Raw genomic sequence first — 104,075 nt, forward strand, 5'->3', positions numbered from 1 at the left:
CTCGAGTGCACCTCTCTCTGTGAGACAGCGCGCAGGTCCCCCAGGCAACCCTCCCCCAAGGGTGGCGCCACCTCCTCAGGAGGCTCAAGGGGCCCCGGGGACCTTCGGTGCCACTCCGGCCCCCGGGACGGCTCAGCATCCCAAGCACGTGCCACTGAGAATAAGGCTGCAAGGAGACGTTTAACTACCCCCAGCCCTCTTAGGGATGTCCACCTGAGAGTCTGTGTTGGGTTTCAGGGGGAAACCTTGAGATTATTCATGTTCCCAGTTCTGTCTTCTCCGTTTCTGCCCTAGTACAGACCCATCAGAGGGGCCTCCCCCTCGCTGCTCCCCAGGAATGGTTCTGACCAGGAATCCTGGAGCCTCACACTGTTGTGGAGACTGGCAAGTACGCGAAAGTACACTCACCTTGGTGAGGAAACTAGGCAGGGACTGTGCCTGGATTCTTGACGTCTGCCGGCCCACATCTGTCCCGTGTGCATCATGATTCCCGCTCCCCTCCCCAGCCCCGTCATCAGGAGGGTGGGTGGCATCTGACCGTCAAAGAGAGGACAAACCACGGGAGGAGGATCCAGGTTCCCAATGACACCTGAGCGTTTGGTGAACACCTGGATCCAGCCGTACCTGAAGCTCCACCTCACTTCTCAGACAAGCCAGTCGATACAGGAAGACAAGCCCACTGGAGCTGTGGCTGTTACTTGCAACTGAAGAGTGTGAAGAGGACACAGCCTGAGCCTAACATTCACTTTTAATCCAGTAATTAGCCCGGAACATGGAAAGAAAAACGTTTGCTGTGTGCTGATCTAGAGCTGGAAGAAGGCACACCTTCTGTGTCTTGGTGATCCAGCAGCCCAGCGGCTGCCCCTCCACACGACAGGAATGCAGCATCACAGGCACATCCCGGGCTCTGACTCCTCCACCTGCAGCCTGACCTGGAGGGATCACGCAGGAAGGACCAAGGGGCTGTCTCAGAGGAGGCACGAAGGCAATTTCACCAGCATTACTGCCCCGGGGGCCACGGCCTAAGGCTAGTGCCCAGGGGTCTCGGGTCAGCGGTACCAGGTGGGGTCTTCCTGGGGCCGCCCGAGCACACGGGGCCTGTGGGTGAGACCTGTGACCCCAGGGGTGGGACCACACGTGGCCATGCTGTCTGGCTGACACACCAAATACGGTGAGTTTCACACCCTGTCAGCGCTGAGCTCCCAGGTCAGAACTGCCTCTGGTTTCCTTGGCTGTCTTAGATCAAATTTTCATAAATCTAGTGATTAGAAATAACACCGGTCCTTGGCATTCCTAACGCTTTGGTGCAGTAAGGGAGAGACTAACCGCCACAGACTGGCTGGAGAGGATCATCTGCTTTTCTGTTTCAGCGTCCAAGGCCCTGGCCATTCACCCAGGAATCTGCCCCGCGAGCTCCCTGGAGGGGAGCAGGACGGGGCGGCTGTGGTGCGAGAGCTGGATCCCGCGAAGAGGGAACGGGGCAGAGAAGAAGGCTTACAAAAGGGACTTTTATTAAATGAAAGAAAAATCTGTTTGGTGGGTCACGTATGAAATAGATATACAAAACTTTATATCCGATCTCGCAAAGGAGCCAAAGCCTGCCCGCGAGCACAGGGCCCTTTGTCCCGGCGCCCGTGGGAGCTGCAGGGCCCCGGGGGCAGCTGCGGGCCCCAGGCCTGTCCTCGTCACACGCCGATGCGCGGCCTCACTTGAAACCTGTGCATGTTCTGGTAGCTTCAGTTGTGAAAGAGCAGGAAGATGCTGGGTTCCTACTGCATCACCCCTCTGTCTGGTCGGATGCCCAGCCTTCACCCTAAGTAATATGCTGCGGTATTTAAAGGAAAAACACCTCCCCACCCCACCCCCCCCTTCCTGATAACAAGCCGCAAACTCCAGTCCTGCTGTGCGGCTCTGCTGGGCTCACCCAGGATCTTTGGCATGGCCGCGTTCCCTGCTCCACTGTCCTTAACAAGTAGGCTTTCTTGTAGTGAAACTTCTAAAAACACCTATTTCTGCAAAACAATGTGTTTCTGCAGGTGGAGCTCTGCAAACAGACATGTCCCTCTGGAGGAGAGGCAGCCCCCCGAGGGCAGCCCCCGGGACGGAGGTGAGTCGAGAGCCCGCCCCGCGGTCACATGAGGTCGCCGAGCTCGGCCTCCAGCGCGGCCGCCATCTCGTCCGCCTCCGAGCTGCCCCCCTCCTCGTCCTCGCAGCTGGACGCTCCGCTGGACTCGCTGGCCGCGTCCTCTTCGTTCAGCTTCCTCTTGTGGCCCCTGCGAGGGAAGCACACGCGCCGTGAGACGCTCGTGGCGCACACGCTCCCCGGCCCCGCGGCCGCCAGCCCCCACGCTTCCGGGACAGCCCGGACAGCACAGGCCGGGCACCAGGGCAGCCTCCGTCTCCGGCAGGTAACGAAATACGCAGGATGTGTGAGGGCGGGAGAGGGAGGGGCCCGGAGCGAGCTTGGGGCTATGGCTGGAGCTGGACAAGCCGCTGGGAAGGGAGGTGGGGACAGCCGCCAGCAGACGGGTGTATGTTTTAACATTCAGGTCTATAAAATCTATTTTGAGTTAACTGCTGAGTACATTGCTGACTCAGATTAATTATTCTGCATCTGGAGGTCAACAGTTTACAGTTGTCGTCGCACCATTTATCGAAAAGAAAAGTTACGTAGGAACTACTATGGTTTGGGGAAACCTTCTGAAGGGAAGAAACCCCCCAAAAGATTTACCTCTTAGAGACACAAAAGGCATCTCAAGCAGTCACAGACACACACGAGACTGGGAAAATGACGTGCAAGACTATGACGTCTATAACCTAAGACCTATAATACACACAGAAATTTCTACAACAGACAAGGAATAACCTAATTGTGAGAAACACTCCTCAAACAGAAAACCGCAGTTGGCAAAAAAAAAAGGACCAATGAACGCTGAAAAAGATACTACTACGTAATTTGAAAAGCGAATCAAGGTGACAGTCAGGAAGCACATTCAGCCCTGAGGCTGGCAGAAGTCAGAGGAGAGGGACCCCGGCCCCGAGGGAGCACGTGACCCGAAGGGGCCGTGAACGATTACCGCGACCCGGCGCCGCCCCCTGCTCGCCGCCCCGGCCTGGCTCATCAGCACCCGCGGCTGGAGCTGGGCCCCCAGTGCGCATGAGGACAGGGAAGGGAAAGTAAACCCGAAAGAACCCCTCCTCTCGGGTCCTGTCGGCACCGGGAGGAGGTCGGTGCAGGAAGCGGGGGCGGATGGGAAGCGACACGGCGGGCCGGGGGGCGCCAGGGTCTGGACAAGAGGACGGAGCCGTGTGGTACCCTGTGATGCGCTTTCAGGAGAAACACTGACCAAGGTGGTTGCCACGGCTGGGACACGGCGCCCGGGCCTCGCCAACTCCAGCCAAATCTGAGCAGACACGCGGCCCGAGGGTCCAGCCCCTCACACACACTGTCGGGTTAACTCTGGATTTGCGAGAGATGGTGGAACAAAAGATGGGGTTAAGCGTAATTAATCTGAGGCGCTCACGCGATTCCCCTTCGCTGAGTGGTGAACATACAGATAAACTTAGAAACGACGTGTGGCTGGAACAGTTTAGAGAGACCGCTTTCTCCTCTACCGTTCAAACTACTGCAGATAACCCCAATGACACCCGCGCTCCACGGGGCACGGCCCAGCACCGCCTCCCAGGGACAGAACGGGGGGTCGCGTGTGCGCATGCGTGTGCAGCAATCTCACACACACGAGAGCAGAGAAGAGTCAGCCCCCAGGCCTGAGCCGTGCTCAGCTGCGGGTGGCGGGCAGAGGGGGCTGAACCCCGCCCTCCCGGCCCCCGCTTGTGGCTGCACCGCCGGCGGCGCCGAGAGCACGTGGGGACGTGGTCTGTCCTCGAGGCTCCTCCCCGCCCGCCCTCCGCCTCCGGTGTGTCCCGCCTCCTGGGTGCCCCCGGGGTGGGTGCCGTGCGTGCCGTAAAGCAGATCCCCGTCTTCCGGTCACCGCGGGGAGGAGCTTCCAGGAAGCACCAAGTACAAGGGCAAAGAGGAGGGGTCCCGCCACTGGTGAGGAAGCCCCCGGGGTCCAGGAAGAGCCGGGCCCTCTGCCTGGGTACAGAGACCCTCGTGCACCCCGAGGTGCTTCAACAAGGAGGCCGAGGCTGAGTCAGTGGACGGCGCCCGGCTGCGTCGCCGGGGCTGGTGCTCTGCCGCGGGGGCGGCTCACAGGTGGCGCGGGGGGCCGGGGAGGGACCCCGGGGCGGGAGAGGCGCAGGCCCCTAGGAGGCTGATCCCGGGCGTCCCGTTGATAAAACCTACTGCACCGCGTCTGGAGACCCCGCTGCAGGGCAGCCTTCGGGGACAGCATGGGCTGCGGGGTGTCCGCCCCGCCCCCCAGGGAGACGCCAGCTAACAGCCAGGCGGGACCCCACAGCCGTCACAGCCTCTGTGCAGAGAGACGAACGTCGACTGTGCTGAAACGCGGCTGGTCCCGCGGGAGAGGCTCTGGGACCTCGGTGTCCACTCGTGCGGCCGCGTCTGGGGGCCTGGGGACCAGGGTCGGGGCCACAGTGGCCACAGTGCCTTGTGCTGCGGAGAGCAAAACCTTCAGTCTCGGATAAATAACGTTTGGAGTATTCCTATATCCAACACGATTAAGTTTTAGTAATTAAAAATCACCTCAAAGACTGGACACAGCTGCAAGTCGTGGTTAATAAATGCCTAAAATGGAGACCAGCTTCCTTTCCTCTCAGCAGAACGTGCAATAACTGTATTTTGTTTTCACAACCAACAGCACAGTCCCCTAGAGAAACGCTAACAGATTTAATTTGGGGAAAATTTAACGCTCAAGAATCGGCCCAGATTCAACGTGGAATAAAGCAAGAACGTGAACAGGAACATAAATCACGTTTGTACATCTCCTCCCTCACGTCCCAGCCTCTGAGCTCTTTGCTGTAAAGAGGCACGTGGACCCGCACCTGAAGTCTGCTGTTTAATAAGATGCACAATTATTTCAGCAACTACGGCAAATAAACACACATTATTATTTTATACTGGCGTCTAGCCAACAAGATCAAACAGTCCACAATGCATTTATTTTTCAAATTGCTGGTTACAACCAGCTTGGTATTTTTGGCAGAAAGAAAAAGAACAGAGCAGCACGGCAGGTGGTAAGGTCGCTATCTTACCTAACAAAAGCTGCTTCAGGTACGCACGTGCAGGGGAGCACCTGCCCTGGGGCGCGGAAGGCCGTCCGGACCCCGAGGCAGAGAGGACGCGCGCGGGCTCCTGCCTGCCCCGTCGGTCACGACAGCGCGCGCGGGCTCCTGCCTGCCCCGTCGGTCACGACAGCGCGCGCGGGCTCCTGCCTGCCCCGTCGGTCACGACAGCGCGCGCGGGCTCCTGCCTGCCCCGTCGGTCACGACAGCGGAGGCTCTGCTGCCTCCTCAAAGAGATGCACGTGTAGGTTACTGTAACACGACACCGGGCTCCGGGGCGTGTGATCAGGTCAGGGCCACAGACTGCGAGGGCGCGAGGGCACATTCCAAGGAAAAATCGTACGGACCACGTCTCTTCAACTGTTTCTGAAGAGCCTGAGAACTCAGGTGATGGCACCTATTTCGAGACGAAGGGGTCTTGGCTTCCTGCATCTTCGCCGTGAAGCGTGCAGATGGGGACCTCTGAGCTGACCCGGGGTGGGTCCTGAGCTCCCGGGATGTGTCCGATGGTGTCCCCCGTCACATTCGGGAAGGTGCCGGTCATTACGCCCCCGGCAGTCCTGCCACGTGCGCGCCGAGGGCCTGGCGGTGCCGTCTGAGATGCTGTCCCCAGGATCCTTCGGCGGTTCTCAGTCTCCGCGGCCCTGGGAACGTACCCCGTCTGTTCCTCTGACGCGGTCGCCCTCTCGGGCAGCTTCTCTGGCCTCTTCTGTCTTGTCTGTGGATCATTCTTCTGTCTCTCCGACGTCCCGTGATTCTTTTTGCTGGAAACTGGGCGTTTTAGTTACTGCGCCGCGGCCACTCCGGGCCCTGGTCGCCCCTCCCCCCAGGGCGGGGCTGTTCTGGTGAAGCTGCTGCACCGGCCCCCCTACCCCCCCCCCCCCCCGCCAACAGCGCAACGTCCCTGGGGTCCAGCCTTGGGCGCGGGCTCAGCGCAGGGAGGGAGAAAGGCACACACACCTAAAACAGCGCCGCCTTCTACCCGCCGTGCCGCAGGGGCCAGAAGCCGTCACGAAGCACCGCGTCAGGGAGGGTGGGGGCCAGCCAGCCCTCTCACCATCGGCACGACCCTCCACGGTCGCAGGGCAACTCGAAGCAGCCACCGGCTCAAGAGTGCGAAGGCCTTCTGACCTCGGCGATTCCGCCTGCAGAAAGCGACCGTGTGTGATGACCTCGCACACGCAAAGGGCTAGGGCACCAGGGTGTCACCACGGTGCTGTCGGCTACGGCGGGTTAAACATCACAAGTCGACACGTGAATCGACGGGAAGCCACGTGTCCACGCAACAGAAGGGCAGCTCCTCAGCCACAGCCTGGGGAACGTACAACCTGAACCAAGCACCTTGGTCCCAGGGTCGCCAGCTGGCAGCGCAGACACAAGGTGTCTGACGGCAAAGCAGCGACAGGGTGCAGGTGGAGGGCTGGCTGAGAAGCGGCCTTCGGGCTCCACCCCGGCAGCACAGCTGGGTCTGCTCTCTGGTCACAAACACCAGGCCCACGTCTCCTCCATCTTCGAAATGACCAACCTCCCCAGCGTAGTCAAGACAGCCTTGCCTAGGCGACCACCCAGCACTGAGAACAGCTCTCACGCGTGAGGGCCTCTGCACACCTTCGCACCGTCTGTCTACACGTTCGGCTGGGACCCCGGCCACCGCGCCCCTGCAGAGAAGGGGAGGCGGCAGAAGTACTGGGCAGCGGGAGCCCGGGACTCGGGTCAGGAGTTTAGCCTTTGGACGTGGAGCTACGCTCCTGACTAGTTCACCACGCGGCCGGGTGGGACGGGGAAGGTGCTGAGACTAAACCCTCTGGCACTGAGAGAACGGTCTTCGGGAGAGAGAGCCGGCTTCCGCTGGCCAAGCCTACCGCCCAGGACACGAGACCCCAGGCCGAGTCTCCAGTTGCACGTCTCCTGCGAGTGGTGGGGACAGGGGGCCGTCTCCAACGCCTGTGGACGTCTTGTCGGGCAAGTGCCTGCCAAACGGCCCTGACTTCTTACTCAGGGATCTACCTCAAGGAGCGGAAGTGCCCCTCCAGCTGCCGTGTGTAAAATGGGCGTCTGACGTCTGTTCATTTGAAAGAAGAGTGGATCGGTTCTCAGTGGACAAGCCAAAACCCCACGCCCGTCCTTCCATCAGAAGTCACCTTCAAGTTCCAGTGACATTATGATCCCGTAGAAGAGCCTGGCCACTCAGGCCGGCAGGATGTGCTGCCAACTGCTCGGGAGAAGCCAGGCCGCGATCCAGGGTGCAAGGCGCCACCGCTCACGGCAAAGGCCATGGACCGAAATGTTCCGCAGGCAAGAAACAAACCCCCCAAACACGTCTGACTTAATTTCAAATAAAAACGCTACTATGGGAAAATCCAAAGCGTGCACACTTCTGCACCTAGAGCCCACTGACAAGAATAAAACATACGCGGAAACCACATTCGCCAACTTCTGTGCAGAGAAAGGGATGAGCTCCCGAGCCTGATCACGGCGCCTCAGCCCCGACGCAGGGCAGACTCGACGTCGGGTGCAGGGAGACGCCGAGCGGCGGAGGGGCAGGCGGGGGCGGGTCCCTGTGGCCGCCAAGGGGGAGGCGGCCTCTCGGCGGACCCTGGGCTTTGTCCTCCTCATCTCAGATTCCCACACCACTGAGGTCAAGCCCTACAGCACGGTGTGAAACGGCGGCTGCAGTGAGGATGGCGAGGAGACCGGGGCCGGGGGGGGTCCTGAGCACCCCCCACCTGCCCCACGCCGGCCCAGCGCGGACCACAGCCCCGCGCCAGGCCACCGGCCCCGGCGCTGGACTCCCGGGCACCGTGCAGGGCTGACAGGAGCCGCAGTGGACGCAGGCCACACGCCTCTGGCCCCGACGGCAGCACCAAACCACCGCGGGCAAGGCTTTCTCCGCGTGGCCCTGAGCTGCTTCACGTGTGGGCAGATGACTCCGTGGAGACAAAGCAGGACGCTGGCCCCAGGACTCCGGCCCGTCCTTCCCAGTCTTAGAGAAAAGGCTTTATGTCTTTCTCTTCACTTGGCAGAGAAAACAGAATCGGGCAGGCAGAGCAGCCCAGCAGCACTGGAACCGGGGTTCTGGGAGTGGACTCCTCAGAGAGGCCCCGGCTCCCCACATCCCTCGAGAGCCCCAGGGGGCCCTCGCACTGGGCTGAAGGCGCAGCTGAGTCAAACAACTGTGTAAGGCAGGGGTCTCCAACTCCCGGGCCTCGGACTGGTCTGTGGCCTGTTAGGAACCGGGCCGCACGGCAGGAGGTGAGCGGTGGGTGAGCGAGCGAAGCTCCATCTGTATTTACAGCCGCTCCCCATCGCTGGCATCACCGCCTGAGCTCCGCCTCCTGTCAGATCAGCGGCGAGATTGGATTCTCAAGGGGGATGAACGCTGCGGGGAACGGCGCATGCGAGGGGTCTAGGTTGCACGCTCCTTGTGAGGATCTAATGCCTGATGATCTGAGGCGGAGCTGAGACGGTGACGCTGGCGCTGGGGAACGGCTGCAGATCCAGATTCTCATCAGCAGGGAGGTTTGACTGCAGAGACCATAATCAATCCGTGGCTCGCAGACTCGTATCAAAACCTTATCAGTGCGTGGCAAGTGAAAACAAGCTCGGGGCTCCCACTGATTCTGCATTATGGTGAGTTGTATAATTATTTCATTATATATTACAATGTAATAATAATAGAAATAGAGTACACAATAAATGTAATGCGCTTGAATCATCCCGAAAGAAACCACCCCTCCCCTACCACAGGTTTGATCCCTGGTTGGGGAACTAAGATCCCGTATGCTGCGAGGTACGGCCAAAAATAGATAAATAAATAGCAATAAGTAAATAAAGTAAAACACAATAAAATAAAAAAGAAAGCACAATCGCACCATCCTACCTGACTCAGTGTCAGAACTTACAGTCCTAACAAGCTGAGTAACCCCGAGAGCAGACACTGGTGTTGGCAGCTGCCCTCGGCCTACGCCCTGCACACGCGTGAGGTCACGTGGGGTCCAGTTCTCACCACGACCTGCCTCCGCACACTCGAAACCCTGGGAAGACCGATGACCCCGCACAGGGGCTGCGAACACGCCACGTCCCGTCCCGGGGCCACACCCAGCAGCCCTCCAGACACGGGCGGGGACTCAGGGAGGGGAGCCCCCCCGCAGGCTCCTGGGCTGCTGGGACCACACCTGGGCACGAACCACCACCGACAACAGACACTGTGCACTCTGTGAAGGGGAGGAGTTACATCTGCCCAAGTGGTAACTGAATCATAAAACACTTGATAAAAATCGATGGCACCACAAGTGTAATATTCTAAAAAACCTGTCACGTGCTTTGTATGTTTCAGAAACAGGACAGTGACCTTTGCCCTCTCAGGACCACCCAGACCGACGTCTTCAGGTCTCTTACCCCCTCACTACTGCCTTGAAAATGATACCCGCACGTCGTGGTCCATAACAACACTGGGAAGCTACAACAGGATAACAACAGTGCACTGATCAACACGGAAGGTGTCTGGCACTCGCGGGGCAGCGCACAGGCCCCCCCTCACCTCCCAGGCCCCCCCTCACCTGGGCCCCCCCTCCTCTCCTGGGCCTCCGACGGCCCCCCTTCCTCTCGCAGGCCCCCTCACCTGGGCCCCCGGCCGTCTGCCGCGTTCCTCTCGCTGGATGGCGCTGACCCGAGCGTGGGCCCCCTTGGGGCCCCCAGGGCCTCGGGCCGCCCGGGCCGCGGTCCCCGCTCCCGCTCCTCCGCATCTCCCGGCTTCCTCTTCTCGCTGTCACTGTCATCGCTGCCCTCTCCCAGGATGTCATCCACCTGACGAAGGGCCAAGAGTCAGCACAAGATCACCTTTCTGAAGAATCCACGCAACGGTCCCTCCCCCGGGAGTGACACCACCGCAGATTTCTGCATGGGCCCCGCTTCCCGTGACTAAGCACGCGGGACACGTCGTAAAGCTCCAACACGGGGCCTGCCGCGAGAGGGGTGCTTACAAACAGCACCGAGGAGCGTGGACAAGGCCCACGGGGTGGACGACGGGAGGCAGAGGTGGCCCAGGCTGTCCCTCCTCCGCGCCCACCTCGCCGGGTCCTGGGACCCATGCGGCCGCGTGTGGGGCGCCCGCGCATCTGCCTTCCCTGACAGGCCTCAGGCTTAACTGCTCACAGACACGGCAAGGGAGGGCGGCTGGGGGGCAGGGGCCAGGGCCCCGACGACACCTGACGCCCACGACGGAGGACGGGGCGTTGGAAAGAGGAAGGCAGCGGCGCGAGGAGGAGGGGCCCCTGTTTCCTGAACACGGACCCGCCAGCACCTTTCCCAGGAAGGAGCAGAGACCCCACATCCCGTCAGCTAGCATAACTACGTTCTTATGGCCTCGGAGCGGGGTCACGACCTAACAAGTTTGATCTGTGACGCCGCTTCGTGTGTGCGAAACGACAAGGGGTTGTTCATCGGGCTCTGCCGCCGGCTCCCAGCCAGAGCTCCCGAACCCCCAGAGTCTCCCAGACGAGGGAGCTCCTTTGCTCTAATGAGGCGACCGTGGTGGACTCCGGGGCGGGGCCGCTCACCCAGAAGCACCAGCGGATGAGCGGCCTGGACCTTCCCGCCCCACCCTGCCCCCAGGAAGCCTCCCTAGAACCCCCAAGGCACAGGGCTCAGGAGCTTCTGGCCGGGACCCTCCCGACCTCACCCGTGTGCCCTTCACTCGCTGCCCGTCAGGCCTCGACCACGTGCCCGATTCCGCGCTTCCCAAGTTCTCAGCCGTCCCGGCAGGGGCGTGGGAACCGACAGGCGGCCGGCTGGTCAGAAGGACGCGTGACAACCCGGGACCCCCCACTTATGGCTGCGTCTGGCATCGGGGAGTCCCGTGGGCCGTGCGCGTCCTGTGTTTCTCGACTGCTGGCTGCGGCTGGGGGTGAAGGTCTCAGGGCAAGCCAGGCGGGCACTGCCACACCCCTGGTCAACCGAGCAAGAGTGACCGTCCACCAAACGCTCAGGGAACGACCCCCTGCGGCTCCAGCACAGCAAGGCTGGAACCAGCTAACAGCCAGCACTCGAGGGCCGCGCGGCATATGAGAGACAGAGGGCGGCCGGCGGGGGGGGACGAGGGCTGCGCCCACGCAGGCTCTTGGGCTTTCTGAACTTTAAACCACGGGGATGGGATGGCTACTTTACCAAGCTAAGACACGCCAAGCAAGGAAGGCTGTTAGGTGCACCTCACTCACGGGAACTCTGGCTTCTTCCAGCAAAGCACCCATTTCTACCTGAGCCCTGAGTCCGGGAGGCTCCTGTGGGGCCCAGAGCCCAGGACGACCAGGGGATGCCCCCGCGGCGCCCCTCCCGCGCCCGCAGCACCCTCCTGGGCGCGTGCCCTGCACACCGGCTGCTCCCCGTGGCGCTACCGGGCCCGCTTCCCTGGGAGAGTCGCGGACTCGCGGTGCATGGCAGGGACACCTCGGGGAAGGCACCAGAAACGGGACAGGCCGGGTTTCAACCCTCTGATTAAATTCGAGGGCGGGGGGGACACCGCCTCTACAGAGCAGCTCTGCCCAGGGACCACCCGCCACACCCTGCGCGCTCAGGCCAAGGCTGACGCCTTTGAACCCCTGTATCCAATTTCAAGTCTATCAACACGCAGCTTAGGAAGGGACGACGCACACGGACCTCACAAGTTAAAATACGGAAACATCTTAATTGACCGTTAAAGTGTTGGCTTCATCATCAGGGGTCACGAGATCCTCACACGTTATACCCTCTCGGGTTAAACTAAAGGCACTTAACAAAAAGCATCTAATTGTACTAATTCTAACAGGTTACTGGCACTTACACTTCACTGGTATATTTAGTTGGCTGTACTTAACTTCATTTTGATAAGCAAACCTCCTGTCAGATTTTGCTCTGAAAACACTTCAGGTCTTTAACTCCACATCCCATCTTTGCAGGGGAAAAGAAAGAACTAAAAGAAGCCAATCGTTTAAAATCTGCCCGAAGCACGCCATCCCAGCAGCTCAGAGACTGCGGGGCGACCCCAGCCTGGGCCGCGTGCCAGGCCCCCCACAAAGGGCTCGCGCCTCGGTGGCGTTAGCCACCAGGCCTGGCGGACAGCGTGGGCTCATCCCGCAGGAGGTCTGGTTTACCTCAACCCTGCCTGGTGTGCTCTCCCCGCGGCTTCCCTCACATAAAGCTCTGCACGAGGACAACTTTGCCCTTCCTGAAGAACAGGGATCTGCAATGAACCATTTACTTCGTAAATGTTGTTTTAAAAATGCTCGTGTAAATATTTTAAAATCTTAATTAAGGGAAAATCTAAAAGCAAGTATGTGAAGAGAAATACAAAATTCACTTTTTCCTCAAGTACTGAAATCTCTCAAAGGGCAAGTACGAATGACATCAAATGCTCTTGGGAATGTTTCCACCCATCGACTTGGAAGATGCAGGATCGTGAAGAGTTAGTAAAACTCATCTCAGCTTCTGACCCATGGAGGTGAGGCAGACGAGGGAGAAACAGAAGAAATGGAAACAGAGCAAGTCCAGGCCAAGAACGGCCAGAGGGGACACGCCTCGTCCCAGCCCTGGTGCCAGCACTTTCTTCTTCCCACCATTCTGTTGCTTTGCCTGCAGAGGGAGGGAACCTGACGCAGCGAGAGCACGAGTGAGCTACTCTAAGCGACTAACAGCGCCGCCCATGAAGAGGACACGCCTCCAAGGACCACGTGCGTGAATTCTAAGCTCTGGTCTCAGGCAACGCGCTTCTGGTAAGGTGGAAATGATACCACCTGAAGGGTCTTTGGACCAACACCAACGTACTTCTCTCTTGGCCAGAAGAACAAACGTCCTGGTCACTCTCCTTAATATGCTGCATTCTCACGAAATAAAACCGAAAGCAGTACTGAGCCTATTAAACTTAACTTTCTCCAATGACGTTCCCGTGATGTGGAAAAGGGGACCAGAAGGCAGCCGTGCACACACCCACGTGGTCGACCCTTGCCTAGACTTCACGCTTCAGGCGGACACCACCAGAGTCTGCTGTCCCCTCGGCGGCCGCGGAGGGGACGCTCTCCCGGGGCCCCAGAGCCCCGCGTTTCGCAGGAAGCGCCCCGGTGGCCGGGCCTCGGGCAGCCGTCTGTCCCCAACGGTCCCCGCGTGCTCGGCACCCACCTGCCCCCCACGGGCTGGCCCAGCAGAGTCTGCGGAACAGGCCCCCTGGGGAGCGAGAGCCGGGCCAGGACGTGCCTCTACCTCACTGTCGGCATACTAACGTGCTGTTTCCACACGTGCGTTATCTTCAATCTCAGGTATTTCTCCTAAAGCCCGACGTGGTGCCTCAAAACACCCGGAGCCCCCAGCAGCGACTGCGGGGCTGCCCGCCTCCTGGCGCCCAGACGGCGCGGCGCGGCGGTGAGACACGCTGCCTTCGGGGGCCTGTCCCCACACTGACCCTGACGGCCCGCCCGGGAGCGCCCGCCCCGCCTCGGGCTCGGATGCAGCCCCGGGAAGAGAACCGACCTCACACGGGAGTCGAGGCGGACCAGGCCGCGCAGACAGAAACGGGACCACAGGGCGAGCCCGGACAAGCAGAGGGCCCAAGACAAAGGGAGGAGAAGACTCGGGTGGCCGTGAAAACCAACCGTTAAACCTCTGCAGACACGTACTGCTCCTAAAACACGCAGTAAGAACACCCAGTACCCGAGCAACGCGTGCTCTGGCCTCACGTCAGCTCGGGGAGCCCACATGCGGGGGGGGGGGCAAGTGGGCGTCAACCCCGACCCCCACCCCGCGACCGTCTGTGTCCCGCTGGGCCGGCCTTTCGCACAGCCCGCTTCCATCCCAGGGGAGAAGGAGTCGTGACCGCCTTTGAAGAAATTCCACAACTGGCCAAACTAGTTTATGCCATCAAGGGCAGTAAATTTAAGTCTTCCGCCAAATTTGAGGTTTTCAGCCATTATCTCCACAAGTATTTTTTCTGCACCGATCTCTCCCTCTTACGAACTCGGACGGCACAAACATTCAACTTCTGATTTGACCCCAGTGTCCCTGAGACTCTGACCCCTCTGCCCGGTCTGTTTTCCTGCTGTTCCTCAGGGTGATTCCCGTAACCCTGTCTTCAAGTTCACTTAATCTTTCCTCGTCACCAGGGGTCCTCCTGGTGAATTTCAGGACATCTGCCTGAGCGCGTGTCCTGTCCTCATGTTTCCACGTGGTTCTTCTTCGTGGTTTGCACTCTCTTCAAGGCTGTGCCTCTCCCGATGGCCACGGCCACGGCCATGCCCACTGCTGTAGTGCTGGTCTGATGACCCCAACGTCTGGGCTATCCGGGTAGGCGCCTGCTGTCACTCTCTTGGGAATGGCCCGTTCCCGTGTTCGCGTGTTGAGTAACTGTTAAATCGTGTCCTGGACATCCTGAATATTATGTCCCGGTAGAAGCTCTGGAGAACAGGGCTTTGTGTTTTAGCAGGTGACCAGCCCAGTCGGGCTAAGACGGAAAGCTCTGTCCTGCCGGCCGGGGACTGCGATGGGAGTTTCACGCCTTTGCAGTGCCGTCCGCCCCACACCCAGCACGGCTGGGATCGACTTCTAACAAAGAGTCGAAGACAGAAAAAGCGGGAGAAGCAGAAACGGAGCCGGAAGCCGAGGCAGCACAGGGAACACGTGCACGCACACGCCCGCGCACACGGGCCACCGCAGAGCGAGAGTAGCGCAGGAAGGTGGCAGAGGAGGGAGGTGTGCCGTGAGCTCAGCGCGCCTGCAGCCGTGAGATGCAGCCGCGTCAAGCGCGCCAGAGGCAGAGTCCAGCCCTGCACTGGCCACACGGGCGCCGTCCACACGCGCCAAGCGCCGTCCACACGCGCCCGCCTCCGCTCCCCTCTGCTCCCCCGACGCATGCGCCGCTGGTGCATCGTGCTAACTGGGCACCTCCAGCTGAGCAGGCGCCGCACGGCAGGCACTGTGAGAACTTCCCACGCTCTCCTTGTGCATCTGCTAGTAACAAAAACACGTGCTGATGGAACTGATCACCAGCAAAAGCATGCTGTGAGAAGACGCCACCGCCTCTGGGAAATGACAGCTTTATGGCAACCACGCAGAATGGAAGACCACATCAATCCTAAGAATCATTAATTTGCGCAAAGAATCGCGAATGCGCTAATGGCCCTGACTTTTGAACACAAACTCAAATGCTGCTGGACCACGCCTGCTCTAGCCTCCGAAGTCCCCGGAGCTGGGTCTTCAAGTAGCTTCTGGGATCACCTGGCTTCTTCTCAATGTTTTGAAGCTCGTGGAAAATGTGCCTATTTTATTCAGAACATAATCCTCACAAGGCAGTGTTTGCCGCCAGCACAGAGCGGACCCGCCATCAGGGGTGGGATAAGCAGCTCTGCAGATCTCCCTGGGGCAACAGCCCCGTGACACGCACAGCAAAATGGACCACGGCGGTGAGGGCAGCAGGCTGAAACTGCCACCCACGTGTGCAGCGGTGGCCTCTCGGGGTCAACGGACCACCTTTGGACACTTCGGTTACTACGTATCAAAGGCTTTAACCCACCAGATAGCAAACCTGTGCCTGAGGTCTCAATTTCTCCAGTGAAACGTGTTAATGTCCATAGATGGGAAATGAGACAGGAACTCGCTGTGCTGACGGATGGTGCTCGCTGGTCCAAACAGACGTACGTATCAACAGAAACAAAGCATGCCCCCAAACTATCAAATAAAGTCCACAATCACCTCCTTGAAGGAGGCTGCCGCGGGGCTGAAAGGGAACTGCTGTCCAAAGTCCGCAGGCGGGCTGCACGCACAGAGGCCACACCGCCACCGCTTCGGCCTGAACCATGGCAGACGGGGAGTTGCTGGGCCTCTACTCAGCAAACAGCTTTTTCACGTGAACCAAAATACACAAATACAACCATCTGGCATCAACAAGACAAAGACAGCGGTGATCACACCAGATGTGCGTACACTTTTGCTTCTTTGAAAAAAGCAACGAGGAGGTGCTGCTCAGATTCTGGGTCTGCAAGATGCTCATGTGAAATGCCAGCCTGCGCGGGGCGTGATACAAGGACAGTGGCATTCCTGATCAGGGTTAGGTGCAGGCTGCAGGTACGGGACACCTTGGGGCTGGTGAGATGTGCCTTTTGGTGAGGAGCTGACACTGCAAATGAAGGATTCGGGGCGGCTGGGGGCTGGGAGAGGCGTCTGTGCTTGGGACGCCCTGGCTGTGGAGCCCGCAGACGTGGTCCTCAAAGCGTAGAGCAGACAAGCCCCTGTTGCTGCCGGTCCCGGCCCACCTGAAGAGCCCCCTCTGGTGGAGTAAACTACAACTACAACGGGCTCAGAGCCACCGCCCAGAGGAGCCCACAGGCAGCACCCTCGTCAGTAGCCCCATTTCCCTGAGCTTTACGGGGAGGGAACACCTCTCTGGCCTCAGCCGCCTGCTGCGGCTCCACGGGGACCTCCCGTCCTTCGTGCGGCCCTGGGGACCACAGCCTGGTCTTCTCTGGGCAGAGCTGCAGGTGGTGGACACGGTCTCTGCCCAGCTCTGTCCGGCCTCGAATCCTAAAGCCCCACATGGCCCCCGCCCTGCCACGCAGGGAAGATGGGGAGCCGGGCGCCCGCTCCCCTGGTCATCTGGCGCCCGGCACTGACCGAGCGGTCCCTCTGGGGCCCAGATGTCACCGGGAATCGAGCAGGACCCCCTGAGCACCGCTGGACACCAACCCCTGGTTCCCTCATTTACAAAACGACAGCCATGTTCGCTGGAATCCCAAGTCCAGGATTTCTCTCTCCTTCAAAACCTTTCTTCCTGAAGAGTCAAATCTAAGGTTTTAAGGCTAATTTTCATTTCTGAAAGAAAAGTCAGGTTTCAGAGGGGTGGGAAGTGTATTTAACACTTATTTCATGTTAAGATTTCGACACCCTTTGATGTGCAACAAACAAGTGGCAAGATCGTGGCCGCTGCTTGACGAACTGAACTGTGTCTGTGCAGGGGTCCAGCAGCGAACCCGCCCCGTCCGCCTGGGAGGACTGGGGTGAGGGGGTGGGCAGGAGGAGAGAAGTGAGTGTCCAGCTGTGCCCCGCCCACCCCCAGCAGCCAGCTTCCCTCACGGAGAACAAGGAACATCCCAGATCAAGAAGACAGGCTTACGGATAAAGAAATTTTTCTAGGAGAAAACATTTTTATGAACAGACCCCAGCAGTGTACTGGCTAAATGCTCAAAAAGGCAGAAAACAGCAAATAGAGAAATTCGGCACATCTGAAAGCAGGTTTAAGCGTCACGGGATAAATTATCGTCTAAACATGATGGTCTGAGTTGCTGGTAGGATTCTATACTGAATATAACATTCTTCTGCTACCGCTGGAAGTAAGCTGAAATGCATCTCTGTCCTCAGGGCTCTCCCTGGTGTCCGCGATGGTCCGAGGACAACTTCTGTCTGCACAGTACGAGTGGCTGAGTGGCTGTGGGAGCTGTCTGCCTCTAAGATGCAGATCTGAGGGCCGGAAGAGTGTCGGTCCTGATCCGGGCCCAGCTCCGTTTAGTGGGACGTGAGGTGTGGTGTCCACGACGGTGCCTGCGTAGAACAGCAGCCCCAGAACCATGCTGCCCAAGCCAGCTTCCACAGGCTGGGGCCTTCTCTGAGGGGCCTGACCTAGGATGGATCAGGGGCACACAGGCCCTGGGGCAGGCACGGGACACAGGGCGAGAGGGACAAAGGGCAGGCTGACGGGCGCTCCCACTGCTTCCTTCGTGGGCCAGAGACAAACAGCTGACTTGCAAAATTATCTGTAGTTTAGTTTTGTTCTGGTCCTAAGGAGAATCCCCTCTGTATTTAATCTTCACTTCAGAAGGGATTCTGGGTCCTATTATCATTATTCCCACAATTAAGCATTTAGAACAAAACACCACCTCTACCCACGTTGCCTGAAACCTGTTAGTGGTGTAACAGCCAATTCCCAGTCACGATCTGGGTGTGCTTCAAAACCTACGTGCAACCTGAGAGTGCAGAGGGTGTCTCGACCTGGGCCCTGAGGACGCGGGGGCCGCCCGGGCACCGCAGGCTGCTTGGCGGCTCCCCTGGCGCCCACCCACTCGACGCCAGGAGCCCCCTTGTTAGCGACAACGCCAGACACCGCCGTGGGCGCCGGGGCGGAAGGGGGAGCAGAAACCCGCCTTCTACGCTGCCAGTACACCGACTGGTCACTTCCCGCTGTCGTCACCTCCTCTCCCACGCGTCCCGTGGAGACCAGAAGGCCAGGCTGAGGCCGCACGCGAGGCGCGCTGCGGCTGGGCCGGGGCTCACCTCTTTGTCCATACTCTCTAAGTCCTCCTTGCACAGCGTGTATAGTGGCATGGTCTCCGACATGCTGGGCTGGCGTTTCCTTCCAGAAGGACCAGGCTGCTCTCCATCTTGATTAGCTGGCAAGTCTTCACCAAACGTCTGCTGGTGATGTGGCTGAACCGCTCTGAAAGGAATTTCACAGGCCCCACATGAGGAGAGTTGTCTGAAGTCACCTTTCCAGCCCTGAATCAGATTCCCGACTCTCGGGATAGGTAAACACACACACACACACACACACACACACACACACACACACACACACACACACACACACACACACACACACACGATATCCCAGCTGTGGAAACACACGCTGTCTCGTGGACGGTACCTACTCAGGCTTGATCTGGGTTTGTTTACGAAACCAAATCCCTGCTGGTCCAGCCAGGCTGCAGGCCGGTCAGGCTCGCCCTCCTTCGGGCTAAAAGTGCACACTTAGCTCCTCCCATCAATAAACCGCACAGTCCAGAGCATCCGCCTGGCGGGACTCATTTGAGAACAAAGGGCAAAGGTGAAAAGAGATGGTGAACACTCGCCCAGAAACCAGCAGGAGTGCTATTTACCCTCAAAGTAAGATCAAGCAGCCATAAGATTTCACGAAACAAACCATTTCTGTAACATGCAGGCTATAAAAGTAGAAATAATGTGATGGTGAATTTAAGAAACAGAGTGCCCTAGGTTGCAGTGAAAGTCCGTCCGTCCACAGAGGACAGGAACGTTCAGGGTCACGCGTGTGGTTTTATTAAACTATTAAATACCAACACTGCATGAGGAGCCAACCTTCTGTTCCCAAAACGCTTCTGTCCTGGAGCCGAACCCAGGCTGGCGTGACAGTGACTGTCCTCTGAGCTACCCTCTCCGTTCCACCTGGAACAGACCCCAGAGCGCCCCTGTCCCCCGCACACGCTCTCATCCCGTGTCAGGTCCCCAACAAGGGGCAGTGCCCGTGATGGCCTCAGAACTAAAGGGGCTTTGTGAAGCGGGCGCCTCCCTCTGGAGCTGGCCGTGGGCACCTCACGGCCACCAGGAAACTGAAGACGACGTAGTAAAACCTTGTTACTCTGAAGAAAAATGGTGGTAATAAGTCTGAATCACGAAACTGAAAGGAAGCAACTGTACTGGGCTAACCACATACTATCTGATGGTGGTTAAGATTTCTGATGCAGAAACACGAAGGACCATCTAGAAATCGCTGACCCCTGCTTCTTCCGAAGTCAGGCTCTGTCCCCAGCTTCTCGACGGCCTGCCCGCCTTGCCGCCTCCACGTATTCACACGGCGTAAGAGCTTCCTGCCCTGTCTTCTGACCTGGGCATCAGGCTGCACTTCAGCCCACACCCACTCCCTGTCACCCCACCAACCAGAGCTCCTCTTACGAATATGGAAAACGGCAGAAGTACCTTTTTACTAGCACAGCCTCCCTTCAGACCCAGAACGGGGAAGGTGAGAACACGTACACCCCCTACGGAAGGCTCATGCGCCCGGGGGCCGACTGGTCCTCAAGGCAGTGGGGTGTGGGCTCAGCCTGAGCTGCGCACAAGCTCCTGAAAAGGCAGGATGTTCTTCCACGTGGAAGATGCTGAAAATCGGCCACCACGTTGGGGGCTCCTGAGAACCCCCTGAGGGCATTCGCAAGATCCTCCCTCTTCTAGAGACACACCGGGCGAGGCCAGAACTCCCTCCGGTGTCCCCACCAGATGGCAGGTCACACCAGGCGGACCAGGAGGCAGGTGGGAACCCTGTCTTCCGCTAAGCCAGAGATTCGCAGAAATGCAGACGAGCTGCCCTTCTCATTACATTTCTTTTCGATTTGGAGAACAGTTTTTCTTCGTTAAAACAGTGTTAACGTGCAGTGGTTTGTTGCTCTTTTGAGATGAATGAAAAGCGAGTATTTTAAAGGCGTCTCGGTTTTGCTTTCTAACCTGGTGAACCCCAGTCGACGAAGCCCCCAGGACCGACGGCCGGAGGGCCAGCTCGCAGCCCCCCGCCACCTGCTCGCACGTCTCCCCCCGACGGGAACGGCGCCGCGAGACGCGATTGAGCAGATTCCCTGTGGCTTCTGAATCGGCTCCGCATGCACAGCCCGAGCCCCAGGCCCCGCGGTGGCTTCCCCGGTGCTTCCTGCTCCTCGTCCCGGGAACCGGCAACTGGACACACCCGCGGGCAGCCCGGCTCAGGAGCAGCCGCAGCCTCCAGGACCGGACCGGACCGGACCGGACCGCAGCCCCGCCTGCTGCCTCGCCCCATCCCACCGCGCGGGCGCGGGGCCGGGCCTCCTCCCGGCCAGCGGTCACGGAGCTGGCGGCGGAGTCGCTGGCAGAGCAGAGGCTTCTCGCTTGGAGGAAGCGCCTGACCGGTTTTCTTCCCGTGAGCCATGCTCCCGGCGTCAAGCGTGGGGACCCCGCCGGGCCCGAGGTCCCCGTTCCACGTTTTCTAGGCAGGTCCGTGAGGCGCTGCAGTGTCAGCGGAGCCCACCCGCCTGCCACAACCGGGAGGCGTCAGACTGTCGCGGACCCCGCACCCCCAAGGCTGGCCGGCAGTAAGTGACCCCCAGGCCGGCGTCAGCGGAGGCCGAGGGGGACCCTGGACTTCGGCCCCTGCCCGGCAGGGGTGACGAGGTGTCTTATAACTTCTGCTGTGGGAGCACAGCCTGCGAAAGCCAGCTGAACAGAAGGTTTCAGCAAGGTCCAGACTCTCAGAAAGAGACCTGTCTCCAGGTTTCAACTGAAAACCACCTGTCACACCAAGAGCCAGAAAGATCTCCAACTGACTGAAAAAAGACAATCAGGAGATGTCAACTGAGGTGACAGAAATGACAGAATTGTCTGACAAAGATTCCAAAGTATCCGCAATAAAAAGAAATGCTTCAATAAGCAATTATAAGCACACTTGAAATAAATGAAAGAAACAAAAAGCCTCAGGAAAGAAATAGAAGATAAAAAGAAGAACCAAATGGAAATTTTAGAAGTGAAAACAAACAAACACATGCATTGGGTGGGCTCAGTATCGCGACGGAGGGAACAGAGGGAAGGAAATCTGAATCTGAAGATGCCCTAGAAAGTACTCCATGCAAACGACAGGAAACAGACTGAAGAGGAAAAACGCACACAGCCTCAGGCCCACGTGATGACAGTGAGGGTCCACATTCCTGTCACTGGTGCCCCAGAAGGAGAGGAGAAACACGCAGAGCTGAAGAAGTGCTTGAAGAATAGTGGCCGGAAACAAATGCCCCAAATTTGGCCAAAAAGACGTGAAGCTTTCAGATTCAAGACTCTTAAGTGAATCCGGAACAGGATAAACGCCCACATCCGTATTAAGACACATCACCATCAAATTTGCAATTCAAGACAAGGAAAAAAAATTCTTGAAAGCAGTGAGAGAAATGCTACTCCAGTTACAAGGGAAATACGACTCAAGTAACAGGCCAAAGAAGAAAAACTGCGTGAGCTTGAGGTCAACACAGATAGGGCGATGAAGAAATTCAACACCCAGTCACGGTGAAACACAGCGAAGACAGGAATCCGACGAGGAGCAGCTACAGAAACTCGCAGCCGACACCACACGTGACGGGGAGAGGCTCAACGTTTTCACCCTCAGACTACGAAAAAGGCAAGAATGCCCACCAACCAACCACTGCAAGAGACAGAGGACCCCGGAACGGACCCACAGGAATATGGTCCCCTGAGCCCAACAAAGGTGCAGAACCAGCCCACGGAGGAAAGACGGCCTTGCCCACAAACGGCCCCACCCTCAAACCTCTCACGTTAGGCCAAAACTCACTCGAAACGGACCACGGACTTCAATACAATACGTGAAACTACCAGGATCCAGGCCAGGCAGGGCCCACGGACCTGACACCGAAGCTTAACTCACGGAAAGACCACCAGTCAGAGAACCTCCCCCAGACGAGAAACGTCTGCTCTGCCGACGACTCTGTTAAGAGGGTGGAAGGCACCCCCAGAGCACGAGAAGCTTCCAGAAGGCTCACAACGGACGAAGGACAAGGGCCCAAGACGCCCTAAGAGCCTCGAACGCACGGGCAGGCGACGGGACGACTCGCCGAGGCGACTGTACAGAGGCAAAGGGCCGTGAGGAAGGGTGAGCACGAGACCGCACGCCCACACCCTCGGGGCGGCCAAGTGGGGACGGGGGCACCGGATGCAGAGAGACAGTGTCCCCCACCCGCTGGTGGGGACGTAAAAGGTACCGCCACTGCAGAAAAAACTGGACGGCTTCTTGTACAACTAAGCACACTCACTGGACAACTCGGCAGTCCCGCGCCTGGGCACCGATTCAGGAGAAACAGAGACTTGGGAGAAACAGAGATGTACACAGACGTTTACAACAGCAGCGGCTGTTATCAGTAACATTCCAGAGCTGGACACACCCCAGATGGCCTCCGGCGGGTGAACGCCACAGAAGCCGCGGTACCTCTTACCACGAAACACCCCTCAGCAGCGGACACGGCCACGTCGGGGCAGAATCTCCAGGGAGCTGTGCTGAGTGGAGCTGCACACCGGTGACTCCACTTACTCCGTGTTCTCGGGATGACAGGAGTACAGGGACGGAGACAGACCAGCGATGGCCGGGTTAGGCTTGGGGGTGGGGCTGGGCGGGCTGGAGGTGGGCCGGGGGGCCCTGGTGGGGACGGATGCTGCGTCTGGACCAGCCCAGTGTCAGCGTCCCGGCTCGGGACTGGCTGCAGTTCTGTGAGATGACGCCACGGGGGGAAGCGGGTTAACGGTCCCTGGGATCTCTGTTATTTCTGACAACTGCCTGTGAGTCTACGATTGTCTCAAAATAAAACCTCTACTTTAAGAAAACAAAACATTCACAACTTACAGCACACAACAAACAATGGGTAAATGAAAAGGAATTGGGAATTTCAGAGGCTGTCCGTGCAGGGAGATACATTTGGGTGCCTGATGCCGGGAAGCGCGGGGCCACTCGCAGCCCGCTGTCTCCGTGAGGGGTGCTGCCCCCGCCCTGCACCTCTCACCCTCAGACACACCCCTGAGGTCGTCGCCTGCGGGAAGCCCAGCTTGGGCTCAGTGACCCCCCCGGAGCCACGCCTGTCGCACGGGCCCTAGCTCGGGGGGCTCTGAACTGAAGCTGCCTGGGGCGGACGGCGCCCAGCAACTGCTCTCAGCGCCAAGGTCCACACCCTGACAGCACTCCACGTGCGGAAATCCCGTGAGGGGGAGCTCCGCCCCTCGCTCCCCACGGCCCTCCGACTCCAAGCCCCCCGGTGGGCCGCGCCCTAGCCCAGAACCAGAAGAGCAAAGCAGCAACTAGAGAGACTGACAACTCCCAGATGAACACGAGGAACAAAGTGACGACTGACAGCTCCAGGCGCCCTGTCACAATAGGGCCTGTGGGGTGCCGGGCTCGGGACACGGCTGCGACGCCACCCGTGGGGGAGGGGCCCCTGCTCCTGCCCTCTGCACACGGGTGGGTGAGGGGCCCCCCCAGGAAGCAGGGCCAGCAAGGGCCGACCGGTCCAGCAGGGTGGCCGGCGCAGAGCCGGGGGCCCAGGGCTCAAGGGCGCGGCCGTGTGGAGGGATGGATGAGGCACAGACGTGTCTGGGTGCGGCAGCACCGCCCCCTTACAAAACCTACACGGCCAGCAGACTTCGTGAGTCACAGGAACGCTCTTTTGTGTACCGAGGCGGTCTGATAATTACCAAAAAAATTAATATTTTGGTGAAATTCACACCTGCAAGTTCAAAAAAGAACGAATTTCCTCAAAAGTCAAGTCACTAGAATAAACTACAGCCCGACGCGTGTGTTTTCCATAGAAAAGTTGGGCAGAGCTGGAACACTGTGATGTCACTTGAAACGGAATTACTGCTGTTCACGTACATTCTACACATCTGAGAACAAATGTGTGGTGACCTGTCGCCTGATTATTAGTGTCGTACGGTGAAAGATGCACTCTCCCCGCATCCTCGGGTCTGTGTTCAGACGGCACTTGACCACTTCTCATCGGAGAAATCCCAAGCCTGCTGCCACTGTCTTCCACCAAGGCTTAATAATCGGAAAACCATTTTTGTACCTAATTTTTAAACATTCCAAACAGTTTAAAACAATATGCACTTGTTCTTTACATATTAGAGAAATAAATCAATGTGTGATTTTGTTTTCAATGGTAAGAAAGCAGATTCTAAAACCAGGAGCGGCTCAGGTAAAGCTCAGGACAGTACTGACTTCGCGATGCTTGAAATTACGTAACTGTTACTGTAAAATTGCACTTCTGTGCCCTTTTAACGCACAGATCTTTCCTGTCGGTGTGCTTCTGACTCAAATTACAAATCTACAGACCATCCCCTGGAACAGAAACGCGACCACACAACCAGCAAGACCGCAGTGAAACGTGGTTCTCTGAAGAGGGGCCCAGGTTGCTGCTGATACGGCCCATCCTTCGTGTTCCCGCACCGCAAGGCTCAGGGACCACAACGTCGTCTTCCCCCAAGCGACGCCCGTCTAAGCTCATCTAGGCAGCGACCGTCGCCAGGCAGCCTCGGGAGGCTTGTCCACGCTGCTAAAGGCTGCAAGTTGACTGAGCCAGACGAAGAACTACCACCACAGCACCCCCTCCTGAAAACCGGAAATGCTCTCATCTCTGTGGCTGTGTCTTCACTCCTCTCACCCGCATTGGAAACCCCAGACTCTTCGCAGGCCCGTCCCCTCCCAGGTCCACCCCTACTGGGCAGGGGCACCTGCACGGGGGCATGGGCACCTCGCACCCACCCGCTGTTCTCGGGCCTCTGTGTCCGATCACGACAGTGGCCACACGGATGTGACCTGGGAAACGAAGCATCAGGGCGCACTTCCCAAAGGAGCTGCTTGTGGAGATGCCCGTCACCGCCCACCTCCCCCCACCGTTTACACACCCTCTCCTGCGAGCCAGAAGGGTGGGGCCCCAGCCCCCGCAAAGCACAGGGCTGGATGCTCGGAGGGGCCTCAAGACACCTTCCCATCAACTGCACCTCACCCAGCACCGCGTCCGAGCCCTCGGCGTTTCCGCTGCCTGCGGGTCCCGAGTCCAGTCGGGAGGCAGTCCGTGTGGGCGCCCTCGCGTCCAGCGCAGCCAGCCTTCTTGGGACACCTTCCCGAGCCCAGGCAGGGCCGGCGAAGCAGCCACCCCGGGCATCGCCCCGCCCTCGCCGCACGGGCAGCCGGGGCCCCGAACACACACGGGCTTTGTCTCGGCGCGAGTCTTCCCTGTGCTCCCCTCTGTCTGTGACGGCGGCCGCCAGCCTGGGCCCCTGGTCAGAGCAGTGGCTTCCCTGAACTTGGTGTCACCGCTTCCTCCCAGGATGCCACCAACAGCCATGCTTTCTGTTGCTTAAAATACAACCAGGCCTCCAAAGCCTGACGGACGGAGCCTCCGGACCCGGAGAAGGCGCGGCCGCTGCAGGAGGGCCACGGGCCGCCAGCCCCGCCTCGTCCTGGCGCCTGCCCTGCTCCCTGCGCCCGCACCCAGGGGACCCGGCCCCTCCCAGTTCCACCCACACGTGCACGGCCAGAGTTGTGCTCAATGCCTAGCTTCTCTTACTTAGGTGACCTTATTTTCCATTAATTTATTAGCCCTAACATACCTGTGACAGTCGAACAACAGCTTGCTTTCTTTTGCTATATAGAAACGTTAAAGTTTAAGAGGTAAAAACCAGCTACGTAGTTACACGTCACATAACAGTGTACGATTATAAAATCACTTAATAGTATGACATAACATCGATACAGCACTAATATTAGCACTAACTGACGTTATGTAACGTATACAGCGTCGTATAACAGATGCCTCAAACAGGCTTTCTCTGTCTGGTTTTAAGAAGGTGACGTGTTCTACTTTTCTCCATCAACTGGCCTGTGGACGCCGAGCTCCGGGATGTGAGTGCTTGTTCCCTGTGGGCTGGGGAACTTCCACGCTGACCTGCCCACCCACCCCTCCTCTCCTCTGGGGTCTCGCGGGGCCCCACGTCTCCTCTGTCCCATTCCTTCCTTTGTGCACCCAGTCTGCATATTTTCCATGGGCCGTCTTCCGTTTAATTTTAGGCTTCGCGTTTTTCAGTTCTAGAACAGCCATTAGATTATTTTCAAAGGATTTTCAAAGGCTGCAATCCTCTGTTGAGATTCTCCACCTTTTCGCCTGTTTTAACGCCTGTCCTTTCTTTCGCCTTATTGACATGGTAGTCACCGTCCTCTGAAGGCTCCTGGAATCCCAGGAGCCTGTACGGCCTGGGACTCGAGGGCCCCTGGGCTCCCCCTGTCTGCTCTCCCCTCCGAGATCTGTTCCGATGGCCTCAAACCCCCACCTCGTCTCAGAGCCGGGGAGGCACTGCCTCAGGCTCGGCTCTGTCCACCAGCCACACAGGACGGGGCCCTCGGGGACCAGCTGTGCCGGATGCTGGCTGATACCTTCACGTGGCCATGCAACACGTTCTGTGCGGACTTCTGGTTCCCTTCCGCAGGAGGGTTAATCCAATCCGAGCGGCGCCATGTCGCCAGGAGCAGAAACCCTCCGCTGGCGGGCGCTGATCTCAGGCCCGCGCTCACCCTGGGGTGGACTCCTGAGCCAGAGCCGGTCCTCAGCGGGCGCCGCCGGGAGCTGCTGCGCTGTGCCGTCCACAGCCCTCGAGCACGGGTGGGTGGGCTCCGGGCAGCACTGGACCACCACGTCTCAGTCTTCTGCTGGCTGAAGACGTGAGGAACGGCAGCCGGCACTGCCCCCCGGCCGGGCCACCACCTGCTCGGCCCCGCGTCTCCTCCTGTGAGCACCTGGACTGCAGCTCCCCCCGCCCCACTGCCCGTCCTGGCTCCGCAGGGCCCGGCGTCCCGAGCTCACTCACAGATCCCCGCCCGTCCCCCAACGGCTCCAGGACTGCGCGTCCCTCACGCCGTGATGTCGGCCTCCCTCTGAGCAGGTGCCTCACGCTCGAACTCGGGGTGTTTGGCGGCCTCTGATGTAACCTTGCTGGAAGTTCCCTTAAAATCTCCGCTAACCCTGACCCTGTCCTCAAGGCCCGGCCGTGTCTGCCTCGGGAGCCCCACGCTGGCTGCAGACCCTGGGCCCACGTCCTGCCTGGGCTGGGTCCCCCTCGGAGGTGCGTCCCGCACACTCGTCAGGCTTACTTACACATAGAGGGACCTCAGAAATGGGGGTGATCTCAACACTTTAAAGAACAGTTCAGCGTCAGGACAAACGCACGACAAACACACACCAGGTGGTGACAAGCGGGACATCCTTAACAACCACAGGCCTACACACGTGAGGAGTTCAAGGCGTGCATGACAGGACTAGGCTTAAAGAAACAAGCTACCTGTGAGATTCTTTTGGACAGTAAAATACAGAAGAGCTACAAAACAAAACTCAAACTGTTTGCAGGACGACACGCCTGAGTTGCTCTAAATACTGAAGCACTTCTGTGCTGATGGCGCACCCTCCGCAAGCGCGGGCCAAGTCCATCCGTGCTTCAGCATGACCTCTACTCAACCAGCAACCCGCTTAGCTGCTGCTCTGGAGACAGAGGACGCCCAAACATCGGCTCTACGTCAAGAAGGATCTGACAGTGAAACGGCAATTATAAACACTTGAGCCACAAACGTTCACTATAAAGAAAAAGTCCCAGCAACCCACGTATTCAAACAAGGATGAAGAACCAGCACAGCTCAGTAACAACCGTGGGACCCGGAGCCAGCCAGGCACCTCCTCCTGCATCCAAGTGGGGACGCTGCCTACCTTACAGCGAACATTTCCCAGAAGGGATGGTGACAAAGCTTCCAAAACCCAGTAAGGAAAAAGGGGTCAATTAAGGGTATAAAAAGCCAGTCCACTCAAGTGAGATCCAGGAGGCTAGTCAACATGTGCAGAGGCGACCCTCACGCCGCTCGGCAGCTGGAGACGCATCGGAGAGGGCGGCCGTGCGCCTTGAGACAGATCCAGGAGGAAGGAGAGGGCGGGGCCGGTCCTGCTGGGCGGGACACGAATCCCAACAAATCTTTGGCAAAGTAACAAATAACAGCCCCCATTTATTACAGTCAAGGACACCCACGACCTTTAACCTAGTAACCCTGCTTCTGGAAAGTAACTCCACGGGAGTATAAGCAGCACAGAGATCTCAATGCATCTTCTTAAGTAATTAAATATCACGTTGTCGGAAGAAAATCAAAGCTTCATCAGCGACGATGCTCTTAGAACAAAATAATCCACCCACCAATAGCCCAACTGAAACTGGCCTAAACCCCGGGCGTCTGTCCACATCTGGAGCCCAGCCGCAGGGTCAGCGGACACCCCGCTGGCCTCCAGGGGCCCCTCGTCCACATCCACTCTGCTGGCGTCAACCGGCTCGTGTCGGCCCCTGCGGAGTGTTGCCGAGGCCAGGGACAGGCCAGAGGGTAGGGAATCGGACTCTGGTGGAGCCATGCGGTCAGCGCAGGAGAAATCCACCGCCACATGTGGGCCGCTAACAGGAGAGGTGGCTCTCAGGATGTGCTCGGGGCTCCAGGAAGGAGGGGGCCCGGAAGCAAGACCACGTGCGTTCAGCACAAGCATTTCAAAGCAGTGGCCACTCTTCAAAAACAAAACAAAGCTTCAGGTCCCTCATTTACACCTCAGAGTGCTAAGGTGTTTACGGGGTGCTCTGTAAGGTCCCCAACTCAGCTGATCTCCAGTCAACATGCAGAAAGGAAACAGACACTTGTGGAGACACGTGTGGAAACCACTGGCCACGTTCCCTCAGGGCAGTGCCTTCCTCCCCGACCTGGGTCTCTATGTTCCTATTTACCAACTGCCACCGCCACCAGGGCCCTCAGTGTGACCTGTGACCCGAGGGCCGGGGCTACAGAGCAGAGCCGCTCCCGACTGGCCCTTCTGGGGGTGGCAGCGGGGACGGACCTGAAGGGCAAGGCAGGAGGGTCAGGTTCAGCCGCCTGAGGCCCCCCTTGGCACCGAGCAAAGGTGGAGCATGTGCAGGTCCAGGCTGAGCCACGGACTCGCCTGCCCCAGTCCCGGGACCCGAGACAGGACGGAAGAACGTGCAGGAAGGCCCGACGCGGGCATGCGTGAGGCCCGTGCCCCCAGCCTGACCCCACAGGCACCCCACTCCACTGCCTGCCGGCTAAGCCCTGCAAGGACACCTTTGCGTGCGGGGCACGTGTACCTGAAGGAGGAGAGCTCCGTGTGCACCGGCAGGGAGCCGGGGGGCCCGGGGCCCGCAGCGCCCTTTCGGATGAGCTTGCCCGTGCTGGCGTCGTAGATCCGAACTTCAGGGCCAGGCGGGGCCTTGGGATGCACAGGTGTTGGATGGAACAGGGTGGTCGGAAGCAGGCCCTGCCTGTCGGGAAAGGCGGCCGGGCCGTCCTCCCTGGGGGGCGAGAACGAGGGCGGTGAGGAGGGGCTGGGGCAGATTGGGACCCCCCGCGCCTCCCTCCCACCGGGACTGTGAATCCGCACATGAAGTCGTGGTTCTCCGTTAAGCCTGGGGCTCGACCTTGGCTGCGGACACAAGGCCCCTTGGAGAGCACGGGCTGCAGCACCGCTCTCTGTCTGACGCCGTTTTCGGCCTCATCTCTGAACACAGCACCCGCTCTGATGGAGCAGGTGTGCCGTCCCTGCCGCCTGGCTCTACCCACGGGCCCTCTGCACCCATCCCTCGTCCTGGCCACCCCCTCCCTCCACGCTGGACTCTGTAAAGACCCTGTGACTCGATGGGACCACGTCCCAGCTGTGGAAGGAACAGCCGCAAACTAGGATCCGCGGCTCCAAGCTGACTTGTGTCTTAGGAGAAGCACTTGCGCTTCTCCTCCAGGCGACGCTGGTCGGAGGCGCTCTGTGTGACAGTCTGCTCGGCGGGGGCGGCGGGGGCAGGCGGGCGTCTCCCGAGGGGAGCAGCGGCCGTGCGGGCTCCAGCGCGGACCCTCCCTCTGAGCCCGCGGCCCCCGCGGGGCCCACCTCTGGGACTTGGCCTGGTCACCGCGCAGCGGGAAGAGCCGCTCCTCCACCTTGTCCCAGCGCTCCAGGCAGCTCCACAGCCAGTCGGGGTTGACCACATGCAGCTGCCCGCAATCCTGGGCCTGGCGCACCTTCTCCGTGCCTGCGGGCACACGCACTCTGCTCGGAGCCGCCGTGGGCCACTGGTCTGTCGTCAGGGCTTGGGGCGGCGGGAACAGCAGGGGCCCTGGAGGGAACAGCCCTCAGAGCAGGGCCGGCCATGTGATGGCTCCTGAAGGGCCCCGTTTCTCTACGTCGGTACCCACTCCAGAGCCTCGAGCCCGGGGCCTCGGGAAGCAGTGACACCCGGGTGCCCCCGCAACGCGGACCGTGGTGGCAGCCGGTTCTGAGGGGGAGCCGGAGCCGGGAGCCCCGCCCAGAGGCGGGCGGGGTTGGGGGCGGGGGGGGAAGGGCGTGACTCACCGGCCCGCGCGGCTATCAGGTGGGTGGCCCGGTCGGGGTTGTCGGGGTCCAGCACCAGCTGGGTGAGGATCCTGGCCCCCAGGGCCGTGGCGTGGTAGTGCTCCCGTGTCTTCTCGATGGGGAAGTTCGTGGGGTGCAGCCCGCTGAAGATGATGGCGACGTCGGCCAGCACCCTGCTGCGCAGCTCGGGGACAATCTTCCGGATGTCGGGGGCCTCCTGGGTCTCCCCGCGCAGAAAGCGGTCGTACCTGGCATAGTAGGCGGAGTGCACGCGGGCGAGGATCTCCTCCAGGTGGACCAGGTGGTCGTCGGCGTCGGCGTCCTCCTCCTCCTCCTCCTCCTCCTCTGCGCTCTGGTCCAGGGACTCGCCCACCGTGATGCCCGACTGCTCGCTGTTCTGGGACTCCGTCTCGGCCTCCCTCCTGTCGGCACAGCCGCCGCCCAGCCCGCAGAGGCCGTCCCGCTCGCCCTCCCCCTGCACGGCCGCCTGGACGCCGGGCCCGGGCTCCACGCAGGGACTGGCGCCCGGGGGGCCGCCCTGTGCCGCAACGTCCCCAGCGTGGCGTGGGGGGGCCGGAGGCTTTCTCCGGGTCCTCTTCTCCCCACTCTCCCCATCAGAGGGTATGGGGGACGGCCGGCCCTCGGACTCGCTGCTGCTCCCGCTGTCACCGGGGACATCCGGGTCCGGGTCAGGGCCCACCGGACCCCGCACGGGCCTCTTCTCCGGCGGCGTCCGCCCGTGTTGCTGGGTGCCCGCCAGGGGCCCCCGGCCGTCAGCCGAGGGGGTGCGGGCGGCGGGCCGGGCGCCCCTCTCCTCCTCCTGCCCGGGACAGGGCCAGCCCCCCCGAGGGCCCGCGCCCCCGTTGAGCTCCCTCGTGGGCTTCCCGAGGCCGTTGCTCTGCTCGACCCCAGACACCTGCCTTCCTTCCTCGGGATCCTTGACGGACGGAGGCTGCTCCGTGGCATCGGCACCTTTAGGAGAAGCACTGACTGCACGTGTGCACAAGAGACAAGGTCACTGTTACCTAACGTGTAAGAGGGAACCCCCCGTGGAAGCACACTCCATCCACCCGCCCCCGGCTGCTGGCTGGAGCCACCTCTGGCCAGGGGGCGGCACCCTCGGCCGGGAAGGGCTGGAGGGTGAGCAGCTCGGGTTTGCGGGCCCCACCCGGTCACCTCGTTCCGGGCTCCACAGCGGTACGAGCCGCACCGCACACGCCTGGCCCCCAGGCTGCGGTCGGACCGGGCCCTGCTCGAGCTGTGCTGGGCCGCCTCGCCCCCGAGGGTGCCCTGGGGTCTCACTCCCCTGCCTACACCTCCAAGTTCTACTGTCGCGACTACGGCAATAACTCTATGCCTCAAAGTGGATTATTTGAAAGCTAAAGATCATCAGAAACACTTCAAACCAAAACTTTAAATTTTTTTCAGACTCTGGGTTCCAGCTCGCCTGGGAGGTTCCCCGCAGGCTCTGGGCTGGGGCCCGGCACCAACCACCCACGGGATGGAGTCTCACACACCAAACTCCCAGCGTCATGCTTGTCTTTCAAGGGAAGCCGGGATGAAAGGTAGCATTTAGATGCATTAAATTAAATAGTATTCTTTAATCTTTACTCAACGGGAAAAACGTTTAGGCTGGTACTATTAAAAGAAAAAAAAACCCAAACTGAAACCAAATAATACCACGTTTTTCAGCATAATATAAATAAACCCAACACAACTTCTATGACTACTGAAATATAAATAAATGACCAAAACCAAACTGAGTCCTGAATTCCCAGCAGCCACAGCGGAGACAGGACAGAGCCGACGCTACCTGACGGCCAGGAGGGGCCACCCACCTCTCCTCCTCGCCTGGGGCTCCCGGGACCCGGACGGGGCATTGATGTCGCCTATGCCCTGGAAGTACACGTATTTCTTCACAGTTATCAGGTTGGGGGCAAACTTCCACACGTCTTCTCGGTCATCGATAATGCAAACCATGGAGTCTCCACAAGGAAAAAGATTTCTAGAAGTAAAAATGCATCGGAACCACTAGCACCATTTACAAAAGGTCACCATCAATCGAACGTCAAGGTCGTCTTTTGTATGAAACCAGCAGAGAGAATGTTAATCAGAGCCAGATGCAAGCTGCACTGAGGGCTTCTGTTTAGCTCACGTTTAAAAAAATTTCCAGAGAAAGTTACACTAAGATAGTTACACTTTCCTCCAGTGTCTGACATGACACTCCTCAAGGCAGGAGTCATGACAAATTCTTCAAAGGGCCAGAGAGTGAAGGGTTTACTGTTTGGGGCCATGGAAAGCCCTCACCCAGGGGAAGGTGGCACGGCCCAATGGGCCTGGCCACATCCCAACACGGCTTTATTTACAAACACATGTAATCGGCCTGTGCCAGGTGAGAGCTATCAGTTACAGGCAGGAGGGCAAGGCCTTACTCAAATCTCGGATGGGGCACCTACATGATGCCAAGTCCAAAAAGTGACTGTTGTATTCCCCAAAGCTATGAGGATGTACGGGTGGAGGAAGAATGTTAACAAGGGTCCAAAAAGCCACCTGATGGACACAGGCCTGCTCTGTGGTCTTTTCACTTGATTTCTGCCCACAACACTTAGACTCAGACAGACAGGTGCAAGCATGCAAAATTCAGAAGGATGAGTGCTTCCTGCCTGTTTTCTAGGATTGAGAAACAAACCCAGGAGAAATGCGTGTCATTGTTCAGGTTTTCTAGCTGCTACTGAAGGCTACAACTAGGCAGAAAAAAATGTTCCTGTGTCCAAAACTGTCTTCGGTGAGTCCATTTTCCACAGGCAAAACACAAGCGTCGGCTACAGTGACTGACACCGCTACCGCCTTCAGCACATCTAACTCCAGACGAGGGAGGTGAAAACCACACCGACTCGAGGCCGGGGGACAGAGCCAAGTGCCGCCCCCGAGCTGCCGTGGAGACCCTCTCCTCTGACGCGCTCGTCCTCGGGCAGGGTTTCCTCCGGACAAGTCATCACACCCTCCCTCAGTTTCCTTCGTCCTCGTATCTGCTCATTCGGATGCCTAACCAGTAAACGTGAGAACTGTTTCTGAAACAGGTACTCTGATTCTCTTCTTGTATCCCATAGACGTGAACAGGTCTCAGTCTGTGTGGATACCCTAAACCTGAACCACGAAATGTTAGCTAAGGGTGGCCAACGCCAGCCAAAAGGCCACTGAGGCCACAGCTGTTACTGTCTAAGTCTTAGGAATCAACAGCCATGAAAAAAGTTATATCTGATATAGGATCATAATGGGGGGAGGCTACCTATCTGGGTAGAAATGGGGAAATTCCTTGTACAGAGTGAGCAGGAAATTCCCAAGAATGTAAATCAGCCCTTCAGTGAGGGGTGGGAGGGAGCCCTGGTGTAAGAGCACAGAGACCGGGATGGGGAGGGGCACACGGGGGTGGAAGGACGTGGAAACGGGCCGAGCGCCAGTGCAGAGTACCACGACTTAGGGTTTGATAACTGACTGTACGCTGCACAGCACGCAAGGTCTTCAGGAAACAGAAACCCGAGGTGCCAACACCCCCTAAAACTCCCGACTAGGCCAAACAGCCCCCTGGCCCTCTGGGGAGGCTCTGGGGGCTCGGCCGCCCAGACTCTCTCTCCACGCATCCCCCAGGCCCTGGTCTCGCTCCTCCCCCGACACCCATGTCGCCCTGGGCTCTGGCCCGAGTGCCCCAGGAGCCACCATTGCCTGGACATTCAAGGAGAGCAGGGAAGGGAGGGGTCCGGTTAGAAGACAGCGGGCTTGCTATGTGCCGGAAAGTGGACGCTGGTAACCGGGAGAATAAATACAGAACGATTGGTCTGAGGCTCAAAATGCAGGCTTTACAGTGGAAACTGGACGGTGACCTCAGCGGTGCGCACAGCCAGGTACATACCTAAGGTTCCCCGTTTTGGAAAACGGGTCAATACATTCGTCCCTCGATAATATTCGATGAGAAAAAAGCTTCTTCTCAGGATCTAAGAAGCCTTTGAAAAGAAAACAGGACAAGGTCACGTGTCTGAGATGCACTGACGTCCCTTCCTGCATGCGGTGATGTGCAGACACAGAGCATCGGCGTCAAGCACTTTCCTCTTTCAGGTGAGACCGTCACCCTCTTACAGTTCCTTTCCTCTAAGGGCTTTGGTCCAGGAAACGCTGACTGAATCTCCCATCACCTGGAATCTTGCTAGGACAGCAGACGGGATGAACAAAGTTCAGTGTTACCCCGGAAGCTCAGAGCCGCGGGTAATTAACACGTGAAGGCACCACGTCCGCCCACCTCGCAGGGGACTCGGGGCGGCATCAGGGAGGAGCCCATCGCCGAGAGAAGGGGCCCCAAACAGGAGTTCAAATGTTGGTTTGGCTTTGTCATCTCCCTGAGCCTTCGTGTTCGTAAAGCAAAGGGGAGGGCAGGGTGTTTGGGCAGCACTCTTACACTCACACCGTGACAGGAGAACCCGTCTTTCCTCAAGCCTTTCTTTCCACAGACAAGGAGGCACCTTCATGACCTCACGTGCGTCCTCTCCCACACGGCCTGCCCAGAGCGGTCTCCCTCTGTGACAGGGCCCTTGACACTGCAGATCTGACACCCACGCCTTACTGTTCCCTACTACCGACGGGGACGGAGGCGTCACGTAGGTCGCTAGGCCTGCAGCCCGCGGTCCTCCTGCGAGCGGAGCCGTGTGCCCCTCCTGAGGGCCCCTGTGAAGTGAGGCGGCAGCTGCCCGGAGCTTAGGGCCTCGAGGTGCCCGAGTCGTCAGTGTTTGACCAGCAGACAGCGCTCATCTCGCGAGAGAAACGCACGCTACCGTCTTACTATGTGAAGACTTGTAGGAACGCTGAAGCCTCTCAGCCGCTAAATCTAAAACACTATCAGAGCCTCTGCAATAAATGAAAAGCGTGCGAAGTGCTTAACGTTTCTGCCCCAACGAAAGCGTGTCTATCCTCCTTACACCGAAAGTACACATTCTGTGAAAACAGTAAAGTTGACGGAAAGAGGAAGTCACGGAAGCCATCACTGTTAAAACCACAGTCAGGCCTCCGCACGTCTGGCCTCTGCTTGTCATCTGCGAATGAGCAGACTGACACGGCCGATCAGCCGACTCCTTCCAGCCAAAAGCGCTGTGGCCACGAAGCTCAAATCCACGTGCCCCCGGAGGCCTCGCAGCTCCCACAGCTATGTGGGGCACCAGCCCTGGGGGCCACGTGCTTCCTCCTGGGCCCTCTCTGCAGGTGAACCGTGGTCGCTCTCAACGCCCTCACCGGGGTGGCCGAACCACCTCGGGTCCCCCGGTCGAGGTGCTGCTCGGAGGGTCTCTGCACCCACCGTCGCTGGGATACTGCCTGCGGTTTCCTCGTGATGGCCTCGTCTGGACTTGCTGCAACTTGGGATTCTACGGCACACGGCGCAGCCTGAGATGGGGCTGGGGCGAGCCCTGCTCTCAGGAACCTCAGGAAGCGGCGACGGCCACAGGCCCTGGGGGCGGGCAGGGTGGCAGGCAGAGCAGGATGCCCCCCGGGACCTTCGCTGGTGCTCTCTGTGCCTCACTAACTGACACCTAGCGAGGCCAGGTTCCAGAGGTGACGGCCGCAAGGAGAAGCCTGAGGCCGCACCTGAAGACGTCACTTGCTATTTCCACGTGGGGTGTGGCTTACTCAGCGGTGTGAGAACTCTGCAAAGGAGATGTGCCAGTCTCCAAACCACGCTCCCGGGGAGCCGCAGAGCCGCCATACGCTGAAGGTGAACACGCTGAGCGTTAGTTACAAGATGGATTAACTAATACGCTGCCTCCGTGTTTGTGACTAACATTTCCTACAAAGGCACCAAATGTTAAAGGGGGATTTAAAATGTATTTCCCCATTGACAAAACCAAGACCCATTTGCGAGGCGCCTGCATTTAAAAGTACTTAGTTTAACGTCCCTATAACTAATCCTAAGGAGCTGTGACATACTGCAGGTGCCAGTGTCCGCTGATGGGCCTCAGTGGGCTGGAGCCCAAATGTGCCTACGCAGGGGAAGCTGGTGCCCTTCACCCCGTCCCCAGCCAGAGCTGGGGGCCAGGGGGCTCCCGTGTCCATGCACGAGAGAAGCCAGCACAGGACCGCAAGCCCGAACTAGGACAGCGGGTTAATGCATCATCACGCTGCTCCCTTCCAAGTAACAGAGACTGTTCTGTCTGCGATGAGAGTGCTAACTGCAGACAAACACAAGCAACACGGCTCCAGAGCTATTTCCAAACGGACTAACACTTTTTAAAAGAACCCTCGTAGAGAGAGTTTCTACTTTTCGACGTATGTGTGGTCCTGACCAACTGCCGAAGTGGCCCGTGGCGTGCAGCTGACCGGAGTGATGGCAGCCTGCCCTCTGGACTGGAGCGCGTCTGGTCACGGCCCGTGGGCCCAGCAGAGCAGGGAGGTTCTCGGCCGTCTGCAGCCTGTGGACTTAACTGGGCCCCCACCTGCCAGCTGGGAGACTGAAACTGAGTTTGGGAGACCTTCCTGATCTTTCCCCTTCATCTTCAAGAAACGTCGAGAAAAAGAGAGAAGCCAAATGTAAAGTGTCCAGCGCGGGAACTGAACCCCGCGGTCGCTCACCCGCGATCGTGTGCGCGTACAGCCGGCTGCCGAACGTGAAGACGTGAAGCTCGTACAGCTTGGCGATCTTCTCCAGGAACCCCTTGCAGTGCGGGCGCAGACGGGTGTGCAGCATCGGCTCCCCCCGGCCCAGCTGGAAGTGGAATATGCCCTGCAGAGAACACGCCCGGTCATAGGGCGGGAGCGGTGGTCAGGGGGCGGAAGCCGCGGGTCAGGGGGCGGGAGCGGCGGTCAGGGGGCGGGAGCGGCGGTCAGGGGGCGGGAGCCGGGGGTCAGGGGGCGGGAGCCGCCGTGGTGAAGGCTTGGCCCTGCGGCTGACACGTGACACGTGACAGCTGCACGGGTCACCACGCCCACCCCACAGAAGTGCTCGCCTTTCTCGCGCTCTATGGGGGAGGGGGGCTCCACCTTCCCTGCTGCAGTAACCACGTATGGTAAGCACCCAGGACAAGCACGGAGCTACCCAGAGCGACCAGGTAACTACCTACCTGGGATAACATCCTGTGATGACTACGGTACCTCGGCTATCCGAGGGCTTCACTACAAGTCTATCAGGACACCGGTGGACGCTTACACACCCTGACCGTCTTGCCAACACTGTTCCTCTGATCACGGACAAAGTGAGCACCCCTAAGAGAGTCACCGCACACAGCGGCAAGCAGCAGAGCCGCTGCGGACCGCTTAGAACCCATCTCCAGGGGCCTACTGACAGTGTCTCCCAGAGCTAGCTATGAACACATACCAAGGGTCCCACATCACTCAGTCTAACTCACGGACGGTTTAAGATGCAACTTTACTACCTTACAAATGAAACACAGAAGCTGAAACAGCATTCGCAGACATCTTTAGGAGACAGATGAAATCAGTAACCCCAACCTGCTTATACGTGATTAACATGCACGCACGTCTACTCTCCTTAGGGAGTTAAACTTTGATCCTTTTAATCCTCTTTATCATTCATTTTCTCAGCAGTAATAAACTAAGAAGGAAGGAAATGACCTGAGGCCTCGTTAATTTTTCCGCTGGCTCTAAACTCGTCAACCCCTTGTGATGGGCTATTCTGGTAAAGGGCCTGAGAGTGAGAAATACTGTAAAACACCTTCCACCACACTCCACAGCTAAAACGTCCAGAGGCTGCAAGAGAAACACCCTTAAAATCCCAAGTCAGGATCTCCGAGGTTAAGGATTCAACGTGCCTCTCGGGCTGTCGCCAGCAGGTGTCCTGTGGGTCCGGAGCTGGGGGCGGGGCGGGGGTTGCCATGCGTCCCGGATGCCGTCTGGGGGTCCAGAGGGGCCTGACCAGGGGGCAGGTGCGGGCGGAGGCACAGGGAATCCCCCAGCAGCAGTTGAGCGCCGTCCACACGGCCCCAAGGACACCCTCCTGCCACATAGGCCGAGAACGGGAGTGGCGTAACCAAGCAAACTCTTACGAAAGGAATGAAAAGGCCTGGCTTCGCAGGCGGATCGAGCCCCGAGTGGCTGCGGTGCTCGCGGCTGCGGTGCTCGCGGCTGCGGTGCTCGCGGCTGCGGTGCTCGCGGCTGTGGTGCTTGCCGGCTGCGGTGCTCGCGGCTGTGGTGCTCGCCGCAGCCATGCCCTCAAGCTCTGCCCCGCCCAGCCTGAGTGCAGCGGTCGCGATGCAGGAAATCCCCGAGACCCCTGCCAACCGCGGATGTCACACAGAGAGCATCTTACAGAAGAGCCCACGACATCAAAAGACTAACGTAGCTGAGAAACACACGCGTTCTGTGGGTGAGGGACTCAAGGCCAGCGCTCACCAGCTGGTCGCCGTCCTCCGCACCGCGGCCGAGAGCTTCAGGGGCAGAGCGACCGCGTTCTGTGGGTGAGGGACTCAAGGCCAGCGCTCACCAGCTGGTCGCCGTCCTCCGCACCGCGGCCGAGAGCTTCAGGGGCAGAGCGACCCGCGCCTGCTCACTCACTGAGCCAAGACCCCGCGCTCCTTCAGACGAAGCTGGTAACAAAGCTGCACCGGCCCGCGCCCGCCGCTGAGTGAGCCGCCCCCCGCCCCCCGGAGGAGCTCACCTTGTTGGACATCTGCTGGCAGAGCTGCTCCGTTGTGTGGATCAAGGTCTGGTCCAAGTCCACCATGAGCACTAGTTTTCTGTTGCGATGCAGTCGCTGCTGGTCTTCCCTTCCCAGCTGTTCAGCTTGCTAGTGAAAAAGGAAAACGAGAGATGGCAAAGGAAGTACATGTGGATCCAAAGTAAAACTCAGTCTTATCAGAAAACAGAAAAGGAAGCTGAGGGTGGTCTTCGCCGCCCTCACGCCTTGCCCGCCTCGCTCACAAGCCTCGCGGCCTGGGGGCTGCGCCCCAGTGCCCAGAGCCAGACCTGTGCGGTCCGACCCTCTTCAAGCCGCTCCGACTTGTGAGTGCTTTTAATTAAATAGGTGGACCAGTGAACGGGGGCTGAGAAGAAAGTGGCTGTGTCTGTACAGACTCAGCTGAAGGCTCTGGAGCAGCAGGACAAGCGATCAGGGCAAGCGATCAGGGCAAGCGATCGGCAGAACTGAGACAAGCAGTGAGCCGAGCGCGGGGCGGAGGGGCGGCCGAGGCGCTCCTGACTAGTTACCGAGGAATTCCACTGTCTGTTCCTAAAACGGTTTATGCAGAAAGGGCGAGAGTTATTCCTTTACAGCAGAAACAACGGGGGGGGGGGGGGATGCTTTCTTCTCTTTTTATCCTCAAACTTCCTTGTTTTGTCTTAAACATACACTTATGTATTTATATTTGTTTAAATTTCAGCAATTCAGAAAACCAGAATCATGTACCTGGCATTTTATCTCTCCCATGAAAAACAAAATAGGTATATATCATTTAAAAGCACACACCTAATAAAATTATAACACTGAATAAGGTTTTTACCTACTACCTGCAGAAACGTAGAGCTCTGAGACTGCCTTGCGATAAGACAAGAAGTCAGTGGTTACAGGGCCCCGTGAGGTGGGCGCTGTGCCTACTGCCCTGTCCTGGCGACGCTCACTCACCCCACCGTGTGGAGCCTGGCCCAGGTGTCAGGAGGCCTCTGACCAACACGGCAATGTACAAAAAGCAACCTTTTTCTTTCCAGACATCTCTCCAGCACTCACACGTCTTTGCACGTGAAAGCACAGCACCGGGCCCTCTCCCTCCACCCCACGACCACGCAGCCAGCGCTGACCAGATCCGACACCTCCCCCCTCCTGCTCGGCCCCCTGCTCCCCGGGCAGGAGCCCTCGAGATGCCCTCCCCTCACCCCTGCTCACACCCCGCAGCTCTCCAAGCCCAGGGTCCGGCTGCAGCACCCTGAAGAGCTCCCGACCCAACGGAGCCCAGCGGAGCGGTGCTGCCTGCAGGCGGGATCGCGTGGGGAAGGAAGCGGAAGGGGCGCAGCCCTCACCCGCGGGCAGGCCGCATGCTCCAAGTAAACCACCCGGCCACCGCGGGCACACTGGGAACACAGTGACGACGACGACAGAGCTGGTGTCTTCTCCTATCGCTAAGCGCGGCCCACAGATGCGCTCACGGCTCTCAGGAACCGTCTTCCCAAACGCTGCCCCTGCCAGGGGCGCACTTACCTCGGAGCTCACCATTAGCTCGGGGACGCTGTGCACCATTGACACGGTGGCCGTGGACAGCGGCACCTGCGGCCTCCCATTCTTACTCTGCAGCCTGCGAAGCAAGAAGGGGCTGCTGAAGCGATGCCTGCACCTCATTAACTTACGCGGAAATTTTAGTTCAGACTTTAGCTGATGAGGCCTGCGGGCTTAGTGCTGCAATTTCCCCCACTGTCTGAAAACAGACAGGAAAACCGAGGAAAAAATTAAGTAAGAGTCACACTCACAGAGTTCCCTTTGAAAATAAAGATGGTCCCACTGAAACACAAAGGCCCACAGCGCGAAAGTACAGAACAGTCCACACTGCTCTACACGTACAAACGGGGGAAACCACTCAACAGTGGTGGCAAACTAGCACAGGCTGCGAGATGGGGGCCTGGGGGTTGTGAAGTGCCGGCTGCGTCCAGGGATGGCCGGTCCCAGTGGGGAAGCGCTGTTCACTCAGCGGGGATGAGAAGGCAAATCCCAACCCACCAGCTGTTTCCTACCACACCCCGGGTGGGCGGCAGGCATGCTTTAGTGCTTCCAGAGCTCAAAGAAATCAAACCAGAGGGGAAGCGGACTGACTCGCGCTACATGCGGGCAGATGAAGGGCAGCGGAGACGGATCCTCCACCCCGAGCCCCTCAGGCGTCCTGTCCGTCCACGCTGGCACGCACCGCCCTCGGGCTCCAGGGGGAACAGTGTCCCACTCTCGAGCTGCCAGAACTTACTGGGTCAGGTCTTGGCCACACTCGGCGCACAGGCCCTTCATGACGACGGGGTGGCTACATCCTTCTAATTGCACCAGAACCGCCCTAGAATCGGGGGAGAAAACGGTCACAAGTTAGCAAGAACTAAAATCTCTTGCTTTATCCAACTCCTCTAGAAAGAGCATCTGAGTGGGCACCAAGGCACCTGGATTCTGGTACCACTTCTCCCGGTGACTCTTGCATAACTTTAACTTCACATCACCCTCCAAGGGTGCCATTTCTCTGGCTATAAAATGAAGGGCCTTTTCATCTACGATGAAACACCTGGGCCCCGTGCCAGTGTCGTGAGGGAGGCCCTGCTGGGCGTTTGCCCACAAAGCAAAGACCCTCTCTGAGGCCCAGCGGCCTTCTGGTCGGTGCACCACACGTGAGGGCGGACGGCTCTGCACCCCTCCCTCCTCACCCGTTTCTGTCCTAAAGGCTCTGGACTGCAGATGATTTTCACGGGCAGACAGAGCTGCGAAATGGGGGGCGAAACCAGGGAAGCGACGCCCATCCTCCGAGCAGGGCCTCCTTCCTCCCCACCCTTCTGGCCCCGGTGGTCATCACGACCAGCCACTCGGTGCCCTGGGCCAGGATGCCCCCCCCGGCCCCCCACCACCCAACCCCGGCACTGGGCGGGGAGGGCACACCAGGCCCCGCCCTGGCCCCGTCGGCCCGGCCCCTCTCCCACCCTCGACGCCGTCTCAACCTCTCCCCGAAACTGCCCCCCTCGCCCCGACCCCAGACAAACCGGAGCAGCGGACGGGTCGCTGCCCTGAGCGCACGCGGCGCCTCCCTCGACCTTGCCCTTCTGGCGGCGCCCGCTCCAGGTCCCGCCCGCCTCGGCCACTGGTGGTCGGCACCCAGGGGAGCCCTGCCCTGGCTGGCCTTCTCCACGTGTGGCCCCTCAGCCCCCCACGTCCACCAAAATCCCTCCACAAGGCGCCCACGACCCCTTCACCCAGCAGCGCCCCCAGGGCTCGTCCGCCCGCTGCCTGGTCGGGGTCTCTGCTTCCCCAGCTCTCTCGGCACCTCGGCCGCACGCGGGCCATGCCCTGGGTTCCGGGGTGAGGTCACTGCCGGGCCGCACCTGGTCCTCCCTGCCCGGTCGGTTCTGGGGGGAGTTCACTGCTGACACGGGGCGCCCCCCTTCCCAGACCCCTCCCCGCCAGGGACCCTTCCCAGCCAGCCCTGCTCTCCTGCGCCCGAGGGGAAGAACGGGGCCCCGGAAGCATCTGCGACGGTGTGGTGGAGCCAGCAAGTGGACCGGAGGCGCTCCGCTCAAGGTCAAAGGTGCATCTTAGACACCTGCTCACGGGCCAGCGGTGCACGTGGGCCCTTCGGCACCTGGTGAGAAGTCTGCCGCTCACTTCCGGGGGCACTGGCGGCAGGTGTTTGGGAAACAGTAAGTGGCTCGTCCACCAACCCAGGAGGTTTAAAAATGCCGATGCTGCTTACATTTTAGCTACAGGCTCCGCTGACCTGCTACCCTGTGAGAACGTGCAGGCCACACGAGCACCAGTGACCCAAGGGCTCCCGGGCCCCGGAGCGATGACCTGGGGGCTCGGCCTCACGCACCGCTCCTCTTGGAAGGCACGGCTGGTGGAGTGAAACTTACGGGGTACAGCAGCTCAGAAACAGCCCAAATTAAAAGGAGGGGAAACAGACTTGACAGTCACCCGTCCGTATCCGCAGGGGATTGGTTCCAGGACCCCGCAGATATCAGAATCCGCGGATGCTCAAGTCCGTTATATAAAATGGCCTAGTATTTGCATATAACCTACATGCATCCTCCTGTGTCATTAAATCACCTCTCAGTTACCTATGATACCCAACACAATGTCAACGCTATGTAAATAATTGCCGGTATGTGGCAAATTCAAGTTTTGCTTTTTGGAACTTTCTGAATTTCCCCCCCACCCCCCCAAATGTTTCGATCCAAGCTTGGCTGAATACACAAATGCGGAACCTGTGGTATGGAGGGCCGACTGTATTTTCTGTCAATTACCAGATCACTCAGAACTGCCCTCCAGGGTCAGAGCTGAGTACGACACTGTCTATCCCAGCTGACTTCTGCATCTTTGCATGGGCTGAAAAAATTCCCCCCAAAAGAGATAAAATGCCAAGAGAGAGGGAAAGGGAATGAGATAGGAGCACAGCAGCAACGTCCTTTTCAGCACAAGTTGTTTTCCCCTCCAGCTTTGCAGACACTGCTCCAGGCCGGGTGAAAGGCGCCGAGCGGGCCGTGTTCTACCCTGACCCTCCACACGGCCGAGGGACTGATGCACTGTGAACTCTAAAAACAGTGCTTCAGCCAAGGAGACAAGCCGCAGAATGCCAGGCCAGTCACCCATAAAGGTCAACTTTCCTGGTTTGTCCCTGAAGAAAATCCATCGGATAATCATCAAATGCAATTCCTAAACAAGTTATTTTCCCCAAAGTACACAAGTATCAAACTCTCCTGATTTTTTTGTACTCATGAGCTTTTGTGTCTGCTCCAATAGGAAGGTCAGAGAGCACAGGGCGTATCAGAAAGAGCAGTGTCAGGGAGCTGGGCCCCATCACGCTGCCCCCTCGAGCGGTCACCGTCAGGTGTTGGGTCTGGGCAGGTCTTATAGGTTAGGAGGGCTAAGGGATATCTTTTAAGTGCTAAACCTCTGAGTACTGAAGAATATTGGAGGAAAAGAGACTATTTTGTGCACTCAGATCGTGGTTTCTAAATGTCATTCTCCACTAAAAGAAAGCAGGATTTCTTGGAGAAATGGCTGACTCCAGGGCTGGGGATGGGAGAGCAGAAGCCATCTGTGTCAGAAAACAGGACCATGCTCTACGTTAACGGGACCTGGAAGGGCGCCCGCTTCCAAATCCAGGACAGTTTGAGCATTAAGGCAAGTAATCGGAATGGACCATAATCCACTGAATAAAATAAGAACCCGTGAATCCACACTGATAAATTAGTTGTTCTTACAGAGGAAAACGAAGCAAGAAATAAAGCAGAAATGATGGAATTACGAACATCGGCACTGGACAACCCTGATAAAAACAGCAGGTTCAGACAGGCACAGATAAAGCTGGCCAGATGTCGATGGAAGACGCAAAGGCACCCCTACACAGCCTCCTCCCGTGTCGGTCCCTATCCATCACCAGACTTGTTTCCTGATTATTCTACGTATATATTTTCCTTTCCTTTGGAGACATCAATGTACCCGAGTGAACTGAAAAAAAACAGACAGGTGAGGGGGAAAGACATCATCAGGTCCACAATTAACAAATTTACTCTCTGGCAGACAGTGCCTTGCCAGAAAATTTTCATATCAAAATAATTTCAATCCACATATGTATTATGAAGACAGAAACAGACTCTCATTCTATCTACTTCCCCCCAGGGGGACGCTCTGGATGAAACGCGGCCTAAGGAGAGAGCAGCACAGAGGAACCCCTGGCAAAGCCTCAGCAGGGACAGTGCTGGTGCATCAAAACCTCCTGGGACCTCAGCCCCTTCCTCTGTCTCAGTCAGAATAGTTCCCATTCTCCCCGACAGCATGAAGCACTACAAAAACGTGCAATCCCGTTACAGATCACAACAGTATCTACTGACTACTTCCACTACACCCAGAGGCAGGACTTCTACGTTCCTGCAACTGTTCACTGCCTGAGAACAACCTCTGACGTGGTCAGGATGAGTCCTGCAGAGAGAGGACAGTGCAGATGGAGACAAGGACAACTCCAGCCAGGTGAGCCCGGCGCTGCGCTGGTGCTTTCCTCGCCCACACACCTGCCTTCCAGCAGAAATGCTACCACTCTCCAGCTCCTCAAAAAGCCCCACGATGAACCACTGCAGTAAGATACCCCGAGACCTGAAACACCAAAAACACACCAGAAAGGAAATTACTCACGGCTGGGAGCCTGCCACTCTATCAGCTACTTGGCTGGCTGGTTACATGACCTCGCTGGGTTACTCTGATCGCGGGACCGGCTGCCTTGATCCGCGCAGGCACGTGAGTCTCACTAACTGCTGGGACCGGTAACCGGCCTGTCTGGGCCTTGGTGGCCTTTCCCATGCAGAGGAACAGAACCACATGGAGAAGAGGTCTTTCCCTCAGGGGTTTTCTACACAGTGAAACGGCAGCATCAGGGTGCACCTCCATCGTTTAGCTGGCAGGTTTACAGGCTCATTACGGACCAAGCAATGGTCAGGTAAGACCTGACTTCAAAGTAACGCTGACAGTGTGTCACACACACAGCACAGCGAGCCCCTCTCTCCTAAAGGAGGCCAGGCAGACAGCTCTGGTGGCGGATGCACTCAGTGGGCAGGCGCGGGCGCCTGGGCAGAAGACTGAGGGCCTGGCTCCCCCCCCAAAGACGAGAGGAGAGGAGAGGAGCGGATGTGGGATGAGACCCCCAGGATTGCGAGGGAGGCCAGCTCTACCCTGGTCACCCACTGCTGTGTGGACCAGGTAGAAGACGCTCAAAAGCCAGAGGGGCAATTAGAGCCACAGGGAGAGGAGCAGGGACGACGTCCCCCCAACCCCCGGGGAGGGCCAGGGTGGGCAGAAAGGGAACTGAGCACCCAGGGTACTGGGGTCCCCACACAGGAAAACTGAACACCAGCCACTAAGCAGGAGGCAGGAATGCTCACCTGCCCCAGGTTTCTGCTCCTGACAATGAAAACAACCACACCAGTCATGTGCACACGCCTTTGTGCACAACACTGGTCAACTTAGGGAAAAGATATAAACTGACAAGTTCATACACTTCAAAAAAGAAAAAAAAAAAAGCCCTTTACTAGGTTAAAACAGAGGTACGACAGCAAGAGCCTGTGGCAGGAGGGTGCACTACTACTTCTCACCCTGACCTACCTGTGCCCAGGCCGCACCCCCTTCCTGAGCTGAGGATGCACAACTGCACCAGGTTTTACAACCACGTTTCGCAGGGCTTACTAGAACCTAAAGAAGTGCACGTCTCCCAACAGCTGACACTGCGACAACAAGCATGGAGTACGGCCTGATTCGTTCTGTATGCACTATGACCCCCTAGTTTTCCTAATTTACAAACATGAAGTCTTAGGGGGAGGCACCTATTACAGAAAGAGAAAAAAGAGAACACAACTGTTTTACAAAGAGTGCTATTTCGGTGACGGAGAGTTTTCAAAAAAAAAAAGCTGCCGCGGATTAGTATAGTCACTAATAGTGACTGCCGTCCAGTCTTAGAAAAACAGGCAGCCACGCAGCTGTGGGCTCTAACTTACAAAGTTCTCCCGGAGCGCAGCCTTCAGCTGCAGCCCCGGAGACCCTTTCCCACCCAGTGCCGGGCCAGGACCCCCTCCCGGCCCAAGCCCAGAACTCCCTCTAGAACTCAGCCCCTTCCCTCCTTTCCACTCACCCGGGGGCCACCACCTGGCCGGGCTGCGCGCACAGCTCCCGCACTACGCCCGCGCGCTCCGACCTCAGCCTGCGCTCCGTGCGCACGCAGCCCCCGGAGCCGGCGCGGGTAGGGGCGGGCCCGGTGGGCTGCGCGGAGGCGGCGGCCTCGCACACGGCCAGCACAGAGCCGATGCGTACGGCCGCACCAGCCGCCACCCTCCACTCGAGCAGGCGCAGCGGTCCGGGGCCGGGGCAGCGCACCTCGGCCACGGCCGGCGGCTGGGCGCCCTCGGCGGGAACGCGGCTGCCGGGCGGTGCCTCCATCGCAGCCGGGCGGAGGCGCTGTGGAAAAGCGGCGGTGGGCGCTCAGAGCCCGGCGCCCACCGCGGGCAACCGGGCGACCCCGGCCCAAGCGGAGGCGGCAGCGGAGCTACGATTCTCCCTTCGGCGCCGGCTTCCACCAGCCGCGCGTTCCGCGCCGACTTCCGGGACAGCGTGCGACGTCACGTGCCACCGCGTGCGTGCGCGCAGGCGCTGAGGGCCTGGGTGTAAACACGCCCATGCGGGGCCCGAGAGGTCCTCCGCCGGCCATGGGAACTGGCCGCGTCCTAGGACCACGCTTCTGCGACTGGGCCCGGTGGGAACAGTGTTCCTTCGCCCCATCCACCCCATAAGCGCCGGCATCTGGGGCTGCGGGTCGGCATGCAACGCGGGGCTGCCGACCCAGAAGCCCCGTCAGGCGCTGAGGCTGGACTTCGTGGGACTCTGAGTCCCGGCGTGCAACGCGCCTCTCTGTATCACGAATCCCCGTAAGGCGCCGTGAATCCCGGCGTGCAACGAGGGTCTCTGTCCTGCAGCCCCCGTCACCGGCTGAGGTCCGGCGTTATGAGAACTACAAGTCCCGGCATGCAACACTCTGTTCCCACAGCCCTCCATGCGCTGAGGGCTGGCTGGTGTCTTAGGACTGCGAGGCCAGAGTCCCAGAAACCCCATCAGGCGCTTTTGGTCCCGGCATGCAACAGGGGCTGACGTCCCACAACTCCTCCCATCACGTGCTGAGGCCGGTCGTCCGTCGTGGGACTACGAGGCCCAGCGTGCAGCGCGCCGCTGTCCCATGAATCCCAGTCAGGCGTTTGGAATCCCGACGTGCCTCGCGGGAGTCGTGGACTGCGGTCCCAGCATGCTGTGCGCAGTCTGGGGTTGGAGCTTGGTCGGCTCTGGGTTCCACTCGTCCCCCTGGGGTGCGTGTTTTGGCGTCTTGTCGGGGTCTGTCCCTTCCCGCACTGTCGGAGCCGCCTCGCCGTCGTGCCCGCCTGGGGAGGCCAGGTGCACTGTGCGCAGGGACCGGGAGCCACTGTGGAGACAAGCCGAGCCCGTCCGGGAGGAGGGGGAGTGGTCGTCGGCGGGGGCCTTCAAGGTCTTTCTTGATAGGATTTCTGAAGAGCTGCACTTTCTCTGGTGGGGTTTGAACATAAGCACCTGTCCCAACGGCAGAGCCCCCAGGTGCATGAAACAAAAGCTGACGTAATTTAAGGAAGGCAGACAGCAGTAGTACGTGCATAATTTTGCAGCACTTTGCTTTCTTCCGCTTCACAGATACTGCGTTTTTTACCAATTGAAGGTCTGTGGCAACCCTGCATGGAGCAAGTCTGTCGGCACCAATTTTTGCAGCAGCCTTTGCTCACTTCCTGTCTGAGTGTCACACTGTGGTAATTCTCGCAAACCTTTCCGTCGTTACTGGTTACGCTGATCTGTGATTGATGGCCTTTGGTGTTGCTGTTGTAGTGTTGGGGCGCTGACAGCCGCGCCCAGGTAAGGCAGGGAACTTAACTGATAAATGTTGTGTGCGTTCTGGTTGCTCCACCGACGTGCGTTCCGTGTCTCAGTACCTCTCCTCGGGCCTCCCTATCCCCTAAGACGCAACAATATTGAAAATAGGCAAATTATTAACCCTACGATGGCCTCTACGTGTTCAAGTGAAAGGAAGAGTCGCACGTCTCTCACTTTAAATCAAAAGTTAGAAATGATTAAGCTTAGTGAGGAGGGCCTGTCGAAAGCTGAGATAGGCCGAAGGCTAGGCCTCTTGCGCCAAACAGTTAGCCAAGTTGTGAACGCAAAGGACAAGTTCCTGAAGGAAGTTAGCAGCGCTACTCCAGTGAACACACGAATGATCAGGAAGCGAAACAGCCTCATTGCTGATATGGAGAAAGTCTTAGTGGTCTGGATAGAAGATCAGACCAGCCACAGCATCCCCTTAAGCCAAAGCCTAATCCGGAGCAAAGCCCTGACGCTCTTCAACTCTATGAAGGCTGAGAGAGGTGCGGAAGCTGCAGAAGAGAAGTTTGAAGCTAGCAGGGGTTGGTTCATGAGGTTTAAGGAAAGAAGCCATCTCCATAATGTAAAAGTGCAAGGTGAAGCAGCAGGTGCTGATGTAGAAGCTGCAGCAGGTTATCCAGATCTAGCTAAGATAATTAAGGAAGGCGGCTACACTACACAACAGATTTTCAATGTTGATGAAACAGCCTTATATTGGAAGAAGATGCCATCTAGGACTTTCATAGCTAGAGAGGAGAAGTCAATGCTTGGCTTCAAAGCTTCAAAGGACAGGCTGACTCTCTTGTTAGGAGCTAATGCAGCTGGTGACTTGAAGTTGAAGCCAATGCTCATTTACCACTCTGAAAATCCTAGAGCCCTTAAAAATTATGCTAAATCTTCTCTGCCTGTGCTCTATAAATGGAACCACAAAGCCTGGATGACAGCACACCTGTTTACAACATGGTTTACTGAATATTTTAAGCCCACTGTTGAGACCTACTGCTCAGAAAAAAAGATTCCTTTCAAAATACTACTGCTTATTGACAATGCACCTGGTCACCCAAGAGCTCTCATGGAGATGTACAGTGAGATTAATGTTGTTTTCATGCCTTCTAACACAACGTCCATTCTGCAGCCCATGGATCAAGGAGTAATTTCAACTTTCAAGTCGTATTATTTAAGAAACACATTTCGTAAGGCTATAGCTGCCATAGATAGTGATTCTTCTGATGGATCTGGGCAAAGTAAATTGAAAACCTTCTGGAAAGGATTCACTATTCTAGATGCCATTAAGAACATTCGTGATTCATGGGAAGAGGTCCAAACATCAACATTAACAGGAGTTTGGAAGAAGTTGATACCAGCCCTCATAGATGACTTTGAGGGACTCAAGACTTCAGTGGAGGAAGTAACTGCAGATGTGGTGGAAATAGCAAGAGAACTAGAATTAGAAGTGGAGCCTGAAGATGTGACTGAATTGCTGCAATCTCATGATAAAACTTTAACAGATGAGGAGTTGCTTCTTATGGATGAGCAAAGAAAATGGTTTCTTGCGACAGAATCTACTGGTGAAGATGCTATGAAGATTGTTGAAATGACAACAAAGGACTTAGAATATTACATAAACTTAGTTGATAAAGCAGCGGCAGGATTTGAGAGGATTGACTCCAATTTTGAACGAAGTTCTACTGTGGGTAAAATGCTTTCAAACAGCATTGCGTGCTACAGAGAAATCGTTCATGAAAGGAAGAGTCAATTGATGTGGCAAACTTCACTGCTGTCGTATTTTAAGAAATTGCCACACCAACCCCAGCCTTCAGCAGCCACTGACCTGATCAGTCAGCAGCCATCAACATCCAGGCAAGACCCTGCACCAGCAAAAAGATTACGACTCATTGAAGGCTCAGAGGATGGTTAGCAATTTTTTAACAATAAAGTATTTTTAAGTCAAGGTATGTACACTTATTTTTAGACATAATGCTATTGCACACTTAATGGACTACAGTATAATATAAACATAACTTTTATTTGCATTGGGAAACCAAAAATTTGTGAGGCTTGCAACATTCACTTTACTGCAATGGTCTGGAACCAAACCCGTAATATCTCTGAGGTAGACCTATCATGGTCTTTAGTTGGATCTCTCTCTCTCTCCCTTTGTTCTTCTCTCCCCCCATTTAAAAATTATGTAAATTATGTACATACCAAAGACTGTGTAACCCTAAAATGAACGTATCCGCCAATCTAAAATCTAGAACATGACCAATATTGTTACAGCTACCTATGCACTCCTTACCATCCCATCTTATCCCCTTGATTCCCCACCAGAGGTATCTGCCATCCTCAGCTTCGTGTTTGTCTTTCTCCTTTTGTATGGTGTTTTGCTGCATTTGTATATATGTATGCACAAAGATACTGTTTAGTCAAACTTTTCTTTGAGGTTTATAAAAATGCATCATGTTCTAAAATCTGAATGGCTTTTTCATTCATCACTATGAATCCGAATTTTATTCATATTATTTTATATGGGTATAGTTTAGATATTGAGACTTCTGTATAATAGCTCATTGTGTGAATATACCAGGATGTATTTATCTGTCATCTTGTGAATGGACATTTGGATTGTTTTCACTTTTTGATATTCTGAAAATTGCTACAGTGAACATACTTCTGCGTGTTTCTTGGTGTAACGAGTTAAAATCTGAGGATATGTGTGTAAGTGTGGAACTGCTGAATTAGGATATGCAAATGTTCAGATTTATGAGATAATGCAAAAATGGTTGTCTCAGTTTATATTTTCACCACATTCTCAACAACTTGGTATTATCAGACTTCTTTATCTTTGCCGATCTAAATGAAAATCTGTGTTAAAATTAAGTTGTGATTTTAATTTGCACTCTTCTGATAGCCTTTTGGCTTAGTATCTTCCTATTTTTTAAAATTTACCTTTTTTGTTTTCTGCAAAATGTCTATTCAAGTTTGTTGCTCACCTTTCTATTGGGTTGTTTGTCTTTTTCTTGTTGAGTGGTGGTAGTTCCTTATGGTTTCTGAATACAGATCCTTTACTGTTTATATGTTACTCATATCATTTACCAATTCTTGGCTTGTCTTTTTCATGATCTTTTGAGAACAGAAGTCCTTAATTTTAAGAATGCATTCCCTAACCTGAGGTTATAAAGATAGCGTCCTTTTTTACTCCTAAAATTTGTAAAAGTTTGCCTTTCACAGCTAAGTCTTTCAATAATAAGAAATGGAAGTTTTGTATATGTTGTAAGGCAGGGGTCTGATTTCTTTCCCATATGGGTAACCCATTATCCCAGCACTATATACTGAAAAGCTTACCTTGTTCTCACTGAGCTGTGGTGCCGTCTCTGATACAGAGTAAGTCTCTATGAAGGTATGAGCTTATTTTGGACTTTCTATTCTGGGTTGTTCTTGTATCGTCTTAATTGCTGTAGCTTCATAATAAGGCATGACATTTGGGAGGGCAACTGCCCCACAGTAGTTTACTTATTTAGAAGTTTCTTTAGAAGTTTTGTGGCTATTCTTGGCCTTTGTTTCATAAATTTTTGAATTAATGTGTCAAGTTTATTGATAAAACCTGTTAAGAGTTTTGTTCAGAACTATATGAAATCTATAATTCAGTTTGGGGAGAAGTGACATCTTTGTGATTTGAATCTTCCCATCCACAAACAGTATATCACTCCAGTTATTTAGGCCCCCTTTAAAATCTTCCAATAAGGTTTTATAATTTTCTGCATATAGGACTTGCACATTTTTGGTTAGATTTGTTCCTACTTACTTTATTTTTTGTTGTTGATACTTTTGTTGATACATGATACTTGTAAAAAATTGACATTTTTTAATTGACTGTTGGTGGTACATAAAAATGCAGTAGATATTTGCAAACTGATCATATACCCATTTACCTTAATAGGTTCTTTTATTTTAAATAGTATATCAGTAGATTCTTCAGAGTTTTCAATGTAGGAGTTCATATCATTTCCAAATAATTGTTTTATTACTTCCTTTCCAAGTTTTATAGCTTTATTTCTTTTCTTGTCTTAATGTGCTAGTTTATCCCTATACTGCAGTGATGAACAGGATCAGTTATTGTGGTATCCTTGTTTTATTCCACATTTTAAGGGGAATGTTTCCAACATTTCCCCATTAGGAAAGATGTGTGATGAGCGTTTTTTGTATATTCATGATCAGGTAAAAGAAACTTCAGTCTATTCATAGTCTCTTAAAAGATTCTTATGACTATTTTAAAATATTATCAAATGTTTTCTGCATCTTTTGAGGTGATCATATGGCTTTCTCTTTTGTTAAAATTATAATATATATGCATATATATGCATACATGTACATATACACATATGCACACATACAGATATATGAATTCTGTTTATGTAACTAAAATTATGCATTCCTGGAATAAACCCAATTCAGTCATTAGATTTAGTTAGCTAATATTTTACTTAATATTTTTACATCCATGTTTATGAGTGAGAATAGTCCATATGTTTCCTCTTCTATATTATCCTTATTTAACTTGATATCAAGGCCAGTAGGTGTCATGAGATGAGTTGGGGAGCTTTTCTTTTCTGTTTCTAGTTCTATTTCTGAAAGATTTTTTGTAAGTGTGGAATGATCTGTTTCTTGAAAGTTTGGTGTAACTAGCCTTTATAACCTTTTGGTCTTGCTATTTCCTTGTGGGAAGATTTTACCCTGATGATTCAATCTCTATCCTAGTTATAGGTCTATTCACACCTTCTATTTCATCTTGAGTCATTTCGGAAATTGCATTTTCTAGGAATTTTGTCAATTTATTTGGATTCATTCTTATTTCTAGCATCTTAAATTGGATGTTTAAAGCATTAATTTTAGCCTGTCTTCTTTTTAAGTAAAACTTCAATGCCATTTGTGTGCTATTGTGTATCACTCTTGCTTCATCTCACTAGTCTGGATATGTACTTTTTCATTACCAGTCATTCAATTATTCATTTATATCCATTATGATCTTTTTATTTGACGGATGGGTTATTTAGAAGTATATTTGAAAATGTCCAAAGCATGGGAATTTTTCTCCATCTTTTTATTGTTGACTTCTAAGTTAATTGCATTATGGTTAGATAACATAATCTGAATGATACTAATTCTTTGAAATTTAATGCAGTTAACATAATTCCGGTATATGATTAATATGTACTTCAAAAGAATGTGTCATCTTTCCTTATTTGAATCAGGAGTCTATATCTACTCAATAAGTTGTTTGTTGAATGTGTTATTAAAATTTCCCATGTTTTTTTCCTGATTGACCAAGCAATGATTGAGAAACATATGTTGAAATCTCTCACTATGATAGTGGATTTACCAAATTCTCTCTGTAGTTTTATTAATTTTTTTGTGTGTACACACACACACACAATTGTATGCATACATACACAAACGGGTTGGGGGCAGAGGTTGCTATTAAGGCATACATGTTAAAAATTTTTATATCCTTGAGGAATTGAAACTTTTTGTTATGTAGAGCCCTCTGTATCCTGAATAATGCTTATCTATTAAAATGTTTTTTGCTTGAAGTAATATGACTGTCTTAACTTTTTTTTAATAAATGCTTGCCTGGTATATACTTCACTTTTACTTTTAGACTTTTTACACCTTAAGTTTAGGTATTTTCTTATAAATGGCATCTAGCTAGACTTTTATAATTCATTCTGACAATCTCCATCTTTTAGTTGGAAAGTCCAGGTCCAGTACATTTATATTTAACCTTCCAATTTTTCTTTGGATATCTTTTCTCCCTTATCATCTTTTTTCCCTTTGGGGATATATTGAGATCTGGTTTTCTGTTTATTTTCTTATATTTTTTTTCTTACTACATTTTTTTTTTCATTTGGCGATCACCATTGAAGTTTTACCTTTGCGTATTGTGATTTATAGGAGAAATATATATTTGGTCTTCATCCACAGTGCCTGGATCACATCTCCCCAGACCCTTGGAATTTCCTGAGTGATAAGAACAATGGAATAATATCTGGTCTCTTGTCCTCAGTTCCTGAAAACACTTTCAGTAGGGCCCCACCTAAGGGTAGGGGCTGGTTGCCAGGAGAACCAACCATATGATTAGAGGGTTAGAATTTTCACCCCATCCCCACCTCCACCCTGAACTCCAGGGAGGAGAGATGGGCTGGAGGTTGAATCAATTGCCAATGGCCAATGAGTTAATCAATTGTGCCTTAGTAACGAAGCTTCCGTAAAAACCCAAAAGGACAGAATTTGGGGAGATTCCAAGTTGGTGAACATGTGGAGACCTGGCAGAGTCGTGCACCTGGAGGGAGCATGGAAGCTTCACGCCCCTCCCATACACCTTGCCCTGTGTATCTCTCCCATCTGGATGTTCATCTGTATCCTTTCTCCATATCCTTCTGTAATAAACTGGTAATCCAGTGAGAAAATGGGTTTTCCTGAGTGCTGTGAGCTGTTCTAGCAAATTAATCCAACCTGAGGAGGGGCTTGTGGGGACCTCTGATTCATAGCCAGTTGATCAGAAGTACAAGTAACAACTGGACTTGTGATTGGCATCCTGAGTTGGAGGGGGTCATTGGGATCTCGAATTTGTAACTGGTGGGTTAGGAGCATGAAACCTGGGCTTTTGACTGGAGTCTGAAGTGGAGGGCTGTGTTGTGGGACTGAACCTTAACCTGTAGAATCTGATTCTGTCTCCAGGGAGACAGTATCAGGATTGATTCGAATTCTTGGACATCCTGCTGGCATCTGAGAATTTCTTGTTGGTGTGGGGAAGCCTACACACACACACACACACACACACACACACACACACACACACACACACACACACACATACACACACACACACACACATTGGAATTGGGTCCAGGAAGCCAAAAGAACCTTGTATTCCTAACTTAATAAATTTAAAGTGAATATTCCAGTTTCCTTCCAAACAATATATAGATCTTAAAACACTATACCTCTGTTCTTCTCCAGACTTACACACTATAATTGTCTAATATTTCAGTTCTGCCTTTTTACAGTTCCCAAATTAGACATTATTTTCTAGACAATGTTAGTTTTGCTTTAACATATTTACCAATTTATTTCTCATGATTTTTTTCCTAACATTTCATATCCTTTTTTTTTTGGTAACAATTTATTACGAAAGAGATACATTCCAATGAAAATAAACAGGTTCTACTAAAATGATGGATACCTAAAATATTTGTATAATATAGAATCTACATATGACATGTACATGTCATACACATTTGTATATACTATGTTGTATTGTAAATAAATCACATCTTACCTCTGGGATTAGGGCTCACCTTGGAGTATATTCTTTAGAATTCCTTTAGTAAAGTTCTGTTGGAATTAAACTCTCAGTTTCTGTTTATCTGAGAATGTTGTATTTTGCTCTCGTTGTGGGAAGGTAATTTTGGTAGACATAGAGCTATAGAGTGACAGTGGCTCTTTTCATTAGAAGACATTTTATTAAATTCTGGTTTCCATTTTTTATTGTTGAAAGTCTGTTAATCTGGTTGTGGCTTCGTAGGTGATAGGTCTTCTTGTCTTTGGGGTTCTGTAATTTTGTTTCAGTGTGTCTAATGGTAGGTTTCTTTTTGTTTTTACTGTTTGAAATATATTGTGAATTCATGGATTTCATTAATTCTTGAAAATTCTCAAGCATTATCTCTTTAAATATTTCTCTTTAGTCTCTTTGGAACTCTGAGTAGATATTTGTTGAAATTTCTTATTTTATAATCATCTGTCAATCTTTTAAAAGTTTTTCCTCTTATTTCTCTGTCCAGCATTCTGGGCAATTTCATCAAACATTGGCTGCAGTTTATTAATCTCACTTCATCTGTGTGTAATCTGCTGTCTAACTCATCTTTGAAACTTTGCCTCAAAAATTATTTTTTGCATTTATGAATGTTCTGTTTGGATATTTTTCAAATATGCCTGTTCATTTATAGCCTATTTTTACAATGCTTAGTTATAATTTTTGTAATTTTCTTTTTTCTTTTATAGGTTCACACCTAGTTTGGCAGATTCTGATTCTGATCATTTGAATAATTGATGTCTTTGTGGGTCTGAGTCTGTTTTGTATTTGTAGTTGTTCCTACCCATTCTTATTTATAGAAGTGTGTTTCCTTTTATGGTTGGTGCTGTTGTGAGCTCATATTTGGTCGATAATCTGTGGAGATCCTTGTGACATTTGCTATGGCGAGAGCCAGAGGGCCCAAGATGGGGACACTTTGGCTTCTTCCAGGGTAGGAGTCTAGAGTTCACCTCTCCTGCTGTGCCAGGAGCCCAAGGCTTACCCTCCCCACCTCTGCAACCTTAGGTCGTTCTGATACTGGCAAGTTCTCTGAGGGCAACCCTGCTTCTTGTATTTTCTTATTGGAGTTCCCTCCCTGGATCCCTCATTAGGATTTCCTTGGCTTGAGAGACTTCAGGATGTCCCTTACTTCCTTCAAGCCCAATACTGACATGGAAAATTAAGTCCTAGGCAAAAATCTAATTGTTTTGTAGTGTGAGGGGCCCTGCAGAGTTTCTACACTGCCATACCACCCAAAGTGGGAATTCTTCTCTTTGATTTTTCTTCTCTGTTTGTTTTAAACTGGATCAAATGACCAAAGGAGAAGACATTCCCTTTCTCCGCATCCCCTTCCCCTCCTGGTTTTTTCCCCTCTTTTTCCCCACCTGGTTTTCTCCCTTTTTTGGTCTGTATTTCAAGGTACTGGTCTCAGAGGAGTCATGTGCTTACTGTCCCTTTTGTTTTGGTGAGTGGGGCGGAGGAAAAAGGTGGAAATAGAGAAATTTCCTGTTAGTGGAAGAGCACTGTTGACATGTCTGGGAAAAAGATAATTGTGACTTAAGAATTTTAAGTCATTTGGAGGAGAAATCTCCATCAGATAAGGTATTTACAAACCACCAATACATCTGCATATAGGATGTTATTACATGATACATTAGAATAATTGTACTGTGCAACACAATACACAGACCAATTAAATCCATAAAGCGTGTAAGTACTGGGACTATTCTAGCATAGCAACGATTTACTGACTCTTTTTACCACTCCCATAGGCTTGGCTACACGGCATTTTACTTCCAGTAAAATGGCTCTTTGAGGACAGACAAATAATGAAAACAAAGTTATTCCGGGTACAAGGAACATTCTACCATTTTTTTTTACAAAGGGGGCAGTAGCACGCATGGTGTGCATTTTGGAAAGGAGAAGGCAGCCGGGAACCTGAAATGGTTCTCGCGCTCAGGAGGAGGCAGTCACTAGGGGTGAGGACGTCCGTGGCCCTGTTACCAGGACAGCAGCTGGTGTGCTGTGCGGGCTGATTTCTCACCATGAGTCAGAAACAGTCCCTTTAAACAATCCCAGAAAAATACCAGAATAGAGGGTGTACATCAGAACCCACCCACGTGCCTGGCGAGACCTCCCAGGCTGCTTCTCATACGAACCGTGACTTTTTCAGGAGCGTCTCCCAGCCCTTCGGAGCAGCTAGGTGGTCATGAGAGAAGAAGTAGACGGATCCCCCCTGTTCTCTTTATTGCTTTACTTCCCAGTAAAGGGAAATGCTGTGACCTCTGCTTGGTTCTACTGGAATAGCCCATGAGATTATGACTCTAGTGACAGTGCACAGAGTTCGAAGGCTTTGGTTTTCTCAGCATCCTCACCAGGTATACTGTCAGTTACAGTGGGGTAGAGATGGAATGGAAGCATTTTACGACTGGAGCCTTCCCATATGGCTCGGGTTTAATTTTTTAAATTATTATTTCAAGTTGGGTGTTAAGAAAACATAGTTTAGCGTGAATCTGATTCACAACTCCAAGCCACAAGTTTTCATTTGAAAATGTATCTGGTTCAGAACTTGATAGTCAGCCCTTCTCCTGGACTGAGGGTCAGCTTTTCTAGGTCTGAGATGGGCCCAGTGCATTACATGAGAGGGAATGAGTTAACGGGCTCTGCCGTGTTCATTTTGTCTCACATATTCCCTCTGGAACAGCAGGACAGCAGGCTCCTGACCACTGCATATTATAATGTTTGCTTTGCTGCTGCAAAATATATTTTTTGGGAAAATGAGCATGAGACTCATTTGATTTTACATCATCAGATGGGTGTAAAAAGGCTGTTAAAAGAGAATGCTAGCCTTTATAGGCTGAATGTAGACAGTCCGTGCAGCTTACGGAGGATTTCTTCTGTTTATTTTTAAAATTCCTATAAGAGGTTATTGATGCTTTCTTTATTTGACTATGGGTTTAAGAAGAATCTTTATCATTTAAAGATGTGTGCTGAAATATTTTACAGATGAAATAATAGGATACCTGGGATTTATTTCTAAATAATCAGGTTTAGTGAATGGTACACATGATGGAACAAGATAGGTTCTGTACTGATAATTGCTGGAGAAGGATAAGAGAAACAGTATTTTTGCATGTTTGAAAACTTTCATAATAAAAAGTAAAATGTTCTGTTAGGGGAAATAATCTTCCTGCATAAATTCCGCTTTTAATTTACGTACACATTACCTCCTAATATGCTTCTCATCTTATGACTGCCAAGTTTCCATTACAGCCGCTGGAGAGAGAGTTTATAAAAAGCAGGTCCCAAGATGACCGTCTTAGTGTAATTCACATCAGAGAGTGGGTTGGAGTCCTCGCCTGTCACTCCATCCTCTGAATCCAGCACAAGACAGACATGAAAATATACTATGGGGTTGAGAGAGTCCTTAACAGGAAGAAATCTCTCTCCAGTGACTCTTTAAAATGTTATTTTGTGTTAAATTTTACGATACAGACCATGAACATCCTAGAATTTCAAGTTCTGTTCCATTGATCTTTATGTCTGTCCTTATGCTAACACCAGATGATCTTGATTCCTATAGCTTTATAGTAAGTTTGAAATCCAATAGTGTAAGTTCTCCAACTTTGTTCTTTGTCAAAATTGTTTTGGCTATTCTAGGTCCTTTTCATGTCTATATAATTAATAGGATCAGTTTGTCAATTTCTACAAAGATATGCTGGGATTTTGATAATGACTGCATTGAATCTCTACAACTTGTAGGGAATTGACATATAAATAATATTGAATCTTTCAATCTATGAGCATGGGATGTCCCTCCATGTAAGTTTTCTATAATTTTTCTCAGTGATGTTTTATAGTTCTCAGTGAATTAATCTTGCACTTCTTTTTTCGCATTTAATACTAGGTATTTTATTCTTTTTGATGCTATCGTAAATGGAATTATTTTCTTAATTTCATTTCAGGTTGTTTGATGATGGTACAGTTGACCTTTGAACAACACGAGGGTTAGGGGCACCAACCCCCCGTGCAGTCACACTTGTGTATAGCTTTTCACTTCCTCAGAACTTAGCTACCGATACCCTAATGTTGACTGGAAGCCTTAGCGATAGCATGAACGGTCAATTAACACATGTTTTGTATGTTATATATATTTATACGTGGTATTCTTATAAAATGTAAGCTAGCGAAAAGAAAATTTTATTAAAAAATCATAAGGAAGAGAAAATACATTTACAGTAATATGTGAATTTATTTAAAAAAATCAGCACGTAAGTGGACCTTCACAGCTCAAACCTGTGTTGTTCAAGGGTCAACTGTATATGAAAATAGAATTGATTTTTGCACAGTGGGCTTGTATCCTGCAATCCTGATAAGCTCATTTATTAGTTCTAGTGAGATTATTTTGGTATATTTGAATTTTCTTTATACAGGATCAGGTCACCTGTAAATAGACAGTTTTATTACTTCTTTTCAATCTTCATGCTTCAATTTATTTTCCATCCTCTCATTCTCTTCCTTCTGTTTTGGCGGAGCAAGTATTGCTCTCTACGACCTCCAGCACAGCGTTGAGTGGGAGTGGCCAGAACAGATATCCTTGCCTTGTTCGCAATCTTAGGAAGGGAAAGCACATCACTGACTATGATGTGTAGGTTTGTTTACATGCCCATTATCAGGTTAAGGATATTCTTTCCTTGTTTATTGAGAGGTTTTTTTGTCTGTTTGTTTCATTATGGATAGGTGTTGGATTTTGTCAATGAGATTTTTCCACACCTATTGATTGATCGGTTTTCAGATGTTCATCCAACCTGCATTCCTGGGATGAATTCCAATTGGTCGTGGTTTATAATCCTTTTTATATGCGGCTAAGATTTTGCTAAGGGTTTTTAAGGGTTCGTGAGAGAGATTGGTGTGAAGTTTTCTTGTAACGTTTTGTCTGGCTTTGGCATCAGGGTGGTAGTGGCCTCATAGAATGAGTTGGGAAGTGTTACCTCCTCTTTTTTTCTGAAAGAGCTTTTCTCTAAATATTTGATGGAATTCACCGTTGAAACCATCTGGGACTGAGCTTTTCTCTGTGGGAAGATTTAAAATCACCAATTGAATTTCTTTTCTTGTTACAGGTCCATTCCAATTTTCTATTTCTTCTTGAGTCAGCTTTGATCATTTGTGTCTTTCTTGGAATTTGTCCATTTCCTCTTCATTGGTATACAGTTCTGAATATTTCCTTATAATCCTTGTCAGTATGGCTGGTCGTGATAGCCCCTCTTTCACTGCCTGTTTTGCTCATTGTGTCTCCTCCCTTTTTCCTGGGCCAGTCTAGCTCAGGGTCTCTCAACTTGAGAATTACTGACCTTTGGGGCTGAGGAAGTCTCTGTTGCGAAGGGCTGTGGCTGACGTGGAGATGGGCTTCGAGGTGTGTGATGTGAGGGCACCGTAGCGGGAGCAGGTCTGGGCAGGGGAGAGGTGAAGCTGTGTGGCCGTCAGAGCTGTCCCCAGACGCTGCTCGGGCTTCTCCTCCGGCCCTGCTCAGGCCCCCATGGCTCTGGCTGAGGCACCGAGGTTGGAGGGGCTGCCCTGCTTCTGCAGCAGGGGGGCAGTAAAGCCCTCCTGGGGGGCGGATCGGGGCTGGAGCTTCTCTGACCCCACGCACGAGGGCACCTTCTCCTAAGCGTCCAGATGAGGGAGACCAGCTTAGGGCATGAAGACGTGAGCTGTGCCCGTAGCAGAACTAAGGTCACGTTGGCTTCTCTGGAGGTCTCGGGGCCACGTTTCCACGCACTGCAGTGGGAGCTCGCTCCCGGCAGGATGGGAGGCCACTCTGAGTGCTCTCCCTCCCAGAAAATGTGCTGTGCACAGAAGCATTTGTTTTCCACTTTATCCACACCTGTAGCTGCATGAGGCTGAGGCTGCATCTCAGCTGGAAAATTAACACTTGAATCCTAAATAATAATAATTACTGTTTCTGGTTATTTTGAATCCACTGACAAAGACCTTTACAAAATAATTGCACTGATCAATCCCCTATGAGTTACAGGGGAAGATTCTTGAGTTGGTGTGTGATGAGAACATTAGTGGGAATTCTGTAATGGGGTTCTGTTTAGTAAGTGTAATTGTAAGGAATATATCGTGTTAAACTGCCTGACGTAGCGTCTTGTAATAGCACATGGTTTCCATCAAGGAGCAGATGTTTCTCAGCCTCCCCTTAGAATAAAACATCATAATCTAACCACACCCACCAACTCCACTGTGAAGCGAGAGCAAAGCACAGGCTGCACATTTCAGATCTGTGTAATTGCAGCTTGAAAGCACTTTTTTTTTAGGGTGAAATGGCCTTAAAAAGAAACAACTTTTTAGAATATCAGCCAAAGGAATCCTGGGAAAACTGTGTTTAGTAGGAACTGTAGCTGTGGTTTACAAACAAACAAATGAAGAAATTGATTTCTATTTAAGACTTCTGGCCCCCGGATGTAAACTTCATGTCCCCAAGACAAAGCAGAGAAAAAGACGCCCTCGCCGCCATGCTCCAGATAATTTAACTTCACCATAAGAAGGCAGAGACAGTATTTTCTCTTTCTGTTCATATTGAATCCTTTCACAATTGTTCTTTTTTGAAAATCGACATATACTTTCTACCATGTAATTCATCCCTTTAAAGTGTACAATTCAGTGGGTTTTAGTATATTCAAAAAGGTAAGCAACCATCAGCACTCTCTAATTCAAGAACTTTTGTCACTTCCCCCAAAAGGAAACCCAGGGCCTAAAATGTTTGCAGGAGCTCGCTTCTCGGTGTAATGAGAGGTCACGGCCACTAGATGGAGACGTTCCTTCAGCGAATTTCTCTGCGAAGCCTCGTCCTGAGAGTTGTGCTCCGGTGGGGATGGCAGGACTTCGGTGCTGGATTTCAGGGTCCTCGCGCGTCTCTAAAGACAAACGTTGTTTTTTCAAGCAATTTCCCCAAATTGCGACGCTGAGGCTTTTTAGGCAGCGTAGGGACAAACGTGTTTTAATTTATTCATTATATATTTATTATGTATTTGTTTGAATGTGTAATAGAAAAAATACAACAGATACATTAAAGCCATGATGTTATTTGTTTTACTTAGGGTAAGGACACTTTTTTTTTTTTTTAAAAAGGATTACATTTAAAATTAAATAAAATTATTAAGTAACTATCACAAGTGACGTGTGAATACGGCGAAAGCTGTGTGGGTGCTCAGGCCACTGGGCTTTGGGGGCAGTGCTGGGAAGGTTCAGTAAAAACCCCTTAATTAACCGCAGCGAGAATGGGAAGTTTCATCTCCAGAAACGAACGATCCTCTCACGTATGGACTGAGAGTCCTCCACCTGCCGATCAGCGGGGAATAATCCCAGCTCTTACGCTCGGGCTCTCCCAGTCCTCTGAAGCGGAAGCCCTTGGGTTTAGTTTGTACTCTCAGACAGCCATGCAGGCGGACAGCTGCCCTCAGTCATTTGGAACCTCCTTGCGCTGATAACGCGGTTGGGAAGCCGGCCCTTTGTAGAACTAGAGGCCCAGCTGTGTGTGCCTGGAGCCCTGTCCGGGACCGGGCACGTGGTAGGATCCGGGGAGGATCTCTGGGGGCAAGCAGCAGGTAGCGGGGCTCAGCGAACGCCTTTGGAGCTGGAAATCAGGATCTGGAAATAACGTTAGTGGGCGAGTGGCTCGGGGCTCCCCAGCCTCTTTCCACTCTGGCCTCCCCTCCCCGCAGTGAGCCCCTCGGCTTCTCACCCAGCCCACCCCACCTGGGACCGTCCTCAAGGTGTGCTCACCTCCTTTTGATTCCATCTGAGTGACAACCTTGTGAGGCAAGAGGCCTCATTATCCCTGTTTTCTAGATGAGGAAACTGACACCCAGAGCAGCTAAGCAACTTAATTGGTTACTGGAGAAATGGCATTTGAATTTTGGTCTTCTAACTCCAGATTTTCTCTCACTGGATTATACTTTCTCAGGATTGTTCTCACCCCAGCACGACAATGCACTTGCACAAATACACAAATTAGTCGTCTCTCGTGGTAACTGCCAGCTTTTTTGTGGGGAAAACAATTGGAATGAAGAACCTGAGACAGTACAGCGTTCCTCCTCATCATAAAGTGTTGCAAGTTTGAGGGAGGGATTCATGTACTAACTTGTTGCCTTTGTGAGAACAAATTGTGGAATTGGGTGATCATGTTACATAAGGGGTGACACTCCGACTAGTAAAGCATCTGCTTGAAATGCTGGGGGGATACGCACGCATGAAGGAGTGTCTGCTGAGGAAATGAATGGATGGATAAATTAGATAATAAACACGGTACCTGGCCTGAAGGGATTAACAAGCTACCAAAATCTACCAACACTGCAGAACCCAGAGCCCTGTCCCTGGTGGGTCCCCTCCCTGGAGCCGCCCGTAGGGACCCTGGGCCAGTTGTCACACACACGTTGGAGTGAGACTCTCTGGTTTGCATTCTTTCCTGTCACCACACTGGGGTACAATTTACCTTCAGAAGGGCGTGTGCAAGAGGGACCTCTATCTCTGTAGTCAGTAACCTCCACGTGAAAATGGCAACGCCCAGCGTGGTCAACAAGGGAAGAAAGGACCGGGCTTCGGAGAGAAGCGCTGTCCTCGTGCCGGGGAGTGAGGTGCGGGTCCCCAGGGGAGCTGGAGGCGCGGAGGGCCGGGGGCAAGAAGGTGACGTGTCCCGAGCGGAGCCGGGAGGCGGGAGCCCGTGCCGCGTGCACGGACCTCGCGGGCCGTGGCCCCTGCCCGGTGTGACTGCTACCCGTGCCCCGTCACCGCCCCCGTGGGTGCCCTGGTCGCAGAGAACGCACGCGCCGCCCGTCTTGTAATAGGGTGCGAGCCGGGGAGGGCAGGGGGTCTGCGGGCGAGAGGCTTGGAGGCCTCGCCGATGCCTGTCACATCGACGACCAGTGGGTAAAGCGTCGAGACCCGAGGGGGCGGGGCCGAGGAGGCCGCAGGGCTGGGGCGCGGGGCGAGGATGGCAGACGGCGCCGGGTCACGCCGCGCAGCCTTTGGAGGCTCCCTGGGTGACGCCCGCTGAAGCCTAGATGGGGGTCCAGTAGTCGCCGTCGGTCGTCGCTGGTGAAAACCCTGGCGGCCCGGTCGGGCGGCCCCGAGGCTCACGGGCAGGCCCTGCGTGACTGGCGGGCGGGGCCGGGCTGGGCGCTGGCGAGGCTTCCGAAGCCGCCTCTCCCTGTCCCTGTCCCGTCCCCGTCTCTCTCTCCTTCGCATCACAGATTTTTATTAGCAGAAAACTTACCTGGAGATGACATTGGTTATCAATGTCAAAATCAGTAATTACAGGTACATCTCAATTGGACGAGTTACGTTTTACAAACCTGTGTAAAAGTAGCTCAGAGAAAGATGAAGTCACACATTAAAATACAACGGCGGCTAGGTGTGTCCGCAAAAGAATTGAGAGCTTTGTGTCCACGGTGTCACTATTCTCAACCCGCAGAGGTGTCTGTCTGCTGACGGACGGATAAGGAAATGTGGTGACAGACGCAGGGGAATATGATTCATCCCTGAAAAGGAAGGCGCCTCTGACTCAGGCCGCAGCTCGGGTGAGCCTGGAGGACTGCTCACGGAGACGAACCCGTCACAACACGGCGCGTGCTGTCCCATCCACTCGTAAGAGGGACTCAGAGTCGTCAAATTCATAGAAAGTAGAGGGTGGGGGGGCGGGGAGTTGGTGTGGCACGGGGACCGAGCTTCAGTTTTGCGAGATAAAGAGTTATGGGGGTGGATGGTGGTGGCCGCACAACAGCGTGAATGTGCTTAAAATGCCACTGGGCTGTGCGCTTAAAATGCTCAAGATGGAAGATTGTACGCGTAGCTTGCCACAGTTTTAAACCCAGGGAAGGAGCTCGCCGTTACAGGAAGGACTTGCACACACCGGCGCGTCGTTGGGCGCTCCGCCGAGGTTGCTCTGCGGTGAGGACCTCGTCTGCAGGGCTCGTGGGGCGCAGGGCTCCTCTGAAGGCCCCGCTCCTCCGGAGGCAAAGACACGAAACGTGGGGGCTTTGTTTTGATTCTCTCCTTCAGACGGGAAGGAGGAATTCCAGCATCACAGCGAGACGCTAGGACCAGCACTCGGAGCTGGTGTTTCAGGCACAGGGGGGGACAGAGGCCCCATCAGGGTGTCAACCCGCAGGGTCCCCTGGGAGAAGCTGCGTGCCCCACAGAGCGCTCGCTGGACGTGCGTGGGGGCCACGTCCTCTGTGCCCTCTCCCAGCCCTTTTCACTCCGCGTAGTATGGCCGGCCACATTCCATCCATCCCGTGAAAGGAATCTGTGACATGTTTTAAGTGGATGTCATTCTTTTTCTCAAGTCCCATAAAACCTGCCCTAATGGTCCAAGGCCTTTTCCTCCCACTCAGACTCCCAGTGGGAAAGTCTCCGGCTGCCAGGAGCCTGCTCGTGGGCCCCTGTCCTCCTGCCGACTCAGGCTCGGGGCCTCCCCCGAACAAAGGGCCGCCACACCTCGCAGACACGTGCTGCAGTTGAGGGAGGTGTCCTCAGAGCGTTCCCACGCCATCGGAAGCGTCTCTTAGCCCAAGTCGCTGGTTTGAGGACGGAAAGCACAGCTAGAACAATTCGAAGAGCAGGGCAACCCGCCAGCTTACACGGAAGCAAAATAAATGCTCTTTTCTTACAGAAACTTCTCAAGAAATGTTACTTCTCAGGAAATGTTTTCGCTGAAACATTTAAGTCTATAAAAACTTTTTAGATCGGAGTTTCTTATTTACAGTTTCCAAACGTTGGCAAAGTGTGCCTCGGCCCAGATGCCTGGCAGGGGAGATCAGAGCTGAACAGAAATTTCTCACTTTAAAACAGAGACATTTAAAACCGATAACATTTTTCACAAGGTTGGTGACAACGCCAGGTGGACGCGCCCCTTCCAGGCACCTTCTTTTCTGATTCTGGCCCGGAGAGAAGCAGGGCCTCAGGGCTACCAGCAGGAGGCCTTGGAGAGGCAACTGTGGAACCTTGCGAGAAAAACCTGGAATCTGCCCAATTTCAGAGACTTCAGAGGCACTGGCAGCTCAGAAACCCGTTGACCAGCTCGGAAGCTGAACTTTCCATCGAGCTCCTCTCCAGACCCTGGGCTGTGACGTTGATGTGGATGGGAGCCTGGGGGCCCTGCTGTTTTCTCGGGGGGCCTCTCTCTGAGCCCCTCCCTGGCCTCTGCCCCATCACAGCGACTAGAGGGGCCGTTCCTGCTAGAGGCCACAGGCAGCCCGAGGCCCACCCGCACGAGGCTGGGCCGCTGTTCATCCCCCAGTGCCCGTCAGGGGCCAGGGGCCCAGCCCTCCCCCAAGTCTTCCAAGAGCCGACCCCCACCCCTCCGCCTCACTGAGGCAACGGGGGCAAGTCAGAGCTGCCCGTGGCCCGCGGGGCCCAGGCTCAGGGGCGAGGTCGCCGCTGTGGGCACGTCTGGGGCGGGTTTCTGGCCTGGAGCAGTGTGAGCCTGACACCACGTGCTCAGGTAAAATGGGGGCAGGGTCCCCGTCTGAAGGGCGTGGGTGCCGCCTTCTGGCTCCGGAGGCCCCTGCGCCGCGTGCCTGCTCAGGCCTCCCCGTGGTCCATGCCGGCCGGTGCTCAGTGCCAGGGCCTGTGGGGTCAGAGGGCTGGGCCTCGACGGCCCCTGCACCTTGTGTTCCGGCCCGCGTCTGCCTGCCCTGCAGCTGTGGCCAGAGGAGGCGGCGGCCCTGCATGGCTGTGGCTGGGACGCACCGACGGCCCCCTGTGCCCTGCTGTCGCTCTCCTCAGCGCCCTCCGCAGAGCCGCGCCATCTGACTGGCTCTCTGCCCCCTCTCACCTCGGGCGCTGGGCCCTGAGGGACATTCGCCTCCCACGTGGAGCTCGATGGTCCCAGGCCCTCGCTGTGAGTCCTCCGGGGTCACCCTCCTGGGGTGACTCCGCCTGGGGTCAATCTTCCTGGGTCACCCTCCTGGGATCACCCTCCTGGGGTCACTTATCCTAGGGTCACTTCTCCTGGGTCACTTCTCCTGGGGTCACCCTCCTGGGGTCACCCCTCCTGGGGTCACTCTCCTGGGGTCACTCTCCTGGGGCCACCCCTCCTGGGGTCACTCTCCTGGGGTCACTCCTCCTGGGTCACCCTCCTGGGATCAACCTCCGGGGTCATCCTTCTGGGGTCACCCTCCTGGGTCACCTTCCTGGGGTCACTCTCCTGGGATCACTCTCCTGGGGTTACCCTCCTGGGGTCACCCTCCTGGGGTCACTCTCCTGGGGCCACCCCTCCTGGGTCACCCTCCTGGGATCAACCTACGGGGTCACCCTTCTGGGGTCACCCTCCTGGGTCACCTTCCTGGGGTCACTCTCCTGGAGTCACGCCTCCTGGGGTCACTCTCCTGGGGTCACTCTCCTGGGGCCACCCCTCCTGGAGTCACTCCTCCTGAGTCACCCTCCTGGGATCAACCTCCGGGGTCACCCTTCTGGGGTCACTCTCCTGGAGTCACGCCTCCTGGGGTCACTTCGCGTCGACGCCCGTGTCTGTGGTCAGGGCGCCTTCTGAACCGCCATGCGGGTGGAGGATGGGTGACCTTCTGGTCAGTTTTCACGTCAAGGCCACATGGATGACCCCTGCACAGCAGGGGCTCGGGGACGCTGGTTGATGAGCGGCTACGTGATAGAGCAAGCGACTGAAGGATGAGGAGCGTCCCTCAGGCAGAAGAGCCACCGGGAAAGACAGACAGAGGGGAGGTGTTTAGAAACGCAGCCTAAAGAGTGTAACACTTTCCTTCATGAAGATTGTGTCACGTGTTATAGATATTGAAATGTAGCACATAAATTACTTTCCCTGAACGTAGAATTTTGCTGCGAGATGGCCTGAGCCTTGTACCTGAGAGTTTTGCCCTAAGTAGAAGTCGTTCCACATCTATTGACATCGTGGTGTCCCTGAGGAGGCCACCCCCCACCCCCTGGCCGGCAGCAAACCTGCCGCAGAAGCAGGATGTGGTCCAGCCCTTTATAAGATACCCCACATTCATATTTGTCCCATATTCATGTCTTCATTTAGATTTTGGGATTTTTTTTAGTGTCAGAATTCGTATTTAATTTATTTTACTTATACTTCTGCTTTTTTGTTTTGGATCATTTATTTTTCTGATGTTTCCTAGATGTTTCAAATTCCTAGAACATTCCTACAAGCTCTTTGGACCCCATCACGCTAATAAAAAATTTATTTAAAAATACAAGTATAAACTAACATTGACTGTAACTTGCCTTAGTTTCTTTAGTCCCCCATCCCATGGAAACCTGCTCTCATGCGTCAGAAGCAGGAAAATATTGTGAAGCCTGGCAGACAATACACAGCACAAACCGCCGTCCGAGCGCTGACTGTGCCACAGGACGAGGGAAGTTCTCATGCCCGCAGACCTGGGGTCCTGGGAGGTGACTCACACGCCGTCGCCGGGCAGGAACAAGGCCCGCTGGACACGGGGGCCCCTCGAGAGGTCGGCCACAGCACGAGACCCTCTCACCGTCCACTTTTCTGTTTTGCCTTTAAGGTTTTTCACCCCAAAAGTATTAAAAGCTCATAACGCCAAGATACAAGCATAAACCGACAAGTACAGTTAAAATTCAACATTAACAAAAACTGATTCAAGGCGGCAATTCTGCGTCCCTGGACTCAGACACGAGTTTCAGCCTTGAGCTCAGGCGGCGGGGGGCCCGAAGCACGGCTGTCCCCTCGGGGCTCAGGGTCTCGAGGGGCCCCGGGTCTCAGACCTGAGCGCTTACCCTGAGGGCCCGTGACGCGAGCTGCTCACAGAGGGATTTTGCCGACCACCCCACTTCCCGTTGTCCCTGTGCGCCTTCTCGTGCCCCCAGGCCCCACGTTACTGCTCTGCTGGCCTTGGGGCCGAGAAGGGGCTGCACTGGCTGCGTGGCCCACGCGGGACGGAACACGAGCCGGACGTCGGCGCTGACTCCGGGGACCTGGAAGGACAGCAGAGCTTCTGTTCCAGCCACCGAGGCCTCTGCCGGCTGCCCGCTGTCCCCCGCCGGCTGGGTGTATCTGGGGACGTGTAGTCAAGGGGTCGGAGTGGGGTGGTGTCCAGGAAGGGACGACGGCCTGCCTTTCTCGGCAGGACAGGCCCAGCTGCGAGACCACCGAGTGGGCGCATCCCCCATCCCGGGCCCTTGAAGGGTCTGTCAGCGGCGAGCGGGGCCGGCCCGTCTGCCCCCGGCAGGGCAGCGCCCGGCGGCCTGGGTGAGCTATCCAGGCCCACTGTGTGCCAGGCAATGTCTGGGGCTGTGTTCACACCAGGGGACGCAATGGGGACCTCAGTTCAGGAGACAGGCAGGGAGCAAAGCAGGGGCTTGTCAGGTGGGAAACAAGCCACCGAGAAAAGGAACCAGGGGAGGGAGCGCTGGGGGCAGGGGGCAGATTTAAGTAGGACAGACAGGGCAAAGGTCAGCGGGAGGTGGGGAAGGCACATGGGCGTCCTGGGCGAGAGGGACTTCCCAGCACATCTGGTGCCTTTGGAGCAGCGGTGGAGGGCCGTGCAGGAGGGGCCCACGCGGAGGGGCGGGGCGCGGCCCCCGTGAGGACAACGGGTGGGAGGTGCTGAGGGCGGGAGATGATGCCGCCTGGAAAAATGCCCGGGGGCCAATCCTCCTTCTCACCCCGCCCCCTGCTGCAGTCCCAGGGCCCTGGGACGGCCCCGGGTCAAAGGTCAACATGCCGGCAGCCCTAGTGTCGCTTCCTGTGTCCCGGAACATTGGGCCGCACGGCAAGCCAACCCAGTGGTTCTGGGGGCCGTTTAGGACTCGGAGGGGGGCCGGGTGTTGAGAAGCTGGACACCCACAGAGCCCGAGGTGTTCACAGGGCAGCAAATTAAAGCCATGGTGACCTCTGACCCCGGCCATGAGAGGTCGCAGCCCTGCTAGCCCCTCCGCTGGGCGCCATGTGCCACGATCCCCGAAACGTCTGCGTGCTCTGGTCAGTAATTCCACGTCCATGAGTAATTCCCAGGGGAGATTAGATGTTCAAAGTATGGTCCTGCCGTGGGAAAACGGTGCAGGTGCTCGGAGATCAAGGGCCCGGCCTCGAGGGTATGGCCCCTCTCACGGGGGATCTGGGGACCAGGGCTCCGGACCCGGGACAGACGCCCCCCTTGCTGTTCGGGGCTGGAGTTTGGCCCCGGCTGCACTGAGCGGTAGTCCTGGCCTGTACAGGCACACACACGCCGCTCACACGCATGCATGCACATGCACACACACGCACACACACGCACACGGTCACAGGCACACGCACGGCTGGGAGAACACGCAGGAGCGTTAACCTTGCTGCATCTGGGAAGTGATGCTCTGGGTGACCTCCAGTTGCTTTTATTTTTCTATACTTTCCCAAACTCCATAACGAGTATGCCTTCTTTTTCTGAGAAAAAAATGGGTATTTTAAAGAAGACTTAAGTGAGCACTTTGGTTGGACGTGAGGATGTCTCCCGACCCCCCTGTCTGTGCACTCGGCCCTGGGGACTCCTCGGAAGCGGCTTCTTGTTCAGCCGAGCTCTTGGGGTCACCGCTCAGGGTGGAATGTTCGGCCGGCCACCAGGAAGGTTTCCTGAGAGGCTCAGAGGCCTGGCCTCACCTCGCCTGGCCGCCTGGGCCCACCCCAGCCTGCCACCACCCCTCGGTCACACCCAAGTCTCCCGCCAGCACCCGGGACCCCTCAGACCCCGGTAACCACTGGGCCACCAGATGGGAAGTCTCGGGGAAGCCTGTGGTTTGTCGCTGATGTGACCTCGTTCTCAAGCCTGGGACAGTCTGTAGTTCTCAGCTTTTATTTCTTAATTTTGTGTTCAGTGTTTAAGGACATGGACATTCAAAACAGCTTTTACTTCTTCTTTCTTTTTCTCCCTAAATGACCTTAACTCAATGTTCTCTCACATGAAAAGTCACCACCGGGGGTTCCCCTAGGCGTCCTTGGCGAGAAGGAGCCACGGGACGGCTGGGCCCCGACCACGGGGTGACCGGCAGGAGGAGCGCCAGGTTGTCCTGGCCGGGCCTGGGCTCTGCGGCCCTCCATTGGCCTGAGAGGAGTTGTGACTTCTGGAGGCCCAGATGTGCTGATGAGTGGGTAGATCTGTGTGCGGTTCCAGCCTCTCACAGCGAGGACAGCGTGAGGACACGGCCCGAGGGCCCCCCACCTCGCCGCCAGGCCGGCCGCGACCTCTGGCCTCTCCCAGCCGAGCCCTCCCAGCAGGCACCCTCATCGCCACCGAGTCAGTAGGCTTCCGTGTGCTCTCAGTCTTCTTATCTGAGGCACTGCTTCAAAGCTGAGTTCACAGTCCCCCAAAGGGGTAATTACAGGCCACAGATGCTTCAACAGATACTCCCGTGAAATCCACGAGGATTCACATGGTGCTTGCTGGGTTGCGGAAGCTGATTGAGGGGATGTGAGCTGGACGTGAAGGCCGAGGCCTCCGCTGCCCTTCCCTCCTGGTGCCGTGGTCATGGCCGGTAGATTCTGGATTCTCCTCCTCCATCCTTTTTCCCTCCAATAAGTCAGGCATTTCTAGGAAAAACGCACCTTCAGTAACTCCTTCCTGGGATGAATTAACGAAGAACGGAAGTGCTGAGGAGGGCCCGCTGGAGGAGCTGAACTTCTGCTCAAAGCCCTGCGTCCTACCTTCCAGGTCCTGCCCAGCCCGGCAGCTCCGTCTTGGTCCCAGCCCCAAAGTGACAGCCGCACAGATGGGACCACACTAGCGCCTCGGACCAGTGGCCCAGACGGGTCAGCTTTCACTCTCGCTGTCTGTGCGTCACTGTGACTTGACACACACGCGCACACGTGCATGCATGTACACCCACTCACACGGGCACACACATGTACATGCATGCACACGCGCTCAGGAACACCCTGCACGCACACACACACACAGGTGTAGTAGCTGTGCGATTCCCAGCCGGCGTGTCAGGAGCCCGGGGGGTCACAGGCTTTGCCTCGTGGTGGTGGGCTTACAGAGCACACCCCTCCTATTCCCGGGGCACTTTATTTCCCGTCCGCTTAATCGCTTGCCCTCACAAAGACAAAGGGAAACCGAGGCACGGGATCAGGGAGTGCCCTATGGCTCACTGCGGGGGCTGCAGCGGGACCCCGGGGCCACCCGAGACGGGTCATGGGGCGCGCCCCCGGGGCGTGCTGGGCCGCACACAGCTGTTAACGCCGCTCTGTTGTGCATCTGACGTGGGACCCAGAGTCGCCCTGCACACAGACCCACGCCAACAGTGGGCAGTCTGCGTGCCCTTCAACGTACACCCGACGGTCCCGGGGGCTCCCGAGACACGAGAAACACGCGCAGATCGATGGTGTTTTCCTGGACCGAGATCTGGAAGGCTGATTAGGCTTGAAGTAACTGATGAACTTTCCACATCCCCACCAGCATCTTCTCGTCCCTGGGAGACACACAAAAAGACAACTCAGTATTAATTATGAACATACTAATTTCAAGCGAAAGCTCCCTAATGGTAACAGTAATGATAATAAAGATAGGGCACAGTTATTGAGTTACACGGCCTTCCGTGCTCCGCGACGTTCAAGGGGAAACTCTTTCTCTGTCAGAGGCTGGCCCCCCTTCAGGTCGGAGTTTATGTTAATTTTATGAAGTGTGTTCTCAAGCAGCATCTCTGCGCCCCTGCCCGCCCCTCACCTTTCCGGGGGGCACCCGCTCCCCGATCTCCGAGCTGCCTGCAGCCGCCTCCCCCACCTCTGAGGCACTAGCTGCCCTCGCTGCCTTCTGGGTGCTAATCGTCGGCACGTCTGTTCAGCCCTGTCCCCACCACAGGCACGGTCCCCACTGGACACTTCAGCCTGGGGCCAGCTGATGGCTCTCCCCCAGCTTCCACCCCCTGAGAATCGACGCGGATCGCCGGACTCTTCCGAGGCGCCACCCCGAGGGTTGCTCTGGAGCCCGAAACCCACCCTCTGCGCCCCCCTGGCCCCCGGGCTCCATTCCTTCTGCCCGAGCGCTGGTTGGCCGGGGGGGGGGGGTCTCGGCGCGGGACCCTCGAGGTCTCTGCCTGGAAACTCACGCCTTCAGTTCTGGGAAATTGTTCTCGATTGTTGGTCGACTTCTTCCTGTGCACCCTAACTGCTCCCCTTTCTGGGGCTCCTGGTCTTGGGGCTCTCTGAGCCTTTCTTTCCTGTTTTTGATCTCGTCGTCTTTTAGCTGTACTCCTGGTAGATTTTCTTAACATTCGTCACCATGTTTCTGATCTCTAGGCTCCTTGTGTTTGCTGTTGTAAACACTGTGTCTTGATGACATTTCCTGCCTGGGACACCTTTCTGAGGGGAACGATATCAAGGTTTTCTCCCTGCACGGTGTCTACTTACGTGCATAAGCTTTTGCAGGAGGTTTACCTTTATCATGTTAGCGCGTTTGCTCTGATGTTTGTCTGATTCTCTTTGAGAGGGAGGAACCAGGAGGCGTGATAGTGGGGTCTGCCTGCTGTGGGCTTCCTTTTGGGACATCTGGTTGGGGCACCCCAAGTCGGTAATTTTAGGACTCCTTCAGGCTGGTGGGACTCCCGGAGAAGGTGCTCTGGTCCTGGCCGGGGCCTGTCTGGAGACTTGGCGCCCAGCCTCGGGGACCCGCGGTGCTCGGCACCAGGCAGCGTGGCTGTCTCAAAGGCCACCGCCACAAATCCACCCACTTCCCAGTCTGTCTCCTCTGGGCCCTTTTGTTTTACAGTATCTCTGTACTGAATTTCAGCAGAAAGAAACTGAATTTCAGGAAAGAACAAAAGTAGACGTGTTTTCACTCTGCATCTTCTCCAGGCCGGGTTCCTTCTAAAGGCACCATTTTCAATTCTTTACCTCGAACCAGAGATTCAATGACAACAAAACAACGTTCACCCCAACCTACGTTATGTTTCAGTAGATTTCCCGTATCATTCCATTCTGCCCCAAAACTTCCTTCTTGCCCTCCTGGGGCCTTGTGGGCCTGAGGATTCCTCTCCTACGCCCTGAGGCAGAGCTCCCGGCGCCTGGGCAGCCCTCGGCTGGAGGAGGGGCTCCAGGAGAGCCAGTGCACACGGCCGCGTCCTCGTCTACACTCTTCGGCTGGGCTTTAGGGGAACGTGAGGCAAGGCTGTGCGTTCTGTTCCCGTCGGGGCGCCGCGAGCGTGGCGAGGACCCTGGTAACTGCCCGCCGTCACTTCCCACTGGACGGTGCCCCCCTGCCGGTCGTTCGCCCACAAACAAGCTTGGGTCTGGGGTCAGGGAGGTGCAGCAGGAGGGTGGCCATTCGGGTCTGCCTGAATTCCGACTCCCCCGCCTCCTCCCGCCCCTCTCCTCCGGAGCACTTGGGCAGTCGGTCTTGAAATCTAGGCTTCATAAGTGGGACACGAGACCCAGGCCGGCGAGGGGTTCGTTTCCCAAGGCCCCGGCCACCCTGACTCTCCTCCTCGGGTCCCAGGAAGCGAGGTGTGGGAGCGGCTGTCTGTCCGTCCCAGGGGCTGTCCTCAAGGCCCAGGGCCTGCCACCACCGTCCTTGAGGCTCTGGTGTGAACACGGAGTCCCAGCTCAGAGGCCTCGGAGAGGCTTTCCACCGCAGCCCGGGGGTCTCGCCCGCCACCCCGGCCAGCCGGCCCACTTTCTCCCGTCTGGGCTCCTCCGGCCGGGCCTGACTCCACCGCTTTCCCCGGACGGTTTCCTGCTTGGGTCTCTCCTCTCACCGCGAGGCTATCGTCCTCGGAGGTCCAGGGCGTCTGACCTCACCTGAACCCCAGCCTGGCTCTGCATCCCCGGATACTGCATTTCCAGCGGAAGAGAGGGGCTGAAACTCCGGTTTCAAATTCCAGCGGAAGCCTGACCCCTGCGTATCTGGGTGTTAGAAACGAGTGTCTTCACTGACTGGTCACTGCACTGGAGGGGCAGAGCCACTCTGCATGGCCAGATGGCCAGTGCTGGACCCAGCCTGTCAAGCTGGCTTCACGTCAGGCCGGCCCTGGGCCGGGGGTGGGCGTGTCCGCGCTGCCAGCTGTCTGTTAGGGGCCTTTAAACTCAGGCTTCTCCCAAATGCAGATTCCAAAAGTGGGTGGGAACCTGCGGTGACTTCCTGATGGCCGTGGCCAGGGCCGCGGTGTAGTTATTCTTAGCCGGGGGGCCACGTGGACACTAATGGGGACCAGCTGTCGCAGCCGAGCCTCTGTGCAATTGACGCATCTCAGAGGCCACGGTCATGTCCCGAGAGCAACACACAGAGATGAAGGACCATCAGGAACTCTCCAGAGCCTGTCCCCAGGCCTCTGCGGGCGAGGAGCTCTGTCCACCCGAAGAGGCCTTTTGGAAGGTGGAAGTGACCAGACTTTATAAAGAGGCCATCTTGCTGACTGATCTAAATCTGGCCTAATTCCAGAAAGGTCGAAGGTAGATCAGATGAAATCAAATGCATGAAATGAATACAAAAAATCGAGACCCGAGAAACGGGCGGTGGGCCTGAGGCCCTTGGGGGATGTGCATGCTGGACGGAGGGCGCCGGTCTGGAGGCTGCCCCGGGGAGGGCTGCCACGCGCGCGGCCCCTCGAGGGGAGACTGGGGTCGGCTTCCCGCTGGGCCCGGGCCTCCCTCCGAGGGAACCACACACAGAGCGGGCCTCGGGCTCACGATCGCCAGCAAACACGGGGCCGTCCGGGAGCGCAAGCAGGATGCCCGCCCCGGACGGGGCTCCTGCCAGGCGAGGGGTCTCTGGGCCCGACGGGAAAGGCGGCCCTGCCAGGGAGGGGGGCGCAGAGCCTCAGCCCCGCGTGTGTTTTCTCTGCATTTGGTGATGTGCGGCCACGATTTTCCCTCAGGAGCAGCTCGGGCTCGGTCTTGGCACCTGATGGGAACAAACCTCCAAGTTCTCACGGAGCCTGGAGGTGAATCGGGAACCAGACCCTTTGCCCCACGATGGCTGAGCGTCTGGGAGACAGTCCGTGCGAGGAGGACCCCAGGCTCCCAGCTCGAGCCCGTCTGGGATTTGTTTTGGCCGATGCCGTCCGCTAAGTGGTCTCTGTACCGTGTATTGAAGAAGCTGCCCTCCGCCCAGTGGCTTCCACGCGCCCTGGGTCTGAGGCTGTGCCGTCTGCCCCGCTCGCTCCGTCTGTCCAGGCCTGAGCTGGACCCTCACTCTTTCCAGGGCCGCATCTTCTTTAATCTCTCAGTGTGTTGGCAACACAATCCTCCTATAAGCACAGGATTTTTGTTTTTGTTTTGTTTTGCTTTGCCTTTCTTGTACTTTTCCAAGAAGAAAAATGAGCTTTTTCAAGTTCCAGCACAAAGGAATGAACTGACTCAGGCTTTAATCACTGTCTCTCAGAACCTGCTGCCGATGACGGACCCGAGACGGGGACGCGCTGGAGTTCCTCATTAGCGGGGCCCGGCCTGTGAGTCAAGGGCAGCAGGGCCTCGGTCGGGGCCCCTGCTCCCCAGACACCCAGCCTCGTGTCCCCCCACCTGCCAGGGCTTCCACAGGAATGCGGAAGGGGAAACTTCCAGCTTTTCTCTGAAAGAGGAAGCTTGGATCAATCATGAGTGTTTTTGGTTAGCTTATTGTTTCTTCTTTCCCCAGAAACCGCCCTCCACTGGTGACACATGTGAGCACAGAGTGGACCATCACCCAGGAAAGTCCCTCGGGACCCCAGGCCTCCCAGAGTTCCACATTTTCATTAAAAGCTCCTTTACAAGTAAGTGGACTCAACATTTACAAAGCAGGTTGTTGGTCTCTTGCAGCTGTTTGCTCTCAAAAGCGTGATGTTGTTGTTTTTAATATTTTAAATAGTCTCTTTAATACCAAGAGTTAGGCTTTCGATAGAAGTCTCATAAAACTGGCTTTCCCGTGGTGGATCTATTGTCCTGAAGTTCGTAATCTCTACCCACGGAAGAATAAGGCGGTGCTGCCCCTGTTAAAGCCATCCTCTTACGACTGCAAATTAGCAAATCTTTAACAAGACTCTGTGCGAGGGTTTCCCTGACATGATGCCACCTAGTGCTTTGCTTGGCCTAGGTGGGGTCTTCAAGGCTCTATGAAACTAAACTCTAACTTTTAACGTATACCCAGCTATATCGGTTAGGTTGCAGTTAAATCAAGCTCATCTGTACAATAATATAGTAAAGGAGATTTACGGGCCCCTGCGGCTGACAGGTCCAGGGCATCAGGTCAGGGATGGCTTGATCCAGCAGCTCAGTGATGACACCAAACAATTGCTTTTTTTTTAAGTCTTTCGGTTCTATCTCATCCTGAGGCTGGTTCTACTTGCCATCACGAGGGGGTCTCTGACAGCACCTGGGCCGTGAGAGTGAGGGTCTCCCGGTCCCAGTACTGGAGAGATCTGACGGGCACTCTCCTGGAAGAGCTTTGGGCCACATGTCCTCGTGGAAGCTCACTGATGTCAGGGGAGAACTGCGCTGGGCGACACCCCCAGGGCTGGGCTGGGTAGGCTTCCCAAATGCGTGTGTCACAAGGAGCAGCCTGTCCTGTGTGCACAGAACCTGGACCGATTCCCTCGTTTCTTGGTGTGTAAAATAATGGCGCTGAACTTACCAATCCCTGAGGGTCCTTTACACCCGGTTCTCATTCTCTCAGCCTCGGGCAGGGGTCTTGTCCTCGGAGCCAGTAGGCTGACAGAGACGCAGGCAGGGGCACAGGAAATGTCTTCCTCCTCTGTATTCAGGTGATTCTGGAGAATTCTAGAAACTGGAGTCTTCCCATCCCCAGGGCTTGTCTTATTAGTACTTGGATGGGGGGGATGGATTTGACTGTCCCCCACTTCACAGACGTGGACGCTGAGTCCCAGGGTTTCCTCTGTCATTGCCCGGCTCTGGGGGGCCCACCAGTCCTCGGCCTGGAGCATGGCCCCCTCAGACACGCTGTCCGCTTGTTGGAAGCTTGTCGTTCAGGCCCAGCCGAGGGTCAGTCCCTCCACCTCCCCCCACCCCACGATGGGCTCCTCCTTGGACTCCCAAGCCCCTGCTGACAGGTCAGGCTTTCCCGGGAGGCCCAGTGCTTCCTCTCCTGGTGCTGGCTCTCCACCCGGCCCAGAGCCAGCCCGGTCCACCCGTGCCCGCGCGCCTGGCCGCACAGGCCCAGCCCAGGACACAGGCCCGTAACCGCACTTGTGTGCGCGTCCGTCAAAAGGACCGCTGGCGCTGGGAATGCGTGCACATCACTTTCCAAGACTGAAAAAGCCTTTCCCCGCCTCCCCCTTTCCCAACAAAACACTTGGGGGAGGGGCTCCAAGCCCTCCGGCCATTCAGACCCCCAGAGGCATCGCGCAGGACCCTGCTCCCCTTGTTGGAGATATGGTTGCACAGGACTCACCAGCTCTGCCCGATGAGACCCCAAGGCGGGCGCGGGCGGGATGCCTCCCGAGGGCGTCTCCCGGGAAATGCACCTGCGGGCTGGCCGCAGAGTGGCCGCCGTGGGCCCAGACTGTGTGCCCCGTGTGTGGGCCGGGCTGCGGGGAGGCAGGGCCTCCCGCCTCCGCTGCTTTAACCCCCTGCCCCTCGCTGCAGCCTCAGGTCTTCACCAGAGGCCGCTTTTCTGCCGAATTTAAGGCACATAGACGGGTTCCCGGAAGGGAACAACTTTTAGTACATTATGGTGCAAGCGTGGTTCTTTATTTCTGTTTTTATTATTTTTTTTAAATTGAAGTATACGTGACGAAGGAGTAGTTCTTTAAACCAACACCAAAGCTTGAACAGCAGCGGGCCCGAGGCCCAGGTGGCTTTCTGCTGCCCACCTCTGAGGGCACGGGTTCGAGAAGACAGTGGTCTGGGCCAGCGGGTGTGCAGATGCGGGCTTTTCAGGGAAAGTATCTGCAAAACAAATAAAATAAACCTGAAAGCAAGTTGGATTTATTTGTTATATTTACTGTTTCAAGATTGCATTATGTAGACTTTCTTGATCTGCAAATGGCAAAAGAGAAAGTCAAAATTAAACATATATGTTATTTTAATGAAAATTGTGGTTATCGACTTTTGCTTAAAATAAATAAAAACGTTCCTGAATTTAACGGTAGCCGTGTCCTTGAAAAGCAGATTAGAAATAGAATTTTGCTAGAGTGTCTTGTTTAGCTATAATCTAACTACACGAGAAACTCTGGGAAGAGGGGTGAGTGTTAGTAAAACAATGAAATTCTCTAACCTCTTTGTTCCATTCACTTAGATTTTGGAATATGAGACTTCCTTAAATTAAGTCTCATCAGGCAACGAAAACCAAATTTAACTAACAGCGTCACGAGGTAGGCATTTGTCTTCTGGTCATAAAACCAGTACTTACTGTTAAGAGAATGTTTAAGGCCAACAGTGGGGCTTTTACTAATCCTGCTGATATTCTAGTAAAAATTGCTGGTTGATTTGGGACTTCTTGTTTACATTGCGTTCCACTGTTAGAAGGGATTGCATCATCTACCCGTCAATTTAAAATTATTTTCCAGGTTATGGACACTACTCTGACGTATCGCCAGAGGATTCATATTCCAGACGAGTCCTGTCAGCTGCGGTGTCATCAGAAAATCGCTGGCAGCCGGAGCGGAGGGCGCTGGTCTCTGCCCCACTCACCATATTGATCCAAAGATTTTCCTCACTATGCGGATCCAAACCGAGCACCGGCGACACCACCGTGACGTCTCATTGCGATGGTCATGGGGGCACGGGGCTCTCACGGGCTTGTCGTCTGTCCCCCACTTGGGGACCCCAGGCCACCCTTTTAAAGAGCACGCTTGACCTCTGGGTGGCGGCAGCGTGGCTGGGAGGTCCGGGCACTGAGCACACCCGGGGGCTCCAGGTCAGTGTGAGGCTGACCCCCGGCCTCCAGATGGGTCTGCACCCATGGCGTCGGCGCCCTGGGTTCCCTCGCATTCTGGTCCCCCGGGGTGCCGTCATCTTAATGTCCCCGCTGACACTTTGCCCCCAAAAGGAGGCTCGCTTTTGTTGACAGAGGGAGTCCACAAGAAATTATTTATTTTGACCCGCTTGGGAAATAACTCCTCTCTCAACAAGACCGACCAAACTCAGCCTCTCCTCTGTCAAAACCCAACGCAAACGCGCCAGCCTGCCTTTCCAATCCGTGTCTGAAATCCTGATCTTGACCTTGGCCCCGCTGCTCTGCAGGTGTGGCCTCCTCCACTGGCTCACGCACTTGAAATGCCAGCTCAGCCGGCTCCCAGGGCGCCGAGGAAAGGCGCCCGCCCAGCGCAGGGCGCGGCCGAGCCGAGAGGCTGTGGGTTCCATCGGGTCCTTAGGTGACAGACGGCGAGCGACACGGTCAGACGTGTGGGTTTCATTGCTTGCATTACTATCAAAGTAATTTACAAATTACTGTCAAATTACTAAATTACTACCATTTTTATCAAAGTCATAAGAGAAAGTGCACTAGGTCGTGCAGCCCCCCGGCCCACCGTCTGCACCCTGAGGAGCAACGCCCACCTAGCGTTTCGCCCGCGTTTCTGGACGGCGGCCGAGGGCTCGGGCTCCCCGAGGGGCTTCCTGTCGGGCTTGGGGGGCTCGGCTCCCTGACCCCTGCACAGCCCACCATACTTCTCGCTGTTGTCCAGCTGCCGCGCGGCGTGGTGGACGGTATCCTGTGAGAGGATGCTGGCTCCCTGCTGGGTGCGTGGCCCGCAGGACGGCTGCGACGTGTGGAACCAGAGGCTTGAACGTGGACTTCGAGCAACACAGACAAACCGCCGCGTTCGCCCCCCGGCTCGTCTGTGTTTGCAGACTTGGCGCCTCCCCTGCCAGCTGTACGGGAACTACATCCTCCCTTGTGCAGCTTTTAGGACTCTCCAGTTGTCTTGATTTTTCTGAGCACCTGTTGCTAAGTCTTCCCGATCTCCCCTCGGGAGGGACTCTGCACTGTCACGGGCCCTCCACCTGCCCCGGGTCTCCCGGGTCTCCTGCCCCGGGCTGGGGGGCTGCTCTCCTGGCCTCACAGAGCTGCCAGCCCGGGGGTCCCTCCCCACCTGGGGGATGTAGTCTCGGTGGTCTCCTGAGCGGCTTTCGAGGACACGCAGGCTGATGTTTTGGAACGGAGCAGAGGGAACCGGTCTCCTCGGGGGTCAGACCCAGAGGGACCTCGTGGGGGCCGGAAGCGGGGACAGAGGGAGGTGGGGGAGGGCGGGGAGAGCTGCTCTGGCCTCCGCAGCCCCCTGACACCAGCCCCCCGCCGCCAAGAAAGCCCAGAGGCAAGGTTTCTGCCCCTGAAGCCGCGCCCAAGGCTGCCCACTGACCATGCGATGGGAGTTACACAGCAGGGAAGAGGCCGCTTCGCCCCGGGATCCTCAGACTCTGGGGGCAGAGGGCCACGTGCTGCAGGGCTTCCTCAGGGACCCGGTCACTCACGGATGGGTGCCCAGGACCCACTTTGGTAACCACAGAGCTGCAGGCAGGCAGGGGCCGTGTTTGCGATTCGCCTGTCTGCTCTCCAGGCCCCCGCCTCGGCCTCCACCCTCACTGCCGAGACCCCCTGACACAGTGTGACCAGCCCTCCCACACCCTCTGCGGTGGCCCGGGGCCTGGAAGACCAGCTGGGCCCCTGGGACCACGGAGGAGGCCTGGAGGGTCCCGCAGACCCGCGCCCACTGGGGCCCCGGGCTCCCTCTCGCCCCCTCGCCTCTGCCCCTGCCCTGTCTCCGGGGGTCCCTGCAGGGCCCATCGGGATCCATTCCCGGAGGCTGGGCTCACAGCTCAGGTCGTCAGGGCCATGTGGAGGTGGACGTGCACGCTCCCTTCTTCCCTCCACCCCTCCTTCCCTGCAGATGAACAGTGAAAACTTGGGACAGACTTAAGCTGCAGTAGCATTTGTTGTTCTTCTGAATTTTCTCTGGCAGTGCTCACAGCAGGGTAGTGAATCCCTGGCCAGGTTGCCAGGGGTCCCTGTGGCGTCTGGAGGGCACCACTCGAAAGTCCTGCTGGGCTTCCCTGGTGGTGCAGTGGTTGAGAGTCTGCCTGCCAATGCAGGGGACACGGGTTCGAGCCCTGGTCTGGGAGGATCCCACATGCCGCGGAGCAACTAGGCCCGTGAGCCACAGTTACTGAGCCTGCGCGTCTGGAGCCTGTGCTCCACAACAAGAGAGGCCGCGATGGTGAGAGGCCCCCGCTCACCGCAACTAGAGAAAGCCCTCGCACAGAAACGAAGACCCATCACAGCCAAAAATAAATAAATAAATAAATAAATAAACCCAAAGTTGAAAGTCCTGCTGTGTTGCAGTTCCTCCTGCCCCGGAGCTTGGCCCGGGAGGCCTGGTGAAAGCTCACCACCCCCGTGCAAAGGTCACAAGCACTTTCGGGGGCCTTCCTGGCGGCTCAGCTCCACACCGGTCGCTGTGGGCTCTTGAGTCGAGGAAGCGACTTATCACGTTTGCATCACCTGGGGCAGCTCAGCAGTGCAGACGCCCAGGGGCCTGATGGAATTATGTTTTGTTCAAAGAAAACGTAGGCGTTTTCAGGGCCTGGAGAGGTGAGGTCGCTGACTGAATGGGTGGAATCAGGACAGTGTAGAATCTACTGATAGAAAGACGCTGACAGGGCCTGTAGGTGCATCGGCACGGAACAAGAAGGCACGGCGGGCTTCAGGGTGGCAGCTACTCGGGCCGGGCCCCAGGGAGCACAGTCCTGCAGCCGTGGCCAGATTCCCTGCTGCGCTTTCTGGGAGGTCCTCTGCAGCTGTTACACGGGGAATAAGCTAAACACTGATTCACAAAGAGGCCTTTAGAAAACTCCCGACTTGTGCTAGGCTACAATATCTAGCAGTTACTAAATTTGGGGGATCTCAGAACACCTTTAAAAATTATCAAAGCCCCCAAGAGCTTTTGTTTATGTGGGTTGTACCTATCGATATGCACCATAGTAGTAATTAAAACTGAGAAATTTACAAATTTATTGATTGATTCATTTAAAAGTAACAATAATAAACCCATCAAGTGTTACCATAAATGACATTTTTATGAAACATAACAAGTTTTAGTGAGAAAAAATGACATCGTTTTATATTTTTTGCAAATCTCTTTGGTGTCTGGCTTAACAGACACTTGGATTCTCACGTCTGCTTCTGTGTTCAAACTGCTCTGGCTGAAATACAGAAGAAAATCGGGCCACACACTAAAGTTTAGTTGGATTATTGGATTACTTCTATTAACGCTTTCAGATAATTGTGCATAGTCTTCTTTGATATTACACAGAAGTTGATAAATAGTAGTTTCTTAAAGGTTAGCTGCCCTGTGGAATCTGAAACAACACAGGCAGGCTTCTCAGAGCCTGTCACATGGAAGACCCCTGGTCTACACTGCGTCCTGAGTGGATCTGCTACCCAACCACGGTTTGGATGCTTGTCGTTTGGAGAAAGTTAGTTCACCGGATCGCGCAGACCTTCCGCCTGTTGACACATTTCTTTGTACGATATCAGAAAGTCACCACCAAGTGCCTTGCAAAAGTCGAACTGTTGGGAAGAGCACAGTGACAGCTACAAGTGTTCCAGAACTCTAAGTTTTGCTTGAAAGCTCAAATTTTGTCACCGGCAACAAATTCTGCCAGTTGTTTACTTAAAGCAAGGCTCATCTTGTGCGTTTTCTAGAAACGTCTGCCTGACACCCACGTCCCAGTGACCACAGCTTGTCAGCTGTTCTTTCAAGTGAAAGTGGGCGGATTCAGCCCACCACTCGTCCGCACGCTTTTCTTCAGGCCCCATCGCACTTCGATGCGTGTTTCCCGTCTGCTCACACAGAATAGTAAAAAGATCTGTGTCCAAGGGTCGAAATGTGACCGAGTCAGGATTGTCTGCTTTGTCCGGGACAGTTCAGTGACACCAGATCACCTGGCTTCCCTGCGCATGCGCACAGCCCGGGGCCACGTGGGCTCAAGCTCGGGGCCAGCAGCCCTGCCAGCCACGGGTCCTGCCTCCGGGCAGGCGTCCACACTGCCGAGAAGGACAGTGACATCTTGCACTGGTGCCAGCCAGCGCTGCTCTGTGGACAGAATCGCGGCTGGAGTCGGACATCTCGACAGCCAGCCGACGGCTGCTGTCCGGCTGGCGGCGGTTAGATAAATCGGTAGAGTGAAACGGACCCCGGCCAGTGCGCTGGGGTCAGGGGTCATAGGTCCTGGTCCTGGTTCTGTCAGCGACCCCGACAGCCATTTGGGCGAGTTGCTTGGCATCACTGGACCCTCTTTCTCTGTTTATGAAACGCACGACATCCCAGGTCATGTAGGGGCCCCCCGGCTATCCCAGTGTAGGCACCCCCCCGCTGTCATTTGCTCAGCCCCCCGCTTTTCTGGGACACCAGGTGGTGAGCACCAGGGGCATTTCCAGAGCTGGGTACAAAGCACTGCGAACGACCTTTGCTCTCAAGGAGTTTACATGTTCGGCGGAGGGCTCTGTCCAGTCACCATGGCGGCCGCTGTGCTCACCTACATTGGTGCCGTCCGCTGCTCAGGGTCTGCTCACGCGTCATCTGTCTCCTGGCTTTAATCAGAGCCGTCGTTCTCTTCCTGGCCCAGCTCCTCCCGCCAGGCCCGTCCCCAGCTGATCTCCCTTCATCCTCTTCCTCCCCTCGGCATCCTCTCTCTTTTCATTCCCGCGGCCGCGTCTCCTGTGCCTGAGGATGGGCCCCTCGGCTGGGCCTCCAGGCGGCCGGAACCACTGCCCCTCCTGGAGCCGGCCGCCTGCTCAGGAGCCGAGCAGTGGGACCTGCGGCCGCGGGGCAGACGTTCGGGGCCCGCGGTGTCCCGGTGCAGCGTCACCGCTGGTCCTCTCACTCCCTCGGTCCTTCTGTTCCGCCGACCTCGTGGCCCGGCCTGAGCCCAGCCCGGTGGCAGGCGCTCCTCCCAGAGGGTCACCCGGCCATCCCTCCCCTCCGGGCACGGCCTAGGACTTAGGACGACACTGGCCTGTTTCCTCCGATGGTGGGTTATAAAGAGAATTCAGAGTTGTCTCCCAGACAGAGAGAACTGCGTCACGGGTGAGGCGGGCGGTGCTTCTGACCGCGTCCAGCTCGCGGCCTCTTCCTCTCACAAGTTTGCCCACTTTGATTCCGCAGTCTGTTCACGGCGCCCAAACGCTCGGAGCGAGCCACCTTCTGAGCTCTGCAGGCGGCGCCAGGAGGGGCGTGTGTCGCTGCTCCCGCGAGGTCCGCACTCGGGGGAGGGACGGGGCGAGTGGGGGGCAGCAGGCAGAGCAGCGAGGCCCTAGGACTCTCCAGAACGACCCCCCTGCCCCGCTGGTCTGGAACATGACCCGCCACCTGCTTCAGAAAACCCGCTGGTCCTTGGCCTGCCCCCCGTGCAGGCAGGGCACGGGCCCCAGGCCGCAGGTCCGAGACAGCAGGCCCAGAGTCCAGGTCCTGTACCTTGAAAATGCCACTCTTTGAAAAAGATTTTCTCAGACTTTTTCAAAAAAAAGCACTTATTCCAGGCAGAGTCTGCATGTTACTTTAACAAATGTTGGGAGTAAAACCTTCACATCATTTGGAATATAGCGTGGGCTATCTGGGGCAGACTCGGGGGTCCTGGAACCCCGGGCCGCTGTCGCCTGCGGGCAGCTGTCTGAACCTGCGGTCTTCGGCAGGGGCAGAGTCCGTGAGGACGCAGGAGGTGTGCCCGGCGGGGCCTGGAGCATCCTCTCAGCGTAATGGATGCTGGCTCCCTTTGAAGCAAATAAAACCCCCCGCTGATGGGCCCTTGGAGCTCGTGTAAGTTCATTAACACACTCTTGCTGTCTTATTATTCCTAGATACAAAGCTAATTTGGAAAGACACATGCTTCTTTTAAAGTTGCGTGGTTAAAAGGATTTGGGAGCGGAGCTTAATTAAGAGAGAGCAGCTCTTAGCGTGCGATCACTGCAGCCAGAAGGAAGATATTAGATTATGGCCCTCATTCCCTCCCACCCACAGCTGCTCCTGGACCCCACAAGGCCGAGCATCGACCCCGAGTGACCCTCTCGGGGCTCCCTTGGGCCCAAGGTCCCGAGGCCAGTGTCCACCAGGCACCACTGGGTGGGCTCCCTCACTCCATGCGAGCCCCGCGGGGACGTCCACGCCATGTGGTGACCCAGGAGGGGACTTGGGTCATGAGGCTCCTGGGGGTGAAAGCTCCCCTCTGTGCCACCGTGGGGCCTGGGACCGTCCAGCTGGGAAGGCTGGGGTCTCGCTTGCCTTCATTGGGCCGGGCCCGCAGGCTGTTTCTCGGAGCAGAAAACTCCCTTTATGCGGGTGTGTGGGGCGTCCCTGGGCAGAGGATGCTGGGGTGCATCGGTCCCCGCCCTCCACTCTGGAGGGGCCTGGGGGGGGGACGCTCCTGCTGGGGGTTCTGGGGAAGGAAAGGCCTGAGTGCGTGGGCAGAGGCCTGTCCAGGGCAGGGAGACACCGGGCCTCTGGCCTCTGGTCCCTGATGGGCTGCTGGGGACACAGGGGTCGGGGGTGCGGTGGGGTGGAGGGTGCAATGGGGTCCCCATCTCTTGAGGGGGCCCTCGGTGGGTGGCCCCATCACAGGCTGGGGCTCCCCTCCCTGCCGCCCCTACCACGGGGAGTGGAGGGGTGATTTCCCACGGCCACCCTCATCGGCTGGGGGACGGGGCTCCCCACTCCCTGGGCTCTGAAGCCTGGGAGGCCAGCGCAGCGACCGCCCTTCAAAAGCGAGTAGGACAGCTAAGAGGAACCTGTTTCTCTGCATTTTTCTGTTAGAAAAAAATGATAAATTACCCTTATGTTTCTAACAAAGACTACACAATGACTTTCTAAAAAGCTTAGGAATTATGCTAAAAAGTACATTTAGGGAGGGAACAGGTAAGTTTCCTGTGCAGAAGAATTCCAAACAATTTCTGTGGATTCTCCCCCCCAGGAGACAGACGCCACAGCCAGGTGACCCAGGGGGCCACGATGTAATGAGAACTTGTCCCCAAACCCATCAGCCCAGTGTCCTCGTGAAAAAAACAGCGGCCAAGTCCCAACAGAGGGACGTTGTACCAGACGGCTGACCCGCTCTCCTCGAGGCCACGGGGGCACCTCAGAGGAGCCTGAGGACACATGATGACCGAGTGTCCTGCAGCGACCTGGGTGGGATCCTGGGACAGAGAGAGGACATGAGGGGACACTGAGGAAACCTGAACAAATTATGGAATTTAGTTGATGTGTCAATATTGGTTCATCATGTAGTATTCATCTAGTGCATATTTATGACATTTCACCACAGTAATGCAAGACGTTAGCAAACGGCTAACTGGCCGTGGGGTATATGAGAACTCTCTACTATTTTTGTAGCTTTTATGTAAATTTAAAACTAGTCTAGAATGAAAAATTTATTAAGCAATTTTAGAAGTAAATTTAAATTACAGTGGTACAGCAGAGAGAATAGAACCTCTTCTTTCGGTCAGATTTAAAAAGAAAAATATTCGCCTCTTGCCTCTTGGGACTTTTCGGAGTTTTTATGCACAGGCTTGGGGTCCCAGGGGCGGTTCCTGAGCGCCGGCCCTAATGGTCCTGATGGGATAGGGTCCTGGGTAACGAGGCCGAAGTTTGCAGGTTTCAAGGAGGGGTGCTTGATTGTACCGGCTTTCCTACCTCAGTCCCCAAACCCGGGGGAGCGAGTCTCGCGTGGCTGGGAGGGGCGGGGCGTGCCTGCGGGCAGGGCCCCTGTGACCCCACGTGGGGCAGCTGGGGCCAGGCTGAGCATTAGCTGCGATCCAGGGCTGCACCGCGGTCCTCTCACCTCTGGTCTCTGCGGCCCGACAGCGCCGAGCTTAGGAGAGTGCTTTTAGCCATTCCCCCAGGAGGGGGGCCGTGAGGGAACCCTGAGGGCCTCTGGCCTCCTGACCCCGCCTCAGGTCAGCTCCAGCCTGCTCCGGAGGGGCAGAGGTGGGCAGAGCCAGCCGCGCTGCACGTACACGCCCGGGAGGTGGCGCTCAGTGGCCTGAGTTAGGGGAAGGGGCTGGGGGTTCTCCCCGTGCAGGGTCCGCCTTGGTTTCCCTAAAACACCTGGAGTCGTCGGGACCTGGCAGGACTGCACTGCCCGCGCCCACTGGGGTCCTGGTTTCCACGCAGACCCAGGGCCAAGCCTGGGTGTGGACAGTATAGGCTGCTGCAGACCTAGGACCAAAGGGCCCTCTCCCAGAGCCTGCTGGACCCCAGGCCCTGTCAGAGCCCTAAGGATGAGGTTTAACTTGCCTCCGTCAGGCAGGTTGGGGCTGTGATGGGACGTGGAGAAACTGATTTGATAGGGCGGCTCTTGGTCTGAAAGCGCGCCTGCCACGGAGGCACAGGGGACCTTGCACGGGAATCAGCGACTGTGGCCAGTCCTGGTGGGACAGGTGTCCTGATATGAGTGTGGCCTATGGAGTCTTTATTCACCTCCTGTGTGGAATAAAATTGTTCCCTTGCAGAGAAGTTGACAGGTTTGACCACAGGGCTTCCCAAGCCCCCGAGGGTGCTGGACGAGGCACCCCTCACGCGTGCCTTCCTGACCTTTGTGGGGCGTCCGGCTGGGGAGTGAGCGCTGCGCGAGCGGCCCTCACACCGCCCCGAGCGGGCTGCTCGCGTCTGGCGCCGGGTGTGCTCTGCGGCCTGTGCTCGGTCTGGGGCTCCGAGAATTCAGGCTGAAGAGGGTGCTGGTCAGCTGCCAGTGGGGGGCAGGTCTCAAGACATTTGGCTGCTCACGGTTTGGGGTTCAGGGTGGCCCTTTTGGACAGATCCATAAAAGCTCCCACAGCTGGATCAGATGCCAAGGCGCCCTGGTGTCCCGGGACCCCAGAGTGAGACAGCAAAGGGGCCCACGGGGACGGGGTGAGGGCGCCCGTGGTTCCCTGCCCTGGGCTGAGCAGTAACCCCCCAGCGCATGTCCATCTGGCACCTCGGGATGGGGCCTTTCATGGAGGGTCTTCGCAGATGTAATTAGCGGGAGGGGGTCATCCTGGGGGGGGGGGCTCCAACCCTGTGACTGTCCTCGGGAGAGGAGGACACACAGGCCCAGAGGGAAGGCGGGGTGAAGAGGTGAAGGGGCAGAGACGGGGTGCTGTGGCCGCAGGCCCGGTGCCGTCGGCACCACCGGAGGCTGGGAGAGAAGCAGCGCCTTCTGACCGGTTCTCTGGGGAGCTCGGCCCTGGACACCGGGATCCAGGCCTCCGGCCTCCAGGCTGGGAGCTCGGCCAGGGCGGCCCCGGGGCCCTCACCCAGCTGGAAGCAGGCCGCAGGGACGAGGTGGCGGAACTCACGGGCTCCACGCCCGCAGCTCCCGCACTGGGTCCTCCAAGGGCTGCTCCCCTCATCCCCTCGGCCCAGCAGGCTCCAGGGAGGGGAGGCGGCACCACCGGTGCTCGGACCCGGGACCTGGGGGTCTGCGGAGGATGCTGGGCCTTAGGGCGACTAACTCTCGGCTGCCCTGGGCCCAGGACGGGGCTCTCCCGGGACGGGGGACTGTCGGGGGGAAGACCGGCCAAGTCCCAGGAACCGGGCGGGTGGTCCCCCTCCTGGGGGTTCTGGGGAGGGAATCGCCTGTGGGGATGGGGACCAGCCGGCCTCCGGCCGAAAGGACACCTTGGGCCTGTGGGTGAAACCTCCGCCTAAACAAGGGGGAGCCGGAGTTGGGGTGGAGGCCCCCCACCCTGTGAGCCTGGAGGGGGCTGCCCGCCCGGCGGGCTGCTGGGAACGGGGCTGGGGGCTCAGCCGGGGTGGCCGGCGCGGGCGACGCATCGGACGTGGTGCTTATTCTCCGGCTGCAGGGGGCGGACAGACCCCGGACCCCTGCCTGGGGCCTTGTGTCTCAGCACCGAAAGCACCTGCTAGGGCTCTTCTCTGTTGTCCTGGCTCCGGACGGGGGTGGAGCTGGGCTGGCTGAGGGGTGTGGGCGACACAGAGCTCCCTGGGGTCTGGGGAGGGGCCGCGCGGCGCCCTCTGGTTGCCCTGGCCGGACGGAACCCACGTCGGGGCTGCTCCAGGCTGGGCGGGGGGTATGGTGACCGCGGGCAGAGCATCAGGCCCCCAGCACCCGGCACTGCTGGAGCAGGGGCGCCGCCGGAGGCTGAGGCTGGACTCCTCCCTGCCTCCAGGATGGGGCTCAGGGCCGGCGTGCTGTAGAGACACGCAAGGAACCTGACGGTTCTTAACGCTGTGAATTAAGTTCACGTCGCCAGAAACCATGGCTCACATCCCACTGCCCTTGTTGTAGAAATCTCAGAATATCATTTACAGGAGTCACTATGTCAAGATTACAGAATTCATCAGAACAGGATATTGCTATTTAATGAGTTAATATCACCATCTCATGATTGTGTTTTTAAAGAAACATTTCCACGGCTGGGTGCAGTTGTCATAATCCTGTGTTTTTACTTTATGCATTAAAATCATTTCTCTGAGAAGGGCCGTGGGCTCTCCACACCCCCGAGGCCCTGGGGCCCAGAGGCGAAGCAGGCCTGTTCGTGGAGGCGGGGTTGTGTGCAGAAGAGGGGGTCTCATGGGCTGGCTGGGGTGTGTTCTCCCACCAGACTTCAGATATCGCCCATCTGCTTCCAAAAGGGATTTGAGGCTTTTACCGTAAAGAGAACACAAGTCAGTGGGAGGGTGAAAATGCGAAAACAGCAAAGAGCCAGAGTCTGATAATTCAGAGAGAGGGGGTGCTTGGGTCTGAAATCTGAGCTTCCTGGACACAAGGCAAGAGTGACCCTCAGCCGTGACAGGAGGCCCAGCGTTCCGGAAGGCTGCTTTCAGGGCTTAGGTGCGTCTGCAGGAGGCTCCGTCTGACCTCAGAGGGAGAAGTTCCCCCTCGACCCCATGCGGCGGCCCCGTCCCTTCAGAGGGGTGGTCCTCCCCAACCCACTTGTCCAGTGAGGGCTCCAGCGACTGCCGGCCAGGGTCCCCGTCACCTGCCCAGTCTCCCCACTGCCCATGTCCCGAGAGCAGGGTCTCCCCCACGGAGGCGGAGGCTCCTCCAGGACAGAGGCCAGCCCACGGGGTACCCACCAGCCCCCCGTAAGCCCTGCTGGGGTCTGGCCGGGCGGGACCCATGCCCACTGCCCAGCCCTCCCTCTACCCTCAGCTGTAACTTTAACCTTAAGCCGATTTTGTAACCTTTTGTATTGAAAAAAACCTACCATAAATGTATGTATTTTAAAATAATTGTGTCAGGGCCCAAGTGTTCTTAACAGTGCAAAGTGCTGGGCGTGTAACAATCCCGCTCACCCCCGCTGCTCGACTCAGGGATTAGAGCAGCAGACACAACCACCAGGGAGGGGCTATTCCAGAATTTAACGTTTTTCTGGACGTTTGTACCTTTTGACCACCTTCTTCCCTTTCTCCCACCCCCAGCGCCTGCCTCTGTCAACCACCAATATGTTCTCCGTATCTGTGAGTTCAGTTTGGGGGTATTTTCTTTAAGATTCCACATGTAAGTGAGATCATACAGTGTTTGATTTCTGTTGGAGAAGATAAAGGACAGATTAGATTAGATTCCAGGAGCCCCATTAGATTTGAATCATTCCGTTTTACTATGTTTGGAAAAGATGAACTGATTTAATGTTTTTGTCTCGAATGAAGAAGGCACGGTTTCCCTAGCCCGTTCCTCGTTGGGGGGACACTGCCGGTTCTCTGAGGTGGCCGAGGCTGACCAGGGCCTGGGGACAGCTGCAGGGGCTTTCCAGCAGGGTCAGGGCCAACTCAGGGCTCAGACTCCTCAAAGCAGGCAGGCCTGGACAGACGGATGTCCCTGGATGAACGGATGGATCCGGACACACGGACCTTCCTGGGCACACAGACGGTTCTGGGCAGGCAGCGTGGGCCATGGGCGAGCCCTGCAGGGCCAGCCTTGAGTGAACGTGTTTGCTATTATGACAATTTACTCCTGGGGGTTAATTATGTCTTTATTCACACAAAGGTGTTCAATTCATGCCATAAATCATCCACTGACATGCTACCTCCTGCGTGCCAGTTTGTGGACTGAACGCCATTTCACAGAACCAGCTCTGAGGTGAGGAATGTGAATGTGTTGCTGGGTGTCTAGAGGGAGATTAATAGACTATTAGGAACCCCTGTAATGAACACATTACGCAGGCCTCGCGACTGGCTGTGTCCTGCTCATTTGCTGGCTGCTAATTGCTACAGCATACAGGGTCTGTTATGAGATGAAGCGCCATCCGTAATCTTGGCCGCATTGATTAAGATATAATTGCTTTAATGAAATTCTTACAGAATAAGGCATAGTTCAAACAACACATTGGCTTTATAAAGGTTGATTTTCCTGGCCAATTACAGAAATAACTACAAAAGCTCTAGGTTTGAATTTGATGGTTCCTTCTGGTAAATTCACTGGAGGGAACATTCCAGGAATTGCACTGGGCTCACTCAGGTGGTTTGAACTTTCCAGTTTGACCATAGAATCTGCCCAATGGTAAAAAACAACAACAACAACAAAAACCAAAAAACCCCACAAAACAGTGCAAATCCTGCCCATTCTCCGGCATCCCTGGTAGGCGGGGACGCTCTCCTTGGTGGTAAGGGTGGGTGTCGGGGCGGAGAAGGAAGGTCCCCCTGGACCATGAGTTCCCAGGGCCGGCCGCGCCCTGACCGCTGGCCTAAAGAAGCCGGAAGCCGTCCTCACTGTCTCCAGATGCAGGAGCTGGCGCTGTGTGGGCCAGAGAGCAGCTGCCCCCTCTCACCAGTGGGGCTTTTAAAGCAAAGTAATGAGAAACGGACAAGACAGCTGGATAGTGTTAAAACGTAAAGCTTTCACACCGGATAAAGCCCTCTTTTCTTTTCAGGCTCAAGCAAGGCACTTGGCTCCTCTGGGACTCAGTCTCCCCATCTGTAAAAAGGGCCTCAACACGTGGTCTACGGTGTGAGCGCCTGACAGCCTCGGTCCCCGCCCGACCCTCCCGGCCTGAGCAGTTGAGTACCTTTGCTGGGGGGGGGGGTCCCAGTTTTAAAAATCTGATTCAAACGATTTGGCAAATGAGTGGACCGCCCCTTGCCCGACCTCCTCTGAGGAGCCCTGCCCCGTTGCTGGTGGCGGGCGCGGGCTGCGTGCCCCTTGGCTACCCCTGCTTAGCTCAGTTCGCGACCAGCTGCCCCTCCGTCCACTCCCTGGGCACCTGGGAGCCCACAGACAGAGCCCGTCTGGGCGGCCCTGGCTCTGCATGAGCTAGTGGTGGAGTCCGAGGCAGGTTCTAGGGTTGGAGGGGTGGCCGTAAGTGTCCACCCCGTGAGCTATTTGATGTTCTGTACAAAGGGTGTCAAGTCCACAGGTGGGAAGTGCAGTTGCTAGTATTTCGTCCATCATGTTGTGGACACGCTGTCCGTACAAGTTTTTCCATCTTAGGAAGCCGGGCCTCGCTGGTCCTTGCTGGACCCCCAGTGCCGGCCTGAGAGCCGTACATTAGCCAAGGGAGGGAGGGAGGGTGGGTGGGTGCACAATTCACAGCCTGGTGATGGAACAGGAGACGGGTGTGGACTCTTCCTGGAAGGACCTGGGACCATTGATCTGGTCAATCTGCTCTTGAAAAGTTCCCACCTGTCAACAAGGAGGCCCCGCGGTTAAGCTCTGCTCCGTGAGAGGACCTGGGTGGGTGTGCGTCCCCAAGGGGCCCCGCGCCGAGGCTCTGGATGGAAGATGGTAGCCCCGCAGCCTGTGGGGGACACACGAGGCCCCCGGCCCCGCCCACCCGCCCTGAGCTCGATTCCCCGGGAGGCCGTGGCCATGGGCCGTGCTAAGCCCAAACGCGGATTCCTAAGGATGCCGTGGGAGCAGGGTGGGCTCCACGTGCGTCGTCATGCTGGGGCCCCGGGACGACCCCGCCTCCCCCGCCTCGAGCCTGCTCTTGGATGAGGGTCTGAGGCACCGATTCTGGTGCAGCGTGAGGCTGGGGGCAGAAGGACCGCTTCTTCAAGGCTGAACCTTGAGGCAAAGAACGGCTATCGACGCCCCCTACGGAGGCGTATCAGGGTCTGCGGGTGACGGCCTGGCGGGATCGGGGTGGGGTGAGCGTCTAGAGCCAGGAGCACCTGGGTCCTGTCTGAGTGCAGTTTCTGGGGCAGCAGGTCTGGGGTCTGGCCTGGGGACTGCCTGCCTCACCCGCCCCCAGGTGGCCGGTCTGGGGCCACCGTTTGCACACGAGCCTCTGTGAGATGTGTCTGGCGGCTGTGTTGGCAGGTGCGTCTCTGTCCTCCTAGGCTCTGCTCCTCTGGGTGCCTGTGGACCCATAGGTCCCAGGGGGCTAGTTCCCAGCCCCCCACGCCTGGCTGCTCCAAGCAGGCCACCACTTCCCCACCTCCTTCTTATGGGAGGAGACTGAGGTCCAGGGAAGTTGCCCAAGGTCACGGCTAATTAGTGCTGAGAGTGTCTGCGACGTTCCATTACACCTGCCCCCGCATGGAGCAGTCATTGGCTGGGCTCACTGGAGGCCCTGCCAACATCGCTCAGGTGTCCCCCCGCCCCCAGGTGTGGGCTCCCTGGTGCGTTTACGTGTCACACACACGAGAGCTGTGTCCAGGGCTGGTCTCCACCCACCCAGCTCTGGTCTCGGAGGAGCCCCCGCCCTGGGCTCTGCCGTCTCAGAAGCGACAGGGTAGGGGCTCGTCGCTTCTCCCGGCGGAGGAGCGGGGTGAGGGCTCAGGGCTGGCGTGGGGAAGCATACAGGGTCTCAGGCTCCTGGGGGAAGGTGTGCAGGACCTCCAGGCTGCCCAGCTGGCCCTGCAGCGGTGCTGGGCGGGCAGGGCCTCCGGGAGGAGAGGCCGGCCTCACCCCCCGAAGGCCCTTCATCCCCGGCCCCCCGGAGGGCACCTGCAGGGGAGGGGGCAGCCTCCAGGAGCCCGGCTGCCAGGCTGACCTCTCCGCTGCCGGCGGGGCCTCCAGAGCGGCCTTTGTGTGGCTGCAGGGCCGGACCTCAGGGGGTGGCTGGTGGCCCGCCCGAAGCCGACCTCGCGCCCGAGGGGACACGGGGATTCCAGAGGGTCCTGTGGGGTGGGGCTCACCTGCCCTGGCTGTTCTGGCTGTGCGTCCCCCCAGCACAGGCTGCTTTCTCATGCAGTGGTTTGAAATGAAAAGCTGAGGGGTTCACCAGATGCCCAGCTCAGCCCAGGGACGGGGACGGGGCAGGGGAACCGGCCGGAGCAGGTGTCGCAGGAGGCGCCGGGCCCTGGGCATCCGCTCGGGACAGAGTCTCAGGGCAGGAACGCCGCCCTGGGCAGCCCACCCCCCGCTTGAGGCTGTGAGGTTTATAGTCAGACCATCTCTCTTTGTCGTGACCCTCAGCAGACACAGATTTCAAAGCCACGTTAATCCAGGGCCTTTGAGAAGCGAGTGTGGAGACGAGATGGAGCTGCCGATTCCCCGGCACCAGGCTCGGGCATCGCACGGCGACCCGGGTGGGGACACGGCCGTTCCTGAGGCGCCTCTAAGGAAGGATTCGGGTGGGGCCGGACTCTGCCCCCGCAAAGACAGAGGGTTCCAGAGCCCCTGGCGCCCTGGCCGTGAGCTCCCAAAGGGGGGTGCAGTGGGTGCAGCGGGTGCAGCGGGGGTGGAGTGAGGGTGCAGCGGGGGTGGAGTGAGGGTGCAGCGGGGGTGGAGTGAGGGTGCAGCGGGGGTGGAGTGAGGGTGCAGCGGGGGTGGAGTGAGGATGCAGCGGGGGTGGAGTGAGGGTGCAGCGGGGGTGGAGTGAGGGTGCAGCGGGGGTGGAGTGAGGGTGCAGCGGGGGTGGAGTGAGGGTGCAGCAGGGGTGGAGTGAGGATGCAGCGGGGGTGGAGTGAGGGTGCAGCGGGGGTGGAGTGAGGGTGCAGCGGGGGTAGAGTGAGGGTGCAGCGGGGGTGGAGTGAGGGTGCAGCGGGGGTGGAGTGAGGGTGCAGCGGGGGTGGAGTGAGGGTGCAGCGGGGGTAGAGTGAGGGTGCAGCGGGGGTGGAGTGAGGGTCCAGCGGGGCATCTGGGGCATCCCCGTGGTCCCTCTCTGTCCCTGCACTGCTGCGCTGGCTTATGGTCTGCCTTGTTCCACATCAGGTTGGAAATGCGTCTCACTTCTGGCCTGAGCAGGTGTCTGAGCCCCCTTCCTGCTCCTCCTTAAGCCAGGCTGCAAACCCTGGAAGCAGCAGGATGCAGCCAGAGGAGCCCCGGGCAGGGGGCGTCTAGAGGAAGGCAGAGGTTTGGCCCAGAATTAGGGAACAAAATGCCAGCGGTCATCTCACCACAGAGGGAGGCGGCCCAGGCCCAAGGCGCAGATAGCATGGAGCACGCGTCCTCCTGAGAGAGCAGAGGAGGGGGACCAGGCCCAGCCCAGCCTCGTCTCCCCCAGGACAGTGAGGAGGGAGACCAGGCCCAGCAGCGGCTCCTTCCTCCCTCTGAGCGACTCTCCTACCAAGGGACCAGGAGCTGGGCCAGGGGAGGGACCTACTGAAGGGGCACGTGTCTGCCCTGGAAACCCCTTTCTCCCTACAGGCCAGAGAGCACCCCTGCACCCAGGGGGCCCTGGGGAATCTCCTTCTGCCCTCACCGCCCCCCCCACAACTAAGGAGCACGAGCAGGGCCAGTGCAAGCTCCTGGGAACCAGACAAACCAAGCTGACTCAGCAGGGCTGCACAGGCTCTGAGATGTGACTGCCCCTGGGGCCAGCTGCAGCTCGCAGGACAGCCAGGACCAAGCCTAGACAGGTGGCTGCAGGCAAAAACGGAAGGTTCAACCAGGACCCATGGTTTCCTGCCGCAATGGACAAATGTCAGGATAAGACTTAAAAAGCATTTAAAAAAAAATTATTTACTTGGCTGCACCGGGCCTTAGTTGTGGCATGCAGGATCTTCATTGTGGCACGCGGGATCTCTAGTTGTGGCATGTGGGATACTTTAGTTGCGGCATGTGGGATCTAGTTCCCTGATCAAGGATCAAACCCGGGCCCCCTGCACTGGGAGCATGGGGCCCTAGCAACTGGACCACCAGGGAAGTCCCAAGGATAAGACTTAGAGTCAGGAAAATCACAACTTAGGTGAGAGCATCAGGTGTCACCAACACTGGATGAATCAGGTGCTGGGACCATTGGACAAAGGTTTTAAAGCAGCCGCCCTAGAATGATTCAACAAGCAATTACAAATTCTCTTGAACCAAATAGAAGATCTTAGCAAAAATCCAGAAGTGATTATAATGAATCGAATGGAAATTCCAGAACAAAATACTCCCGAACAGAATGAACCCCAGCTCCTTGGTGGAGTCGGGGAGGCAGTGCGTAGAATCGGTGAACTTGAGCACACGTGGGAATTCACCCAGTCTGAACAGCAGAGAGGAACAGTGCAAAAGACATGAACGGGGCTTCAGGGGCCTGTGGGACAATTAAGAAGATGTGGCTTTGTGGCACCAGAGTCCCAGAGGAGATGGGAGGGGAGTGAGGCTGAAAGAGAATTAGGGTAAACAACGGCTGAGAGCTCCCCAAATTTGGTAAAAGACGTAAACCTACAGATTCAAGAATCTGAACAAATTCTCAGTAGGAAAACACCCCCAAACCCATGCCACGACACATCATGATTAAATTTCTAGAAGCTAAAGACAAATCAAAATCTTTGTAATATCCAGAAGGAAACACATTACTGACAGAAAAAAAACACCGGTTCCAGCAGCAGCCGGTTAGTCTGAGACCACAGAGGCCAGAAGGAAGGGGCACATTTTCAAGGGCTGAAAGAGTAGCACTGCCAACCCCGAATTACTCTTCAGGGGTGAAGGGGAGACAAAGACAAAGTTCTCAGGCAGAAATAAATACGTGAATCAGGGAGTGAATTTGCCACTAGCAGACCTGCCCTCCAACAATGGGCAAAGGGAGGTTTTCAAACAGAAGGGACACGACCAGAGGACTCTTGGAGCCTCAGGAAGGAAGACAGAGTGGGAGGAGCCCGCGATGCGTGTCCTTTCCACCCCCACAGGAGGCTATGAGTCACCTCGGATGGCGAGGACGTGGAAGGTGCTCAACGGAGGTGAGGGGCCCGTCGGGCAGGTGGTGCAGGCTTGATGCCAGTGACACACCGGCAGCACCCAGATGACGGCGATGGACGGTAGACGCTCAGACACCACGCCCGAATCCAGAGGAGCCCTGAGTGCACGCTCACAGCGAGGCTACAGCAGGCCACGTGCGCAGCAGCCCTCGTAAAGAGATGGGGGTGAGGGAGTGAGGCCGGGGCAAAGGTGGGGCTGACGTGACACCAGAGCTCACCCCGTGCAGGGTGGTTCCGTTTCCTGGGGCTGCTGTCACCAAGCCCCACAGATGGGGCGGCTCAAGGAATTTCTTCCCTCCCAGTCCTGCAGGCCAGGAGTCCGAGACGGAGGGCGGGCAGGGTCAGCGCCTCCTGGCGGCCCTGAAGGCAGGACCCGCTGGGCCTCTCTCCTCCGTCCATCCTCAGGCAGACTCCTCTCTCACAGTCCCGTTCTTTGTCTCCCGTAAGGACATGCACTCTGGCTGTTGGGGCCTGCCAGATGACCCAGGACCACCTCATGTCGAGCTCCTTACCTAAATCACATCTGCAGAGACCCAGGTTCCCCATGGGGTCATGTTCTGAGGTCCCGCCACGCTGGCCAGCTGTGTGTTCTGCTTCCTGGGCAGCAGGGAAAACCCCCAACATCCTTAGAGTGTCGTTAGCTACACCCCGGTATTCAAAACAAGCTCAACTATTTAACCTTGGGAGGAATTTCTTCCCTGGGGTCTCTTCAAGAACTCCCAAGACGAGAAAACCCAGGAGAAAACAGGAGAATCGGGCAGGTCCTTCCGGCCCCCTCCGTGTTGCAGGCAGGACCATCCGGTGCCAGGCTGGCTGCTCCCCAGGAATGAGCACCTCGGGAGCTGAGAAGGGCCGAGCTGGCACCCAGGAGCCGGAGGGACGGGGCAGGGCCCGTGGGACGCAGAGTGGGAGAGCCCAGGGCACAAGGAGGGGGGGCGAGCCCTGGCTGCTGCTGCCTGACCCCTGGCCACACTCGCCGCCTGAGCCAGCTTGGAAGGAGGGGGTCCACGGGGGGCTCCTCATACCAGGCGCGCTGCACAGAGGGGGCTGCGGCAGTGGAGGGGCAGGGGTTATGGGGAGCCTTGGAGGAAGCCTTGGAGGAACTGGGACATTGCAGACAAGATGGGTTCCTTTTACTTCTCTTCTTTGGGGTCTGTCTTCTATTTTAATTATTTTCTCTCTGATCTTTCATCCCCTCTGTTCATAACAAGTTTGTTTTGCTCACTTTTCCATGTTTTCATTAGTCTAGTTTCCTATTTTCAGCTTCTCTGAGTTCTCACCCTGTGACGGTTTTATTTTTCTTTTCCATGTCTGTCCTAAATTCTGCTACTTATTTTTTTCCTTTCCTTCAATGATCTCAACAGTTCTTCATGAGCTCCTGTATCTCTGCTTGAGCTCTTGTTTAGGAGGTGAGTGTTTCCTTCATTTCTTTGCATTTATGACACTGTGTCAACATAATTTCATCTGTCCTGGGGTATTCTTTGATGGTGTGTATTCTTTGTCTGCCGTTTGTTTTTTAATCCCCTTTTCCTTGTTGCCTTCAGTATTTTTGCATAGATCCTTTTGGATTATTAATCCTCCCTGAACATGGTGAGTTCTCTACAGACCTTCCATTTGCAAGAGGTCCAGGCAGGAGATGGTCAAAGCAACGTTCCAGGACTGAAGGACGTTTCCTGCTTCTCAGCAGAGCCTCACTCACAAGTCTGTGCACCTGGTGGGACCACTTGCTTGGGTTTACCTGGACTTCTTCAGGTAACAGTGGTCAGCCCTGCGGGGAAATCATATTGGGAGCTCCGCCCAGCTCACCTCAACGACAGGCCACTGTGGGGCTTTCCTTGTCAGCCCACACGCCCCATCCCCTGGCACCAATAAGGTCAGGGATGGTCCCATAGCCAGCCCGTGGCCCTGATCCCATTTTCCATCCCAGGATCATGGGCTCTGATGTCAGGCTATCTACCTAATGTGCAGAATTCCGTGTCCTGCTTCCTCTGCCCGAGACCTCCTGTAGCAGGGTCCACTCATAGCCTGTTTGCAATCCTGGAACAATCTCCTCTGAATTGGTGATGCCTCCCCATGTTGAAGGTTTAAGATTCCCAGTGTCTGCAGTTTGGTCAAAAACAATGTTTGTATTTTGTTCTTGTTCTCCTTGTTTCCAAGTGATTTCAGCGAAGACAAACAACTGAGACATTTTATTCACTATTTTAAGCTGAAAGTCAGTACCTAACATTTTTTCAACAATTACCAATTTATATCTAATTCACTCTATGACATGGGTCCTGTGGCTGTCTACAGAGTTTGCATGGTCTTTACAAAATGCTCAAGTGAGCAAAATCCCTTTGGGCAGAACAGCGGACACGGGGGGGCGCTGACATGACCGGTGCACCAGCCCCGCCCCCTGGGGGCTCTGAGTCCACAGTGCTCTGCCTCGTCTCCCCGAGCTGCTGTTCGGGTCAAGCCCTGTTCCGCATGGTGGTCACCAGCCCGAGGAACTGGCCCTCTCCGCTCACTTCCTCACCCCTCCAGAGCTTTGTGGGGTCACCTCCCAAATACACTTCGATTCAGACTAGGCCTCACGGTCCCTTCTGCGGGGTCCAGATCACAGGCGTGTCGTGGGTTTGCTCCCTCTGACGTGGACAGACCCCTGTCAGGTACTCAGGGTGAGCTTGGGGCGACCTGCTTGGTGAGCCTCAGGTGATACGTGCGGTTGTTCGGAAACGGAATTCCAGGCCCTGCAGCCCTGCGACCCTGGAGCCAAAGGCGGGGACGAGGCCGTGCTGGCCGCAGGTGTCCGTGAACGCAGGGCAGCGGCCAGGTGCAAGGGGCCCCTGCTCCGAGGGCCGCCTGCCCTACAGGTTTCCGAAGTGAGAAGGACTCACGATGGCCCCAGTCCCAGCCTGGAGGTGTCTGGCGAGCTGCCTTGAAGAAAGAGCGCGGCCCGGCCACACGGGGGGCCTCCTGGGATGGGGCCCGGGGGCCTCCAGACGTTCAGAAAGCTCACAGCGACGAGGAGTAAAAGTAACCGGCTCGCACCAGCCCCCGCGGCAAGCAGCCCGGGAAGGACGCCCCAGCCCACGGCCGTTCTCGCTCCGAGGCCGGTGCGCGTCCCGCGCGCAGGGCCCAGGTGCTGGCGCCCGGCTTCCTCACGCCTTGACCGCGGTCCGGTCCCCGCAAAGCTGCCCCCGGCTCTCAGCGGGCAGGTGCGGCGCCGGCCAGGCCTCCCTGCCGCGCTCAGGAAGGCGTCGAAAGGCAGAGGAGAGAAGGGAGTGAGGAGGCGATACAAGCAGTGGCAGCGGGAGGGTCAGAGGCGCAGTCAGCCTGCGGGACCCGTCCTCAGGGCAGATCGTTTTCATCTTTCATCGCCTGGCCTGGGCCTCCAGAGCAGCGTCTCTGCCCCTCGGCACCGCGCCCCTGGGGCTGGGTGACCCTGCCGTATCCGCCGGGCAGCACTCTGACCTTGGCCCTCTGGATGCCCCCCGCAGACGGCGCCTGGGCCTTGTGGAGCAGAGCGCCACGGGGGGGTGTTGTCAGGCCTCCCTGGAGCTGGCGCGGGGGACGGACGGGCTGGGCGGGACCTCGCCCCGCCTCCTTTCTCCCCCGCGTTCTCTCCACCCTCCTCCACCTCCTCGGCTCACGACAGTCCTCGGGGAGTTAGAGGCTGCGTCCCACGTGTGATTGCGGGTCCTCAGCCCTCAGAAGGTCTGCTCAAGCCTCAGAGAGATGACGAAGAGATGGGCCATAAGCAGCCTCCCCATCAGGCTCAGAGGCAAAACAAGCCACTTCTACTTCTTGGCGTGTTTGCCTCTGAGCCTTGGACGTGCTCTGGAAGGCCTGGCCTCCTCCCAAGGGGTGCGTCCTTCCCGGGAGCTGGGCGTCGCCGGGAGACGCCCTGGGGAGGAGAGGAACCTCCCGAGGGTCTCCCTCCAGCTTCTAAATTGAGGCCTCGGTGGCCCTGCGGGGTGGGTAGGTTGACATGCAGACAGAGCGGCCCCCCATCGCAGGAGCACAAAGCTTTTATGATGTCGCCGAAAGACTGGTGTTTGCAAAGGTTGCTACAGGACACGCCGCATGGAGAATCCAATATAGAGCGTCTAGACAAACTCCTACTGTCTGACCTTTCGTGTGTTTCCTCATCCACCCATCTTGCCAAGCAAATGGGTGACTAAGCAGTGGTTCAGCGGACACCCTGTCACCAGGCCCGACGAGGCCCAGGTCACTTCGTAAACTTCAGTCTGGCCGCCCTGACGACGGGGGCTCCTCCACCGGCAGGGCTGCTGTGTGGTTTCCGAGCTGCCATGTGTGTCTGGATCGTCGTGAACTAATTTTAAGTCTGCTGCATCCAAAAGCCACAGGGCGGCTGAAAAACAGAGCTCTCTTCCAGCCAGAAGGACCCCAGAATTTACCTAAGACATGAAGAGGAAGGCGGACAGCCCAGGAAGACAGAGTGCAAGACGGTGACCGCCAGGCCTGTCCTGATGGTGGGGGGTCTGGGGGCACCGGCTCTGCCAGAGTGAAGCGCCCAGGGCCTCAGCACAGCCAGCCCAGAACATTCTTTCCCTCCCAGGTCCTGCTGGCAGCTGCGCCTGAGCCTCTGGAAGCAGCCGCGTCCATGGCTCAGAGGCAAGAGGAGAATCCACTCCACATGCAAACGCCTGACAGCAGAACTGGAGCCTGGTTGATTCTTCCTGAGCACGAG

General features: G+C 55.9%; 1 protein-coding gene and 2 long non-coding RNA genes across 9 annotated transcripts; 2 read left to right on the forward strand and 1 right to left on the reverse strand.

Moving 5' to 3' along the window:
• Nucleotides 1–1,489: 1,489 nt before the first annotated feature.
• On the reverse strand, nt 1,490–47,739 carry CTDP1 (CTD phosphatase subunit 1). Of its 7 annotated transcripts, none has more exons than XM_082355634.1 (13): nt 47,276–47,736; nt 41,873–41,956; nt 41,122–41,215; nt 39,589–39,717; nt 37,548–37,698; nt 34,849–34,939; nt 32,777–32,943; nt 30,939–31,910; nt 30,477–30,618; nt 29,686–29,889; nt 18,487–18,649; nt 9,827–10,011; nt 1,490–2,273 (listed from the first exon to the last, which is right to left on the reverse strand). In XM_082355634.1, the coding sequence occupies exons 1-13, from the start codon at nt 47,578–47,580 to the stop codon at nt 2,132–2,134; spliced, it is 2,829 nt and encodes a 942-aa protein (XP_082211760.1). In that variant the 5' UTR covers nt 47,581–47,736; the 3' UTR covers nt 1,490–2,131. The 7 variants fall into 7 exon arrangements, with proteins under 7 accessions (XP_082211760.1, XP_082211757.1, XP_082211759.1 ...); XM_082355631.1 differs by having other exon boundaries at nt 30,477–30,702; XM_082355633.1 differs by having other exon boundaries at nt 30,939–31,928.
• Nucleotides 47,740–47,919: 180 nt separating this feature from the next.
• On the forward strand, nt 47,920–63,543 carry LOC309611343. Its single transcript, XR_014234466.1, has 2 exons — nt 47,920–48,497; nt 48,853–63,543. It is a non-coding gene; the product is annotated as an uncharacterized lncRNA (long non-coding RNA).
• A 12,699-nt stretch (nt 63,544–76,242) lies between these two features.
• Nucleotides 76,243–81,026, forward strand: LOC309611080. Its single transcript, XR_014234315.1, has 3 exons — nt 76,243–76,838; nt 78,022–78,136; nt 80,888–81,026. It is a non-coding gene; the product is annotated as an uncharacterized lncRNA (long non-coding RNA).
• Nucleotides 81,027–104,075: the final 23,049 nt, after the last annotated feature.

Source organism: Balaenoptera borealis (assembly GCF_965194805.1).
Source record: "Balaenoptera borealis genome assembly, chromosome: 14".
NCBI classification, from domain to species: domain Eukaryota; kingdom Metazoa; phylum Chordata; class Mammalia; order Artiodactyla; family Balaenopteridae; genus Balaenoptera; species Balaenoptera borealis.

Excerpts from the sequence above, each read along its gene's own strand:
- CTDP1 (XM_082355630.1), bottom strand. The coding sequence starts at position 47,580 with ATGGAGGCACCGCCCGGCAGCCGCGTTCCCGCCGAGGGCGCCCAGCCG. Across the intron at positions 41,957-47,275 it reads GGCCAGGTGGTGGCCCCCGG|GGCGGTTCTGGTGCAATTAG; the intron begins GTGAGTGGAAAG and ends CCCCGATTCTAG. Across the intron at positions 37,699-39,588 it reads GCCAGCAGATGTCCAACAAG|GGCATATTCCACTTCCAGCT; the intron begins GTGAGCTCCTCC and ends TGTTCTCTGCAG.